The 128,376-nt window shown below is 40.0% G+C and overlaps 4 protein-coding genes across 10 annotated transcripts in view; 1 reads left to right on the top strand and 3 right to left on the bottom strand.

Annotated features, from left to right (window-relative positions):
* Positions 1 to 10,821: 10,821 nt before the first annotated feature.
* Positions 10,822 to 59,543, bottom strand: LOC114559751 (myosin heavy chain, fast skeletal muscle). 6 transcript variants are annotated; one of them, XM_028584591.1, is made up of 39 exons: positions 59,322 to 59,543; positions 59,102 to 59,245; positions 41,024 to 41,180; positions 40,912 to 40,939; positions 40,727 to 40,823; positions 21,264 to 21,356; positions 21,113 to 21,176; positions 20,933 to 21,031; positions 20,746 to 20,849; positions 20,504 to 20,642; positions 20,273 to 20,391; positions 19,265 to 19,414; positions 18,994 to 19,164; positions 18,615 to 18,918; positions 18,427 to 18,491; positions 18,218 to 18,305; positions 17,967 to 18,084; positions 17,763 to 17,886; positions 17,271 to 17,407; positions 16,932 to 17,187; positions 16,606 to 16,848; positions 15,554 to 15,730; positions 15,332 to 15,477; positions 15,152 to 15,242; positions 14,666 to 15,055; positions 14,433 to 14,559; positions 14,220 to 14,338; positions 13,941 to 14,137; positions 13,423 to 13,606; positions 13,162 to 13,327; positions 12,898 to 13,022; positions 12,479 to 12,787; positions 12,181 to 12,384; positions 11,943 to 12,068; positions 11,684 to 11,854; positions 11,500 to 11,604; positions 11,318 to 11,413; positions 11,063 to 11,194; positions 10,822 to 10,929 (listed from the first exon to the last, which is right to left on the bottom strand). In XM_028584591.1, exons 1-39 carry the CDS (start codon positions 59,526 to 59,528, stop codon positions 10,909 to 10,911), a joined length of 5,793 nt encoding a protein of 1,930 aa, XP_028440392.1. In that variant the 5' UTR covers positions 59,529 to 59,543; the 3' UTR covers positions 10,822 to 10,908. The 6 variants fall into 6 exon arrangements, with proteins under 6 accessions (XP_028440392.1, XP_028440393.1, XP_028440395.1 ...); XM_028584592.1 differs by lacking the exon at positions 40,727 to 40,823 and adding an exon at positions 21,445 to 21,541; XM_028584594.1 differs by lacking the exons at positions 40,727 to 40,823; positions 40,912 to 40,939; positions 41,024 to 41,180 and adding exons at positions 21,445 to 21,541; positions 21,637 to 21,664; positions 21,751 to 21,907.
* LOC114559750 (myosin heavy chain, fast skeletal muscle-like) lies at positions 10,822 to 74,577 on the bottom strand. Of its 2 annotated transcripts, none has more exons than XM_028584590.1 (41): positions 74,508 to 74,577; positions 74,331 to 74,371; positions 73,861 to 74,082; positions 73,641 to 73,784; positions 73,386 to 73,542; positions 73,265 to 73,292; positions 73,080 to 73,176; positions 72,881 to 72,973; positions 72,728 to 72,791; positions 72,504 to 72,602; positions 72,307 to 72,410; positions 72,059 to 72,197; positions 71,828 to 71,946; positions 70,991 to 71,140; positions 70,721 to 70,891; positions 70,330 to 70,630; positions 70,161 to 70,228; positions 69,970 to 70,057; positions 69,725 to 69,842; positions 69,516 to 69,639; positions 69,021 to 69,157; positions 68,682 to 68,937; positions 68,359 to 68,601; positions 68,098 to 68,274; positions 67,869 to 68,014; positions 67,685 to 67,775; positions 67,196 to 67,585; positions 66,971 to 67,097; positions 66,723 to 66,841; positions 66,440 to 66,636; positions 65,861 to 66,044; positions 65,588 to 65,753; positions 65,322 to 65,446; positions 64,918 to 65,226; positions 64,621 to 64,824; positions 64,388 to 64,513; positions 64,141 to 64,311; positions 63,947 to 64,051; positions 63,755 to 63,850; positions 61,360 to 61,491; positions 10,822 to 10,929 (listed from the first exon to the last, which is right to left on the bottom strand). In XM_028584590.1, exons 3-41 carry the CDS (start codon positions 74,065 to 74,067, stop codon positions 10,909 to 10,911), a joined length of 5,793 nt encoding a protein of 1,930 aa, XP_028440391.1. In that variant the 5' UTR covers positions 74,068 to 74,082; positions 74,331 to 74,371; positions 74,508 to 74,577; the 3' UTR covers positions 10,822 to 10,908. The 2 variants fall into 2 exon arrangements, with proteins under 2 accessions (XP_028440391.1, XP_028440390.1); XM_028584589.1 differs by lacking the exon at positions 10,822 to 10,929 and adding an exon at positions 61,030 to 61,129.
* Positions 74,578 to 77,870: 3,293 nt separating this feature from the next.
* LOC114559754 (myosin heavy chain, fast skeletal muscle) lies at positions 77,871 to 88,255 on the bottom strand. The gene is made up of 39 exons (XM_028584606.1): positions 88,034 to 88,255; positions 87,815 to 87,958; positions 87,560 to 87,716; positions 87,438 to 87,465; positions 87,253 to 87,349; positions 87,054 to 87,146; positions 86,901 to 86,964; positions 86,721 to 86,819; positions 86,529 to 86,632; positions 86,282 to 86,420; positions 86,051 to 86,169; positions 85,714 to 85,863; positions 85,443 to 85,613; positions 85,050 to 85,353; positions 84,867 to 84,934; positions 84,678 to 84,765; positions 84,451 to 84,568; positions 84,244 to 84,367; positions 83,616 to 83,752; positions 83,271 to 83,526; positions 82,846 to 83,088; positions 82,585 to 82,761; positions 82,359 to 82,504; positions 82,175 to 82,265; positions 81,687 to 82,076; positions 81,446 to 81,572; positions 81,237 to 81,355; positions 80,954 to 81,150; positions 80,496 to 80,679; positions 80,220 to 80,385; positions 79,957 to 80,081; positions 79,540 to 79,848; positions 79,243 to 79,446; positions 79,012 to 79,137; positions 78,757 to 78,927; positions 78,567 to 78,671; positions 78,375 to 78,470; positions 78,120 to 78,251; positions 77,871 to 77,906 (listed from the first exon to the last, which is right to left on the bottom strand). The coding sequence occupies exons 1-39, from the start codon at positions 88,238 to 88,240 to the stop codon at positions 77,886 to 77,888; spliced, it is 5,796 nt and encodes a 1,931-aa protein (XP_028440407.1). The 5' UTR covers positions 88,241 to 88,255; the 3' UTR covers positions 77,871 to 77,885.
* Positions 88,256 to 95,780: 7,525 nt separating this feature from the next.
* nlrc5 (NLR family, CARD domain containing 5) overlaps positions 95,781 to 128,376 on the top strand; it is a 57,852-nt gene continuing 25,256 nt past the window's right edge. Inside the window, exons 1-12 of the mRNA XM_028585883.1 lie at positions 95,781 to 96,060; positions 97,594 to 97,943; positions 100,051 to 100,140; positions 102,129 to 102,314; positions 103,903 to 104,057; positions 109,531 to 109,662; positions 114,561 to 114,876; positions 117,699 to 118,167; positions 118,544 to 118,667; positions 119,024 to 119,154; positions 123,029 to 123,260; positions 123,380 to 123,621. Coding sequence (XP_028441684.1) covers positions 97,610 to 97,943; positions 100,051 to 100,140; positions 102,129 to 102,314; positions 103,903 to 104,057; positions 109,531 to 109,662; positions 114,561 to 114,876; positions 117,699 to 118,167; positions 118,544 to 118,667; positions 119,024 to 119,154; positions 123,029 to 123,260; positions 123,380 to 123,621 — 2,411 coding nt within the window. The 5' untranslated portion in view covers positions 95,781 to 96,060; positions 97,594 to 97,609. The remainder of the gene's footprint in view (positions 96,061 to 97,593; positions 97,944 to 100,050; positions 100,141 to 102,128; positions 102,315 to 103,902; positions 104,058 to 109,530; positions 109,663 to 114,560; positions 114,877 to 117,698; positions 118,168 to 118,543; positions 118,668 to 119,023; positions 119,155 to 123,028; positions 123,261 to 123,379; positions 123,622 to 128,376) is intronic.

The raw sequence follows: 128,376 nt of genomic DNA, 5'->3' as shown, positions 1-128,376 counted from the left end.
AAAAACACAAAGACGACAAAGAAAAAGAAGAAAAAGAAAAAGCGGGCACCAGTGGGAGGCAGCAGTGCACTAGTGCCTAGTCTGCCGGAAAGGAATGGAAGAAAAAGAAGAAGCTTGTTTTGGCTGACAGATAGATCGCTGATCAATCTTTTGCCTTTCTGAGGTTGTTAACCAATAATTTATAGACATGTCAAAGCCTGCCTTGTGTATTAACGGACACCAATAAACCATAAAGTGGGCAGAAGGCCCAAAGACTAAAGTGGACGAACATAATTCTTTCTCACCATGTTTCGTAAGCTAACGTTAGCTAGGTGTTACTTTTTCAAGTTTGTCATTGTCTATGGTCATAGCTAACAGGTTAGCTGACAGATACAGCGTAACGTTAATGTTACATCCATAAACTAACTTAGCCAGAGGCTGTAACATGAAGTTAACGTTATAGGGTGAAACGGGATTCCCACCGCATGGTTAATGTTAACATTAATGAAAGCTAGTATTTTTTTTTTTTAGCGAGTTCATTTAATGTTCGTTAATGTATTAAATAATAATAAAGTCAGCAAGCTAGTCTATTGTCTATTTGCGCGAAGAACACCATATTCAGCTGCCATACATACCCCCATCTCCACTTCAGCATGAAGCAATAGGCGGCGAGACCCGGTGGCGGGTAACGTTACGGTAATGTTAACATTGTACTAGTCGCAGTATCTATTACTTTTTACCTATATATTTCAACCATACTTTTATGTAATGTTAACTATTTGTTTTTGTTTGTATATTTTGAACACACTTCGTCTTCTAGGCTGCTATGATGACTGAGGAGCTGAAAAAGGAGCAGGATACCAGCTCTCACCTGGAGAGGATGAAGAAGAACCTGGAGGTCACTGTTAAGCACCGCCTGGATGAGGCTGAGAACCTGGCCATGAAGGGTGACAAAAAGCAGCTTGAGTCCAGGGTAAGAAACCGTCACTGCATTTAAGAATGAACTTAAATCTCTCCTCTTTGATAAAGCTTATAGTTAGGGAGTGAGGAGTTGCAGCGTCCGCCTAGCCCGGCCACCTGCTTCTCTTCATAGTCGTCAGATTAATAATACAACAAAAGTAGAGGGAGGCAGGCCAGTACAGCCCGATCCGGCAGGGGAGAGTTCTAAGCCCGACCAGGCTCCTCTCCTTAACCTGGTAACCTGTCTCTCTTAGTTACGCTGTTATAGTTCTACACTGCCGGGGGACTTCTTTTCCTTTGACACACTGAGCTGCTCTCTCCGCTCCCTTTCCGTTTGTGTGCATCCCGTCCCAGAAATGCTTGTTACAAACCTAGCTCTGGGGAGTTTCCTCCCCGGAGTCCTTATATTTTTTCACCCAGCGTATTTCCTTGGAGTACATTGGCACCAAGATCTTGGTTGCACTCCCTGCTAAGCTCCGCGGTGCACCCTGCAATGTCATGCGTCCTGCTGAACCCTGCTGCTTCCTGCTACGTCTAACCATGCTCGGCTGTGCCACGCTACATCCTGTAACACCCTGCAGCGCTCTGATATGACATGAACTACTACGACTACCATTTGAAGTCACTGTTTTATTATCTTTAATGTGACTATTATTGCTACTGTTCATCACATCCACAACCGACACTGTCAGACACCACCTACCAAGAGCCTGGGTCTGTCCGAGGTTTCTTCCTAATAGGGAGTTTTTCCTCGCCACTGCTTGCTCTTGGGGGAATTATTAGAGTTGTTGGGGCTCTGTAAATTATAGAGTGTGGTCTAGACCTACTCTATCTGTAAAGTGTCTTGAGATAACTCTTGTTATGATTTGATACTATAAATAAAATTGAATTGAAAGAAAGAAAGAAAGATAGAATTTGCAGAGCTGAACTTATTAAAAAAACATGTATTCTTATTGCTTTATTGTTCATTGAAGGTGCGTGAACTGGAGGCAGAGGTTGAGGCTGAGCAGAGATGCGGAGGAGATGCCATTAAGGGTGTCCGCAAATATGAGAGGAGAGGGAAGGAGCTCACCTATCAGGTACAGTCACTTTAATAATTAACAAACAAATCAACTTAACATACTTAACATTACAGTGTTTTCCCTAGGTCTGTGGAAGACTTAAGGCCGTTTTATGGTTCTGCGCAGGCTCCATGCAGAGGTTTCACCATAGCCTACATAAGTGGCCTGATGTTTATACTTGTGCGCTGGTGTGTGCATCGAGCCGGCATGTGTGTGTCTGTGTGTGTGTGTGTGTGGGAGGGGGAGAGTGGGTAATAGAGCGAGGGAGAAGTGAGAGAGTGACAAAGTGTCTCCCCTGTGCTTTCTGACCACGGTGGGAAATCTGTAACAGGAAAAGTGAACCCTCTCCTTGATTTCATGTTGTTTATGGAGAAGGAGAACCAGGAAATGAGTCAGGGGAAATGCAACGCTACCAAGCCACGGCCGAGCGACGTGAGTCGCTGCGATGTGTAGTTAAATTTTTCGAGAGGTGCACGCCCCAGCTAACAATTTATGGTTCCCAGAACGTTCTTTTTTGGTTGCGGAAACATTCCCTGAAGGTTAGGTTTTGGTACGCCGTCGATTCTACGCAGAAGCATAAAAAGGCCTTTAGGTGCACATATTTGGTGGGAGGTTTTAGGGGTTCTTCCTTTAAGAAAATGTCACATTTTTCAGTAAATGTTTTTTTAATTTGACATAATTTTGGACCATAATAATTATTACTATATCTGTGTCTAAAATGTTGGAAAAGCTAGAACAGATAATAGATACAATAAACACTCAAAAAGCTTAAATACAAAACTTGCTAAAAAGGTCCACTAATTAGGTGCTGCCTAAAACGGTTTGGGTGCTGCACCTAAGCCTTAAAATGATAGGGAAAACCCTGTACTTATTAAAGAAACATTTATTTACATTAAAATATACTTTAACAGACTGAGGAGGACAAGAAAAATGTTGCCAGTCTGCAGGATCTAGTTGACAAGTTGCAGCTTAAAGTCAAGGCCTACAAGAGGCAGGCTGAGGAGGCAGTAAGGACAATATATAAACACAAGTTTGATATTCTGGCAGATTTATTTTACACAAAAAATAACTTGTGTCTTTTATGTCCAATTTATGGCAGATAACTGATATTTACACATGTTGATGTTATTTGTATGAAACAAGTTTCTATGATAATCATTTTTTGTATATCCCAAAAGATGTGAAAACACTGTGAATTTGAAATGTCTTTCTTTATTTGCAAAACATTTGGAAAAGCGCATGAATCATAGACTACGTTTACAAGCAGCCAATAACCCGTTCAAAACCGGAATATTAGCAATAACCCGGTCACGCACGGCCATGTAAACACCGGCAAAAACATGAATATGCTCATATTCCTGTTTTTAAAAACCCGAAAATTATCCCTGGGTTACCCCTTTTCTAACCCAAAATTTTGGTCATCTGAACGCGTATCGGCATATCCCCATCAAAAGGAACAATGATTTGTGTTCTGCGCATGTTCTATTCGCAAGGAATCTTGGTCTTTTGAGTAGAGGAACTTCTTGTATGTGCCAGAAAACCTGCGCGCAGTATACCGGAAGTAAACAAGAAGTAGAGGTAAACACATTGACATATATATAATGGACCAATAGACCCCGTTGCTCTGGATGGAGACCAGTGAAGGCTATTAGAAGCACTTTTCTGGTGATCTCTTGCTTTACTGCGCAGCCTCCAACTGACAGAGACAACGTGAGCAACCAGTCTGAAAGTTGTAAGTCTTCTGGTAGCTGTGCCGAGAGAAATCTCAATCATTTCCAATCTTACAGACGGAGAGTGTAGGTATATGTAAGGAGATAACATAAGCACAGGCTAATTATTGCTAACTAACATGCTAGTTAACATTAGTAATTAAACCTAAACAGCTAATGTAAGTCGAAACTGCCTGTGAGCTTCTCCTGTACTATACGGTAATTCCTCTACTATGCGACAGTAAGTCACTTGGTTATGACACAATCGTTAGCTTATTTTTATAAAAGCGTCTGCTACGGAGCCATAACGTGAGGTACAAGGTAATGGAGCCTTTTATACATTGTTGTGTTTCTTTAGAAATTAACAATAGACAAATAGAGTCTTTAAACACTTCAGATGTAAAGTTATTCGCAGTCAAGTGACGTAAAAAAAAAATGGCGGTCAGTGTAATGCTAACAAGAGGTGATCGCTTCGTAGCAACAAAATGGCGCCATCGGAGGTTCGCGTTCTGAAGCGAAGCTTACCCCCTTGGGTAAACATGGCGAGAAGCAGCACAGCACCACACTTTTGGAGCGAGGAGGAAACCAATTTCTTTATTAATGTGGTGAAAACCATGAATATAATGTCTTTTGTTGACGGCAGAAAGTACCGAGATAGTGAGATTTATAAGAAGGTGACCGAAAAGTTACACGAAGCAGGGTTTGTCCGTACGCTAACCGTGCGTTGCCGTTTACATCGGGATATTGCCAATTGATTACAAATTCCATGTATACAGGAGTAACTCTCTCTGCTCACGCATGTAAACGGGTTATTCCGAATGTTTCAGAAACCCCAATAGTGACCTTAACCCTACCATAACCCGAAAATTGACAGCTTGTAAACGTAGTCAGTGATTCACCACATTGTTTCCTCTCAAGTTATAGGGCCACCATGAAAAACACATGTAACTAACAGTGTTAAGGGCCCTCCACACCAAGAACGATAACTATAACGATAACTATAAATATATAGTTTTAAAAATCGTTCTAACGCCAGTGGATGGCGGAGTCCACACCACATTTATAACGACGACAGTGGAGAACAATATCGTTGGGATCATTTTCAGAGCGATTTGATCAACGATAGAAACACAGCCAATCAGAATCCATCTGAATTTACAACATGGCACGGCAGAGAGATTTGTTTCACACAGGTGGTTAGTGGCGTGACATTTCCAATCGCTATGGGGCTACAATCCTTCAGCTCTGTGTATTTTAAACATCCGTACTTTGAAACTATTTCGAAGTCACAGAAACCACTGATAATGATTGTGTTTTGGATGTTATTATCACACTGTCTGTGTTTTTGTTCCGGTGCTCTGCACATGCAGATCTGACACCTGCCCGCCTGCTCTGATCTCCGGCTCTATATATCACTGTTCGCCCACTGTTGCCCGGAAAAGGCAGCGGGTCCCACGCCCCAGGGACCGCCGGTAGAGTTCTTTGGTTCCGAAAATGTAAGTCACTCCTAAATAGTCTATATCCACAACGTTCCACTTCCAGGATTGCTCCGGTGCTTGGAATTTTAAACTGTGGTCGAATTATGAGGACTATGGTTAACTGCTCCTCAGATCTCTGCAGGGTAAATCCAGACAGCTAGCTCGATATCTGCCCAATCTGAGTTTTTTTGTTGCACGACAAAAATTTTAAAATGTACCACCAAAAGTTCCTTCCCGAGGCTATTTTGCAGCGGCATCTGGCCTCTGTCGGGAGCTTAGTGCTGCCCATGAAGGTTGTGATTTGGTTAAAGAAATGACAATAAAACAGAGCATGTTTTTCTCCAATCCTGGAATGCTATGTGGACTAGCCAGACCCTTCTCCTCAGTGCTGTAGGGGAAGGTCTGGCAAAGCGAGACTACTCCTACATTTTTCAATTTAGGAGAAGATGTGCTCCTTGGGAAAAAGTTACATAATCCTGGAAGTGGAACGTTGTGGATATAGCCTATTTAGGAGTGACTTACATAAGATAAGTGCTATTACTGTTGTAGATAATTTGTACAATAATACAATAGTGTTATGAATAACAAAAGTTATGAAGTGTAATGTTTTCTATTTTGAAATACTTTGTACATTCTATTGATTGTCAGTGATGTTGATACAGTAGTGTAACGGACCAGCCCTATGGTTCGGCATGCATGTGAGACGCGGATTTATTGCAAATTTAACCATAATACATAGTGTGAAATACAGTTAACCTGCCACTGTTACGTGAACGGGGCTCAGCAGAGAGACGGAGCGGGACGCAGCCACCTCTGCAGCTTGTTCAGGGAGTCAGGGCAATGCTGATAAAGCGTTCGCAACTGTGGTTTTCATGCGTACTACCGTATGGTTTGCATCAGGTGTTAAAACCAACTGTACCAAAACACGGAATTGGACGACTATTTAAGGTGACTACGAGACGTTTTCACAGGTTATGAAACTGCCTCAATTTAATACTGATAGACGTCAGCGCAGCCCACTGCGTGGTCAGACAGCAGTCAGAGTTCTGGCGGGAGGATGTGAGAGCTCTTCACTTCAGCATGTAAATCCCGTGCTGCGTCACAAATTCCGCGTGGCCAAAAAAACACACACACACACACCAGTGCCGAAACACACAATGGCAGCAAAAATAATCATTGGTTGTGGACATCGGTCCAGTTTTGCTCATCGGACAGATGCCGATGTATTAAAAAAAAAGTGACTAATACCGGCCGATAACGATTTGATTGCTGATATATCGTGCATCCCTAATATACTGGAGGAAATAAGTATTTGACCCCTTGCTGATTTTGCAGGTTTGCCCACTTACAAAGAATGCAAAAATCTACAATTTTAATCATATGTACATTCTAACAGTGAAAGACAGAATCCCAAAGAAAATTCCAGAAAATCACATCATATGAATTTATTAAAATTGATAACCATCTGATGAGGAAAAACAAGTATTTGACCCCCTGGACAAACAGCATGTTAATATTTTGTAGAAAAGCCATTATTGGCCAGCACAGATGTCAAACGGTTTTTATAGTTGGTGACAAGGTTTGTGCACATTTCGGCAGGGATGTTGGCCCACTCCTCCCTGCAGACAGCCTCCAAATCATTCAGGTTCTGAGGTTGTCGCCTGGCAACTCGAATTTTAAGCTCCCCAAAAGATTTTCAATCGGATTCAGGTCTGGAGACTGGCTAGGCCACTCCAGAACCTTGATGTGCTTCTTCTTCAGCCACTCTTTTGTTGCTTTGGCGGTGTGCTTAGGGTCGTTGTCGTGCTGAAACACCCATCCTCGACCCATCTTCAGCTCTCTCACTGAGGGAAGGAGATGTCGGTCCAGAATTCCACGATACATGGCCCGTCCATCCTCCCCTCAATACGATGGAGTTGTCCCGTCCCCTTGGCTGAAAAGCACCCCCAAAGCATGATGTTGCCACCACCATGCTTGACGGTGGGGATGGTGTACTTTGGGTTGTACTCGGTGTTCTTTGCCCTCCAAACACGACGAGTTGAGTTGAGGCCAAAAAGTTCTATTTTGGTCTCATCTGACCACATCACCTTCTTCCAGGCCTCTTCTCAGTCGTCCAGGTGGTGAATGGCGAACTTCATGCGGGCCTGTACATGTTTCTTCTTGAGCAGGGGGACCTTGCGTGCGCTGCAGGATTTCAATCCATGACGGCGTGGTGTGTTACCAACCCTTTCTTTTTTGTAACTGTGGTCCCAGCTGCCTTCAGTTGATTCATCAGTTCCCCCCTTGGTTTTGGGATGATTCCTCACCGTTCGCATGATCAGGGACACCCCACAAGGCAAGATCTTGTGTGGAGGCCCAGACCGAGGGAGGTTGGCGGTGGTGTGGTGCTTCTTCCATTTCCTGATAACTGCACCGACAGTTGATCTTTTCTCTCAAGTTGCTTTCCGATTCTCTTGTAGCCCATCCCAGCCTTGTGCAGATCAACAATCTTGTCCCTGATGTCCGTAGAAAGCTCTTTGGTTTTGCCCATGATGGTGATGTTGGATGCTGGTTGTTTGGGTGTTGACAGGTGTCTTTTTATACAGGTAACGAGGTGAGGCAGGTGTATTTGATGTAGATAATTGGTTCGGATTGGGGCTGTGTCTTAAAGAAAGACTAACTGGCTTGTAGGAGCCAGAATACTTGATGTTTGTCCAGGGGGTCAAATACTTGTTTTTCCTCATCAGATGGTTATCAATTTTAATAAATTCATATGATGTGATTTTCTGGAATTTTCTTTGGGATTCTGTCTTTCACTGTTAGAATGTACATATGATTACAATTGTAGATTTTTGCATTCTTTGTAAGTGGGCAAACCTGCAAAATCAGCAAGGGGTCAAATACTTATTTCCCCCACTGTATACCTATAATTTCACCTGTTTATTCTTTAGATAGAGGTTCATCTCATATATAATTGACAGTGAAACGACTACGCTGAAGTTAGCTTCCAGTTCAGAGCATCCAATTAATGACGCTGAAGTTCTTCCAGCTTACAATTCAGCAGTTAAGAGGAAACTTGAGGGACACTTAACGCTGAAGTTGGCTTACATTGCTGAGCGACTGATCCTTAGTTCTTCGCATCTCTTACTGTTGTGAAAGTGGGTTGAACATTTTAGGTAAAGTATTAATGATGTCTGAAACACACTTTTAGATTTGTGAAAGCTTCATTTCATGAAGAAAGATAGAAAGATAAGAGACAGAGCCACTGTGCTTCAGTCACCAGTGGTTACACAAACTTCTGGGCAGTTCAGTGCTTGTTTAGTTTTTTACCTTCCTAGTGTTTACAGGCAGTTATGTTTACTGTAACGGTTATGTTTACTGTAAAGTTACGGTAGGGCTGTGCTATTAATCAAATTGTAATTGCGATTACGATTTCTGCTCCTAAAATAACAAAAACAGAGTAATCGAGAAAAACGATTATTTTGTCTTGTGTTCTGAATGGAAAAAAAAAGGTATTAAGGGAAATTTCACAGTTCATCTTTCCAGCCGTCAATGAGTATTTGCGTTAAATAATAGTGATTGCAATATTGACCAACAAAAAAAAAAATCCATAATTGAGCCCTACGTCACGGGACTCTCATGCCGCAAAACTGACTGATGAGTGCTGTCGGGGATAAGTGCCTTTGGCACAACAGGTTTTACATGATTGTCCACCTCAGGGTGACGTCGGGTAGCTCCAAAAGTTAAATCGGTCTTAACTTTTTGCCGCAGGCATTCAAAACTAATGGAAAGACCTGGGTTTTTGCTGGACTGTCTGACAAGTGACTGACGCAGTGTGTGTGTGTGTGTGTGTGTGTGTGTGTGTGTGTGTGTGTGTGTGTGCGCGTGTGCGTATGCGTGTGTGTGTGCGTGCGCATGCCGCAAGCCAGTGCCTCACTAGAGCATTGGCATTATGCACGGCCGTACTATCTTTGGCTGCTCCAGTATAACCATACAGACCTCTACAAATGTCAGACTGCTCGCTTGTAAATGTAAGGCATTTGAACATGCCCAACGGCGCATGGTTTATGGTGAGTTTGTTAAGCTAACACTGGAGAGTGAAAAGAAAAAGACGGCACCCAGCACTATTATTTTTTTTTATAATTATAAATTTGTCATTGTTACTGTTATATTGCTGTATGAAGACTGCTGTTCATATTGTTGTAGGAAGTTTGATGAATATATTATGGCAGTTGTTAATTAATTAGAAAAGGCTGATCAAATTTCGAATGAGTTTTAAATGAAGTCTGTTACTAAAGGCAATACATACAATGCTGTACATTTCTATAGTTCCCCAATGCACCTTAAATTATTTTAGTTTATAATTTCTTTTTTTATTCTTTAACAATAAGGATCATGTTTGTTCTGCTTCCATGTGCATTGTATTTGGCATTCTTAGCACACAATTTGTGTTGTCCAGTAAACTGGGACTATAATTTTGGAGGATTGTACAATTTTAAGAACATATCCTAACTGTACAATCCTCCCAAATTATAGACTTAGTTCACTGGACCAGTAACTATCTAGTGATGTAGGCTAACGTACATTCATGTAACAACAGGGAGAGGACACCTTAATGGTTTTTGACCTTATATTTTGCCTGGGGGGAAATAACTGATGAATATACTCTGTTCCATTCATGTTTATAGTGTGCATGGAATTTATCACTTTATTATCTTTATAGTTTCTAGATTTTACAGTGCAATTTCTTCAGTGTCTTTATTTTCTATGTCCATATATACCAGGGAGCAAGGCATATAATATGTAGAGAAGGAAACTCGTCCTCTATAAAAAATAAAAAACGCGAGAAAAAGCGTGACAGATAATAGCGGACAGACTAAATGATAATAACTAAAAATATACATTTATGAACTACTGCTCTTAAATGAAACCATTCAATGTGTCACTTGTCATTTGCAAAAACAAACAGCTCTACACTTTGCATTAAAAGCGAGTAGTAGAAGTTAATATGACTTAGGAAATTAATATTTTAGCCAATGAGAGAGAGGGAGGAACAGAGTGAAAGAGATATTTACGCTTCATATTCTAGCGTTATAGAAAATGGATCTTCATGGTAAATTTCCTGAGTTATCTTCTGCTTACTTTTAAGGCAAAGAGTACAATTGTTAATTCGTGCAAATGATTAGTAGCCTCATCATTGAATGGTAGGATTATGACGGTTTCCATTCAGAGCAGTGGTCAGTTAATGTATATATTTAGGCTGCTTACGCATTCAGTCGGTCCGTGATCGTCTGCTACACTTTCTCTCGCTGTTTCGTTACAGCAGCCGTGTTATTTTCTTTTTATTCAAATAATGTGTTTCACGTCATCATACTTCCACAAGAAGCTGCTGCTCACTCTGTATAAAGTATGTACAATGCGTCTTTTGAGGAAATCCGTGGACGCGCATCTATCTGAATTAGTTCATTAGTTAGATTTGTAAGTTTGTAAGTTGTAGAGTCATAATAAAGTGTGTTTGTCTGAACTTCTGCCTGGAAGAGTCTTGCATTTGGGTCCTCGTGCTGAAACCTGACAATATTTTACTACCACTTTCCCAGTCTAACACTTATCATTTTGGGGGAAAAAATGCAATGAAAAGAAGTAGGCAGACAGCAATTTAACTGTGACAAGGAAACCTTTTATTTTTACAACACATCTCACATCATATTATATAATTAGAAACAGCTGATCAGGCAGTTGTCTTTATTCAGCTGCCTCTTTACCCTAAAAACACAAATAAAAAAAGTGTTTAATCAACTTTATTTCAAACAAATCTAACTGACTGAGTATATTTCTGTCATAACTTTTTTTAAATTAAATTTAAAATTAAAATGTACGTCTTTATTGGTATGTTTACCTTGCCAGAGTCACGGCTCTTCGCTCTCAGCTTGTTGACCTGGGACTCTGCGATGTCAGCGCGCTCCTCAGCCTCCTCCAGCTCATGCTGCACCTTCCTGCACTTGGACAGATGAGTGTTGGCCTGCTCCTCCTGAAAAAACATAGAGATTGGCATCTTTGAATCTCCTAAAAGACCAAAGGTAATCTTCAATTGAAATACATCTGCCACAGTATCAAACTTTCAGTGTTGTGTAAATCTATATATTGTCCTTACCGCCTCCTCAGCCTGCCTCTTGTAGGCCTTGACCTTGAGCTGCAACTTGTCAACTAGATCTTGCAGCCTGGCAACGTTTTTCTTGTCCTCCTCAGTCTGTTGAAGTGTATTTAAAGTAAATAAATGTTTTTGTAATAAATATGTTAAGTTGATTTGTATGACAACTAACAAAATAACTGTACCTGATAGGTGAGCTCCTTCACCCTCCTCTCATATTTGCGGACACCCTTAATGGCATCTCCTCCACGTCTCTGCTCAGCTTCAACCTCTGCCTCCAGTTCACGCACCTTCAATGAACAATAAGGCAATAAGAATACATATTTTTTTAATAAGTTCAGCTCTGCAAATTCCTTCTTTCTTTCTTACCCTGGACTCAAGTTTCTGGAGCTGCTTCTTGCCACCCTTCATGGCCAGGTTCTCAGCCTCATCCAGGCGGTGCTGCAGGTCCTTAACAGTGACCTCCAGGTTCTTCTTCATCCTCTCCAGGTGGGAGCTGGTATCCTGCTCCTTCTTCAGTTCCTCAGCCATCATAGCAGCCTAGAGGAGGCAGCATAAAATGTTGATTAGAATAATCTTGAATAAACACATTGGAGTGAAAGTAAGAAGAATTAAAATGTAAACCCACATCAGTGATGGCCTTCTTGGCCTTCTCCTCTGCGTTCCTTGCTTCCTGAACAGTGTCATCCACTTCACCCTGGACCTGGACCAGGTCAGACTCAAGCTTCTTCTTGGAGTTCAGAAGGCTTGTGTTCTAAAATGCAAAAAATGATTTAGGCACTTTAGTCATCACATGTCTGATTTTCACGTTACTTAAAATGTCATTAGATTTTTTAATTATTGAAGAAATGATTGGGCTCGTTCACCTGAGAGTGCAGAAGTCCAACACGCTCACTGGCATCCACCAGCTCCTGCTCAGCAACTTTGCGACTTCTCTCCGTCTGTTCCAGAGCAACTCTAAGTTCCTCGATTTCTGCTACCATCAGACCATTTCTGCGATCCACCATAGCAGCTTGTTCCTTGAACTCCTCCTGTGCTCTGACAGCATCATCAAGGTGCAGTTGTGCATCCTAGAGAAAACATATCAGGACAGTATTCAAGAAATATGCCAAAATGTACCAGCACTGATCATAGTCTGTGCAACAACTCTGTGTCTAACAATACCTTCAGCTGTGCCTGCACATTCCTCAGCTGCTTCTGGGACTCAGCGGCCTGGCGATTGGCGTGGCTCAGCTGAATCTCCATCTCATTCAGGTCTCCCTCCATCTTCTTCTTGATTCTCAGGGCATCGTTTCTGCTCCTGACCTCAGAATCCAGATTGCTCTGCATGGAGTCAATCACCATCTGGCTGTTCCTCTTGATCTGCTCCATCTCCTCATCTTTCTCTGCCAGCTTCCTATCCACCTCACCCTTAATCTGGTTGAGCTCCAGCTGGACATGCAGGATCTTAGACTCTTCGTGTTCCAGAGTTCCCTGATGATATCAAAGAATTAAACATTAATCTCTGCCTTCAAACCTTTTTAAAGTATGATTGTCCATGATTTAGATTTTTTTTCAGAACATGTCCCCAAAAGAAAGTATACCTCAGCCTCTTCAAGAGCTGTCTGGATCTCAGACTTTTCAGTCTCCACCTGCTTCTTGGACTTCTCCAGCTCATGGATACTCTTGCCAGTCTCACCAATCTGTTCAGTCAGATCTGAGATCTCCTCTGCAGAGAGATACATGCGTTTTATATTGTTAAGCCTTAGAATGTAAAGTATAAACACTTTATTCCAACACATGTTGAATACAATGTAAGAAATACATGTGTTGAATACAATGTAACTTTTACATAATGTAGAACTCACGTTGCAGATTCTTGTTTTCACGCTTCATGGTCTCCAGCTGATCCAAAGCTTCCTCATAAGAGTTCTTCATCTTGAACAGCTCAGTGCTGAGTGAACGAGTCTCCTTCTGGGCTCCCTCGAGCTCTGGCTGACCCTCCTCGTACTTCTGTTTCCACTCTGCCAACACCTGAATAACACGATTGGTTATGTGGCAATATGAGGAAAAATATATATAGCTTTCATTGTTTGTATGGCTTGGCAACACAAAGTAAACAATGCTACCTTGTCAAAGTTCCTCTGCTTCTTGTCCAGGTTGGCAGCCAGCCCATTGGCCCTCTCCACATCAATCATGAGGTCCTCCACCTCACTCTGGAGCCTCTGTTTGGTTTTCTCAAGAGAAGCGCACTTGGAATTCACCGCCTCAATCTGCTCCTCAGCCTCCTGAAGACGCTGAGCCAGCTTTTTCCTGTTTGAAAAAGGTAAGATTTGTTTCCCACTGAAAACTATGAAGTAACCTAAAGCCTTAGTGACAATAATTTGCAGCGTGAGTTCTTGTATTTTGAGTGTTGTTTTGTTGTTTGTTGAAGCCTTAATATTCTTAGAGTAGCGAGTATTTCAAAATAACAGGTTTTGGAAAGGGGGATGGGCAATTTATAATCAGCCTATGTTGTTATTAATGGTTAGTTATGTTTATAAAGATCTAGATGAACATATGAAGGCAGAGCTGTAAAATGTTTGCTCCAAGGTTGAGTTATGATAAAATGATACACTGGCCATTGAATTGTTTGAATGTTACTCACTTGGATTCCTCAAGCTCCTCAGTGCGCTGGATAGCATCAGTTTCATACTTAGTTCTCCACTGAGCCACCTCACTGTTGGCCTTGGACATTCCACGCTGCAGCTCAGCCTTGGCCTCTTGCTCCTCCTCAAACTGCTCCCTCAGCAGATCACAGTCATGGCGGGCTGATTGCAGTCCATGGGCAAGAGCATTCTTAGCCTGGTTTAAGACATATGATTGAATTTACAAAATTCCTGAATCCCAAACTAATAATATCAATACATATTTATCAGTTTCTTACCTTAACCTCCTCTTCAACATGTCTTTTCAGCTCCTCAATCTGCTGTGTGAATGCCTGTTTGCCTCTGGTCAGCTGGGAGACAAGAGCTTCTTTCTCTTCAACTTGACGGCTGAACTCACCTTGTGTGAAAGATGTCACGATACATTAGTTTGTGACACGTTTCTCAATAACATACACAACAGATCATTAACTGATAGCTTGTACTGTAGATACCATTTTCTGTCAGGAGACGTGCTCTCTGTGCACTTGTGTCATTGATTTGACGGACATTTTCATCATTCTTGGTCTTCAGTTCGCTGAGTTGGTCCTCAAGAGTACGGCACATCTTTTCAAGATTTCCCTAATGAGTAAATAGAGATGAGATCAGTGATCCGATTTGATCTATAACATACTTTTTTTTACTGTACTAATTTGGGTTATACAATAGCATGTAATGTATTGTGTACCTTTGCTTTAGCAACATTCTCCATGTTGCTGGAGAGGTCATCAATCTCCATCTTGTATTCACTCTTTTCCTTCTCAAGCTTCTGCTTTACACGCTGGAGGTTGTCGATCTGCTCTCCCAGCTCAGCAACGCTGTCAGCCTGCTTCTTGCGAAGAGCAGCAGCAGTGGCTTCATGCTGCAGAGTGGACTCCTCAAGATCACGACGGAGCTTCTGGAACTCAGCTTCACGCTTCTTGTTCATCTCAATCTGAGCAGCAGTGGCACCACCGGCCTCCTCCAGCCTCTCACTGATCTCCTCAAGTTCCCTGGAGAGGTCAGCTCTCTGCTTCTCAACCTTGGCACGAGCAGCACGCTCAGCCTCAATCTCCTCCTCCAGTTCCTCAATACGAGCCTGTTGAATTTAGATATAAGGTCTTTCAGTAAACTTTCACTTTTAATACACAAAATTTGAAATATCAGAAATGGTTTCTGTAAAACCATATATGACCTGGAGCTCCTTGATCTTCTTCTGAAGCTGAGCACCCAGTGACTGCTCATCTTCAACTTTGCTAAGGAGCTGACTGATTTCAAAGTCCTTCCTGTGAGAAGTTTAGATGAAGTACATAAGAGTTCATGCAGTTGACATTTTAAAAGAATGATTCTTGTTTACAAATTCAAAAACTGTTACTTTTTAATTTTCTCATCAGACTGCTGCTTCTCATTCTCAAGATCCATGATGGATTCCTGGGCCAGTTTTAGATCACCCTCAAGCTTTCTCTTGGCTCTCTCAAGGTCCATACGGAGCTTCTTCTCTTGCTCCAGAGAACCCTCAAGCTGAAAATTAGATTAATTTTTAATCATCAAATTCAAGAATCCTTCTTTGCCAATCCAAGAGACTTTGTAAACTTACATCATCCACTTGCTGCTCAAGTTTGGTCTTGGCCTTGGTCAGAGTGTTGACTTTGTCTTCCTCAGCCTGCAGGTCATCAAGAGTCTGCTGATGAGCCTCCTGAAGGGCTTTCTTTTCCTTGGTCAGCTTAGCAATGCTCTCATCTTGAGAGGCCATCTCCTCAGTCAGGTTCTTAACCTAAATGTGCAAGACAAATCTTGTCTTTAAACTGTCATCATTATAATATTACTTGATATGCTGTACAGATTATTACAGTTTTTCCTCTGGATTCTTTTTTAATGGGCAGGTGGGGGAAGGGTTATCGTTAGGGTTGGAAATTAGTGGGGGTGCACTAGTATCTACGCTACCAGCTTGTAACAGCAATGTAAAATAGCAAAGGGTCAAATGCCTTTCCTTTACATTACATTATGAAGAAGAAGAAATAAGAATGAGTTCTGTTTCAGTCTTTGGGTGAGAATAAAATCGGTTTACTACTGTGAGTCCGTTCAGCTTGACATATATCAACCACAGCTAATGAACAATTCCAGATAAATAACGCATTTAGCAGTGCCCATATAGCATCACATTTTTAACATAACCTGGAAAAGTTTGAGTAAGTGAGTACAGCCTGTCATGTGAATATGTCTCCTGCAGCAGGGGTGTTGCAGATGGACTGCAGGATACACACACTTCTTTTCTCATCTGGGGTCAGACAAACGGTAAATTTAATAAATTCAGTCACCGTAACGGTATTTTCTTAGCCACTGTGGCTGTTCTATTCCACGGGACCTGCGTGAGTGTGGCTTCCATGAGAATTAGCCGTCAAGGCTTTTGTCCCTGTTTATCACTCTGCATGAGGTGAAAATGCTGTACTTGTGCTGTTGCTTGGTTGTCATGACTTTGCGATTGATTGACGTCCTTTCATTGTTCCAGTTGCTCAACCTCAGCTCTGTAGAGTCGGGAAATTGGGACTTAATGAAAAAGTTAAATTCTGAAGCTGTGGCGCCAATAATTCTGCAGTGGCGGGTCTCCCCTCTGGAATGTATTTAGCGGGAAAACTATTATATACAAACCTTGTTCTCTGTGGCATGTTTCTCTTTTTCCACTTTGGCCAAGGTAAGCTCCAGGTCATCAGTATCCTTCTTGAGCTCAGAGCATTCATCCTCCAGCTTTCTCTTCTTGGCAGTGAGCTCAGCATTGATTTCCTCTTCATCCTCCAGTCTCTCAGTTGTCTCTTTGAGTTTGGCCTCCATCTGAATTTTACTCTTGATAAGTCCCTCACATCTCTCTTCAGCATCATTCAGATTCTCAGATTCCTAGTTAATTATATAAAGATAGATGTTAACACATCAACTCTGAAAAACATGAAAAGCACAACTTTCTGTTGATGTGTACTTACAGATGCTACTTGCAGCTGCAGATCATTCTTCTCTTGCATAAGGGACACCATCTTCTCCTCCAGTTCCTTCTTCTTGGCCAGGGCAGCAGCCAAGTCAGTTTTCATCTTATCATAGTTCTCCTTCATATTTGCCAGCTCCTTCTCAGTTTCAGCAGTCTTCAGCAGAGGCTTGATCTTGTAGTACACCTTCATCCATGGCCAATGTTTGACATTCATGAATGAGCGGATATTGTACTGGATGGTATATATGGCTTCCCTGCGGACAAGAAGAAGCTGTTGTAAACAATATTGTTAGTGTTTTTTAATATCATGATTCAGAATGAGCTATTTTCAACATGCCTCCGCTCCGTCATCTTCACAAACTCCTTTCTCATGACATAACCACGGGCCAAAGCCTGAGTCATGGTGACCAGAGATGACAGTTTTTCATCTCTCATCTCCTCAAGGACACCCAGCAGACCGGCCTTGAAGAACACCTGATCAAACACAAAATAAAAATGAATGTAGGATGAACTCAGATAGTGAATACTTCACACCCTGTAAAACAAAAACTAAAAACATTTTCACCTACCCCACATGGTTCAGGGCCTATAAGGTGAAGGTGTTTTGATAATGGCCACATGCAGGCTGCTCTGCCTCTATCCTAACAATAAATCACTTATTCCTTGGCACCAAACTCTACAATTGCGTACATAGTTTAGAGATATTTTGCTTTATTATTAACAGATACAACACATATATAATTAACAGAAAAACAATCAAACACACTGAACTGAACAACCTAACCTCTTTGGTCATTAATCTATAGTAAAATAAGAGTGATGTCTTTACCTTTGTGTGTCCGAATTTGTACTCATCATGTGGAATATCTATTGACCCAAGCAGCTTCTCTGAAGCCTTCTTGTTGTCAATGAACTGGCCCTCGGGGATGACACTGGCATTCAGCACCTTGTACCTTTTTATGAGAGAGTTAATGGTCAGTGTATTTTTTTTAAATAAACTTTATCAAAATTCTAGTAAAATATCGACTGATACCTCTGCTTGAAGTCAGCATAGAGGATTCTGCTGGGGAAACCTTTTCTGCAGATTCTGATACCCTCCAGCACACCGTTACACCTGAGCTGGTGGATGACCAGGAAGTTCTCCATCAGACCTGTAAAAATAAATTTCTTAATTACTTCTTTCACTAAATAGTCTAAGTTAAAGCAGTAACAAATTAAGGAAACAATATTAACAAAACAAAACCACTCCCTAAAGAATCTCTTAAGATTGTGTTCTCTATATACCTGGAGTCTTTGTTTCATTGGGAATCAGGCAGCGCACAAAGTGAGGATGGGTGCTCCTCAAGTTAGTCATCAGCTTCCCCAAGTTCTCCTGTAGATCCAAAATGGTGAGTGTTATGCCATGTAATCATTTGTGAGTTTGAATATAAACTGAGATATATAAACATACATCTTATATACACACAGTATATAAGATATGTTTGCAACATTACCCTAAACTGTGAAGACACAGTCTGCATAGAACCACCCTTCTTCTTGCCTCCCTTCTTGGTGGCATCTGTTGATATTTTGAATTAGAAATGTTTCGTTGGGATGACAAATAAAATGTACATTAACACATGCTACAGTTACTTAAATATATACAGTATAGCCTAAAAACATGTTGCAGTTACTATCATACCTTCAACAACGGGAGGGAAGCAGAGAGCCAGCAGTTTCACTGGGGATTTCATGTACAGCTGACAGACGGAGTCATTCAGTGGATCCTTGTTCTTTTCCAGCCAGCCAGTGATATTGTAGTCCACGGTACCAGCGTAGTGCACCAGGGAGAAGTGGGCCTCAATCTTGCCTTTCTTGGGGGGCTTAGGCTTCTCAAATGCTTTGGTTTTTCCAAGATGCTGGTCATACAGCTTGTTCTTGAAGGATGTGTCTGAGGCCTTGGGGAACATGCACTCCTCTTCAAGGATGGAGAAGATGCCCATGGGCTTGAAAGAAGTGGGAAGAAGTATGTCACATCTATTCAAATTAAGAACAATTATGTATAATCACCAAATTATTACCTTTTCAATGAGCTCAATGCAGGCAGCCAAGTCCATGCCAAAGTCAATGAATGCCCAGACAATACCCTCCTTCTTGTACTCCTCTTGCTCCAGGACAAACATGGTGTGGTTGAAAAACTGTTGCAGTTTCTCATTGGTGAAGTTGATGCACAGCTGTTCCAAGGTGTTGAACTGTAAGGGGACAATTCACCAGTATAATTTCTCGCAGGGCAATAAATATTATTCTGTTATGAAAAGTATCAGCTTCTGAATTGTTGGAAATGAAGCTTACGTCAAAGATTTCAAAACCAGCAATATCCAGGACACCAATGTAGAACTGTCTTGCTTGTTTAGTGTCCAACATCTGGTTAATACGAATGACCATCCACAAGAACATTCTCTCATAGATAGCCTTGGCCAGGGCTGTCACTGAGTTCATCACCTGAATAAAAACAAGGATGCGATTTGACCTTTTTGTTAAATCATTGATATTGATTTCTGGTATTTCTTCTAATCTCTTTAATAAAGGCAAGAATTTGTGTGAGTGAGTCAGTCCGGACAGTTTTCCGGTTGAATGTGGTGACTCGAATATGCAAAAGATGTTACACACATGTAAACGGATTTGAGTGAGAGAAAACTCAATAAAATAGCGTACATGACGCTAACAAGATTTGTTTGCCGACAATAGATATTAAATAAAAGCCACGCCCAATATTGTGTTCGGCAAAGCCTCTCTTCCTCCTGGCAGCTGCCTCCTCATAAAAACTAACCTAAGGTCCGGTTCCACATCTACCTGTACCATGGATGTATAATAAGAATGGCCAGTACCCTGTCACAGACATTTACACAGAGCGGATGGGATTGCTTGACATAGTGGAATGATTTTATCAAGGAGAGCAGCAAGGAGTAATACTTCTCAGCATTTTCTCTAACTGGCAAAGTGTTGGCAGTTTTAGAACTAGGCCTAGTCAAAAAAAAAATTTCCGAAGTAAAATTCTTTATCACACAACACAGTACAAGTCCTGCATTCCAATGTCTACTTACAGTAAAGAGTAAAAGACAGGAATTATCAGAATAATGTACTTACATACTGTACTTACAAAATAACAACATTTGTCTGTCAGGGAAATGTAGCAGTTTTCCTCTGAAGTAGGACACAGTAAGTCAGAACTGCAGTTGAGATGCCCATTTTTAAGTGCTTTGTAAGTTATTTATTGGTACAGTGATTTAGGATTGTAACCCTAACCCTAACCCTAGCCCTGTTTTTTGAAATAGTAGGATATTAATTATTCATGTTTACCTGAGGTACAGTCTGTCCTTTGGTGACATACTCATTTCCGACCTTCACTCTGGGAAAGCACAGAGCCTTGAGCATGTCAGCGGAGTTCAGACCCAGCAAGTAAGCAACCTTGTCAGCCTCTGAAAATAGTTCAGAGATTTCCATTATGATGTAAACCGACACCAGTGTGATTAAGAACCTCATTACTGTTGTTCCTAAGCTATTCACTCTGAGCTGCCATTCAGTACTCACCCTCTGTGCCATCAGGCTCAGCCTGCTCCTCACGCTGCTTCTGCTTGAACTTCATGTTACCATGGTGGAGCACAGCACCAGTCAACTTGTAGATGGCCATTTTCTCTTCATGAGTGAAGCCCAGGATATCAATAGCGTTCTGAGTTAAAAATAGGTCCACACAAAACATATTAATTTTAGAAAATGCAATTGCATTTAATGCAAACATTTTTTTTAAATATTTTGAAATGAAGATCACTCACATCAGTGGCTTCCAGCTCAACTTTGTCATCAATGCTGGCCACAGTGATCTGACCCATGCTACACATGGGGAAGTCATAGGGGTTGGTGGTGATGAGTGCCATATCTGGAGATCAAAAAAAGACTGAAAATGTCTGAACAATTGTTCAGGTTAACAGGTTAAACAATGTGCAACACCAATCTGCTTACCAATCAGCTCAGGTATGTGGCCGGTCATCATCTGGAAGAAGATGTGATAGCCTCTTTCATCAGAAAGCTGGTATGTCACTCTAGACTTCTCCAGCAGATCTACAAATATTGTTCATAAATTACAGTCTGGACAGTTATCAATTCCAGTCGTTTGTATGTACTATGAGTATTATTACTTACATGTCTCAATATCAGCACTAGCCAGTTTGCCAGTTGCACCAAAATGGATTCTGATGAATTTACCCTGTTTGGATCAAAGGATTTTTATTGTCCCTCCACATTGGCAATCTGTGACAACCTCTCTCATGTGTAGAAATCGTTCCATACTTACAAAACGAGAGGAGTTGTCATTCCTAATTGTTTTGGCGTTACCATAGGCCTCCAGCAGGGGATTGGCTGCAATAATCTGATCCTCCAGTGACCCCTATAATCCAGGTTTAGAATGAATGTCAAGAAATGACTTAATTTTTAATAGAGAAAGAACCCTGAATTATAATCATGGAGTAACATACCTTTGAGTCGTCCTTCTTCGGTCCACCAACTGCGATTGTTGCAAAGTACTGGATGACACGCTTGGTGTTCACAGTCTTTCCAGCACCAGATTCTCCACTAGGTATAGACAGATAGATTAGGTATATACACAGATGTATAAGATTTGATCAAGATATTTAACAAATCTACAAATGTAAATGTAACAAACTTACGTGATCAAGACAGATTGGTTTTCCCTATCTGTTAAAGCAAAAACAAAATAATTAACTATGATTTACTGCAACAGAAACTTAATATACTGATAAATTGTTCTGGTAATGATTTACCAGTTTGCATGAACTGAAAAGCGTTGTCAGAGACAGAGAAGATATGGGGTGGAGCCTCCATACGCTTTTTGCCTCTATAGGCAGCTACACATTCAGAATCGTACACTGGGAGCCACTTGTAGGGGTTCACAGTAGCACAGAACAACCCAGAGTAGGTCTGAAAGTGATCATAGAAATTCAACAGTTAACTCTATGTTTTCTACAAGTATAGCAATTTGCAATAGTTCTCTTTTCTCATTACGCGGATTGTCTTACATAGATCATCCATGCTGCATAACGCTCTTTGAGGTTATACAGCACAGAGGCTTCATTGAGATGGGTCATCATGGCCATGTCCTCAATCTTGTCATACTTGGGAGGGTTCATTGGATAGACGTCAGCTTCTTTCACTACTCTCTCCTGGAATAGGACATTTGTCATAATGAGATCCGATCATATGGATTCTCCCAGTTAACTCTGACTTCATGATACTAACCTCCTTAGTGTCCAGGGTTTCGACTGTGACTTTGTCACCATCTTTCTTGATGATTTTTCCCTTCAAGTACAGCTCCTTGACATCGGCCACATAGCAGGCACTCTTGGCATCAAATGGTGCACTTTGAGCCTCAATTCTCTCCCTTTCTGGCTTACGAAGGTAAATGGCAGCTTTGCCATAAATGGCCATCTCTGCGTCCGTACTCATGGTGGCGGCTGATTTCTGTTAGATAATTTCAAAGTAAGTGCCATCTTAGAGTTTTTAAGTCCATGTAATTAACCTTTTGTGTTCACTGCTCATTTATATCATGGGTAATATGTGTTGAGTATTTATTTATAGTACGGGTAATGATGTGTATGAGGTCATGGGCATGAGGGAGGTGTGTAAGTGTGCATATTTTATACTTTATCATGTACTTCTAAGCTGCAACCAAGTTTAGTTGTGTAAAAATATGCAAGGACATTAAAGATCTATCTATCTTAAGCAGCACTTAAAATTTTGATGTATAGGAAAAATTTGTGGATGAATTACTGCAGACATTTAATAAATTAGACATTTTGCATGTATTAAATACTTATAAAAAAGACATTTAAAAATATTTGAAAGTTGTCCTTACCTGACCTCTCTGTCAACAGTAATCACCAATCCTTCTCAAAAGGTCCGGTTCTTGTTTTTAGAGTAGGTGCCCAAACAAGATGCACTCAAATGTTTCAAATGATCTCAAGCTTATGAGAACATAGCCACAACCACAAGCAGGAACTCCCAGGTCTTCTGTGTCACACACTGTATCCACAAGGAGCTTTTATATTAAATCATTTTTGATGACACCCCACAAGTTAAATGTGGTAAGCATACCAAATTTGGTATCACAGATAGGCAGATATTTGTTGTGATTAAATATCCTGTTTCAAGTTTCTGTGGATATGGCCAGGTCTTGATTTGATTTTTTTCTTACTCAGTACTGTAATTAAAGTTTATTGTAGGCTCTTGATCACCCACTTGATTTAACCATTTAAAAAAAGTTTAAAAATAGGACTGTCAAGCAATAAAAAAAATCTAATTTATTACATACTTTGTGATTTATCTGAATGAATCTCATATCAGTATAAAATATGTAAATCAAATCAAATAGATTTAGATTTTTAGATGAGAACTAGTGTGTGTCTTGATTGTGTTTTGCTGTCATTTAAGGTCATGTTTCTTTCCATTCCTTTGATCTCTTATCACACTAACACGCACACACACACACACACACACACACACACACACACACACGGTGTGCAGAGTGAAAGGTCCAGTGACGATTTGGCAGTCTACATGTTGCTCTAATTACTGACGTTTAATTTCCAGCTTGCTGTGTAAATTGAGACAGGTCACATTATGGTCAGTCATAACAACACTACATTGCAACATGTCTCAGGCAGTAATAGTTCAACTCTGTCTCCAAAAAAGGGGCCAGAGACATAGCAGCTCCTCTGCCTGAGTCAGTTTGAATGGCCAAGTAAGTGTGAACACATACTGTTCAGGGAATTTGCCTCTGGCTTTTTGTTGCTCTCATTGTACATACACAACAATACACATGGCTAAAAACAAAAATGTTGAACAAGGTAAACAAACATTTGACTAGTATGCAAGTTTGCATATAAAAAAGTGTGTTTGTATACACATACAGTGGGGCAAAAAAGTATTTAGTCAGCCACCAATTGTGCAAGTTCTCGCACTTAAAAAGATGAGAGAGGCCTGTAATTTTCATCATAGGTACACTTCAACTATGAGAGACAAAATGAGAAAAAAAATCCAGAAAATCACATTGTAGGATTTTTAATGAATTTATTTGCAAATTATGGTGGAAAATAAGTATTTGGTCAATAACAAAAGTTCATCTCAATACTTTGTTATACACCCTTTGTTGGCAATGACAGAGGTCAAAAGTTTTCTGTAAGTCTTCACAAGTTTTTCACACACTGTTGCTGGTATTTTGGCTCATTCCTCGATGCAGATCTCCTCTAGAGCAGTGATGTTTTGAGGCTGTCGCTGGGCAACACAGACTTTCAACTCCCGCCAAAGATTTTCTATGGGATTGAGATCTGGAGACTGGGTAGGCCACTCCAGGACCTTTAAATGCTTCTTACGAAGCCACTCCTTTGTTTCCCGGGCGGTGTGTTTGGGATCATTGTCATGCTGAAAGACCCAGCCACGTTTCATCTTCAATGCCCTTGCTGATGGAAGGAGGTTTTCACTCAAAATCTAACGATACATGGCCCCATTCATTCTTTCCTTTTCATGGATCAGTCATCCTGGTCCCTTTGCAGAAAAACAGCCCCAAAGCATGATGTTTCCACCCCCATGCTTCACAGTAGGTATGGTGTTCTTTGGATGCAACTCAGCATTCTTTCTCCTCCAAACACGACGAGTTGAGTTTTTATCAAAAAGTTCTATTTTGGTTTCATCTGACCATATGACATTCTCCCAATCCTCTTCTGGATCATCCAAATGCTCTCTAGCAAACTTCAGACGGGCCTGGACATGTACTGGCTTAAGCAGGTCGACACGTCTGGCACTGCAGGATTTGAGTCCCTGGCGGTGTAGTGTGTTACTGATGGCCTTTGTTACTTTGGTGCCAGCTCTCTGCAGGTCATTCACTAGGTCCCCCCGTGTGGTTCTGGGATTTTTGCTCACCATTCTTGTGATCATTTTGACCCCACGGGGTGAGATCTTGCGTGGAGCTCCAAATCAAGGGAGATTATCAGTGGTCTTGTATGTCTTTCATTTTTTAATAATTGCTCCCACAGTTGATTTCTACAAGTCTTCCCAGCCTGATGCAGGTCTACAATTTTGTTTCTGGTGTCCTATGACAACTCTTTGGTCTTGGCCATAGTGGGGTTTGGAGTGTGACTGTTTGAGGTTGTGGACAGGTGTCTTTTATACTGATAACAAGTTCAAACAGGTGCCATTAATACAGGTAACGAGTGGAGGACAGAGGAGCCTCTTAAAGAAGAAGTTACATGTCTGTGAGAGCCAGAAATCTTGCTTGTTTGTAGTTGACCAAATACTTATTTTACCGAGGGATTTTTTTTCTAATAGTTGAAGTGTACCTATGATGAAAATTACAGGCCTCTCTCATCTTTCATCTCACATCTCACTCATCTTTTCATTCTCATCTCACAATTGGTGGCTGACTAAATACTTTTTGCCCCACTGTACATATGCATACACATATGTACATAGGCTACATACACATGTTAATTATGGATTTTATTTATATAGTTGGTACTCGAGTCGACAATGTCTTGAAATTGCTAGGGTTTTATTATCTGGGCCTGAGCGTCGACATTGAATTGCTACTTTACGAATATTTGTTCTGAAAAACCACAGAGGTTTGAATATATATGAATAGCTGTTTTTGCACATTATGTCCAGTATTCTCTCCCTCTCTCTCTCTGGAGCATGCATTAGACAGGACAGGCTTTGGATTCCACCGCCATCACGAAGCCATTTGTCCGCCAACATTTTCTTGTTGTCTCTACAGTTAAAGTTTTACATTATCGTCTTTGTGTCGTCTTCTTCTTAGCTGTCATTGTTTGTTTACATTCGGTACCAGCAGCATGATAGAATGTCATCAACACGCCCACACTCTCACTGTGATTTTTCTTCTTGACCGGGATATACATGCCAATAATGAGTTATCCTCATTTGACAAACATCCAAATTACATGAAATTTACGATGTTTGGTCCACACTTGATATAGAGCATTATTTTCAAATAATTTTATTGGTGATATAGAACAAGACAGAACAAACATGTGCCAACATATACCATCAAACAATGACAAGGGAAACAAAACAAAACAAAAAGAACAGACAGTAACACAAAAGAATTAAGTGGAATTAAAGCTGCGAGCAGCGATGGACGGGCCCTCACGCCTCTGCGCACGTCGGGGTCACCGGCAGATGCCGCTCCTTGCGACCGTGCATTTGCACGGCACTCAGAAGCTGCAAATCATCACCAATGAAAAGGGAACTCCCCGCCGAGTACAACGATACTTCACACAAGATTCTACGTCATGCTGTTCATTAGCTGTGAAAGGGGGCGTGGCCAAAGCATAGGGGGCGGGCCAAACCATCACCAATGAAGAAGGAAGTCTCTGCTGAGTTCAATGATACCTCACACAAGGGTATACCTTAAACGGTTCAAATGTTATGAAAGGGGTTGTGGCTTATGCATAGGGGGCGGGCCAAACCATCACCAATGAAGAAGGAAGTCTGCTGAGTTCAATGATACCTCACACAAGGGTATACCTTAAACGGTTCAAATGTTATGAAAGGGGACGTGGCTTATGCATAGGGGGCAGGCCAAACCATCACCAATAAAGAAGGAACTCTGCTGAGTTCAGTGACATCTCACACAAGACTCTACCTTAAACGGTTCAAATGTTATGAAATGGGGCGTGGCCTTTGTAAGTGGGCTAGGCCATATTATAGGGGGCGGATCAGTATCACACGTAGACCAAACATTCTGAGTTTCATGCAAATCGAAGGATGTTTGTCATATAAGGCAGATTTCCTGTTGCCAGCGGGGGGCGCTATGACCAAAAGTAAATTTTGGCCTGTAGGTGTCCTCAGGCATGGACCCTTGTCAATTGTGAGAAATTTCGGGCAGATACGACAACGTACACTCAAGTTACAACAACTTCTTTGTTCATCGCTAAACACTCAAAATGGCCGCCACGCCACGCCCACACCATCTGACGAAAAGTTTTTCTTTTAATAACTTTTCATCGTTAAGGTGTTGGGATGGTACAGACCAAGTTTGAAGTCCATCGGATGAAATCTCTAGGAGGAGTTTGTTAAAGTATAGGACCTTGACTTTTAGGCCTAATTCCTGTTGCCACTATGGGGCGCTATGACTTTAAGTAAATATCGGCCTTGATTTGTCCTCAGAGTTGGACTCTTATGAATCCTGAAAAGTTTCGAGGTAATCGGACAACGTACACTCGAGTTACACCCACTTCCTGTTTCGGCGGCGAAACGCACAAAATGACCGCCACGACCACGCCCTATGACAAAAAGTTTTTCTTTTAACAACTTTTCATCTTTAACATCTTAAGATGGCACAGACCGAGTTTGAAGTTGATCAAATGAAATCTCTAGGAGGAGTTCGTTAAAGTACGACATGTGGAAATGGCCAAAATCGCACTAATCTCGAACATTTAATTCAAAATGGCGGACTTCCTGTTGGGTTTAGGGTATGACTCTAATGAAGTTTTTTGTACATCTTTATATGTTACATATGTTTACCAAGTTTCGTGAGTCTACGTTAAACGCACTGCAGGGGCTAAATTTTCTTAACTTTCTAGGGGGCGCTAGAGGCGCTAGATCAGAATAATTTTACTCTGTTAAAAACTACTTACTTACTATATTTCCTGACGTTTTTCCTCGCCGCCGTTGCACTTTGTGTTCCACATTGGCGGATTCCGTGTGTTGTCGCCGGGGAGGCTTGGACCCCGTCATAACTACTTGTAGTTCTAGTTTTTATTTGTCGTTTTTTGTTGCCTCTCAAATTCCTGTGTTTATCAACGCCGTTTGGCTGCCATTGACCTATATTACATGTGAATTTTCGTCGTAGCGAGTAGTATGAAAGGACGTACGTCCGCAGAGGAAGGTTGGCTTGGGTGGCGGTTGGGTAAAACACAGGACTTTCACCCAGTGAATCGCGTCCCGTGTGCAGTTTTTCAAACGTTTTGTTTTTGATTATTTTTATTTTATTTAAGCCTTCCCCAATGTTTCTTTCCTAAACCCAACCGTTTGTTGTTTTCCTAAGTTGTGTTTTTGTCGTTTTGTTCGTGTTTTTGTCGTTTTCTGTCACTAAAGCCTTTCCCAATGTTCTTTTCCTAAACCCACACGCGTGTGACGTTCTCGCTTCTGAACTAAATACTACCCAATTGGACATGTTTTAGCAGTAATGTGACCTGAAATTGTGGAGAATTTAACAACATTGGCAGCCCAGCGGACATTGTTTACTGCCGTTAGCATGTAGTTACTATAGTTAGCAGTGGACACTAATAGAGTAAAGCAGCACTTCCTACAGTCAGAAATCACAGATTAATGCTTTTCAAATACTAGATACAATGTTTCAGGAGTAATGTGACCTGGAATTGGGAAGGATTTAACAACATTGGCAGCCATGATGACATTTTACTGCCGTTAGCACGTAGCTGCATGCGACAATGTTAACACCGCAGTAGGTTAAGTGTTGCGTAACACTCAGCACAGAGTAGAAAAAAACTGTTGAAACTGGAGCATTCAGAACAGCTGGAAATTTCAACGTTTTAGCTCACAAGGATTTTCCTAAAATACGTTTACCTGGTTGTTTGATATATTGTTTTGGCCATGTTTACATGAAAATCCGACATTATAACATTGTATATGAAAAAAATAAAAAAAATCTTATAAAATGTAAAAAAATCCACTTTGAACCAATCGCAATCATCTTGGGCGGCGCTAAGCGCCAGACAGAGCAACGGTGCCTCTGCAAAATAGCCTCTGGGAGAAACTTGTTTTGGTGTAACATGTACGTTCAAAGGTTCTTTCAGTTGGGCAACAGAAAACTCAGATTCAACAGACAGTTTAGCTAGCTGTCTCAATTTACCCTGTAGAGATCTGAGGAGCAGTTAACCATAGTCCTCATAAATCGACTGGAGTTCAAAATGCCAACACAAAGAATGCGGAAGATGACTGACATCCGGCCAAAATGAGGGATATCCGGTGAAATTTCCGGCCTGAACGGAAATGAAACGTTGTCAATAAAGATTAGGAGTACAGTGACATTATTCAATCTCTTTTCCCTTCTCCTCAAACAGTTTCTCCAACATCTCCTGAGGGATAGGACAATGCTCTCAGACAGTGATTATTATTATTAATATTAATATTGATAATTAAGTTATTTTGGAATGTCTTGGTTGTCCTCAAATGCCTATAAATGCAGATTTGGGACATTTGGGGTTTTCATACCACAGATCTCAAATGTTACGGAGGGTTACATCAGGCGTTCTTGGTTATTATTGACTTTAAAACAGCCCCCACCATCCATCCATCCATCCATCTTCGTCTGCTTATCCGGTATCGGGTCGCGGGGGGAGCAGCTCCAGCAGGGGACCCCAAACTTCCCTTTCCCGAGCAACATTAACCAGCTCCGACTGGGGGCGTTCCCAGGCCAGGTTGGAGATATAATCCCTCCACCTAGTCCTGGGTCTTCCCCAAGGCCTCCTCCCAGCTGGACGTGCCTGGAAGACCTCCCTAGGGAAGCGCCCAGGGGGCATCCTTATCAGATGCCCGAACCACCTCAACTGGCTCCTTTCGACGCGAAGGAGCAGCGGCTCTACTCCGAGCTCCTCACGGATGACTGAGCTTCTCACCCTATCTCTAAGGGAGACGCCAGCCACCCTCCTGAGGAAACCCATTTCGGCCGCTTGTACCCTGGATCTCGTTCTTTCGGTCATGACCCAGCCTTCATGACCATAGGTGAGGGTAGGAACGAAAACTGACCGGTAGATCGAGAGCTTTGCCTTCTGGCTCAGCTCTCTTTTTCGTCTGGCGGTGCGATAAATTGAATGTAATACCGCACCCTCTGCGCCGATTCTCCGACCAAACTCCCGCTCCATTGTCCCCTCACTCGCGAACAAAACCCCAAGGTACTTGAACTCCTTCACTTGGGGTAAGGACTCATTCCCTACCTGGAGTAGGCATTCCATCGGTTTCCTGCTGAGAACCATGGCCTCAGATTTAGAGGTGCTGATCCTCATCCCAACTGCTTCACACTCTGCAAACCGATCTAGTGAGTGCTGAAGGTCACAGGCCGATGATGCCATCAGGACCACATCATCTGCAAAGAGCAGTGATGAGATCCCCAGCCCACCGAACTGCAACACCTCTCCACCCCGACTATGCCTTGATATCCTGTCCATAAATGTTACAAACAGGATTGGTGACAAAGCGCAGCCCTGGCAGAGGCCAACCCTCACCTGAAACGAGTCCGACTTACTCCCGCAGCACTTCCCACAGTATCTCCCGGGGGGCCCGGTCATACGCCTTTTCCAGATCCACAAAACACATGTAGACCGGTTGGGCATACTCCCAGGCTCCCTCCAGGATCCTCGCGAGAGTAAAGATCTGGTCCGTTGTTCCACGACCAGGACGGAATCCGCATTGTTCCTCCTCAACCCGAGGTTCGACTATCGGCCGAACCCTCCTTTCCAGCACCTTGGAGTAGACTTTACCAGGGAGGCTGAGAAGTGTGATACCCCTGTAATTGGCACACACCCTCTGGTCCCCCTTTTTAAAAAGGGGAACCACCACCCCGGTCTGCCACTCCTTTGGCACCGTCCCAGACTTCCAAGCAATGTTGAAGAGGCGTGTCAACCAGGACAGCCCCTCCACACCCAGAGCCTGTAGCATTTCTCGACGGATCTCATCAATCCCTGGGGCTTTGCCACTGTGGAGTTTGTTTGACTAAATCAGTGACCTCCGCCTGGGAAATTGACAATGATCCCCCATCATCCTCCAGCTCTGCCTCTAACATAGAGGGCTTAGTTGGATTCAGGAGTTCCTCAAAGTGCTCCTTCCACCGCCCTATTACCTCCTCAGTTGAGGTCAACAGTGTCCCATCCTTACTGTACACAGCTTGGATGGTTCCCCGCTTCCCCCTCCTGAGGTGGCGAACAGTTTTCCAGAAGCACCTTGGTGCCGACCGAAAGTCCTTCTCCATGTCTTCTCCAAACTTCTCCCACACCCGCTGCTTTGCCTCTTTCACGGCAGAGGCTGCAGCCCTTCGGGCCCTTCGGTACCCTGCAACCGCCTCCGGAGTCCTCTGGGATAACATATCCCGGAAAGACTCCTTCTTCAGTCGGACGGCTTCCCTGACCACCGTTGTCCACCACGGTGTTTGTGGGTTACCACAGGGATGCACGAAAAGCTCCACTGGAGGTGTGAGTTGAAAGTCTGTCGGACAGGGGCCTCCTCCAGACGTTCCCAATTTAACCGCACTACCCGTTTGGGCTTACCAGGTCTGTCCAGAGTCTTCCCCCACCCCCTGACCCAACTCACCACCAGATGGTGATCAGTTGACAGCTCCGCCCCTCTCTTCACCCGAGTGTCCAAAACACACGGCCTCAGATCAGATGAAACGATTATGAAATCGATCATTGACCTTCGGCCTAGGGTGCTCTTGTACCAAGTACACTTATGAGCATCCCTATGTTCGAACATGGTGTTTGTTATAGACAATCCATGACTAGCACAGAAGTCCAACAACAAACAACCACTCTGGCTTAGATCAGGGAGGCCGTTACTCCCAATCACGCCTCTCCCCACCATGAATATAATAATTTATGTTGTAGCCAGCCATTGCAATAAAGACTTCTGATTAGCTGCGTCACACATTTCATATTGGCTCTCTCTCAGAGGACACAGATCAAAAGAACACAGACAATGCAATTTAAAATCAAAAACTGTTTTATTTTGCTATATTTTACATCATATTATATGAGTAAAAACAGCTTGTCCGCTGAACTTCTTTACTCAGCTGCTTCTTTTCCCTGGAAAAAATTAAAACAATTAATGAATATACAGTGGATATGCGCTTACATACTGTACACATCATACTCTGTAAAAGTTGTGTCTGTTGTTAATTATATGAGGCTTAAGGGAATCATGATCATTTTTTTTTTCAGTCATGACTAAAGTATTGCGTGACATTAGTTAGAGTAGGAGGAATTTAATTTGGTTACATTTCCATAAAACTGACATGCAAATATTTACCATGCCAGAGACACAGCTCTACGCTCTCAGCTTGTTGACCTGGGACTCTGCGATGTCAGCACGCTCCTCAGCCTCCTCCAGCTCATGCTGCACCTTTCTGCACTTGGACAGATAAGTGTTGGCCTGCTCCTCCTAAAAAAACATAGAGATTGACATTTTCTCACTAAAGGTCTACTTTGTGTGCAATAAATCTGTCACAGTATCAAGCTTTCGGTGTTGAAAATATATATATTGCCCTTACCGCTTCCTCAGCCTGCCTCTTGTAGGCCTTGACCTTAAGCTGCAACTTGTCAACTAGATCCTGCAGCCTGGCAACGTTTTTCTTGTCCTCCTCAGTCTGTTAAAAATGTAATAAAAAAAAATGTTTTTTGTTATAAGAATGTTAAATTGATTTGAATGTTAACTATTAAAGTGACTGTACCTGATAGGTCAGCTCCTTCACCCTCCTCTCATATTTGCGTACACCCTTAATGGCATCTGCTCCGCGTTTCTGTTCAGCATCAACCTCTGCCTCCAGTTCACACACCTTCAATGAACAATAATGAAATAAGTATACATCTTTTTTTAATAAGATCAGCTCTGCAAATTCTTTCTTTCTTTCTTACCCTGGATTCAAGTTTCTGGAGCTGCTTCTTGCCACCCTTCATGGCCAGGTTCTCAGCCTCATCCAGGCGGTGCTGCAGGTCCTTAACAGCTACCTCCAGGTTCTTCTTCATCCTCTCCAGGTGAGCGCTGGTATCCTGCTCCTTCTTCAGCTCCTCAGCCATCATAGCAGCCTAGAAGAGACAGCATAAATGTTAATTAGATGCCGCATTCTCCCCATTGTAAGTCAGTGTAGCGTAAACATGATTATGAAGCTGTTATGTAAAGATAAAAGAGTTACATAATGGTGCTGTAATTATATATTGAAACATTGGAGTAAGGAACAATTAAAATGTAAACCCACATCAGTGATGGCCTTCTTGGCCTTCTCCTCTGCATTCCGTGCTTCCTGAACAGTGTCATCCACTTCACCCTGGACCTGGACCAGGTCAGCCTCAAGCTTCTTCTTGGAGTTAATAAGGCTTGTGTTCTAAAAGGCAAAAAAAGATTTAGGCACTTTAGTCATCACATGCCTGATTTTTACTTGTTATTTAAAATGTCATTAGATTTTTGAATTATTGAAGTAATGATTTGGCTCGTTCACCTGAGAGTGCAGAAGTCCAACACGCTCACTGGCATCCACCAGCTCCTGCTCAGCAGTTTTGCAACTTCTCTCCGTCTGTTCCAGAGGAATTCTAAGTTCCTCGATTTCTGCTACCATCAGACCGTTCCTGCGATCCACCATAGCAGCTTGTTCCTTAAAGTCTTCCTGTGCTCTGACAGCATCATCGAGGTGCAGTTGTGCATCCTAGTGAAAAAAAGATCAGGAAAGTATTCACATGAATGCCACAATGTAGCTGCATTGATCATAGTCTGTGCAGCAACTCTGTGTCTAACAATACCTTCAGCTGTGCCTGCACATTCCTCAGCTGCTTCTGGGACTCAGCTGCCTGGCGATTGGCGTGGCTCAGCTGAATCTCCATCTCATTCAGGTCTCCCTCCATCTTCTTCTTGATTCTCAGGGCATCGTTCCTGCTCCTGACCTCAGAATCCAGATTGCTCTGCATGGAGTCAATCACCCTCTGGCTGTTCCTCTTGATCTGCTCCATCTCCTCATCTTTCTCTGCCAGCTTCCTATCCACCTCACCCTTAATCTGGTTGAGCTCCAGCTGGACACGCAGGATCTTAGACTCTTCGTGTTCTAGAGTTCCCTGATGATATCAAATAATACAATATTAAACTTTTTAAAGTATATTTGTATGATTGGGATTTTTTCATAAGATTTTCCCGAGAAAATATGTACCTCAGCCTCTTCAAGTGCTGTCTGGATCTCAGCCTTCTCAGCTCATGGATGCTCTTGCCAGTCTCACCAATCTGTTCAGTCAGATCGGAGATCTCCTCTGCAGAAAGACACATATGTTTTATATTGTTAAGCCTTAAAACATACAATATATACACTTTATTCTAACGTGTTGAATACAGTGAATACAGTGTAACTGTTACATAGTGTAGAACTCACGTTGCAGGTTCTTGTTTTCACGCTTCATAGTCTCCAGCTGATCCAGAGATTCCTCATAAGAGTTCTTCATCTTGAACAGCTCAGTGCTGAGAGAACGAGCCTCCTTCTGGGCTCACTTGAGCTTTGCCTGACCCTCCTCGAACTTCTGTTTCCACTCTGCCAACACCTGAATAACACAATTAATACAGTTCAGTTGGTTATTCAGCAATAGGAACCCAAATAAATACTGTATGTCTTTCATTGTTTGAATGGCTTGGTAAACAATGCTACCTTGTCAAAGTTCCTCTGCTTCTTGTCCTGGTTGGCAGCCAGCCCATTGGCCCTCTCCACATCAATCATGAGGTCTTCCACCTCCCCACCTTCCCCTGGAGCCTCTGTTTGGTTTTCTCAAAAGAATCACACTTGGAATTCACTGCCTCAATCTGCTCCTCAGCCTCCTGAAGACGCTGAGCCAGCTTTTTCCTATTTGAAAAAGGTAAGATTTGTTTTCCACTAAAAACTATGAAGTTACCTGAAGCCTAAGTCACAGGAATCTGCAATGTGCGTTCTTAACACATTATGTAACAGAAAAATCCATATACGACATACAAACAATGTAAGGACTAGACGTTCATGTCTTCACTTCAGCAGTTATTTGTTTTGAATTTAACCTACTGGTGTCATTGTGGTTTGTCTAAAAACATAATATTCTTAGCATAGTGAGTATTTTTCAAATTAACAGGTGTTGGAAAAGGGGAGTTTCAGGGTTCAATTTATAATTTTCCTAGTCATATTTTTATGACTAGGAAAATTTGTCAATATTAAATATTTGGCCAATTATGGTACTAACATTGTTTTAAGGATCTGAATGAACATATGAAAGCAGAGCTGTAAAATGTTTGCTCCAAATGGAAATACTAAATCAAACATTTAAAAAAAATGAATTGGTTAAATGTATTTAATGCAAGTATTGTATATAAGATAGGCAGTTGTCAGTTGAGTTATGCTAAAATGCTACACTTCTGAACTGGCCATTGAATTGTCTGAATCTTACTCACTTGGCTTCCTCAAGCTCCTCAGTGCGCTGGATAGCATCAGTTTCATACTTAGCTCTCCACTGAGCCACCTCACTGTTGGCCTTGGACATTCCACGCTGCAGCTCAGCCTTGGCCTCTTGCTCCTCCTCAAACTGCTCCCTCAGCAGATCACAGTCATGGCGGGCTGATTGCAGTCCATGGGCAAGAGCATTCTTAGCCTGGTGTAAGAAATATGATTGAATTTACAAAATTCGTCAATCCCAAACTAATAACACCAATACACACTCACTTAAAGGTTTCTTACCTTAACCTCCTCTTCAATCTGTCTTTTCAGCTCCTCAATCTGCTGTGTAAATGCCTGTTTGCCTCTGGTCAGCTGGGAGACAAGAGCTTCTTTCTCTTCAACTTGACGGCTGAACTCACCTTGTGTGAAAGATGTCATGATACATTAGTTTGTGTCACGTAATTCAATAACATACACAACAGATCATTAACTGATAACTTGTAGATACCATTTTCTGTCAGGAGACGTGCTCTCTGTGCATTTTCATCATTGATTTGACAGACATTTTCATCATTCTTGGTCTTCAGTTCGCTGAGTTGGTCCTCTAGAGTACGGCACATCTTTTCAAGATTCCCTAATGAGTAAATAGAGATGAGATCAGTGATCAGATTTTATTCATAATATTAAGTACCTTATTTACTATACTTATTTAGTTAATAAAGCATGTAATGTATTGTGTACCTTTTGATTTAGCAACATTCTCCATGTTGCTGGAGAGGTCATCAATCTCCATCTTGTATTCGCTCTTTTCCTTCTCAAGCTTCTGCTTTACACGCTGGAGGTTGTCGATCTGCTCTCCCAGCTCAGCAACGCTGTCAGCCTGCTTCTTGCAAAGAGCAGCAGCAGTGGCTTCATGCTGCAGAGTGGACTCCTCAAGATCACGACGGAGCTTCTGGAACTCAGCTTCACGCTTCTTGTTCATCTCAATCTGAGCAGCAGTGGCACCACGGGCCTCCTCCAGCCTCTCACTGATCTCCTCAAGTTCCCTGGAGAGGTCAGCTCTCTGCTTCTCAACCTTGGCACGAGCAGCACGCTCAGCCTCAATCTCCTCCTCCAGTTCCTCAATACGAGCCTGTTGAATATAGATGTGATGTCTTTCAGTAAACTTTCACTTTTGAAACACAAAATTTGAAAAACATGCGGAATGGTTTTGTGTAATGCGATATGTCACCTGGAGCTCCTTGATCTTCTTCTGAAGCTGAGCACCCAGTGACTGCTCATCTTCAATCTTGCTAAGGAGCTGACTGATTTCAAAGTCCTTCCTGTAAGAATTATAGATAAAGTATAGAGTTAATGCAGTTGACCACACATATTAAAAGAATGGTTGCTGTACAAATTCAAAAACTACATTACTTTTTAATTTTCTCATCAGACTGCTGCTTTTCATTCTCAAGATCATGACATGTAACAGAGTTTGAGCATAAACTGAGATATATAATATAGGTTTACAATGGTAAAACTTACCCTAAACTGTGAAGACACAGTTTGCATAGAACCACCCTTCTTCTTGCCTCCCTTCTTGCCAGTTTCTGTTGGTAAGTTAAAGTAGATGTTAGAGTGACACATAATATTTACATGAACATATATACATTATAACCTTAAAATAAATATACATTATAACCTTAAGATTTGTTACACTTTACTTTAGTTACTATCATACCCTCAACAACAGGGGGGAAGCAGATAGCCAGCACTTTCACTGGGGATTTCTGGTACAGCTGACAGACGGAGTCATTCAGTGGATCCTTGTTCTTTTCCAGCCAGCCAATAATGTTGTAGTCCACGATACCAGCGTAGTGCACCAGGGAGAAGTGGGCTTCAGCCTTGCCTTTCTTGGGGGGCTTAGGCTTTTCAAATACCTTTGATTTGCCAAGATGCTGGTCATACAGCTTGTTCTTGAAGGATGTGTTTGTGGCCTTGGGGAACATGCACTCCTCAAGGATGGAGAAAATGCCCATGGGCTTGAAGAAGTGGTAAGAGGTATTTCATTAAATGATACATTAAATCAAATTTGAGAACAATTATATATAATCACAATATAAAGTGATTACCTTTTCAATGAGCTCAATGCAGGCAGCCAAGTCTATGCCAAAGTCAATGAACTCCCAGATAATACCCTCCTTCTTGTACTCCTCTTGCTCCAGGACAAACATGGTGTGGTTGAAAAACTGTTTCAGTTTCTAATTGGTGAAGTTGATGCACAGTTGTTCCAAGGTGTTGAACTGTGAGAGGAGAACTCATGAGTAATCTTTTGCAGGGCAAAAGGAATAATTCTGTCATGAAATATATCCACTTCTTAATTGTTGGAAATGAAGCTTACGTCAAAGATTTCAAAACCAGCAATATCCAGGACACCAATGTAGAACTGTCTTGATTGTTTAGTGTCCAACATCTGGTTAATACGAACGACCATCCACAAGAACATCCTCTCATAGATAGCCTTGGCCAGGGCAGGCACTGAATTATTCACCTGAATAAAAACAAGGTTGTGATTAGTCAAGCCTTTTTGTGAAATCATGAATTACTGGCATTTTTAATTTCTTTTAATCTCTCTAATAAAGGCAGGAATCTCTGAGTCAGTCAGTCCGTTCAAGTTATTCGGTCGAATGTGGTGACCCAAATGCACGAAAGACGTAACACTCAGCACACTTTTGTATGGATGTAAATAGACTCTTCTATGTATAAAAAGAAGGATCTAATAAAGTAAATAAGCCAAGTTAGCCCTCTGAGGTAATGCGTGCAAACTACTGTTGCCGAGGGTAATTAAACAAAAACACGACTCCGTAGTCTGAACCAGGATGAACCAAGACGGCCTCACACTTTGATTAACTCCCATTGTGACAACAGCAGCGCATAACACCAGCTTTACTTCTTCAGTTTTTTATCCTTCACCATAAAAGTTTAATTTAAATTCACTCAGAGAATTTCGCTAAGAGGAAACTAAAAAACCAAACACTATAGCATATTAAAATTATTGTGAACAGTAAATTCACCACTTCTAAGCAAAAGGGAGAAGATAACGTTATATTGATTCCTGACCGGGCAAAGCCTCTCTTCCTTCTTGCAACAGGTAAATGTAGCTCTGAAGTGGAAGTACACAGTCAGTACTATACAGTTGAGTTGCATGTTGTTTAGGTCCTTTGTAAGTTATTTCTGATTACAGTGGGATAGAATTGTAACATTCAATATTTCACATATCTAAACATCATAAATCTACAGCTGTTTGTGACCCTTTCACATCCCATGCAGTTGCCTAGCTTCCCTAATGGAAAAGTTTGCTCTTGTTCTTCCCCCGAACCAGTGTATTTCAAAGTTGTTTCTGAACGTGAGTGGCCGCGGCTTGGGTATTTGACGCAACTATGCCATGGCAGGTGTATTGCTCAGGACCCAAGGAAGCACAGTGTGAGCATTAAGTTGAGTGTATGAGCGGTTCTCGAGAAAGCTGCAAGCGCCAACACCACAGGCCAAGCAATCGGCCTGTTCCAAACAGACATGGTGTGAACGGCCACCTCACTTGTGAGATACTGTAAATAATACAAAAGATCTAAAAATTAAAAATTACATCTATTCTACATTATGCATTTAGAATTCAATCTGTAAAACTCTTTTAAAGTAGCAATATCTTGAACACTGCCATTGTATTCTATTTTCTATTATACCATGGTCTGGGTGAATACTTGATTCTGATTGGCTGCAGAGTGTCCATAAGAAAGTGTTATAGGACACCTACTAAAGGAGTTCCATTTAAACTGACTGTTTACTGTTCTAAATTAATGCGCTACATTAAAACAAAAAGAAAATGTGAATCTGTCATTTCCGACACTGTGTTGTGCTTCAGTGCCTCGTCCTCTTAACACCACAGGATGGCGCTAACACACAAGCTGCAAGACGTAAGTTGCACTGCCCCTCTTCACTGACTTTTTTTTACAGCGAGTAACGTTATCTCATCCCGTTCACTGTTCAGGTCGCTTCTTCAGGCTGCGGCCAACAGTAACGTTACACATAGCAGGTAAAATTGTTCGTAAAAATCAATATTGTTTTGGGAACCACGACATGGCTGGATAGCTAGCTTGTCTTGATGTTAAACATACTGTCAAATTATTTGTACTGATTGCCAACTGTACACAATGTCATTGACTTTGGATCTTGCTAGCATAGCGTTAGCTTTCTGGCTCAGAGCTGAGCTAAAGGGTTCTACGAGCTGAGCGGACTACAAATATCTCCCGTTGCTAAGGGTGGCAAGTCGTATCTAAGGTCCTTTCTATTCCCTGGAGCAGTGACCAACATTTGCATTGCATAAGAATCTTATGGGATGGGAATGATTGTTCCAGGTATTAGCCAAACCCTCAGGCGTAGCCAGGGAAACGGAGTTATCATTTGGAAAAACTTTAGATTTTGATTGTAAAACGTATTAAAATATGAATTCTGTGTATATGAATTATGAAAATGTAGGTATTAATGGACGACGGCGAGGCGAGAATCAACTGATGCGCACCTTCCACTCGTCGGGCATAAACCCTAGGCTACATTATTTTAGTAGAACTGACATAACATCTGTTTTAAAATAGGATATTGATAATTCATGTTTACCTGAGGTACAGTCTGTCCCTTGGTGACATACTCATTTCCCACCTTCACTCTGGGATAGCACAGAGCCTTGAGCATGTCAGCGGAGTTCAGACCCAGCAAGTAAGCAACCTTATCAGCCTCTGCAAATAGTTCAAAGATTTCCATCATGATGAAAACAGAAATGAGTGTGATTAAGAATTTAATTACTGTTGTTTCCAATCTATTCACTTTGAGCTGACATTAAATACTCACCCTCTGTGCCATCAGGCTCAGCCTGTTCTTCACGCTGCTTCTGCTTGAACTTCATGTTACCATGGTGGAGCACAGCACCAGTCATCCTGTAGATGCTCATCTTCTCTTCATTACTGAAGCCCAGTATATAAATGGCATTCTGGGTTCAAAAGAGGTTGACACAAAACATATTCACTTTAGAAATATGTTTTGTGAGTCTTTATGTTGCATTTAATTCCATTTAAAAAAAAATATATATATATACATATATATATATATATATATATATATATATATATATATATATATATATATATATATATATATATATATATATATATATATATATATTTTAAAGTGAAGAACACTCACATCCGTGGCTTCCAGCTCAACTTTGTCATCAATGCTGGCCACAGTGATCTGACCCATGCTACACATGGGGAAGTCGTAGGGGTTGGTGGTGATGAGTGCCATATCTGGAGATGAAAAAAGGGTGAAATCATCAGAACATTTGTTTCATATAAAAATAGGTTAAACAATGTGCTCTCAATCTCCATACCAATCAGCTCAGGCATGTGGCCGGTCATCATCTGGAAGAAGATGTGGTAGCCTCTTTCATCAGAAAGCTGGAATGTCACTCTAGACTTCTCCAGCAGATTTCATACAGAAGAACCCTGAATTGTACTCAGCATAAAGTAACATACCTTTGATGAATCCCTCTTTACTCCACCAACTGCGATTGTTGCAAAGTACTGGATGACACGCTTGGTGTTCACAGTATTTCCATCACCAGATTCTCCACTAGGTATAGAAACAGACTTTTAAGAATTTGATCAAGATATTTAACTATGTTTATCAAAGTGTACAAATGTTAATGTAACAAACTCACGTGATCAAGACAGACTGGTTCTCCCTATCTGTTAAATAAAAACCAAAATAATTTACTATGTTTTACTGCAACAGAAACCCAATATACTGATACATTGTTTCGGTTACCTTACCAGTAAGCATGAACTGAAAAGCGTTGTCAGAAACAGAGAAGATATGGGGTGGAGCCTCCATACGCTTCTTGCCTCTATAGGCAGTTACACATTCAGCATCGTACACTGGGAGCCACTTGTAGGGGTTCACAGTAACACAGAACAACCCAAAGTAGGTCTGAAAGTGATCATAGAGATTCAACAGTTACCTTTATGTTACCTACAAGTTTAGCAATTCACAATAGTTCTCTTTTCTCATTAGGCAGATTGTCTTACGTAGATCATCCATGCTGCATTACGCTCTTTGAGGTTATACAGCACAGAGGCTTCATTGAGATGGGTCATTATGGCCATGTCCTCAATCTTGTCATACATGGGAGGGTTCATTGGATGGACGTCAGCTTCTTTCACCACCCTTTCCTGGAACAGTACATTTTTCACAATGAGAACTGATGATATTGATTCTCTCAGTTGACTCTGACTTCATGATACTAACCTCCTTAGTGGTCAGGACTTCGACAGTGACTTTGTCACTATCTTTCTTGAGAATTTTTGCCTTCAAGTACAGCTCCTTGACATTGGCAATGTAGCAGGCAGTCTTGGCATCAAATGGTGCAGTTTGAGCCTCAATTCTCTCCTTCTCTGGCTTGCGAAGGTAAATGGCAGCTTTGCCATAAACGGCCATCTCTGCGTCCGTACTCATGGTGCCAGCTGATGTCTGTTAGATAATTATAAAGGAACTGCCATCTTAGCCTAATTTTAAGTCCATGCAATTAAATAGCACTCAAACTTAACATTCTGGTCAACAGTAAACATATCCGAACTGAAACCACGTCTATGTGTATCGTTACAGGTGAGCTTTGACTTCAAAGTGATTCAATCCTTTTCAGACTTAGTTGTTACTGAGAGTAAATGCTAAAATATTGTTAACTTTGTACAAATGCTTGGATGAATAACTGCGGAAATTCAATGATTGATAAATAATTTGCACATGTATTACGCTCACAAAGAAAAATTTAACATTTAAAAGTTTCCTTACCTGATCTCCTCTCTGTCAACAGTGTTCACCAATCCTGTTCAAAACCGTTTTTGTTGTTAGAGTATGTGTAAAAACAAGTTTCACTCAACAAATGTTTCTATTTACATAACTTATTTCTCAAGTAATATTAATAAAACTAAGCTTAAGAAGGAAGTTTTTCCACAAGCAGGAACTCACAACTCTTTAGTGCCACACTGTGTACACAAGTAGCTTTTATATTAAACTCGGTTATGATTATACAGCAATGGTTAAATGTAAAACATTTGGTATTCATACCAAATGTGGTAAGACAGATTTATAGATTGAAAATGTATGATCTGATGTTTCATTTAGTGTGGCCAGGTCTTGATTATTGCTTGCTCATAACATCAATACAAGTTTCTTGTAGGCTATTTTTAAAGTATAAGTTATATAAGCTTTTTTGGTAACAATTTATAATAACTACACACTATAAAGCATTAGTTAAGTATCAGTAAATACTTAATTAATCATTTATAAAGCATTGTTACTACATTATTAGACCGTATGTAATTCATGAACACAGTTATACATGTTTCATTCTTGATTAATAAGCAACTCTATAATGGGTTTAATGATTATGTTTTCATACTTTATTAATGGTGATTTACCCTTTCTAAATAATGAATTACATTCAATTACAAAGCCTTACATTTTGAGGGAAATTTGACAACAAGTTACTATTCATTCTGCAGTTGCATACACACAAGGATCCCAGAGCAATGCTGCAGTTGCATACACGCAAAGATCCCAGAGCAATGCAACTCTATCTCCATCATTACTGCATGATGAGAGAGCTGTCAAGAGAATGGCCGAAATACACTTACAGAGTGGTAATTATTTGCAATCTCCCAGAGATGTCTGAGTTGAGAAACGCAGACAAGCGTTAATTTCAAATGGATTGAAGAGTCGAACATTAAAACTTTTGACAAAATGATTTCCCAATCTGTTCGACCGGTCGCAGGAATACTCAATACATACCAAGTGTTATCAACATCTCCAGGAGTGATCCTCTGGATCCCATATCCATATCCAAAAGTATGCTCTTGCCACAAAACCCCAAAAATGTATTTTGGAAATACCCCACTGATTAGAGACAATGCTGCCACTCAGCACCAAATTGAATCGTTGTGTGACTCCTTCCAAGAATAAGATGAGTGCACAAAAGAAAGATTTGTGATTGTGCCATATGATGGCAAGCCATTTGTTGGCCAGATCTGGGTGATTATGGAGATGAGATACAAATCCATTGCATGATCAAGAAAGGTGAGAAGAATTCATTTGTCTGGTCGGACAACCTTGACTGCATTTACTTTTCATGGCAGGAGATAATTAGTATCATAACTGAACCAGAGCCAATACACCTTGCTGCTCGACTCCAACAGGTTGATTGGTTTAACGATGATGTCCAATCAGTAAATGCATTGCTACCAACTTTAAGGTGGACCTATACATTTTGAAGTATACATACATTGTGAAGCATCTGATTAGAAACAATTCTTGAAATTGTGATTAAAAATGAAATTAAATAGACGCATAAATTAAAGATTTTTACAGTGTTCAAGTCTTAAAGGTATTTGCACCATCAAGGAGTCAAAGTGCTTCTTGTTGATGAAAAAATATTTTATTTGAGACGGTTAATATTAATATTATTTTTATCAAAACAAAAAATGTCTTTCTTCTTTAATGCAATAATTGTCCTATAGTGTGACACACATAAAAGAACCAAAAATGTCTGTTTATCTTAAAATATCGTTAATAAATGAGAGATACAGACATCACTCATCATAAATTTGTATAATTTAAAACAGTTTTGAAAGGATGACAGCAAAGTCTATCTCACGTTTATTGAAACAGTTCAAGTCCAAGTCATGGGAAAAAACAGTGTTATTCAAAATTTTCTATAATGTTTTGTTATTATTTTTCAAGAAGTTTTCTTTCTCTTTTCACGCTGTAGAACACATTTCCAGTGCAGTTCAATAGAATGTTCAAAAAACAGGTAAAGAATTTACAAAACTAGTGACCCCTTACATTTTCTCAAAAAGAATTCACATGAATGTGTATATTTTTTCTTCAAAAACTATGTTTTACAAAAAAATATTTTTTAACTGCATATTTATCAACCACGCTTAATAGTCTTCCATACTAGAGACCTCAAATATTACAGATGGTTACATCAGGTATATTTTTTTGGTCATTGTTGACTTTTTTGAAAGATTTTTTTTGGCCTTTTTTAATTTATTAGATAGTAATAGTAGATGGGAAAGGGGGGAGAGAGAGGGAATGACATGCAGCAAAGGGCTGCAAGTCGGATTCAAACCCAGGCCGCTGTAAGGACTCAGCACTATATGGGGTGCTCTCTCTACTACATGAACTAGAGGTCGCCCCCACTGTTGACTTTAAAACTGTCACCACCCTATAAAATAAAGTATGCATGTTGTGTACTTTATGTTGTAGCCAGCCATTCCAATAACAGTTGTATAATTATTTTTTAGCTGTGTCACACATTATCTAAATCTCAGAGGACATGGTTGGACCAAAATAACAGACAATGCTATTTAAAGTCAACAACTATTTTATTGTGTTATATTTCACATCATATTATATGATTAGAAACAGCCCATTAGCTGAAGTGCTTTACTCAGCTGCCTCTTTTCCCTGGAAGAAATGAAACAATTAATACATACAGTGGTTATGCACCTACATACTGTAAACCTCATACTCTGTAAATGTTTTGGCTGTCGCTAATTATATGAGGCTTAAGGGAATCATGGTAATTTTTTTCAGTCATGAAATAAATTAGAGTAGGAGGAATTTCATTTGGTTACATTTTCATTAAGCTGATGTGTGTGTATATGTTTACCTTGCCAGAGTCACGGCTCTTCGCTCTCAGCTTGTTGACCTGGGACTCTGCGATGTCAGCGCGCTCCTCAGCCTCCTCCAGCTCATGCTGCACCTTCCTGCACTTGGACAGATGAGTGTTGGCCTGCTCCTCCTGAAAAAACATAGTGATTGACATTTTTGAATCTCCTAAAATACCAACGGTCTACTTTGTGTGCAATAAATCTGCCACAGTATTAAGCTTTTAATGTTGAAAATCTATATACTGTCCTTACCGCCTCCTCAGCCTGCCTCTTGTAGGCCTTGACTTTGAGCTGCAACTTGTCAACTAGATCCTGCAGCCTGGCAACGTTTTTCTTGTCCTCCTCAGTCTGTTAAACATGTAATAAATAAAAAAGTTTTTTGTTATAAGAATGTTAAATTGATTTGTATGTTAACTATCAAAGTGACTGTACCTGATAGGTGAGCTCTTTCACTCTCCTCTCATATTTGCGGACACCCTTAATGGCATCTGCTCCGCGTCTCTGCTCAGCATCAACCTCTGCCTCCAGTTCACGCACCTTCAATGAACAATGAGGAAATAAGTACCCATCTTTTCATACAAAAGTCTTGCTTTAGCTCTGAAATTTCTTAACATGACTTTCATACCCTGGACTCAAGTTTCTGGAGCTGCTTCTTGCCACCCTTCATGGCCAGGTTCTCAGCCTCATCCAGGCGGTGCTGCAGGTCCTTAACAGTGACCTCCAGGTTCTTCTTCATCCTCTCCAGGTGGGAGCTGGTATCCTGCTCCTTCTTCAGCTCCTCAGCCATCATAGCAGCCTAGAGGAGATAGCATAAAATGCCAGTTAGAAATATCTTGGAAAATTTGAAAAAGTAAGACTAAATGAAATGTAAACCTACATCAGTGATGGCCTTCTTGGCCTTCTCCTCTGCATTCCTTGCTTCCTGAACAGTGTCCTCTACTTCACCTTGGACCTGGACCAGGTCAGACTCAAGCTTCTTCTTGGAGTTCAGAAGGCTTGTGTTCTAAAAGGCAAAAAGAGATTTAGGCACTTAAGTCATCACATGACATGACATATTTTCACATGTTATTTGAATTGTCATTAGATTTTTGAAATATTAAAGAAATTATTGGGCTCATTCACCTGAGAGTGCAGAAGTCCAACACGCTCACTGGCATCCACCAGCTCCTGTTCAGCAGTTTTGCGACTTCTCTCTGTCTGTTCCAGAGCAACTCTAAGTTCCTCAATTTCTGCTACCATCAGACCGTTTCTGCGATCCACCATAGCAGCTTGTTCCTTGAATTCCTCCTGGGCTCTCACAGCATCATCAAGGTGCAGTTGTGTATCCTATTGAAAAGAACACCAGAAAAGTATTTACATGAATGCCAAAATGTACCTGCACTGTCCATGGTCTCTGCAACAACTCTGTGTAACAATTCTGTGTCTAACAATACCTTCAGCTGTGCTTGCACATTCCTCAGCTGCTTCTGGGACTCAGCTGCCTGGCGATTGGCGTGGCTGAGCTGAATCTCCATCTCATTCAGGTCTCCCTCCATCTTCTTCTTGATTCTCAGGGCATCGTTCCTGCTCCTGACCTCAGAATCCAGATTGCTCTGCATGGAGTCAATCACCCTCTGGCTGTTCCTCTTGATCTGCTCCATCTCCTCATCTTTCTCTGCCAGCTTCCTATCCACCTCACCCTTAATCTGGTTGAGCTCCAGCTGGACACGCAGGATCTTAGACTCTTCGTGTTCCAGAGTTCCCTGATGATATCAAAGAATAAAATATTGATATCTGCCTTCATACCTTTTAAATTATATTTTCTCAGAAGATCTCCCCAGAAAAAAGTACCTCAGCCTCTTCAAGAGCTGTCTGGATCTCAGCCTTCTCGGTCTCCACCTGCTTCTTGGACTTCTCCAGCTCATGGATGCTCTTGCTAGACTCACCAATCTGTTCAGTCAGATCTGAGATCTCCTCTGCAGAGAGATACATGTATTTCATATTGTTAAGCATTAAAAAAAAAAAAAAAAAAAAAAAAAAAATATATATATATATATATATATATATACTTTTTTTTTATTAACATGTGTTAAATACGGTATAAGAAATACATGTGTTAAATACAATTTAACTGTAACATTAATTTGGAACTCACGTTGCAGGTTCTTATTTTCACGCTTCATGGTCTCCAGCTGATCCAAAGATTCCTCATAAGAGTTCTTCATCTTGAACAGCTCAGTGCTGAGAGAACGAGTCTCCTTCTGGGCTCCCTCTAGCTCTGCTTGACCCTCCTCATACTTCTGTTTCCACTCTGCCAACACCTGAAAATCACCATTAATACAGTTCAATTGGTTATGTAGCAATATGAGGAAAAATAAAAATATCTTTCATTGTTTATGTGGCCAAGTCATATAAACAATGAAAAATATATTTATTTTGCAAAGTTTACAATGCTACCTTGTCCCTGAATAACACCATTAATACAGTTCAGTTGGTTATGTAGGAATATGATTTATATATATACACTCACCTTAAAGATTATTAGGAACACCTGTAAGATTTCTCGTTAATGCAATTATCTAATCAACCAATCACATGGCAACTGCTTCAATGCATTTAGGGGTATCGTCCAGGTTTAGACAATCTCCTGAACTCCAAACTGAACCCTTGATGCTAGAGGTCAGAAGAGAATGGGCCGACTGATTCCAGCTGATAGAAGATAAACTTTGACTCAAATAACCACACGTTACAACCAAGGTATGCAGCAAAGCATTTTTGAAGCCACAACACGCACAACGGATGGGCTACACCAGCAGAAGACCCCACCGGATACCACTCATCTCCACTAAAAATAGTAAAAAAGGGGCTACAATTTGAACGAGTTCACCAAAATCGGACAGTTGAAGACCAGTTGCCTGGTCTGATGAGTCTCGAATTCTGTTGAGACATTCAGATATTAGAGTGAGAATTTGGCGTAAACAGAATGAGAACATGTACCGTCATGCCTTGTTACCAGTGTGCAGGCTGGTGGTGGTGGTGTAATGGTGTAGGGAATGTTTTCTTGGCACACTTTAGCCACAGCCTACCTGAGCATTGTTTCTGACCATTTCCATCCTTTTATGATCACCATGTACCTATCCTCTGATGGCTACTTCTAGCAGGATAATGCACCATGTCACAAAGCTTGAATCATTTCAAATTGGTTTCTTGAACATGACAATGAGTTCACTGTACTAAAATGTCCCCCACAGTCACCAGATTTCAACCCAATAGAACATCTTTGGGATGTGGCAGAATGGGAGCTTCATACCCTGGATGTGCATCCCAAAAATCTCCATCAACTGCAAGATGCTATCCTATCAATATGGCCCAACATTTCTAAAGAATGCTTCCAGCACCTTGTTGAATCAATGCCATGAAGAATTGAGGCTGTTCTGAAGATGAAAGGGGGTCAAACATGGTCTTAGTAGGGTGTTCCGAATAATCCTTTAGGTGAGTATATATATATATATATATATATATATATATATATATATATATATATATATATATAGTATTGTTTGTATGGCTTGGCCACACAAAGGAAACAATTCCTACCTTGTCAAAGTTCCTCTGCTTCTTGTCCAGGTTGGCAGCCAGCCCATTGGCCCTCTCCACATCAATCATGAGGTCCTCCACCTCACTCTGGAGCCTCTGTTTGGTTTTCTCAAGAGAAGCACATTTGGAATTCACCGCCTCAATCTGCTCCTCAGCCTCCTGAAGACGCTGAGCCAGCTTTTTCCTGTTTAAAGAAGGTAAGATTTGTTTCCCATTATAAACTATGAATTTACCTGAAACCTTTGTAACAAGAATCTGAAAAGTGAGTTCTTAACATTATGTAACAGTTAGGAAAATCATTATATGACATACATAACAACACATCATAAGAAATTGCATTTCAGAAGGTGGAGCTTGTATTACATTTAAGGACTAGACGTTTATGTCGTCACCACAACAAATATTCTTTTTGAATTTAGCCCACAGATGTAACACTGGTGTTATGCCCACACAGGGAATGTTGCATTGTGGTTTGTCTAAAGACTTAATATTGTAGGTGTAGTGAGTATTTTTCAAAATAGCAAGTGTTGGAAAAGGAGGGTAAATGTATAAATAGCCTAGTCTTATATTTGAGCCATTAGGGTTACAACTTGTTTTTAAGGATCTGAATGAACATACTATATGAAAGCAGACCTGCAAAAGGTTTGTTCCAAATTAAAATGCTAAACAAAAATGTATTGGTTAATTGTATTTAATGCAAGTATTGATACAAGCAAGGAATTTTCAGTTGATTTATGCTAAAATGCTACACTTCAATTGTTTGAATGTTACTCACTTGGATTCCTCAAGCTCCTCAGTGCGCTGGATAGCATCAGTTTCATACTTAGCTCTCCACTGAGCCACCTCACTGTTGGCCTTGGACATTCCACGCTGCAGCTCAGACTTGGCCTCTTGCTCCTCCTCAAACTGCTCCCTCAGCAGATCACAGTCGTGGCGAGCTGATTGCAGTCCATGGGCAAGAGCATTCTTGGCCTGGTGTATAACATATAATAAAATTGCCAAAATTCGTAAATCCCAAACTAATAATAAAAATACACACAGGGGCGTCGGACTGGAGGGGAAAATAGGACTGAGTACCCAGGGCCCTCATGTGAGAAGTGCCCAAATAGCTGCTAGAATGAATAGCTGTGGATGCAGGGAGGGGCCCATAGAGAATGCCTTTCTACAGGGCCCAGAATTTTGTGCTACGCCCTTGAATACACACTTTCTTAACGGTTTCTTACCTTAACTTCCTCTTCAATACGTCTTTTCAGCTCCTCAATCTGCTGTGTGAATGCCTGTTTGCCTCTGGTCAGCTGGGAGACAAGAGCTTCTTTCTCTTCAACTTGACGGCTGAACTCACCTTGTGTGAAAGATGTCATGATACATTAGTTTGTGTCACGTTTTTCAATAACATACACAACAGATCATTAACTGATAACTTGGAGATACCATTTTCTGTCAGGAGACGTGCTCTCTGTGAACTTGTGTCATTGATTTGACGGACATTTTCATCATTTTTGGTCTTCAGTTCACTGAGTTGGTCCTCAAGAGTACGGCACATCTTTTCAAGATTTCCCTGAGGAAAAGAGGATGAGATCAGTGATCAGGATTTATCTTTAATATTAATTACCTAATTTATTACCCAAATAAGTATACCTCTTCAGGTAATAAAATAGCATGTAATGCATTGTGTACCTTTGCTTTAGCAACATTCTCCATGTTGCTGGAGAGGTCATCAATCTCCATCTTGTATTCACTCTTTTCCTTCTCAAGCTTCTGCTTTACACGCTGGAGGTTGTCGATCTGCTCTCCCAGCTCAGCAACGCTGTCAGCCTGCTTCTTGCGAAGAGCAGCAGCAGTGGCTTCATGCTGCAGAGTGGACTCCTCAAGATCACGACGGAGCTTCTGGAACTCAGCTTCACGCTTCTTGTTCATCTCAATCTGAGCAGAAGTGGCACCACCGGCCTCCTCCAGCCTCTCACTGATCTCCTCAAGTTCCCTGGAGAGGTCAGCTCTCTGCTTCTCAACCTTGGCACGAGCAGCACGCTCAGCCTCAATCTCCTCCTCCAGTTCCTCAATACGAGCCTGTTGAATATAGATGTGATACACATTTTAGTTTTTTTTTAAGATTTTTTTTGGGGCTTTTTCCTTTTATCATGAAAGTGGATAGACATGAAAGAGGGAGAGACATGGGGCATGACATGCAGCAAAGGGCAGCAGGTTGGATTCAAACCCTTACTTTTAATACACAAATTGGAAACATTTGCAAGAATGGTTTCTGTAAAACCATATGTCACCTGGAGCTCCTTGATCTTCTTCTGAAGCTGAGCACCCAGTGACTGCTCATCTTCAACTTTGCTAAGGAGCTGACTGATTTCAAAGTCCTTCCTGTGAGAGTTATAGATAAAGTACATTGGAAGAGTTAATGCAGTTGACCACAAGTTTTAAAAGAATGGTTGTTGTACATTTCAAAAACTACGTTACTTTTTGATCTTCTCATCAGACTGCTGCTTCTCATTCTCAAGATCCATGATGGATTCCTGGGCCAGTTTCAGATCACCCTCAAGCTTTCTTTTGGCTCTCTCAAGGTCCATACGGAGCTTCTTCTCTTGCTCCAGAGAACCCTCAAGCTAAGAAATAAGATGAGTTTTTAACCATCACATTCAAGAAGAATTCTCTTGCTTTGCCAATCCAGGAGACTTTGTAAACTTACATCATCCACTTGCTGCTCAAGCTTGGTCTTGGCCTTGGTCAGAGTGTTGACTTTGTCTTCCTCTGCCTGCAGGTCATCAAGAGTCTGCTGATGAGCCTCCTGAAGGGCTTTCTTTTCCTTGGTCAGCTTAGCAATGCTCTCATCCTGAGAGGCCATCTCCTCAGTCAGGTTCTTCACCTAAATGTGCAAAAAAGATCTTGTCTTTTAACAGAAATACTTATATTCTTACTTAATCTGATAGACAGATTATTATTTACGAACCTTGTTCTCTGTGGCATGTTTCTCTTTTTCCACTTTGGCCAAGGTAAGCTCCAGGTCGTCAATATCCTTCTTGAGCTCAGAGCATTCATCCTCCAGCTTTCTCTTTTTGGCAGTGAGCTCAGCATTGCTTTCCTCTTCATCCTCCAGTCTCTCAGTTGTCTCTTTCAGTTTGGCCTCCATCTGAATCTTATTCTTGATAAGTCCCTCACATCTCTCTTCAGCATCATTCAGATTTTCTGATTCCTAGTTCATTTGTATGAACATAGAAGTTGATTTGAGTACATTAACTGTTAACACAACCAGCAGAAACAAATCAAACATGAAAAAGCAGAACTGTCTGTTAAAAGTTTACTTACAGATGCTACTTGCAGCTGCAGATCATTCTTCTCCTGCAGAAGGGACACCATCTTCTCCTCCAGTTCCTTCTTCTTGGCAAGGGCAACAGCCAAGTCAGTTTTCATCTTATCATAGTTCTCCTTCATACTTGCCAACTCCTTCTCAGTTTCAGCAGTCTTCAGCAGAGGCTTGATCTTGTAGTACACCTTCATCCATGGCCAGTGTTTGACATTCATGAATGAGCGGATATTGTATTCAATGGTATATATGGCTTCCCTAAGGACAAGAAATAGGTGTTATGGACAATATTGGTAGTGTTTTTAATAACATGATTCAGAATAAGCTGTTTTCAACATGCCTCCTCTCCATCATCTTCATAAACTCCTTTCTCATGAGGAAACCACGGCACAAACCCTGAGTCATGGTGACCAGAGTTGCCAGTTTTTCATCTCTCATCTCCTCAAGGACACCCAGCAGACCGGCCTTGAAGAACACCTGATCAAACACAAAATAAAAATGAATGTAGGATGAGCTCAAATAATAAATACTTTACACCCCGGAAAAAAAAAAATGTTCACCTACCCCACATGGTTCAGAGGTTCTAAGGCAAAGGTGTTTTTTAAATGGCCACATGCATTCCGCTCTGGCTCTATAATAACAATAAATCACTTGTTCCTTGGCACCAAACTCTACAATCACGTAAGTAGTTTCTAGATATTCACTTTAATATAATAACATATATAATACATTCATAGTTAACAGAAAAAAACTGGACTGAACAACCTAACCTACTTGGTCATTATTTGTCAGTAAAATAAGGAAAGCAAAGTGTTTACCTTGGTGTGTCCGAATTTGTATTCTTCATGATTAACATCAATTGACCCAAGCAGCTTCTCTGAAGCCTTCTTGTTGTCAATGAACTGGCCCTCGGGGATGACACTGGCATTCAGTACCTTGTACCTTTTTTTTATAAGCAATTTAATGGTCAGTGTGAGCATTTCCTTTTTAATAATCTGTATCAAAAAATTCTTCTAAAATATCCATTGGTACCTCTGCTTGAAGTCAGCATAGAGGATTCTGCTGGGGAAACCTTTTCTGCAGATTCTGATACCCTCCAGCACACCGTTACACCTGAGCTGGTGGATGACCAGGAAGTTCTGCATCAGACCTGTAAAAATATATTTCTTGATTACTTCTTTGACTGAATCATATCTTTGTTAAAGCAGCACAATTTATAAACAATATTAACAAAACAAAACCACTCCTCAAAGAATCTCTTGAGATTGTGTTCTCTATATACCTGGAGTCTTTGACTCATTTGGAATCAGGCAGCGCACAAAGTGAGGATGGGTGCTCCTCAAGTTAGTCATCAGCTTCCCTAAGTTCTCCTATAGATCCAAAATGGGGAGTCTTGTCATGACATGCAACAACATAAACTGATATGCACTATGCTGGTACATATATATATATATATATATATATATATATATATATATATATATTTATATATATATATATATACACACAGTATAAACCTTACCCTAAACTGTGAAGACACAGTCTGCAGAGAACCACCCTTCTTCTTGCCTCCCTTCTTGGTAGTATCTGTTGATTTAAGTAGGCATGAATTAGAATGACAAATAAAATATACATTAACACATGCTGAAGTTTGTAAAAAAACATACAGTATAACTTAAAAATATGTTTTAATTTACTGTAGTTACTATCATACCCTCAACAATAAGAGGAAAGCAGATAGCCAGCAGTTTCACTGGGGATTTCTGGTACAGCTGACAGACGGAGTCATTCAGTGGATCCTTGTTCTTTTCCAGCCAGCCATTGATATTGTAGTCTACGGTACCAGCATAGTGCACCAGGGAGAAGTGGGCCTCAGCCTTGCCTTTGGTGGGCTTAGGCTTCTCAAATGCTTTAGTTTTGCCAAGATGCTGGTCATACAGCTTGTTCTTGAAGGATGTGTCTGTGGCCTTGGGGAACATGCACTCCTCTTCAAGGATGGAGAAGATGCCCATGGGCTTGAAAAAAGTGGGAAGAAGTATGTCATTAAGTGATACGTCAAGTCAAATTTAAGAACAATCTATCTATAAATCGGGAAATCTGTGCACTACAGGCGCAGTACAGTAGCTGGGCCGAGGAGTTGCTACATCGCTACAAGGCTCATTGATTGCAATTCACCAGCTACTGGTGTCATGCCAAAAACTATTCATCCATCTTAAACTGATTGCTGTCTACTCTGCTAAAATCTGAATCTGCAACGTTTTCTGTCAGGTTAATGTAGTAGTACAATGTTTTCCTCTAAATGATGAGTACACGGTAAGGCAGTAGTATGCAGTAGGTGCTTTGGGGTCCCTCTGTAAGTTCGGAGTACAATAGTTCTGGAGAAAGCTACAAGCAGCAATACAGGAGGCCAAGCAATCAGCCCATTCCAAAGGCATGATTGGAATGGGCACTGCACTAGTTATATATTATCACCAAATTAAGTGATTACCTTTTCAATGAGCTCAATGCAAGCAGCCAAATCCATGCCAAAGTCAATGAACTCCCAGATAATACCCTCCTTCTTGTACTCCTCTTGCTCCAGGACAAACATGGTGTGGTTGAAAAACTGTTGCAGTTTCTCATTGGTGAAGTTGATGCACAGCTGTTCCAAGGTGTTGAACTGTGAGGGGACAAATAATCAGTTGAATCCCTTGTAGGCAATAAGAATGATTCTGTCATGAAAAGTCGGCTCCTTAATAGTTCAAAATGTAGCTTACGTCAAAGATTTCAAAGCCAGCAATATCCAGTACACCAATGTAGTACTGCCTTGCTTGTTTTGTGTCCAACATCTGGTTAATACGCACGACCATCCACAAGAACATCCTCTCATAGATAGCTTTGGCCAGGGCTGTCACTGAGTTCATCACCTGAATAATTTGATTAAAGTCAGTCAACCGTAAAATAATGGATTACTGGTATTTTCAACTACTTCTAATCCAACTATAAAGCAAGAAATCTATGTCTATCTGTTTTTTTTTTGTCTTTCTGTTTGTCCTTCACATAGGCTATTTGGAGAACTGTTCATCAGATTTACTTCACACTTGGTAGGTGTATTGTCGCGGATCCATTGTCGAACTTGGTGCAAATTGCATGAAGGGTCCATGCTAATCTTCTCTGTGTCGTTTAGAAGCCTATCTGTAAAGTGGCATGAAGCTTTTAAAGGGGTGATAGAATGCAAAACCGATTTTATCTTGTCATAGTTGAATAATGACAGTTTAGTGGGTAACTAGGACATACATAGAACCTCAAAATCCCATTGACACCTCTTTCTTCTGCAAATCTCACAATTTGAAACTGCCTTTGAAAACGGGCAAATCTCAACGAGCTGCCTAGTTGACGTCAACTCGGCGGCTCCTCCTCATTTAGCTCTAGTCTCTCTCTTTGTCACACAAAGAAATTATTATAGAAGTTATTTAAACAAACGATCGGTGAAATAAACGCCTCTTGTCCCTGTGTCTCATTGATAGAGCCTGCAGCTGGATGGAGCTCTATCAATATATACTATATATATATATATATATATATATATATATATATATATATATATATATATATATATACTCTAATTACGCAGAAAATGAAGCTAACTAGCCACAATCTGTACACATAGGATTGAAGGGACAGTCACAGCTAACAAAACCCCTAGTGTTCACAAAAAGTCATTAAATTGAAATCGGACACCATTGTTAGCTTTATAAGACCTTGGGGTAGAGGTTATATAAGTGGCATGACGAAATTCAAACTGTAAATATACTATAGTTATGCCAAAATTGTAGCTAGCTAGCCGCGATATTTTCCCATTGTATTGAATGGGACACATAGCTAGCTAGATGCTCCTCCTAACAAGAATCCTCACGTTCATAAAAATGCCTTAAATTCAAATCGGACTGTTAGCTTTTGTTAGCTTTGTATGACCTTGGGGTAGCTTTGATATAAGTGTCGTGACGAAATTCAAACAGTAAATATATTTTAGTTATGCCGCCAGCCAGCCGCGGAGCCCCGGTAAGGCAGTAATCCACAAAGGGTGACTTTGCTCTGGGTATGGAGCCCAGCAGGCTGCCGCTTTCTCGTCAGACTGTGTGGAGCTCCTAAAGCCTGACATGTCTTACCAAATTTGCAATTAGCCATCAATTTTCATAAAACGACCCATATTTGAGCTTTATATAGTTGATTTCTCGCATAAAAATGTCTCAGAAGTGAATTTGGTAAAGAAACTTTGCAGTGTCTGGAATATGAGATTCCGTCGCATCTCTAATGTGTGTGTATGGGGATTCGCTCAACCAATCAGCGCGCAGCTCATCTAAATATTCATGAGCATACCATATTTGGAAGAAAAGCTCTTGTTACAAATAAGGCCAAAACACAGGGATGCATAAGGGCCAATAAAATATCAACCAGGCCATTTTCAGCCCAACCAATGTTACATACCCCATTAGAAGACCTTAAGGAACAGTGTGAAATACCCTATATAATCATTCTATCACCCCTTTAAAAGACCATCCATGTATGCATGGTCATAATTAGTGGTGGAAGAAGTATTAATTTTTTAACAACACTACGTTGCAAAAATACTCTATATGTTATTCACTTTCATGTTGCAGTTGGTAATTATTTTTTATACTGCTGGGTAGCTTAATCTATAATATAATTTTAGTTAATTATATTTTATATTAGCAAAAATCTTCAAAGCAAGTATAGCTGTCAAATAACGTGGAGTGGAGTAAAGAATACAATATGTTCCTCTGCAATGTAGTAGCGTATACTGTACAGTAAGTAAGTATAAAGTAGCCTAAAATAGCAATACTCAGGTAACGTACAAGTCACTCAGACCTTTATAGTGCAGTACTTAGCAAATTATTAAAGTGCTTAGTTCATCCCACAACTGGTCAGAATGTTTATGGGTGTGGGTGGGAGTAGAACACACATATTGCAGGAGCAGGCCATAATGGTCAGAAATCCAGCCGGGACAGGCAGGAGGGGATTAAGAAAACAGTCCTGCGCAAGCTCTACTGAGTAATCCATTGAGAGGGGACCCCTATTAACTGTTACACTGCTGAACAGCACGCTGGTTACAGCTCCCTCTCTGTTGCTCTCTACAGTATAGTCATAAAACAGGAGAAGAAAGGGAATGTAACTTTTGGAATGAAAACTTTTCTACCTGGAAATAGCCTTGTCCCAAATAGCTAGCTGTTAGCAAATTACTATATACCCCAGCATTGCTAGAGGATGCAACCATGACATGGCAGGTGTATTGCTCAGGACCCAAGAAAGTGCCTTGTCAAGGGTGAGATTGATGTGATATATGTGAAAATATAAAATCTAACATGGTCCTTCACTTATTCTACATTGTGCATTTAGCATTCAATGAATAAAACTAATCAAAAGTAGTAATAGATTGTAATTACACTGCCATTGCATTTCTATTATCTAATAAGCCATTGGCTACAATGTTTTACAAGATCTAATATAACTAATCTGTTTATTGTAGGATATCGATAATTCATGTTTACCTGAGGTACAGTCTGTCCCTTGGTGACATACTCATTTCCGACCTTCACTCTGGGAAAGCACAGAGCCTTGAGCATGTCAGCGGAATTCAGACCCAGCAAGTAAGCAATCTTGTCAGCCTCTGAAAATAGTTCAGAAATTTCCATCATGATGTAAACAGACACCAGTGTGATTAAGATCTTTATTACTGTTGCTCCCAAGCTATTCACTTTGAGCTGACATTAAATACTCACCCTCTGTGCCATCAGGCTCACCCTGCTCCTCACGCTGCTTCTGCTTGAACTTCATGTTACCATGGTGGAGCACAGCACCAGTCAACTTGTAGATGCTAACCTTCTCTTCGTTAGTGAAGCCCAGGATATCAATAGCGTTCTGAGTTCAGAAGAGGTCCACACAAAACATATTCACTTTAGGAAAATGCAATTGCATTTAATGCAAAAATGTTTTTAAATATTTTGATGTGAAGATCACTCACATCAGTGGCTTCCAGCTCAACTTTGTCATCAATGCTGGCCACAGTGATCTGACCCATGCTACACATGGGGAAGTCGTAGGGGTTGGTGGTGATGAGTGCCATATCTGGAGATAAAAAAGGTCAATATGCCAGAACATCTGTTTTGTATGAAAACAAGTAGGTTTAATGTGCAACATCTCAATCTGCTTACCAATCAGCTCAGGTATGTGTGCAGTCATCATCTGATAGAAGATGTGGTAACCTCTTTCATCAGGGAGCTGGAATGTCACTCTAGACTTCTCCAGCAGATCTACAAATATTGTTTATAAATCACAGCCTGGCCAATTCTCAATTCCAGTCGTTTGTATGTACTATGAGTAGTATTACTTACATGTCTCAATATCAGCACTAGCCAGTTTGCCAGTTGTGCCGAAATGGATTCTGATGAATTTACCCTGTTTGGAGCAAAGAATTTTTTATGTCCCTCATCATTGACAATCTGTGTCAAGACCTCTCTCATGTGTAGAAATTGTTCCATACTTACAAAACGAGAAGAGTTGTCATTCCTAATAGTTTTGGCGTTACCATAGGCCTCCAGCAGGGGATTGGCTGCAATAATCTGATCCTCCAATGACCCCTATAATCCAGGTTTAGAATTGCTATTAAAAAAATTACTTTTTCCCCCTGGAAAGAAATTTCATACAGAAGAACCCTGAATTGTACTCAGCATAAAGTAACATACCTTTGATGCATCCCTCTTTACTCCACCAACTGCGATTGTTGCAAAGTACTGGATGACACGCTTGGTGTTCACAGTCTTTCCAGCACCAGATTCTCCACTAAGTATAGACATACACTTATAATAATTTGATCAAGATATTTGACTATGTTAAACAAAGTCTACAAATGTAAATGTAACAAACTCACGTGATCAAGACAGACTGGTTCTCCCTATCTATTGAATAAGAAACAAAATAATATAATACAACTGTGCTTTACAGAAACCTTATATACTAATAAATTCTACATTGTTTTGGTAATGACTTACCAGTAAGCATGAACTGATAAGCGTTGTCAGAGACAGAGAAGATGTGGGGTGGGGCCTCCATACGCTTCTTGCCTCTATAGGCACACACACATTCATTTTCGTACACTGGGAGCCACTTGTAGGGGTTCACAGTGGCACAGAACAACCCAGAGTAGGTCTGAAAGTGATCATAGAAATTCAACAGTTAACTCTAGTTTAGCAATTTGCAATAGTTCTCTTTTCTCATTAGGCAGATTGTCTTACGTAGATCATCCATGCTGCATAACGCTCTTTGAGGTTATACAGCACAGAGGCTTCATTGAGATGGGTCATCATGGCCATGTCCTCAATCTTGTCATACTTGGGAGGGTTCATTGGATAGATGTCAGCTTCTTTCACTGTCTTCTCCTGGAACAGGACATTTGTCACAATGACAACTGATCATATTGATTCTCTCAGTTGACTCTGACTTCATGATACTAACCTCCTTAGTGTCCAGGACTTCAACTGTGACTTTGGCACCATCTTTCTTGATGATTTTTCCCTTCAAGTACAGCTCCTTGACATCGGTCACATAGCAGGCACTCTTGGCATCAAATGGTGTACTTTGAGCCTCAAGTCTCTCCCTTTCTGGCTTACGAAGGTAAATGGCAGCTTTGCCATAAATGGTCATCTCTGCATCTGTACTCATGGTGGCGGCTGATGTCTGTTAGATAATTACAAAGGATCTGCCATCTTAGACTAATGATTTCTTCTTTGCAATTAAATAGCACTTAAACTTGAAATTCTGCTGTATAGTAAACATATCCGAACTGAAACCATGTCTGGGTATTGTTACAGGTGGGCTTTGACTTCAAAGTTACTGAATCCTTTTCAGACTTAGTTGTTACTGAGAATAAATACTGAACTATTGTTTAGTTTTGTCAAAGCATTTGGATGAATTATGGAGGACACTCAATTAATGAAAAATATTTTGCATATGTGCTTATAAAGAAAAGTTAAACATTTAAAAGTTGTCCTTACCTGACCTCTCTGTCAACAGTATTCACCAATCCTGTTCAAAACTGTTTTTTTCGTCAGAGAAGGTGTAAAAACAAGATCAATAATAATAATTAATAAAAGTTATAACTTATTACTTAAAGAAAGAACAAATGAAAATGATCTCAAGCTTAGGAGAGCATTGTTTTACCACAAGCAGGTACTCCCAGGTCTTCGGTATCACACTCTGTGTCCACAAATAGCCTTTATATTGAATCAGGTTTTCATGACACAGCAAAAGTTAAATGTGGTATGCATACCAAATGTGGTAAGACAAATAGGCAGACTTATAAAAAGATCTGTTGTGATGTTTCAGGTTTCACTTAGTATGGCCAGGTCTTTATTTTTGCTTACTCCTTACTTCAATTCAAGTTTATTTTAGGCTCTTGAACACCCCTCATAAATATATGTTGTTGTTGTATAAGTTTTGTCATAATTTTAAATTTACACAATCTTATTGCGATTATACAATTTACATAATACATCATTGAGATTTTCAGTTTTGTTGCAGCATGAGGCGTTAACACTAAACAATCACAGCAAGAATCAGTAATGTAAAGACACTATCAATAAGGAAAAAAAATGAAACAATTAAAAACAACAAAGATTCTTTGAACAATTTCAGTTAGTCCTCTGTCCAGGCAACTCCCCTTTCTTATCTGATAGAAGAAGTGAACTCAGAATCTTAAGGTTGTTTAATCTCTAAAGTATGTATGAGATTTTTGATAAACATTTCTATCAAACACATAAGTCCACTCTTCACATTCTGTAGCTGTTTGCATTTGGATTAAGGCAAAGGGTGAGCACTCAAGGTGGCTTTCTTGGATGCCAGAGTTCATTGAACTCTCTTATTCAAAAGTGCTGGCCTCTAAAAAAAGCTTCTAAACGAAAATCTTTCTTGAATTGAGCCCCTTTTCATTCAAAATGTTTCAAGTGCGGAGTACAGTGACAATAGTCATACCCCTATTCCCTTCTCCTCAAACAGTTTCACCAACTTCTCCTGAGGGATCCAAAAGTGTTCTTGATTTAATTTATATTGTAGCCAGCCATTCCAATAAAGATTTTAGCATTTTGTTTAGCTGTATCACAAATGATCCAAATCTCACATTTGCTCTCAGAGGACATGGTTACATCAAATAACACAGACAATGCAATTTAAAATCAAAAACTATTTTATTGTGGTATATTTCACATCATATTATATGATTAGAAACAGCCGTCAGCCGAAGTGCTTTACTCAGCTGCCTCTTTTCCCTGGAAAAAATAAAACAATACGTTAAAGTGCATATGCATCTACAAACACATCATACAAGTTATAATAAATCTTTTAATCCTAAAAGTTTTGTTTCGTCGTTAATTTCATCAAGCTTTAGGCAATAATGACAATGGTTTTTCCAGTCATAACTTAAGTATTGCTTGACATAAAATGGAGTAGCAGGAATTCCATTTGATTTCATTTTCATAAACCTGACGTGAATATTTACCTTGCCAGAGTCACGGCTCTTTGCTCTCAACTTGTTGACCTGGGACTCTGCGATGTCAGCACGCTCCTCAGCCTCCTCCAGCTCATGCTGGACCTTCCTGCACTTGGATAGATGAGTGTTGGCCTGCTCCTCCTGAAAAAACATAGAGATTGACATTTTTGAATGTCCTAAAAGACCAAAAGTCTACTTTGTGTGCAATAAATCTGCCAAGCTTTCAGTGTTTAAAATGTAGATTATTTTGGGTGGACTGTAGAAACCAGCCCTTGGATCTTGAAACTTTGTCCCTCTGTCACGGAGTGAAGAAGGTCCATCATTGGTCAGAGTGAGGGTTGATGTGAGTGTTAGTGTCTTAACTTTTATTTCATTTTTATTCAGTGGGTTTTACCTTCTATCTTACATTATACATTCAATTTATTCTATTGTAATCTTATTTTATCTTGTTTTCGCTTTTGACAGGTGTGTTTTATTATAATTCTATTTTCACATTCTATGGTATTCTATTCCTGTTCTGGTATTGATTCCCTGTTTTTGTAGTTTTTGAAGTAATTTCCTTTGTGTTCAAGCACTTTTTGATGCATGTCTTGTACTAGCATAGTGCCTGTGACTGTTCGGAACAGGCCGATAACTTGGTATTATGGTTCTTGGCCTGTGGTATTGCTGCTTGCCACTTTTTCGAGAACCGGTTATACAATCAACTTCACACTCAACACTGCTCTTTCTTGGATCCTAATGAAATTGTGAAATACACTGGGTCACAAGGAAAAAAAACTAGAGCAGTCTTATAGGCAAGTAAGGCAACTGCCTGGGGCCCCAAACAGCCATAGATGTATAATGATGTTTAGATATGAAAAATATTGAATATGTTACTATTCTAACTTCGTACCCAGACTTAGAAAAAGGCCCCCAAAGCATTAAGAAAACATGCAACGCAGCTGTATGCTACTGACTTCCTGTAATACTTCTACTTCAGTGGAACATATTGATACTACTATATTTATCTGACAGAGAAATATTACTTTTTACATTGCAGATATTAATTTTACTCACAAAATATCAGGTTTTCTTTACATATTTTACATTTTTCTTAAAAAGAAATAAATAAAGTAGATATTTTGCCAATGGTACGTTATTAGTGTCATAAGTTGGTAAACTTACACAAGTTGAGTCGCAATGGCAGAGTGGCCTGTTTCTGCACGATATCCGCTTGTGCTCGTTGACTCCAGGTAAATGAAGAAGAGTTCGGTTGTAACAGTAGTATAACCAGCATACATGGTCAGAAGCGAAGGGAGGGGGGAGGCCAGTGGGCCATGGCCTTCCCTGAAATCTGATTGGCCACCTTTCAGCCACTGGTGAAATCTATCTTGTCATAGGGTAATTTGTTTTTACCTAGCTGGGCTCAGGGTGAGGGGAAGTGATAGCTGATAGCAACATATCTCTCCCTCTCTTTCTCTTCTCATGGAGAAACAGCTGATTGCTGCACATTCTCTCTCACTCTCCCTCCCTCTCTCTCTCTCTTCCTGAGAAACAGCTGATTGCGCGCATCCCTCTCTCCTTCTCTCTCTCTCTCTCTCTCTCTCACACTCTCTCGTCCGTTCCCGGGAAACAGCTAAATGCAGCACATTCTCTCCTTGACCGTCCTTTCGTTGAGAAATGGCAAGCAGGCTTAAAGAAACCAAACTAAGTGACTTGTTTCTGTCCATCTCCTCAAGTTAGTACAATTCAGTTTATATGCACTACTATTTAATCCGCCCGCCTGTCAGCTACCACCGCAAATAAAATCTAATTATGAGGAAACACTGTCAAGTTAATGTGCATTTTGGCCAATAGTTAACATTACAATTTTAAAAGTTGGGTAGCTAGCAAAGCTTTAACAAAAGCAAAATAAACGTGTGTGTTTAGATACACTAACTAGTAATATTATAAATCAATGTGTTGCCCACCCAAAGATAGAATATAAAAAAACTGAAATAGCCACTGTCCGTGGTCAGAAACAAAGTGAAATCCATTTAGTGGAGGTATTAATTTCCAAATAGGGGTATTAGTCGCTGGTATTCCGCTGTAGAATACATTCTGACTCAGAGATAAAGCCCTCCAGAGCCCTGAAACCCTGTCCCCGAAGCTGCACGGAGTGGTCTATGCTAATTTAGTCTTTATTTATTATTTATTCCAGTTTATTACCATTGCACGTCTCAAGTCCAAATTAGGCATGTCATTGGGTACCCAGCAATGCACCCGCCAAGTGGGAAGCAGATAGGATTAACAGTTTTCGAGATATGCGTAGGACAGACACACTCAGAAACATGCAGAGATTCCATGCTTTAAAGTTAGATAAAAGGTCCTACAAAAGTTACATTCACTATTATTATTATTTATGATTATAATATATTGTCCTTACCGCCTCCTCAGCCTGCCTCTTGTAGGCCTTCACCTTCAGCTGCAATTTGTCAACCAGATCCTGCAGCCTGGCGACATTTTTCTTGTCCTCCTCAGTCTGTAAGAGGCAATATAGATTTGCATGTGTGTTTTTAATGGAAAGTGTATTACATAATTGTTGTACTATAACTGTTTACTATCAAAGTAACTGTACCTGATAGGTGAGCTCCTTCACCCTCCTCTCATATTTGCGGACACCCTTAACGGCATCTCCTCCACGTCTCTGCTCAGCTTCAACCTCTGCCTCCAGTTCACGCACCTTCAAAAACCAAGACACTAATAAGAATCCATCTTTCTTTTCCATAAGTCTTTCTTTAGCTCTGCAAATTCTTAATGTGAATTTCTTACCCTGGACTCAAGTTTCTGGAGCTGCTTCTTGCCACCCTTCATGGCCAGGTTCTCAGCCTCATCCAGGCGGTGCTGCAGGTCCTTAACAGCTACCTCCAGGTTCTTCTTCATCCTCTCCAGGTGAGCGCTGGTATCCTGCTCCTTCTTCAGCTCCTCAGCCATCATAGCAGCCTAGAGGAGGCAGTATGAAATGTTAATTAGAAATATCAGGTAAGTGAAAATAAGAACAAATGAAATGTAAACCTACATCAGTGATGGCCTTCTTGGCCTTCTCCTCTGCATTCCTTGCTTCCTGAACAGTGTCATCCACTTCACCCTGGACCTGGACCAGGTCAGCCTCAAGCTTCTTCTTGGAGTTCAGAAGGCTTGTGTTCTAAAAGGCAAAAAAGGCATTTTAGTCATCACATGCCTGATTTTCACATGATATTTAAATTGTCTTTAGATTTTTTAATTATTGAAGAAATGATTGGGCTCGTTCACCTGAGAGTGCAGAAGTCCAACACGCTCACTGGCATCCACCAGCTCCTGCTCAGCAACTTTGCGACTTCTCTCTGTCTGTTCCAGAGCAACTCTAAGTTCCTCGATTTCTGCTACCATCAGACCGTTTCTGCGATCCACCATAGCAGCTTGTTCCTTAAAGTCTTCCTGTGCTCTGACAGCATCATCGAGGTGCAGTTGTGCATCCTAGTGAAAAAATATCCGGACAATATTCACATGAATGCCAAAATCTATCTGCACTGATCATAGTCTGTGCAGCAACTCTGTGTCTAACAATACCTTCAGCTGTGCCTGCACATTCCTCAGCTGCTTCTGGGACTCAGCGGCCTGGCGATTGGCGTGGCTCAGCTGAATCTCCATCTCATTCAGGTCTCCCTCCATCTTCTTCTTGATTCTCAGGGCATCGTTTCTGCTCCTGACCTCAGAATCCAGAGTGCTCTGCATGGAGTCAATCACCCTCTGGCTGTTCCTCTTGATCTGCTCCATCTCCTCATCTTTCTCTGCCAGCTTCCTATCCACCTCACCCTTAATCTGGTTGAGCTCCAGCTGGACACGCAGGATCTTAGACTCTTCGTGTTCCAGAGTTCCCTGATGATATCAAAGAATGAAAAATTAATCTCTTTCTTCATACCTTTTTTTATTATATTATTTTTATATAATATAATAATAATAGTTTTTTTTACCTCAGCCTCTTCAAGTGCTGTCTGGATCTCAGACTTTTCGGTCTCCACCTGCTTCTTGGACTTCTCCAGCTCATGGATGCTCTTGCCAGTCTCACCAATCTGTTCAGTCAGATCTGAGATCTCCTCTGCAGAGATAAATGTTTTATATTGTTTAGCCTTAAAACATATAATATATATATACTTTATTTTTATTAACATGTGTTAAATACGGTATAAAAAATACATGTGTTAAATACAATTTAACTGTAACATAATTTGGAACTCACGTTGCAGGTTCTTGTTTTCACGCTTCATGGTCTCCAGCTGATCCAGAGATTCCTCATAAGAGTTCTTCATCTTGAACAGCTCAGTGCTGAGTGAACGAGTCTCCTTCTGGGCTCCCTCGAGCTCGGCCTGACCCTCCTCAAACTTCTGTTTCCACTCTGCCAGCACCTGAATAACACCATTAATACAGTTCAGTTGGTTATATAGCAATATGAAGACATATAAATATATTGCATTGTATGTATGTCTTGGCCATACAAAGTAAACAATGCTACCTTGTCAAAGTTCCTCTGCTTCTTGTCCAGGTTGGCAGCCAGCCCATTGGCCCTCTCCACATCAATCATGAGGTCCTCCACCTCACCCTGGAGCCTCTGTTTGGTTTTCTCAAGAGAAGCACACTTGGAATTCACTGCTTCAATCTGCTCCTCAGCCTCCTGAAGACGCTGAGCCAGCTTTTTCCTGTTTGAAAAAGGTAAGATTTGTTTTCCATTAAAAGTTATGATGTTACAGGAAGCCTAAGTAAAATGTGTCTACTGCAAATACTCAAATGTTAGAAATTATATATTTTCTTTTTTTTTACATTATCTTGTGAGGCATTTTTAGGCCTTTATTTTCATAGGACAGCTAAAGACATCAAAGGTGAGAGAGAAAGGGGGAATGACATGCAGCAAAGGGCCGCAGCACAGAATTGAACCCTGCGTCATGGAGTAAACCTCTATATATGTGTCCAGTAAAATATGTATTTCGAAATCTATTTAATACAAATATTGATTCAAGTGATGCAGTTGTCAGTTGAGTTATGCTAAAATGCTACACTTCTTAACTGACCATTGAATTGTTTGAATGTTACTCACTTGGATTCCTCAAGCTCCTCAGTGCGCTGGATAGCATCAGTTTCATACTTAGATCTCCACTGAGCCACCTCACTGTTGGCCTTGGACATTCCCCGCTGCAGCTCAGCCTTGGCCTCTTGCTCCTCCTCAAACTGCTCCCTCAGCAGGTCACAGTCATGGCGGGCTGATTGCAGTCCATGGGCAAGAGCATTCTTGGCCTGGTGTAAGAAATATGATTGAATTTACAAAATTCCAGAATCCCAAATGCATAATTCCAATACACACTTACTTAAATGTTTCTTACCTTAACCTCCTCTTCAATCTGTCTTTTCAGTTCCTCAATCTGCTGTGTGAATGCCTGTTTGCCTCTGGTCAGCTGGGAGACAAGAGCTTCTTTCTCTTCAACTTGACGGCTGAACTCACCTTGTGTGAAAGATGTCATGATACATTAGTTTATGTCACTTTGTTCAAAAAACATACACAACAGATCATTCACTGATATCTTGTAGATACCATTTCATTCAGATCATTCAGCATAAAAGTTTTAGATACCATTTTCTGTCAGGAGACGTGCTTTCTGTGCATTCGAGTCATTGATTTGACGGACATTTTCATCATTCTTGGTCTTCAGTTCGCTGAGTTGGTCCTCAAGAGTACGGCACATCTTTTCAAGATTTCCCTAAGGAAGAGAGAGGTGAGATCATTGATGAGCTTGTATTCATAATATTTACGTTTTTTACTAATTGGTAACAAAATAGCATGTAACTCATTGTGTACCTTTGCTTTAGCGACATTCTCCATGTTGCTGGAGAGGTCATCAATCTCCATCTTGTATTCACTCTTTTCCTTCTCAAGCTTCTGCTTTACACGCTGGAGGTTGTCGATCTGCTCTCCCAGCTCAGCAACGCTGTCAGCCTGCTTCTTGCGAAGAGCAGCAGCAGTGGCTTCATGCTGCAGAGTGGACTCCTCAAGATCACGACGGAGCTTCTGGAACTCAGCTTCACGCTTCTTGTTCATCTCAATCTGAGCAGCAGTGGCACCACCGGCCTCCTCCAGCCTCTCACTGATCTCCTCAAGTTCCCTGGAGAGGTCAGCTCTCTGCTTCTCAACCTTGGCACGAGCAGCACGCTCAGCCTCAATCTCCTCCTCCAGTTCCTCAATACGAGCCTGTTGAATATAGATGTGATGTCTTTCAGTAAACTTTCACTTTTGAAACACAAAATTTGAAAAACATGCGGAATGGTTTTGTGTAATGCGATATGTCACCTGAAGCTCCTTGATCTTCTTCTGAAGCTGAGCACCCAGTGACTGCTCATCTTCAATCTTGCTAAGGAGCTGACTGATTTCAAAGTCCTTCCTGTGACAATTATAGATAAAGTACATAGAGTTAATGCAGATGACCACACATTTTAAAAGAATGGTTGCTGTACAAATTCAAAAACTACATTACTTTTTAATTTTTTCATCAGACTGCTGCTTGTCATTCTCAAGATCCATGATGGATTCCTGGGCCAGTTTCAGATCACCCTCAAGCTTTCTCTTGGCTCTCTCAAGGTCCATACGGAGCTTCTTCTCTTGCTCCAGAGAACCCTCAAGCTAAGAAATAAGATGAGTTTTTAATTATCACATTCAAGAAGAAGAGTCTTGCTTTGCCAATGCAAGAGACTTTGTAAACTTACATCATCCACTTGCTGCTCAAGCTTGGTCTTGGCCTTGGTCAGAGTGTTGACTTTGTCTTCCTCTGCCTGCAGGTCATCAAGAGTCTGCTGATGAGCCTCCTGAAGGGCTTTCTTTTCCTTGGTCAGCTTAGCAATGCTCTCATCTTGAGAGGCCATCTCCTCAGTCAGGTTCTTCACCTAATTGTGCAAGAAAGATCTTGTCTTTAAACGGTCATCATTATAACCTTACTTTATATGATGGACAGATTATTATTTACAAACCTTGTTCTCTGTGGCATGTTTCTCTTTTTCCACTTTGGCCAAGGTAAGCTCCAGGTCATCAATATCCTTCTTGAGCTCAGAGCATTCATCCTCCAGCTTTCTCTTCTTGGCAGTGAGCTCAGCATTGATTTCCTCTTCATCCTCCAGTCTCTCAGTTATCTCTTTGAGTTTGGCCTCCAGCTGAATCTTACTCTTGATAAGTCCCTCACATCTCTCTTCAGCATCTGACAGATTCTCTGTTTCCTAGTTAAAATTATGAAATAGATTTTAACATCAACTTTGAAAAACATGAAAAGCACAACTGTCTGTCGACGTGTACTTACAGCTGCTACTTGCAGCTGCAGATCATTCTTCTCCTGCAGAAGGGACACCATCTTCTCCTCCAGTTCCTTCTTCTTGGCCAGGGCAGAAGCCAAATCAGTTTTCATCTTTTCATAGTTCTCCTTCATATTTGCCAGCTCCTTCTCAGTTTCAGCACTCTTCAGCAGAGGCTTGATCTTGTAGTACACCTTCATCCATGGCCAGTGTTTGACATTCATGAATGAGCGGATATTGTACTGGATGGTATATATGGCTTCCCTGAGGACAAGAAGTAGCTGTTATTGGCAAAATTGTTAGTGATTTTTCATACCATCATTCAGAATGAGCTGTTTTCAACATGCCTCCTCTCCATCATCTTCACAAACTCTCTTCTCATGAGGTAACCACGGCACAAAGCCTGAGTCATGGTGACCAGAGTTGCCAGTTTTTCATCTCTCATCTCCTCAAGGACACCCAGCAGACCGGCCTTGAAGAACACCTGATCAAACACAAAATAAAAATTAATTTAGAAAGAACTCAGATAGTGAATACTTAACATCCTGTAAAACAAAAACTAAAAACGATTTTCACCTACCCCACATGTTTCAGGGTTTCTAAGGCAAAGGTGTTTTATAAAGGGCAACATTCAGGCTACTATATCTCTATAATTAAAATACATTACTTGTTCCTTGGCACCAAACTGTACAATCACGCAAGTAGTTTTGAGATATTCTACTTTATATTAACAGATATCATACATATATAATTAACAGAAAAACAAGCAAACACGCTGGACTGAACAACCTCACCTCCTCGTTCATTATTTGTCAGTAAAAAAGGGAAAGTGAGGTGTTTACCTTTGTATGTCCGAATTTGTACTCATCATGATTTACATCAATTGACCCAAGCAGCTTCTCTGAAGCCTTCTTGTTGTCAATGAACTGGCCCTCAGGGATGACACTGGCATTCAGTACCTTGTACCTTTTTATGAAAGAAAGAAAAGGTCAGTGTGAGCATTTTCTTTTGATAATCTGTATCAAAATTATATTAAAATATCAATTGATACCTCTGCTTGAAGTCAGCATAGAGGATTCTGCTGGGGAAACCTTTTCTGCAGATTCTGATACCCTCCAGCACACCGTTACACCTGAGCTGGTGGATGACCAGGAAGTTCTCCATCAGACCTGTAAAAAGGACATTTCTTAAAAACAACTTCTGTGAATAAATAGTTAGGCTCTATAATTAAGTAAACCATACCAACAAAACAAATCACTCCTCAAAATATCTCTTGAGATCATGTTCTCTATGTACCTGGAGTCTTTGACTCATTGGGAATCAGGCAGCGCACAAAGTGAGGATGGGTGCTCCTCAAGTTAGTCATCAGCTTGCCCAAGTTCTCCTGTAGATCCAAAATGGGGAGTTTTTTAATGCATGTAACAACTGTGAGTTTGAGCATGAGTTGAGATATTATATTTAAGATAATTTGCAATGTTAAACCTTACCCTAAACTGTGAAGACACAGTCTGCATAGAACCACCCTTCTTCTTGCCTCCCTTCTTGCCACCAGTTTCTGTTTTTACATAGACATTTTATATAAGAATGCGACAAAATTTACACAAGCACATGCTACAGTTAGTTAAAAATATAAAGTATAAGCAGTTACTATCATACCCTCAACGGCAGGAGGGAAGCAGATAGCCAGCACTTTCACTGAGGATTTCATGTAGAGCTGACAGACGGAGTCATTCAGTGGATCCTTGTTCTTTTCCAGCCAGCCAATAATGTTGTAGTCCACGGTACCGGCGTAGTGCACCAGGGAGAAGTGGGCCTCAGCCTTGCCTTTGGCTGGCTTAGGCTTCTCAAATGCTTTGTTTTTGCCAAGGTGCTGGTCATACAGCTTGTTCTTAAAGGATGTATCTGTGGCCTTGGGGAACATGCACTCCTCTTCAAGGATGGAGAAGATGCCCATGGGCTTGAAAAAAGTTGGAAAAGTATGTCATTAAGTGATACATTTAAGTAAAATTAAGAACAATTACCTATAATCACCAAATGACGATATTACCTTTTCAATGAGCTCAATGCAGGCAGCCAAGTCCATGCCAAAGTCAATGAACTCCCAGATAATACCCTCCTTCTTGTACTCCTCTTGCTCCAGGACAAACATGGTGTGGTTGAAGAACTGTTGCAGTTTCTCATTGGTGAAGTTGATGCACAGCTGTTCCAAGGTGTTGAACTGTGAGGGGACAAATTATTAGTTTAATCTCATGCAGGCGATGAGAATGATTCTGTCATGAAAAGTATCAGCTTCTGAATTGTTTGAAATGAAGCTTACGTCAAAGATTTCAAAACCAGCAATATCCAGGACACCAATGAAGTACTGCCTTGCTTGTTTAGTGTCCAACATCTGGTTAATACGAACGACCATCCACAAGAACATCCTCTCATAGATAGCCTTGGCCAGGGCTGTCACTGAATTGTTCACCTGAATATTGAAAAGGATGAAAAGGATGTAAACAAGGATGTACGGCAGCACGGTGGCCCAGTGGTTAGTGCTGTGGCCTCACAGCAAGTAGGTTCTGGGTTCAAATCCAGGCCTTTCTGTGTGGAGTTTGCATGTTCTCCCCGTGTCTGCGTGGGTTTTCTCCGGGTTCTCCGGTTTCCCCCACCACTAAAAATATGTTCCCCTCCCCTGATGTGTGGTGAGCGTTCTGGCGTCTGGCGTCGCAAGGCGTTGTATGGCTGCCGTGCATCACCCAGGTGGGTGCTACACATTAGTGGTGTTAGAGAGCAGTCCCCACCCCCCCCTCCCCCAAAATGCGCTTTGAGTGTCTATGATAAAGCACTATATAAATGTAATAAATAATAATAATAGTAAACAAGGGTGTGTTTTGAAGTCAGTCAACTGTTTTGTAAAATAATGGATTACTGATATTTTGAACTTCTTCTAATGAGATACATGACACTAAAGATCCAAAATATCAATATCAACACCTAAGATGGTCCTAGACCTATTCTACATTATGCATTCAATGTATAAGTCATTGTAAGTAGTAATGAACTGCCATTGCATTACTATTTTCTAATAAACCCGTTTTTTTAACATTATTTTAGTAAAACTAACGTAACTAATCTGTTTTTAAATAGTAGGATATTGATAATTCATGTTTACCTGAGGTACAGTCTGTCCCTTGGTGACATACTCATTTCCGACCTTCACTCTGGGAAAGCACAGAGCCTTGAGCATGTCAGCGGAGTTCAGACCCAGCAAGTAAGCAACCTTGTCAGCCTCTGAAAATAGTTCCGAGATTTCCATCATGATATGAACAGAAACCAGTGTGATTAAGAACTGTATTACTGTTTTTTCCAAGCTATTCACTCTGAGCTGACATTCAGTACTCACCCTCTGTGCCATCAGGCTCAGCCTGCTCCTCACGCTGCTTCTGCTTGAACTTCATGTTACCATGGTGGAGCACAGCACCAGTCAACTTGTAGATGCTCATCTTCTCTTCATTTGTGAAGCCCAGGATATCAATGGCATTCTGAATTCAAAAGAGGTCCACACAAAACAAAATCACTTTTGAAAAATGCACTTAAAAGAGCAAAATTGATGTTGATATATTTAATGATTTTTAAATGAAGATCACTCACATCAGTGGCTTCCAGCTCAACTTTGTCATCAATGCTGGCCACAGTGATCTGACCCATGCTACACATGGGGAAGTCGTAGGGGTTGGTGGTGATGAGTGCCATATCTGGAGATAAAAAAAAATGGGGAAAACGTCAGAACCTTTGTTTTATTTTAAAACAAGTAGGTTAAACAATGTGCAACATCTCATTCTTCTTACCAATCAGCTCAGGTATGTGGCCGGTAAACATCTGGAAGAAGATGTGATAGCCTCTTTCATCAGGAAGCTGGAATGTCACTCTAGACTTCTCCAGCAGATCTACAAATATTGTTTATACATTACAATCTGGCCAGTTGTCAATTCCAATCGTTTGTATGTACTATGAGTATTTACTAGTATACTGAGAATACATAATATTTATGAGTATACTATGTATTACTTACATGTCTCAATATCAGCACTAGCCAGTTTGCCAGTTGCACCAAAATGGATTCTGATAAATTTACCCTGTTTGGAACAAAGGATTTTTAATGTCCCTCCACATTGGCAATCTGTAACAAGACCTCTTTCATGTGTAGAAATCGTTCCATACTTACAAAACGAGAAGAGTTGTCATTCCTAATTGTTTTGGCGTTACCATAGGCCTCCAGCAGGGGATTGGCTGCAATAATCTGATCCTCCAGTGACCCCTATAATCCAGGTTCAGAATTACAGTCAGAAAGTGACTTTATTGTTCCTCCTTGAAAAATATTCTATAGAGGAAGAACCCTGAATTATAATCATACAATAACATACCTTTGATGTGTCCTTCTTCGGTCCACCAACTGCGATTGTTGCAAAGTACTGGATGACACGCTTGGTGTTCACAGTCTTTCCAGCACCAGATTCTCCACTAGGTATAGATATAGACTTTTAAGAATTTGATCAAGATATTTGACTATGCTAAACAAAGTCAACAAATGTAGATGTAACAAACTTACGTGATCAAGACAGACTGGTTCTCCCTATCTGTTAATGCAAAAACAAAATAAGTAACTATGTTTTACTGCAACGGAAACGTCATATACTGATAAATTCCACATTGCCATGGTAATAACTTACCAGTGAGCATGAACTGAAAAGCGTTGTCAGAGACAGAGAAGATATGGGGTGGAGCCTCCATACGCTTCTTGCCTCTATAGGCAGCTACACATTCAGCATCGTACACTGGGAGCCACTTGTAGGGGTTCACAGTAGCACAGAACAACCCAGAGTAGGTCTGAAAGTGATCATAGAGATTCAACAGTTACATTTATGTTACCTATAAGTATAGCAATTTGCAATAGTTCTCTTTTCTCATTAGGCAGATTGTCTTACGTAGATCATCCATGCTGCATAACGCTCTTTGAGGTTATACAGCACAGAGGCTTCATTGAGATGGGTCATCATGGCCATGTCCTCAATCTTGTCATACTTGGGAGGGTTCATTGGATGGACGTCAGCTTCTTTAACTGTCCTCTCCTGGAACAGGACATTTGTCACAATGAGAACTGATCATATTGATTCTCCTATTTGACTCTGACTTAATGATACTAACCTCCTTAGTGGTCAGGACTTCGACGGTGACTTTGTCACCATCTTTCTTGAGGATTTTTGCCTTCAAGTACAGCTCCTCCTTATCGGCCACGTAGCAGGCACTCTTGGCATCAAATGGTGCACTTTGAGCCTCAATTCTCTCCTTTTCTGGCTTACGAAGGTAAATGGCAGCTTTGCCATAAATGGCCATTTCCGCGTCCGTACTCATTATGGCAGTTTACTTCTGTGAGGTAATTATAAATAACAGTTTTATTTATATATTCTTTAAGCCATGTGACTGAACAGCCCAGAATTACAGAGTTACTCTACCCTACTGTATATCCCTATCAAATTGATTTATTTGCATTACCTTTTGAGTTCACCTTAGCTCATTAAAATATTTTAGCTTTTGAAGAAATCAGATAAAAAAATCCTTAATGAAATATTTCGCAAGATATATACAAATTAAAGATATTTGAAAAATGTTCATACCTGACCCACTCTTTGTCAAAATTCTGATATATTCCACAATCCTGTTGAGAGCATATCACATATTTTCAGTTGGTGAAAGTATGAAAGCAAGGTTTGTTCATCAAATATGTTAACAATTAATTTTTCAAACTAAGTATTACATTGAAATGCTCTAAAGGAGGTACAAGATAAGCTTACCACAAGCTGAAATCTCCTCCAAGGCTCTTTTACCACACACAGCTTCATCCTGTCCTGACTCCTTATATATTGAGTGTGCTTACACAGCAAAGCTATACAAGGATACATGCCAAATGTGGTGTGGATAGCAGACATCGATGGGAACAGGTGTTCCAAGTACATGTCTTGTGTTTTGGAATTTAGCCATTAATGCCAGTTTCCCTTTTCCCTTTCTAAATATTGCTTGATTACTTTTTTGACATATCAACATAACAGAATTTGTTTTGCATATATTTGTTTTTACATATAATTTTTTAACAGATTTTTATGAGGCTTCTCCAAATTGTTTCTGAACATATCCCAGTGATGAACACAGAATGCTTTTCATCCGAATTAAGTTGCATAGCATCTCACATTTCAGTCATGCTTAATGTGTATGGTAGGTAACACATTTAGATATCTAGCATTCCAAACCTATTTTATTATAAAAAATGAAGACAATGTGTAACTTTGAATTTAATAATTAATTATATTAACTATTATTAATAATAAAAAATAAATGCAAACTCAGAAACACAAAACAAAAAACAGCATGTATACTTGTTGATGTAACAGCCAACTATTATTTTGAGGAATGCACATTTTTGTATGTGTAGTTTGGTTTGTTGTATTTATATTGCTCCGATATAAATTCACAGCAGAAACAATGTGCTTAAAATTACACAGTCAGATACTGTAAGACCATTTAATTATTAAAAACATCCCTTGAACCAGAATGGGCTTTTCAGTTGCCTTCTTTCCCTATTCGTTAATTTCAAGAAGTTGGTACAAGTAGTTGAGGATTTCTCAACCTTTTCCACTTTATAATTGTCAAAATAACACCGGAGTTGTGCACAGCATGTATTTATTCATTTTTTTCAAAAGCATGAAAGAGAGCTCTTAATGTGCCCTCATCATGCTCTTATAGGCTTTCACATGGGGCTAACTACCATATCCTTTAGCTTGGTCATCTTTTTCTTCAGTTTGTGGTATTTGCAGATTTGTATGTTTAACATGTATTCAGTGGTAAATGGGTTTGATTTATTTGTTGTGTTAAATATCAGTGTAAACTAAATCTATTTGTTTATGAATATACTTCTTGGTACTCTTTACTCCTCAGCTGCATCGAGGCAGTGCATGCACTCACTAGAATCAACAGCTGCTCAAACATTTTACAACCTCACTCAGAGGGTCCCTTAGATCCTCCATTTCCACCTGCTGACTGACTCTTCATCTAGTGGGGGGTTACTTATGTTAATTCCAATATTATCTTTATTTAATGAGTTGTACAACACAGGAAATTCACAGTTTAAACAGTTAGTGGAACACCATAGTTTGATGTCAAAGCAGTTAGAGCTAGAGCCATACAGCTTGCAATGAGTTAAACAATCCACACATACATATATAAATAATAACTAATTAAATATGTATTATATAATTAATGTAAAATTAGTTAGAAGTTGTTGAGCATACCTAACTAGCTATTGTAGGAAAAACTGTTAAGTGCTCCAGACAACATACAGTCCACAGTAAAAATAAAGTGTTTTTCTACCACACCCACAGACTTAAATTGGAATCCTTACATTGAATATGTTTTGCTTAGAAAACAGAAGTTAAATTTGGGACACATGGCAAATATGGTCAGGATGACAGCTGTTGCTTATGTGAGCGGCACCTGTTGCTTGTACGTTCATATTATGTTTCAAGTTTCCATCAGCAAAAGGCACATCTTAAATTTGTGATAACCCCTACTTAAAATAGGTAACTTTAAATTATCTTACAGATTGTTTGTTTGATTATTTATATACGTTTTTGAAATCCTAATTATAAAATGAGGCAAAATGCTTTAAAAATAAACTCATTTGAGCAATACTGTTTAAGTTATGCGAGTAGTTTTACAATAATTAAATAATGAAAACAATTAACTACTATTTGTGATTAGGTGTAAGAGATATGCCTGTGGTATTCAAGCTCATATGCCAAGCTATTAACACTTTAACTGACTCTGCAGATATATCTGCATGACCATTTTTGGCTCCATGCACTGCACCTTGAATGTCAACCTCGTTCCAGTTGCTGGGCGATATCATTTTCAAATGTCACAGTCATTAGTGTTGGAACTTGCAGTGTGAAAAACACTCTGTGAAAAACAATTTCCACTATACATTTTCACCCATTAAAGTGATATGATTTTGTAATTTGTAATCTGAAGAATCTCCTGTGAATATAATTATATGTACATGTATATAGCCTATAAATGTTTTATTTACTTTGGAAATTAAGTGTACCCAATAATCACTCACATTACTAACACTTCCAACTGATCCATAATTACCTTTGAATATATGTTTGTGTGTGCAAGTAGTCAGTGTTTTTTAAGAGGGTCAGGACACTTCAAACAGCTGTTACAGTGCAGCTGCCACAATGTCATATTTGATTAGCTCCTTTACCATATGATACAGCAATATCAAGTCAGGTTAATTCAATGCTTGGCTCTGCGGTGTGCCTGATTTATATAAATATTATTGTATACGATCCAAATAGTTTTTCTCCTGCCTATTTTATTTAATATTTATATCATTGGATTGATATATAACAGGGTTTCTGCGCGGTCTTAAAAAGTCTTACATTTCAAAATCAAAATTTAAGGCCTTAAAAAGTCTTAAATTTGCTGAAATATTGTGTAGGTCTTAAATTAGTTTTAAACAGGTCTTTATACCTACCTCTAATGCTCATTGAAATGCTCTCGCAGCGCTTAAAAATGTTTTTTTATGGCTGATGGCCAGCCACTGTAATGGCCTACATAGGGATCTCCTGGCGGCACATGCCGCTCACTACAGCGGCATTTGCCTGTGGCCGATGGAATATGCCACTTTTGGCGCTTTTCCATTACATGGTACCTGCTCGACTTGCCTCGACACTACTCGCCTTTTTTGGTTTTCCATTACAAAAAAAATGACAGACAGGGGTGTCCTGAACAAACCCACCATTTTTAAATAGTTTAGCCAGCTGTGGGGTTTTTTGCATGTGGCCTCCAAAAGATTGTGCACAAGTAAGAGCTCAACCTGGATTAGTGTAATTAATAATTTTTTTTGGTACCTGTTTTCCAGATTAGGAAAACACATTTGCTTTTTTTCTCCTTGTTTTCTTGACTGCCCATATCGTTCACCTTCACCTCAAATGTTAAGGATATTTTTAGCGTTTTTCATGTCCTAAAAAAAGTGTTATTAACTACCTTTGAGGGAAGCAAAGAGATGAAAGTATTACAGACAGAATTTAATATTTACAGTATAATCTTTATTGTTTCGGCATGAGTTATTTCATATTATATGATTTAACACAGCGAAACTCTTGTGTGTTTTACTCTGCTGCTTCTTTTCCCTGTAAAAAACACATAAATGGTTTGTGAGAGTTTGAATAAGCGATAGGGGACAATAATTGTGATCTGTTGATTTTATGTTATTTAAACCTAATGCTTTCTAAGGTGAATATAATACTGTAAAGAATCTGCTCTAACATATCGACAGATATACTGTACATCAGAGAATAATTGCTTTGTTGGTTATTTTTCACTAAACTGACGTATATATTTACCTTGCCAGAGTCACGGCTCTTCGCTCTCAGCTTGTTGACCTGGGACTCTGCGATGTCAGCACGCTCCTCAGCCTCCTCCAGCTCATGCTGCACCTTCCTGCACTTGGACAGATGAGTGTTGGCCTGCTCCTCCTGAAATACAAGACATAGAAAAATATGTAAATGTTCAAAAAGATCCATAGTACTACATTACATTAAAATAACTATGATATATTGTCAAACTTTCAGTGTTGAAAATGTATATTTTGTCCTTACCGCCTCTTCAGCCTGCCTCTTGTAGGCCTTCACCTTCAGCTGCAATTTGTCAACTAGATCCTGCAGCCTGGCAACGTTTTTCTTGTCCTCCTCAGTCTGTAATAGGCAATATAGATTTGCATGTGTATTTTTAATGATAAATATGTTAGATAGTTTTTGTACTGTACATGGTACCTATCAAAGTGACTGTACCTGATAGGTGAGCTCCTTCACCCTCCTCTCATATTTGCGGACACCCTTAATGGCATCTCCTCCACGTCTCTGCTCAGCTTCAACCTCTGCCTCCAGTTCACGCACCTTCAAAAACCAAGACAATAAGTATCCGTCTTCTTTTCCAAAAGTCTTGCTTCAGTTGTGCAAATTCTTAACGTGACTTTCTTACCCTGGACTCCAGTTTCTGGAGCTGCTTCTTGCCACCCTTCATGGCCAGGTTTTCAGCCTCATCCAGGCGGTGCTGCAGGTCCTTAACAGCTACCTCCAGGTTCTTCTTCATCCTCTCCAGGTGAGCGCTGGTATCCTGCTCCTTCTTCAGCTCCTCAGCCATCATAGCAGCCTAAAGGAAGCAGCATAAAATGTTAATGAGAAATATCTTGAACATATTGGAGTGAAAGTAAGAACAATTAAAATGTAAACCCACATCAGTGATGGCCTTCTTGGCCTTCTCCTCTGCATTCCTTGCTTCCTGAACAGTGTCATCCACTTCACCCTGGACCTGGACCAGGTCAGCCTCAAGCTTCTTCTTGGAGTTCAGAAGGCTTGTGTTCTAAAAGGCAAAAAAGGCATTTTAGTCATCACATGCCTGATTTTCACATTATTTAATTTTCATTAGATTTTTGTAATTATTGAAGAAATGATTGGGCTCATTCACCTGAGAGTGTAGAAGTCCAACACGCTCACTGGCATCCACCAGCTCCTGCTCAGCAACTTTGCGACTTCTCTCCGTCTGTTCCAGAGCAGCTCTAAGTTCCTCGATTTCTGCTACCATCAGACCGTTTCTGCGATCCACCATAGCAGCTTGTTCCTTAAAGTCTTCCTGTGCTCTGATAGCATCATCAAGGTGCAGTTGTGCATCCTAGTGAAAAAATATCAGGAAAGTATTCACATGAATGCCGAAATGTACCTGCACTGATCATAGTCTGTGCAACAACTCTTTGTCTAACAGTACCTTCAGCTGTGCTTGCACATTCCTCAGCTGCTTCTGGGACTCAGCGGCCTGGCGATTGGCGTGGCTCAGCTGAATCTCCATCTCATTCAGGTCTCCCTCCATCTTCTTCTTGATTCTCAGGGCATCGTTTCTGCTCCTGACCTCAGAATCCAGAGTGCTCTGCATGGAGTCAATCACCCTCTGGCTGTTCCTCTTGATCTGCTCCATCTCCTCATCTTTCTCTGCCAGCTTCCTATCCACCTCACCCTTAATCTGGTTGAGCTCCAGCTGGACACGCAGGATCTTAGACTCTTCGTGTTCTAGAGTTCCCTGATGATATCAAAGAATAAAATATTAATCTTTGCCTTTAAACATTTTTTGTATATTTGTCTATGATTAAGATTTTTTTTCAGAAGATGGCCCCAGAATTTTTTTTACCTCAGCCTCTTCAAGAGCCGTCTGGATCTCAGACTTTTCAGTCTCCACCTGCTTCTTGGACTTCTCCAGCTCATGGATGCTCTTGCCAGTCTCACCAATCTGTTCAGTCAGATCTGAGATCTCCTCTGCAGAGAGATACATGTGTCTTATATTGTTAAGCCTTAGAATGTAAAATATTAACACTTTATTCTAACACAATTGAATACAATGTAAGAAATACAAGTGTTGAATACAATGTAACTGTTACATAATGTATAACTCACGTTGCAGATTCTTGTTTTCACGCTTCATGGTCTCCAGCTGATCCAAAGATTCCTCATAAGAGTTCTTCATCTTGAACAGCTCAGTGCTGAGAGAACGAGCCTCCTTCTGGGCTCCCTCGAGCTCTGCCTGACCCTCCTCGAACTTCTGTTTCCACTCTGCCAATACCTGAATAACACCATTCATACTGTTCAGTTGCTTATGTAGCCAATATGAGGAAAAATAAATATATATTTAATTGTTTGTATGGCTTGCCCACACAAAGTAAATAATGCTACCTTGTCAAAGTTCCTCTGCTTCTTGTCCAGGTTGGCAGCAAGCCCATTTGCCCTCTCCACATCAATCATGAGGTCCTCCACCTCACCCTGGAGCCTCTGTTTGGTTTTCTCAAGAGAAGCGCACTTGGAATTCACTGCCTCAATCTGCTCCTCAGCCTCCTGAAGACGCTGAGCCAGCTTTTTCCTGTTTGAAAAGGATAAGATTTATTTTCCACAGAAACTACTTTTTTCCAGATATTTTATCATTAATGAAATTCAAATCATTACATAGTTTCAGAACCTAGATGAATATTGGAAAGCACTGCTTAATCTGAAATGTTATTTTCGTAATAAGATACTAAATACAAACAATTGAAAAACCTGTTTAGAACTTTTGTTTAAATGCAAGTACTGTATTTGAGTTATGCTAAAATTCTACACTTCTGAACTGGCCATTGAATTGTTTGAATGTTACTCACTTGGATTCCTCAAGCTCCTCAGTGCGCTGGATAGCATCAGTTTCATACTTAGTTCTCCACTGAGCCACCTCACCGTTGGCCTTGGACATTCCACGCTGCAGCTCAGCCTTGGCCTCTTGCTCCTCCTCAAACTGCTCCCTCAGCAGATCACAGTCATGGCGGGCTGATTGCAGTCCATGGGCAAGAGCATTCTTGGCCTGGTGTAAGAAATACGATTGAATTTACAAAATTCCTTAATACCAAACTAATAATACCAATACACACTCACTTAAATCTTTCTTACCTTAACCTCCTCTTCAATCTGTCTTTTCAGCTCCTCAATCTGCTGTGTGAATGCCTGTTTGCCTCTGGTCAGCTGGGAGACAAGAGCTTCTTTCTCTTCAACTTGACGGCTGAACTCACCTTGTGTGAAAGATGTCATGATACATTAGTTTTTGTCATGTTTCTTAATTATATACACAACAGATCATTCAGCATAAAAGTTTTGGATACCATTTTCTGTCAGGAGACGTGCTTTCTGTGCATTTGAGTCATTGATTTGGCGGACATTTTCATCATTCTTGGTCTTCAGTTCGCTAAGTTGGTCCTCTAGAGTACGGCACATCTTTTCAAGATTTCCCTAATGAGTAAATAGAGCCCACTGATATCAGTGATCAGATTTCATTTATAATATGAATTACATTATTTACTATATTAATTTAGGTAATAACTTAGCTTGTTATGCATTGTGTACCTTTGCTTTAGCGACATTCTCCATGTTGCTGGAGAGGTCATCAATCTCCATCTTGTATTCACTCTTTTCCTTCTCAAGCTTCTGCTTTACACGCTGGAGGTTGTCGATCTGCTCTCCCAGCTCAGCAACGCTGTCAGCCTGTTTCTTGCGAAGAGCAGCAGCAGTGGCTTCATGCTGCAGAGTGGACTCCTCAAGATCACGACGGAGCTTCTGGAACTCAGCTTCACGCTTCTTGTTCATCTCAATCTGAGCAGCAGTGGCACCACCGGCCTCCTCCAGCCTCTCACTGATCTCCTCAAGTTCCCTGGAGAGGTCAGCTCTCTGCTTCTCAACCTTGGCACGAGCAGCACGCTCAGCCTCAATCTCCTCCTCCAGTTCCTCAATACGAGCCTGTTGAATATACAAGTGATGTCTTTTAGTAAACTTTCACTTTTAATACACAAAATTGGGAACACATGAACAATGCTATGTGTAATGTGATATATCACCTGGAGCTCCTTGATCTTCTTCTGAAGCTGAGCACCCAGTGACTGCTCATCTTCAATCTTGCTAAGGAGCTGACTGATTTCAAAGTCCTTCCTGTGAGAATTATAGATAAAGTACATAGAGTTAATGCAGATGACCACACATTTTAAAAGAATGGTTATTGTACAAATTCAAAAACAACATTACTTTTTGATCTTCTCATCAGACTGCTGCTTGTCATTCTCAAGATCCATGATGGATTCCTGGGCCAGTTTCAGATCACCCTCAAGCTTTCTCTTGGCTCTCTCAAGGTCCATACGGAGCTTCTTCTCTTGCTCCAGAGAACCCTCAAGCTGAGAAATAAGATGAGTATTTAATCATCACATTCAAGAAGAATCCTGCTTTGCCAATCCAAGAGACTTTGTAAACTTACATCATCCACTTGCTGCTCAAGCTTGGTCTTGGCCTTGGTCAGAGTGTTGACTTTGTCTTCCTCTGCCTGCAGGTCATCAAGAGTCTGCTGATGAGCCTCCTGAAGGGCTTTCTTTTCCTTGGTCAGCTTAGCAATGCTCTCATCTTGAGAGGCCATCTCCTCAGTCAGGTTCTTAACCTAAATGTGCAAGAAAGATCTTGTCTTTAAACAATCATAATTATAATTTTACTTGATCTGATGGACAGATTATTATTTACGAACCTTGTTCTCTGTGGCATGTTTCTCTTTTTCCACTTTGGCCAAGGTAAGCTCCAGGTCATCAATATCCTTCTTGAGCTCAGAGCATTCATCCTCCAGCTTTCTCTTCTTGGCAGTGAGCTCAGCATTGATTTCCTCTTCATCCTCCAGTCTCTCAGTTGTCTCTTTGAGTTTGGCCTCCAGCTGAATCTTACTCTTGATAAGTCCCTCACATCTCTCTTCAGCATCATTGAGATTCTCTGATTCCTAGTTAATTTTCCAAAAATAGATGTTAGGACATTAACATAAAAAAGCATGAAAGCACAACTGTCTGTCGATGTGTACTTGATTATATGTGTAAGTTGATTTGAGTACATTAACTGTTAACACAACCAGCATAAACAAATCAAACATGAAAAAGCAGAACTGTCATTTAAAAGTTTACTTACAGATGCTACTTGCAGCTGCAGATCATTCTTCTCCTGCAGAAGGGACACCATCTTCTCCTCCAGTTCCTTCTTCTTGGCAAGGGCAGCAGCCAAGTCAGTTTTCATCTTTTCATAGTTCTCCTTCATATTTGCCAGCTCCTTTTCAGTTTCAGCACTCTTCAGCAGAGGCTTGATCTTGTAGTACACCTTCATCCATGGCCAGTGTTTGACATTCATGAATGAGCGGACATTGTACTGGATGGTATATATAGCATCCCTGTTGAAAAGAAGTTGCTGTTAGGGACAAAGTTATTCTTTATTATTCATTCCATGGCTGTGCACTCAAAATTGTTGTTTTCAACATGCCTCCTCTCTGTCATCTTCACAAACTCTGTTCTCATGAGGTAACCACGGCACAAAGCCTGAGTCATGGTGACCAGAGATGCCAGTTTTTCATCTCTCATCTCCTCAAGGACACCCAGCAGACCGGCCTTGAAGAACACCTGATCAAAGAGAAAACAGAAATTGACTTCATGTCTGCACTATACACTATTCCAAACATAAAACCAGAAATGACTCAGAGAACATGTACCCCACACAATCATGTGAATGTCTTATATTATTAAGACAACTTTTTTTATCTTATCTCATGTATACGTAGCAAAATATCGTAGACAGTGAAACACAATTATTCTAAATGGCTGATGGCAGCTGTGCTTTTTTTTAGGAAAATTCAATCCTGTATGGGCACTTTTACTAGTCTTTTAATATCACTTGGTGCACAAGACAAAATGTAACCTGCCTTATCAATGGCCACATGGTGGCGCAATTTCTCTATTTCTGTTCTTTACCCATTCATTGGCCTAATTTCTCATTACAATACATAAAATTGTGTAAGACTTTTTTAAGATACTCTTTTTGTTTAACAGACAAAATGCACTGTCCATTATTGGAAAGTACCCCTGAAGTATATACATGCAATCAAGGGGCTTACCTTGGTGTGTCCGAATTTGTACTCATCATGATTAACATCAATTGACCCAAGCAGCTTCTCTGAAGCCTTCTTGTTGTCAATGAACTGGCCCTCTGGGATGACACTGGCATTCAGCACCTTGTACCTTTTTATGAGAGAGTTAATGGTCAGTGTGAGCATTTTCTTTTAATAATCTATCAAAAAACTTTAAATAATCATCACTAATACCTCTGCTTGAAGTCAGCATAAAGAATTCTGCTGGGGAAACCTTTTCTGCAGATTCTGATACCCTCCAGCACACCGTTACACCTGAGCTGGTGGATGACCAGGAAGTTCTCCATCAGACCTGTAAAAATACATTTCTTAATTAATTCTTTGAATAAATAGTTAGGCTCTAAAATACCAACAAAACAAATCACTCCTCAAAGAATCTCTTCAGATCATGTTCTCTATACCTGGAGTCTTTGACTCATTGGGAATCAGGCAGCGCACAAAGTGAGGATGGGTGCTCCTCAAATTAGTCATCAGCTTGCCCAAATTCTCCTGTAGATCCAAAATGGAGTTTTTTAATGCATGTAACAACTGTGAGTTTGAGCATAAGTTGAGATATTATATTTAAGATAATTTGCAACGTTAAACCTTACCCTAAACTGTGAAGACACAGTCTGCATAGAACCACCCTTCTTCTTGCCTCCCTTCTTGCCACCAGTTTCTATAAATGTTTTTAAATAGACATGTTATGTTAGAATGTGACATTTCATTTACATGAGCACATGCTACAGTATAACCTTAAAATGTGTTTTAGTTTACTGCAGTTACTATCATACCCTCAACGACGGGAGGATACAGTATAGCCAGCAGTTTCACTGGGGATTTCTGGTACAGCTGAATGACAGACTCATTCAGTGGATCCTTGTTCTTGTCCAGCCAGCCAGCGATATTGTAGTCCACGGTACCAGCGTAGTGCACCAGGGAGAAGTGGGCCTCAATCTTGCCTTTCTTGGGGGGTTTAGGCTTCTCAAATGCTTTGTTTTTGCCAAGATGCTGGTCATACAGCTTGTTCTTGAAGGATGTGTCTGTGGCCTTGGGGAACATGCACTCCTCTTCAAGGATGGAGAAGATTCCCATGGGCTTAAAAAAGTGGGAAGAAGTATTTCATTAAGTGATATATTAAGTCAAATTAAGAACAATTATATATAATTACCACATTACGTGATTACCTTTTCAATGAGCTCAATGCAGGCAGCCAAGTCCATGCCAAAGTCAATGAAATCCCAGACAATACCCTCCTTCTTGTACTCCTCTTGCTCCAGGACAAACATGGTGTGGTTGAAAAACTGTTGCAGTTTCTCATTGGTGAAGTTGATGCACAGCTGTTCCAATGTGTTGAACTGTGAGGGGACAAATAATTTGTATAATCTCTCACAGGGCAATAAGAATGATTCTGTCAGGAAAAGTATCAGCTTCTGAATTGTTTGAAATAAAGCTTACGTCAAAGATTTCAAAGCCAGCAATATCCAGGACACCAATGTAGAACTGTCTTGCTTGTTTAGTGTCCAAACTCTGGTTAATACGAACGACCATCCACAAGAACATCCTCTCATAGATAGACTTGGCCAGGGCAGGCACTGCGTTCATCACCTGAATAAAAACAAGGATATGATTTGTTTAAAATCAACCGACAACCATCTTGTAAAATGATGGAATACCGGAATTTAAATTTTTTCTAATGAAATAAATGACTATATATCTCAAAATATGTCAAAATATAAATACACATGTACTACATGTAAATTAAACAGAAGTGATACCAGTTTATGTCAATTACCTGAGGTACAGTCTGTCCCTTGGTGACATACTCATTTCCGACCTTCACTCTGGGATAGCACAGAGCCTTGAGCATGTCAGCGGAGTTCAGACCCAGCAAGTAAGCAACCTTGTCAGCCTCTGAAAATAGTTCAGAGATTTCCATCATGATATGAACAGAAACCAGTGTGATTAAGAACTGTATTACTGTTTTTCCCAAGCTATTCACTCTGAGCTAGCATTAAACACTCACCCTCTGTGCCATCGGGCTCAGCCTGCTCCTCACGCTGCTTCTGCTTGAACTTCATGTTACCATGGTGGAGCACAGCACCAGTCATCCTGTAGATGCTCACCTTCTCTTCAGGAGTGAAGCCCAGGATATCAATGGCATTCTGAGTTCAACAGAGGTCCACACAAACATAATCACTTTAGAAAAATGCACTTAAAAGAGCAGTTTTGATGTTGACATATTTAAATATTTGAAAGTAAAAATCACTCACATCAGTGGCTTCCAGCTCAACTTTGTCATCAATGCTGGCCACAGTGATCTGACCCATGCTACACATGGGGAAGTCGTAGGGGTTGGTGGTGATGAGTGCCATATCTGAAGATCAAAAATAGGGTAAACACGTCAGAATATTTGTTTTATATGAAAACAGGTAAAACAATGTGCATCCTCTCAATCTTCTCACCAAGCAGCTCAGGGATGTGGCCAGTCATCATCTGGAAGAAGATGTGGTAGCCTCTTTCATCAGAAAGCTGGTATGTCACTCTGGACTTCTCCAGCAGATCTACAAATATTGTTCATAAATTACAGTCTGACCAATTCTCAATTCCTGTCGTTTGTATGTACTATGATTATTATTACTTACATGTCTCAATATCAGCACTAGCCAGTTTGCCAGTTGTGCCAAAATGGATTCTGATGAATTTACCCTGTTTGGAACAAAAGATTTTTAATATCCCTCCACATTGACAATCTGTGACAAGACCTCTCTCATATGTAGAAATTGTTCCATACTTACAAAACGAGAAGAGTTGTCATTCCTAATAGTTTTGGCGTTACCATAGGCCTCCAGCAGGGGATTGGCTGCAATAATCTGATCCTCCAGTGACCCCTATAATCCAGGTTTAGAATTACAGTCAGGAAATTACTTTATTTTTCCCCCTTGAAAAATATTCTATAGAGGAAGAACCCTGAATTATAATCATACAATAACATACCTTTGCGTCGTCCTTCTTCGGTCCACCAACTGCGATTGTTGCAAAGTACTGGATGACACGCTTGGTGTTCACAGTCTTTCCAGCACCAGATTCTCCACTAGGTATAGAAATAGACTTTTAAGAATTTGATCAAGGTATTTGACTATGTTAAACAAAGTCAACAAATGTAGATGTAACAAACTCACGTGATCAAGACAGACTGGTTCTCCCTATCTGTAAATAAAAAAACAAAATAATTTACTATGTTTTACTGCAACAGAAACCCCTTGATACTTATACATTCTACATTGTTTTGGTAATGACTTACCAGTAAGCATGAACTGAAAAGCGTTGTCAGAGACAGAGAAGATATGGGGTGGAGCCTCCATACGCTTCTTGCCTCTATAGGCACTTACACATTCAGCATCGTACACTGGAAGCCACTTGTAGGGGTTCACAGTGGCACAGAACAACCCAGAGTAGGTCTGAAAGTGATCATAGAAATTTAACAGTTAACTCTATGTTTCCTCCAAGTTTAGCAATTCACAATAGTTCTCTTTTCTCATTAGGCAGATTGTCTTACGTAAATCATCCATGCTGCATAACGCTCTTTGAGGTTATACAGCACAGAGGCTTCATTGAGATGGGTCATCATGGCCATGTCCTCAATCTTGTCATACTTGGGAGGGTTCATTGGAAATACTTCATCTTCTTTCACTGTTCTCTCCTGGAATAGGGCATTTGTCACAATGAGACCTGATCATACTGAATTCCCACTTGACTGTGACTTCATGACACTAACCTCTTTAGTGGTCAGGACTTCGACGGTGACTTTGCCACCATCTTTCTTGATGATTTTTGCCTTCAAGTACAGCTCCTCCTTATCGGCCACATAGCAGGCACTCTTGGCATCAAATGGTGCACTTTGAGCCTCAATTCTCTCCTTTTCTGGCTTACGAAGGTAAATGGCAGCTTTGCCATAAATGGCCATCTCCGCGTCTGTACTCATGGTGGCAGTTTACTTCTGTGAAGTAATTACATTATATATAATTTTAAATTTAGACATTAAAACTAATGTCTTCTAGCCATATGGCTGGAAAGCCCAGAATTATAGAGTTCAATTCAATAATCAACATATAACTATCAAATTGAGTTCTGGGCATCATTACAAGTCAGTAAGTCAAACAACAGCAATCTTAGAATGATGGTTTCTGTTCATATTGAACAGTTCCTAAATGCCTGGTGTTCAACAATATATCAATACCAAGAGACCTTTAGCTTAGTTAAAGCCTTTCAGACCGTCAGACAGATTGTCTATGCTGTAATTTCATTATGTTTCTCTATAATTTACGCACAACATCTGTTGCGTGTATCTCCATCCAGGGAGAGACATTCATGCTCAGTTTCTCTTCCTGAGGTTTCTTCCGTTTACCCCCCACACACACACACACCATCCCGTTAAAGGGGTCCAAATTGAAGGTCTGAGGACAGAGTGTTGAATGCTGTACAGATTGTAAAGCCCCTTGAGACAAATTTGTGATATTAGGTTATAGATGGATAGATAGATAGATAGATAGATAGATAGATAGATAGATAGATAGATAGATAGATAGATAGATAGATAGATAGATAAAAAAATATAATAAATTATATATATTATATAAATAAAATTGTCTTGACTAGTCTTGTCCTAATTGGATGCAAAACACCTAAGGTCACGGATTAAACACACAAATACTTAAAATAAAAGTTGTACATACCTTATCCTTACCCCTTGGGAAAAGAATGTTGCACTCCACAATCCTATTGAAAACATCATGGGTTAGTCAATGCAGGAAACAACCTCAAATTAATTGAAAACTCTTGACACATATTACATAGTAGAGATACGTAAAAAAAATAAAAAAAATATAAATTTAATCTTGTGTCAAAGATGCACAGAGTGCATTGAATACATACATTCATTCTTACATGACATTATATTTTGTAAACTAATTTCCAAAATGAGAAATACATCTAAATGGTACGATGCATAGTAGCAGACCACCTCACCACAAGCTTGAACTTCACTGGTCTCCCACCACACTGTGTAAGTCACCCACATGGACCCCTTATATTCAGTCTGGTGTGCTTACAAAGCAAAGGTTGACGCAGACTTGCATGCCAATTATGGTAAGGATGACAGCTGAGTCTTGACGCATTTTTTACTGGTTCTATATTTGGGAGCAGCTTTTGAGTTCTTTTAAAACATTCACATATACATTATATTATACATACAGATTATAATAGGAAATGGTGGTGTTGCCACATTTTAAGATGAAGATTACCTTTAAGATGTTGGATGATTCATAATTAATTGATTGATTGACATTCTTTAATTTGAGACTATGTTTTAAATTTATATGAGGAATTTAAAGTGTGTTATCTGACAGACAGCAAATGCATGAAAGGTAGATGAACATTGACATTATGGTCTTACATTTTTTCATGCCTTGCGCTTGTTTGGTAATTTCTTGACTCCTAATAAACCTGCTTGTGCTGAGGTGAGTAGAGATGAGATTAGTTTTCATATAGATTAGAGCAACAGTGGTTTTGGTACTTGTTTTGACATGATGTGATGTTGGGCTTAGTTTTTCAAGCTTTTGGCAACCTTTACTGAAAATGCAAGACAAAAGAGCAAAAAATGACTTTTTACACTTGACTCTTTTTAGTCATGTGAATTTTGATTATTATGTGGATTATTATGGCAATCTTTGGTGTGCATATGTAAACATAACCACATATGACGTACTATGTGATATTTTTAATCACTAAGTAAGCAACATTTTTATTAAATGTAATTATATTTTTTCAATTACACATTTATTATTGCCTTTTCTAAACTAATTTAACATGATTTTAACAGAAATGTCAATGTCTCCTGAAATGTAATTTCAATTCATTCAGGCTCTGAGAAGTCTTTGCAAAGGAGATTCAGTCTACATTATAGAATGATTAAGATTAAGCAGTCAGAGTGAGCCAGTTGTCAGCTAAATTGGGGTGCGATGTAGAGCATATGCTATCTTCTGTGAGCCACATTTGTTAGGGGCCCCTCTGTCAAGCTCCATCTTGTAATTTGAGTGGTTTCAAAAATTGCTGTGTGAAGGTGAGAGAAGTGGGCATGTCATCAAAGTGGGAGGGTGCAAAGCCTGCCCTGGATTGGTTGACTGTATATTAATTAAGCAAAAGAATGCTTTGACCAAAACGCAATATGGCTTTAGACATTAGGACACATACTGTACAGTAAGTGTTACCAGAAAATCTTACCAAGCTTTGAGATTTGCCCTGGATGTCACACATTGTCTTTTAGTGGACTATTGATATGCAGATATAATTTTTTATTTAATTTTCAAAATTTAATTTTCACCCAAATGTACAATTTACACAAGCTACTGTACTGCATGTTAGACAAGAGAGAAACAAATCAGTGAAATAGTTAGGTCACATCAAGTGTAAGGTACTGTACAGTGAAAATAGGATGTTCACTAAATATTTAGTGTAATAACATCTCACACACACACGGTTTCAAACAATGATTAAAATGTTTCAAGTATGGGCTCCTACAATGCTTCTTAGTCCTGTTTTTCATTAAATGTTTAAGATTATTTGATGTTCAGATGACTGTTTGCCCACCAAGGCGGTTGCAGTGAGCACACAGCTGATTGATGTCTCACAGCAAGGCACTCCCCCTTCCAGAGTTTACCTCACTTGGTCATATGTCAGAGCCATGCTATTTAGGCTACTTTGAAAGAAAAAAAATTATCAAAGCTACTATATTGTTTTCATCATAATTTATGCTCACCAAACATGATGATTATGGAAATAATTACTGCATTCAAACAAGTGACCTTTTAATAACCCAGTCTTGACTAACAAAATTTGCTAATTAATTAAAATATGTGGTGGCTCCTACTTGTTTCAAAAAAAAAGGGGCAAAAAACCAAACAGATGTTTTATCTGCTCATCTTGTACAACGCTCGGCCAGCGCTGAGAGCAAGCCCATGGATCAATCAATTTTGTAATAATCTTGATGTTTATTTGTTTTTACGGGTTCTTTTAATACCTCGCCTAACATTTTGTGTGCTGCATTGCGCCAACTCAATGTAATTAGATACATGTATGTGTCAAAGTCCTGTAAAGGAAGAGAGGTCAGAGGATGCCTGGTGTTGTGGGGGCAGACATTTGAAGCACAAGGCAGTTGTTGAAGCTTCTGAAAAAAGCCAGTCTGCTGACTAGTTACAGTACCAGAGTGATGTGGAAACACTTTTACCATTCATGGTTTAACATATTTATGTTCACACAAAAAAAAAAACATAAAAAAGGGACAGCTCACAGAAGGGCAGTATGTATTAATATGGGTGGATAATGTCAAACTGATTAGTGGCACAATTTGAGCCATAACCCGAGTCTCCTACACGTGCTGTAGTGGATCCGGAGTGGATGGGGCTCTTCAGTGAAACGCTACAAGACATGGCAGATTGCCAACCAGTGCTTGGACATGTGTATGCCCGTTATACCCATACGTTTTTGAACCTAGCTGTAAGTAATGAATTTAATGGCATACTTAACAGTTATACCGGTAAAAAAAAACATTGACAGTATAGTAAATTAAACATGATTCAAATGCAGGATGTAACTTGCACACATCTCTCAGCCACCTTCTGAACCTAAACACCGTAGGAATCAATGTCATCTGAGCCTTGTTCACATGATTGCCTTCTGTGAAACTCAGAGCCACAGTTTGCGACACTTTTTTACTTGTTTCATGTAATCAAAATGAACCTCTGTCGCTTTGTAAGAGCTGAACCGGTGTTGTGCTAAGTTTTGCATCCCTGCCGATAATTTCATACTCAAGGGAAACTAATGATTTTTAAGGCAAAGCACTGTTTAAAAACGATATCATCTTCTTTGTCATGTTCATCAGTGAAGATAGCCTGAATAAACTGAAGTCTATAATTTTAAAACGTTTAGAGTCATCAATGTTTTATTAGACTCAGTAGCAGTGTCCTTGCTGCCTGTGAGGTGGATGCAATTTTTGGCAGGCATAAGTATGGAATGCCATTTCATTCAGTATTAAATAAATTAATAAATACATAAATAAATTAATAAATACATGAATAAATAAATAAATATGCCTTTTATATCATGAAATAAATAAATGAGGCAATAAATACATAAATAATTAAATAAATGTAAATATTCATATATAAATGAATCAATTAGTTAAATATTTTTAATTATTTAAATACATTTAAAGTTTAGCTTATTTCATGGTCCACATTTATTTATTTCAAGACACTTTTATTTCATAAATCCACATTTATTTATTTCCGTGGACTTTTATTTCCTAATGCCACATTTATTGATTTCCCTCTCTATTTCCAGTTCTTATATGCAAATCAGGGGGCGTGGCTATCTCTCACATTCAGACATAATGGAAGGCCTTAGGTGAGTTAACTTACTTATTGAGCTAAAGAGTAGGCTATGGTGGGCAAAAACATTTATAATACAGTAATTACTGCGGGTTGACACAACATTAGCTGAGGCGTTGTTAAGGGAGCTAGTGGGCAATCGACTGCTCTGATTCACATTAAACTGAACATTTCCGTTGATGGTGAAGTGAATGGGACTTCGTTGGGACTATTTATGTGGACGCTTCTGTATTTATTGTTTATTTTATATAACAATGTGTTTACAGGTGTGTCAACTGCAGTGGCTGTGCAAGAAGGAAATAAGATGAATTAAAGCTGCAAGCAGCATTGGACGGGCCCTCGCGTCGGGGTTACTGGCGGACACCAAACCTCGCAACTGTGCATTTGCGTGGCACTCAGACACTGCAAATTGTCACCAATGAAAAGGGAATTCACTGCTGAGTTCAATAATACCTCACACAAGACTCTACGTCATACAGTTCATTAGCTGTGAAAGGGGGCATGGCCAAAGCATAGGGGGCGGGCTAAACCTTTACCAATAAAAAAGGAAGTCTCTGCAGAGTTCATTGATACCTCACATAAGACTCTACCTTAAACGGGTCACCAGTTATGAAAGGGGGCGTGGTTTAAGCATAGGGGGCAGGCCAAACCATCAACAATGAAGAAGGAACTCTCTGCTGAGTTCAATGATACCTCACACAAGGGTCTACCTTAAACGGTTCCAATGTTATGAAAGGGGGCGTGGCTTACGCATGGGGGCGGGCAAAACCATCACCTATGAAGAAGGAACTCTCTGCTGAGTTCAATGACACCTCACACAAGACTCTAATTTAAACGGTTCAAATGTTATGAAAGGGGGCATGGTCTGTGTAAGTGGGTGTGGTTAAAGTATATGGGGCGGCTCAGTATCACACGTAGACCACACATTATAAGTTTGTAAATCAGATGATGTTTGATATAAGACTTATTTCCTGTTGCCAGCAGGGGACGCTATGACCAAAAGTCAATTTTAGCCTTTAAACCCTTGACGCCTGAATTTATTCACAATTATATAAACAAAATATTATGTGTGTTTCTGGCTCCAAGCTGATGCTAAATTAAGTTGAGATTGTTAATTTGTCTATAGCATATGGAATAGATATAAATTTAGGTATGATGCAAATTAGCGACAACAGGCATTATGGTAAAATTCTTTACAAAATGGTAAAATTAATAAAACACATCGTAGATTTCATTCATGTCACAAAGTTGTTAGAACTTCTAAACTGTAAATGACAAATACATGGATCTTGACAACGGCAAGAAAGAAAACACTCTCCTACTCCCTAACATTGACAGTAGTTTCTTTAGGGTTAGGGGTAGGGTTAGGTTTAGGGGTAGGATTAGGTTTAGGGGTAGGGTTAGGGTTAATTTCGCTTCCGTGAACCGGATGTATCTCCCACTCCGACCGGTCCTACGAGAAACCAGTGCATGCAAAAGGTTCCTAGGTATGTATCGCATGTAAACAAACCGGCATTGGGGGGAATACACACGCTATCTCGCCTGCAGTCGGAATGGAAGAGGTTTGATGCAAATTAGCGACAGTCGGCGTTAAGGGGATAAATGTCCTCAGGCCTGGACCCTTGTAAAGACATTTTGGCCAAATTAGACAATGTACACTAAAGTTACAACAACTTCTTCGTTCATCGATAAATACTCAAAATGGCCGCCACGCCACGTCCACATCGTTGGATAGAAAGTTTTGCTTTTAATAACTTTTCATCGTTAAGGTCTTTAGATGACACAGACCGAATTTGAAGTTGATCGGATGAAATCCCTAGGAGGAGTTCGTTGAAGTATAGCACCTTGACTTTTAGGCCTACTTTAAGTAAATATCAGCCTTTAGTTGTCCTCAGGGTTGGACACTTATGAATCCTGAAAAGTTTCAAGCCAATTGGACAATGTACACTCAAGTTACACCCACTTCCTGTTTCGATGGCAAAATGCACAAAATGGCCGCCCCGCCACAGCCATGCCCTATGACGAAAAGTTTTTCTTTTAATAACTTTTCATCTCTAATGTCTTAAGATGGCACAGACCAAATTTGAAGTTGATCGGATGAAATCTCTAGGAGGAGTTTGTTAAAGTACTACATGTGGAAATGGCCAAAATTGCACTAATTTCGAACATTCAATTAAAAATGGCGGACTTCCTGTTGGGTTCAGGGTATGGCTCCAATGAGCTTTTCTGTACGTCTTGACATGATACATATGTTTACCAAGTTTCATTAGTCTATGTTAAAGGTACTGAAGGGGCTGAACTTTGTAGGGGGGCACAATTTTGGTGAGTTTTTGAGTATGTTAAGCCCCTCAAAAAGGCGATTAATTTGCCAGAGGAAGAATTCCTTCAGTTTCAATAGGGCCTTCGCTGCTGTCGGCGCTCGGGCTTCTCGTTCTCACTTCACCATCAATGGAAATGTTCAGTTTTATGTGAATTAGAGCAGTCGATTTCCCGCTAGCTCACTTAACAACGCCTCAGCTAATGTTGTGTCAACCTGCAGTGATTAAAACATTAATCCATTATGTCTTCCATTATGTCCGCACTCTCAATTTTTTTGCAGTATTGAATGTAAGAGATAACCACGCCCCCTGATTTGCATATAAGAACTGGAAATAAATAGAGGGAAATAAATAAATGTGGATTTATTAAATAAAAGTCTCTTGAAATAAATAAAAGTGGACTTATGAATAATTACAGCCAGAATATTTACATATATTTAATTATTTATTATTTATTTATTTCATAATGTATTTCAAAGGCATTTTTATTTTTTTATTCATGTATATATGCATTTATTAATTAATTTATGTATTTATTCATTCATTTAATATTGAATAAAACGACATTCCATAATGGCAGGGATGCAAAACATTTCTTTTTTTAAAGATTTTTTGGGGACTTTATTATGTAGGCTAGCTGAAGATGTGGAAGGGGAGAGAGAGAGAGGGAGGACGACATGCAGCAAATGCGCTGCGACAAAGACTGAGCCTTTATGCATGGGGCGCACGCTCTGCCAGTTGAGCTATCCAGGCGCCCCACCTGACGCACGTGTCCTAACGAAATGTCGCTCCCCACCATAATCCCACAATTCTCATTGAAATAGGCTACTTTACTAGCTTTGTAGTTAATTAAACAGGCACGCCACCTATCCCTCCGCCGCACCTGTCGGTCTCCTTCCATGACTGTCTTGGCACAATTAACTGAATCGGAACTGAATCGGCGCAAAAACGAAACCAAAACAATAATCTGCCCTTGGTTTCGTTTTAAAATAATAGAAACCCTGGCTGCAGTGAGACGCAGTCTACGACAATAGTTGTTGGTGAGTGCTTATATTTATCACTTTTAGCTAAATTTTAAACGAATATGAACTGCACCGTTTAATGCAACCTGTAGGTCTACCTGTATCTGTGTCTGTACTGTAGGGCAGAAGATAAAAAAAACTCACTGCGTTGCTCGTTACCTTAAATGACCTCGGCTATACGTTATTTCAGGACAAGCTGAGGATATCAGCAATAAAAGCGCACTTACTGACGTTATGTGTTTTTCTTGGGACAAGTCCTTTACACTGAAGGCATGAGAAGCCTAATGGCCGTCCAAAACAAAAGTAATGGAAGTATAGCTCGTGCGCATGAGTTATCCACATTTAAAAACAAACAAAATCAGCCTTTTTGTCACATGTCTGTCATGAAAATAGGATTTTTCCATAAAGCACAACTATCTCAGTTGTCTGTTTCTCATTAATAATTCACCGAATATACCCAAATTTGAATTTACACAATGCGTCAATAGCAGCCTATATCTCTCTTTTTCATTTCTCAAACTATAGCACAAAGCACCAAGGAAATATTTACGGAAGATGATTAGGGCCACATGTGAAAATGTTATTTCAGTTCTGAGTTTAAACTTCTGAGAATGAAGTCAGAATTCTGAGTTTAAAGTCATGATTTTGACTTTAATCTTCTTAAAACTCAGAATTCTGAGTTTAAACTGAAATAAAATGTTCACATGTTGCCCTAATCCTCTTCCGTTATTATACAATATTGGAAAGTTGATGTACATTTTTAAACCAACCACATCCCGTGCGTGAAACGTTTTAGTGTTATAAATGAAAGCCAACATGTCCATTAAAAACAAGCTGTTAGAGGTTCCATCAAGAAATTTTAAATTAACAAAAGAGCAGCACTATTTCAAATTACTGCATATGAAAAGGCCTCTACTTCTCTGCATCCACTTTATAAACTGGCTTTCTGCGTGATGATTATAATGATGTTGGTGCTCATTAGGACTATAGCCCTCTAAGGTGTAAGTGTGTGAAGTGACTAATTGGAACACAAAAAATGTAGGTGGCTCCCCATTAATTTACAAAAGGTGTTACTTAGTTCTGTTGTATTATTTCCGTCAGTTAAAGCTGTCTTTGATGGATGAGATTAGTTGTGAATGTATAGGCTATATGTTTTCACTTGTTTTCATGTTTACTTGTTTGTTTATTAGCTGATTAGGGCTGGGATGATATGCTTTTGTCCCGATTCGATTCTTTCACGATACATGGGTGCCAATTTGATTTGAATTGCGATTTTCGTTAATTGCGATTTTAGAAGTATTGCGATTCGATAGTATTGAGTAGAGCAAATTTTCATTTCCTTGTTTAACAACAACAAAAGTTAAATAATACACTACTAGAGACATTATATCATGAGACATTTCTAAAAACGAATCCATAAACATGATATATATCGGTGAATCATTGGTAAAAAATAAATAAAAAATAAAATATTGTTTCTGGGGAAAATAATCAATTTTAAAAATCGCCACGATACATACGTGAATGGATTTTTTCCCCCCACCCCTACAGCTGATGGAGTCTGACCATGGATGAGGAGGCTGACCCTGACAACCTAAATGTGAACTCCGTCTTGGCTCAGGAATCCTCAGAACTGTTCGAAGTCCTAAGCAGTCAGTCACCCGCAATCCTAATAAAGTTGTGCCAAATAATGCCTAGTGATGCTCGTCGGAACATCAACATGGACCCTAGTAGCTGTTCTGCAGCAGCAGTAACCGAACATATCAAAGTCATGTTGGAGTACTTCAGGGTGGCCAACCATGCAGATTGCTGCAACTTCCTTCAGAGCATGTGTATCTTATGTGAGGGCATCCCCATGCGCCTGGAGTCGAGGCTTATGTCAGTGGCTGGATATGCAAATAGTGAGTATGAAATAATGCTATGAATGTTGACATGAGATGATAATCTTATTTATATTTTGTACTGATTGCTAATATATTTCAATGTGAGAATAATAAGATGCTTTATTGTCATTGCATGTTAAACACAACCAAATTTGGTTTGGCAGCGATCCATTTAGCTTAGCAGCATATATAAATAAGTATACATTGTAATTTACATCTACATATACTATATATCTATAGAGATATAAAGAGTTGTATACCTTACATACATTGAAATTATACTAAGTAGCCTGTATTTAAATTACAGAGTGCCATTTTAATATTTACAGACAGAATAAAATCAGCCATGCTTGCGGCTCTCTGAGCGTGTCTAGACGCATCTACACTGTAAGCTAACATGCTCACAGTTACAATGCTTACATGCTGAAGTTTATCAGGTATAATGTTTAACAGCTCAACATTTTAGTTTACACTCACTTAACAAAAAGTACAGATAGATATGTACTTCCAGGATCAGAACAACCGTTTCCTGGGGGAAAGTCTTGTGTTTTAACCTCAACTTGTTCTGGGACCCAAACTCTGCTTCCACGCTTGAAAGTCTTGTGTTTTAACCTTAACTTGTTCCGGGACGCGAACTCCACTCCCACGCTTGAAAGTCTTGTGTTTTGCAACCCATCCACTACCACAGCTGCCTCACTTCCACAGTTGCACTTTGGGCCTGGTTGAATCAGATGTGTTTACAGTTGATAGCCCAGTGCAACTACTGTACACGGCGTAAAATGATACGCCAAAAGCCACAAATAAGCATTATGTTACCAAGCAAGGAGACAGTCAGTTCAAGGCAGAAATTCATGTAAAATATAATACATTTAATATGTATGTGTATTAAATGTTCATTTATCAAAAATTACAGAACAGGAAATGAATTGGGGCTGCATTTCTCTCTGTGTGTTAAAACGAAAGTGTGTTATGGAAAGCACCTTCGCATTGCACCATTGTGTAATTAAATAATTCACCGGTGCTGCAGTTCAGCAGAGTCTTTTTTTCACAATAAACGAAAAAGATCCTTATCAGAATAAAATGTATGTGTAACCAATTTGAACAGAAATCTTTGGCCTATTCTGTTTACTTTTGCTTTTCGAATATATAATCCACTGTATCGTGTATGTGCATGGTTGCTCATTTGAGTTGAATATGGTAATCTCATTTGTGGTTACCACAGTTGGCCAACCTACAATTACTAAAAACTGCATAAGTAGTGTGCTATGATTAAACTGTGACTTCAGAACAGTACTACCGCTGAACCCCAAATGGTTTATTGCTCAATTGGGCACACACAGTGTGGAGTGGAAAAACTTAATATTTGGACTTACTTACTCATACCAGCAAAATGCTGCAGACAAAATATATATATATATATATATATATATATATATATATATATATATATATATATATATATATATATATATATATATATATGATTGTGTGTGTCTATGTGTATATATGTAATGTCTACAGGTCTCCATGTTCTTGCATGCACATCTTGCCATACATCCAATGATTGTATGCTACCTACTTCTCCACTACACATTTGACTTTGTTCTGCTGTTATGTATTTGCATATTGAGCACACCCCAAGCTGCTCTCAAAATGAAAGCTGGCTCACCTGGAAGATTGAAATACACAAATGAAATGCAATGTATGGCAAGTGATCGAGTGGTCTGTTTTTTAGGTTGTTTTTTTTACTAAGGATTTCATTATCTTTATTTTGTTTATAGTAAAGCACCCAACCCAAGTAAAAATAGCCTTATTGACAAACTGAAGTGGAAAAGTGAAAGTAAAAGGCAGCCGTGGGGGGAAGCAGCAACGGTCAACATATCATCAGTAAATCTTATGACTTTTGTTTCACTTTGGGAATCCCTGGCATTTCCTTTGATTCTTTTTTTTCCCATCTCTAAATTATTTAGAAAGAAAGTTAAAGTCAAAGCCTAAAAATAGTATGCAACATATACAAAATTCTTGATAGCATTATTCTTTTGGATTTCAAGGTTATTCTTTTGGATATTTCATAGTGTATTTTTGTATGTATTTTATGGCTTGTATGTGTTTTTCTATACTTTAGATGTTTCCGAAAATTCCAGTCCCTGTGGAACAGATGGGAAGTCATCATCACCGCCTTCAGAGCAGCAGCTCATCAAACGGCCACGTATTGGTAGAACATATACATAATGCTTCAACCTTGTTACATTGCAGCTACTGTATAAACTAACATAGCAAATGGCCATTTACTGGTTAAAGCCAATGGATTTTTTAAGAGAACTGCATACAGTGTGGCAGATTCAGCATTGCTGCCAGTAGGTCCTACTGCCAATTGCAGTACTGTAATAAAAAAATGGTAACCATTTATAATAAGGGCACATGAATTATCATGAATTCATGCATGAAAAAGCATGAATTCATTCATGTAGTACTTCATGAACTATCAGTAATGTACACAGATTATAAGTATCTCATGCATGACTTAATGCAGGAACAATAGGTTTATTAATGCATCTGTTAAGGTATTTCAATCATCATGATTTCTGATTTATTAATGATGTTTATGTGTTCCTCATTGGTATATCAGTAGTTAAATTGACCTGAAAAACTTGAATTGAAGTGTTGTAATCACGATTAACTAAAGATTACTTCCTCATTACTTCATCATGTTTGTGGCCCTTCCAATAAAGTGTGGACCTGGTCCATCTTTAACATTGATAAATACGATTCGTGACCCCTCAAATAAAGTCAGCCCTTCTGTCTATTTAGACATCATATTTTTTGAAAAATTACAAATACAAATGAAATCATTAATTTGTACTTCATCAAGAAATTTCAGGTGTACAGACACTTAAAAGTTAGTAAAAAGTTAAATTCATAAATATCTTACTTGGGTGAGCATTGTTCTCAGGCATTACTGTTTAGGTGCCTTATGTTGTTATGTGAATAAAGCAACTATAAGAATGCATCTACAGTATAATTTATTACGTGTAAATTTAGTGACTTCAGTATCATTTTGCCAACTCACTCCTTTATATCCTAATACATTTAGTTTTATGCCACCATTATTCATATCCTTTTTATCAATGTTAAAGATGGACCAGGTCAGCACTTTTTTTGAAGGGCCACAAACATGATGAAGTAATCCATAAATAATGCTTAGTTAATCATGATTACAACACTACAATTCAGGATGTTTAGCCTGTCACTTAGATTTACAAATGAAGAAGACATAAACATTGTTATTAAATCAGAAATCATGATGATGGGAATACCTTAATTGATGCGTTAATTAAGAATACGTTCCTGCATTATGTCATGCATGAGATACTATTAATCTTTGTACACTACTGATAGTTCATGGAGTACTACATGAGTGAATCCATGTTTTTTCATGAATTAAGTCATTCATGAACTCATGATAATTCATGTAGAGTGTTACCAAAAACTCTTCTACATGCAAAAAAGAATTTCCCCTAAATACAGTGTCCTTTAACTGTGGCTGTAAAACAGCAAACCTGACATATCAAAACCCATTAGTTTTCATTTTTGTAATGCAAACTTTGAACTTTTAAAGATTTAATATTTGTAAAAAAGTTTTCAGAGAAAATCCCTTTTTCTGTGTTTGACATTTCAATGTAAAGTATATGGGGTGTGCTGGCAGGTCCAGAGAAAGAGACACTAAATCACAAATGTCATTATTTACATGGAAGAAACCATGAATAATTATATTAACTTAACCAGTTAATTAACCAACCAGCCCTAACCAGTTCTCATGTTCAGATGTGCTGAACCAAAACCAGCTACTTGAATGACCAAGAGCCAACTCTCTCTGCATGAACTGTAAATGTACAGCACCTGATTTAGTTTTTTTGTAGTTAAGGAGTGTTTTGGATTCCATGAATCATTTTATTTGACAGACACACAGACCTTTTCGAACCAAATAATCTGGTTCTTGTACTGTGAATTTTCTAAATGTTGTATCTTGAATGTTGAGTGTTCTAAAATACATGTGTGTGTGTGTGTGTTTTACATATGAACATGAAATTGTCTGTTGAAACTGCAATTAAATATAAAAAAATAAGGAACCTTCTGGCCCTGTGCTGCCCACAAATACTGCCCTCTACAAATAATGTGTTTTATAATGTATTCTACCCACAGATCACTGGGCGCAGTACATCGCTGCAGTGATGCGTTTACTGCAGAGGAGGTGGGAGCGACTCAGTGAGCACCTGGTGAGGGAGGTCCAGCCTGAGAATGTGTGGGTCAGACTAAGAACAGCGAACAGAGGCAGGGACAGACCTGATCAAACCCCTGGATCAGCAGACAAAGGGGGCAGAACACCAGGTTAGCGTGACTTCCTTTTCCTCTCATTCTATATCAGGAATCTGCTGAATTTAAAATATAAATATAATCAGGGTGTGATTTGTGAGAAAAGCAGAGGGTGGGATGTTTTTTGATCATGCACAACAAAACAAAACATGCAAGAATTAAATCCCCCTTCCAATACCATGGATATAATGCCACTCGGCAATGCACAACATCCAATGGAAAATAATCTCAAAGTGAAATAGCACAACGTGGTGGCAACATAAAACACAGTGCTTTCAAGCCGGAGAGCGGAGTTCACTATGCGACAAAAACGAAAATACTTTCACCCATGAAACGCTTGTTCGTTCCTCGGGAGCGTTTTAATCCAAACCACGATCGTTTTCCTAAAAAAAAAACACGGCCTCTAAAGGACCGTCATCTGGCGGTGCCTATACCTGGCTCACAGTCCCCTGTTTAGGCTATTGGTGAAGTAGCATTGATCACTTTGAGGAGGGGGATACATTTTGTCCCCACCAGGGATACAAAATAATTCAGCAGATGCAGGGGTATGTAGATCAGAAAGGGGGAAATCCTATGTATCCCCCCCGGCAAATCGCACCCTGAACAAAATATAGGTTACTTTAATTTGGTGAAAAAAACTGACTTTGAAAGGGTGAAAAAAACTGGTTCTCCTATGGTACAGCTTTGTCATAGGCCCTGTGAGGAGCTATAGGTAGCTCTGTGTATTTTAGCCATTTTTGTATTTTTTTATAATTAGTATTTAAAAAAAAAGTATTTCTCATGTCACAGAAACCACTGAGAGTAAATATTGTGTTTTGGATGTTATTATCATGCTGTCAGGGTTTTTGTTCTGGTGCTCTGCAGAGATCGAACACCCGTCTGCATTCTCTTATCCCCCAGTTGTGCGCCGCGGTTGCCTGGCATCGGCAGCCAAATAACCTTATTTCAGAACTTATTACACAAGAAAAGTACGCCCTTCAGCACACAGACAAAGACTGCAGGCAGCGCTCTTTCATTAGTCATTGCATATTCCTGTAATACGCTAAATAATGTATGATTTATGAGAGAGTAACAACTGAAATTTACACACAACACAACAATAACAATGATTTTTCATTAAACTATGTAGTTTTGTATATGCAAATGAAAAGGATGTACATGTTTATTTGGAAATAGAGCTGGGAAGTGAGATCCGATCACAAGTGGTCACTCAAGACGCATGCGTAGCAAAATTCTGGGGACACCACAGGGCAGATTCAGGTGTAGAATTTATTTAAACAGTAAAAATCCAGGGTAACGTTAATCCTGAAGTCCATAAATCCAAACAGAGGTAGGCAAACCAAAATTATACACAGGACAAACAGAGACTACAAAATAAAACAGGAACTGAAGCATGAAAACATGAACAAGAATGGTACTGGGAAAAAACAACAGAATTCAGCAAAACAGTGAACAAATGACAAGGAAACAAGCAAACAGGGAATAAATTAACACACTAAAACTACAACTGAAAAACCACAACCATGACAATACAGACACAACATTATCCTACTCGATTAAAGACTGCTCTATAATAACTAAACATGTTTTTCACCAAATTTAGAACCTGATGGGGATTATGGGTACATGGATTCCAGAGTGACATTGGAGACCTTCCTCCAGGGATGTGCAGGGAAGGTGACAGTTCTCGTTGGCCAGGCTGGATCAGGAAAAACTCTGCTGATGTCTTGTTTAGGACAGCAGTGGGCACATGGACTAGTAAGTTTACATTTTTCTCATCATTCAATAGTTTTTTAAAATAAATATTTCATCATTATCAAGGATGCTCTGTGTAAATCTGTTGGATTGTTGTCAGGGCATTTTGAGGCAGTGGGGATGCTGTCTTGTCAGACCTTGCGAAAATTGTTGTAAAGTTCTGCAGTGATTGGGCTTGGATGTGGCCAGCAAGCTATATAGCGCCCAAAACGGCGACATATCCCCGGTGTTAAGAGGCCCGCCGCGGAGTCAGCAGTAGCTATGGATGTACAAACTGTTGAGAGCGTAAGTAAAGAAGAGAAGGTACTTTTCGAACAAGTGGCGCATTGACAAAACATACAGCGAAAGACCGTGCAAACATTTCAGACCGTCCTGCCAACCTGTATACATTTTAACATCAATGTAGACTGTAACGATGTTGAAAGCTGCTGCCGTTTTAATCCTGTCGGCTCTCTGCTGCTCAGTTCTACCCCGTGACTGACACCCACACACACACACACACACACACACACATACACACGGTGGATGCAGGAAAAACCGGAGATGAGACGTACAGGATGACCTAAATTGAGGCCAGCTACACTCGTTATTGTAATATCAATGTTAAGTTAAAGTCCAATAAGTCCTTTATCAAACCGTATGTCCCAGGCCAGGATATATATAATAATATAATAAATAAATTAAAAATAATAATATATGTATTAATAATAAAAAATGATTTATTAAAGCAATTCAAAATATGCTAGTGCACTTTCTTTTATAAATTTGAATTCTGGAAAAAGTGGCTGGTAAAAAATATAAGTGGCTGGTAAAATTGGGCATCCACCAGCCACTTTGGCAAAAAGGTGAATTTCCCACCCTGCGCATATACATTAAAGCGAGTGGCAGAAGCTGCCAAGGAAACCATATCCTCCTCAGCCATAAGCTCAGCAGCGGGTGGATTGGGAGGAGCTAGCATTCACTAGCCTGACAAGCCAGCCCCACATCCAGATGTTGGGTCTGGGAACTCACCATTGACGGAGCTCAAGGGGGGCGGGATAAGCGGTTGTCTTTCATATTCCCCTCTGCACGTAATAAGATAGCGCTACAACCAGGCAGAGCAACGAAGAAGGTAGCGAAGCTAGTTGATAGATTAAACTTTAAACTTTTGCTGTCTCCGGTCAGAGAAACTCCGAACACATCTTCCTTTTTTAAGAATGATTTCAGTGCCGTTCTTTATTCTTTCCTCAAAGAAAAGCTTAGCTCCGAGTCTTCCAGAAGACCACTGTTCCCAGCAGCAGCAGCCATAAGCCCCGCCCACCGACTCTATACACAATGTGATAGGCCTGACCAAAATTTGGTTTTTCCAGCTCGCAAGTCAATGGAGAGTGCCTAGACCCCCCCTGGCTGCAAAATAAATTTGCTGCCACTAGGGTGCGTCTAGATTTCTAGGCTAAGCATTCACTGTACCAGCACCGGAACGGAGGGCCAGAAGGAGAGACTTCATCTGGTCCGGGTCAGCGGTCAGCAAGTCTACCTTAGCAGACAGCCCGCTAGACTTGGCCTTCTTCTTCTCTTTCGTCCGAGTCGACTATTAAACGAACAGCTCCAACAAAAATGTCACCTGTCTGTTGTTTGGACGGACCTGCCCCCACTGCTAAAAAAAAAATCCTAAAGGAAACACTGACCTTTATTAGATAAGGTCATAAACGCCACTCAGCATAGCGAAAGCGCTCAGCCACAGTGAAACAAACAAGTGTATACAGGAGAGGGGAGCGAAAACACTCACTACCACGACACGTCACACTGGTAAGTAACACAGCCACTGTAAACACTAACAGCAAGCGAACACGCCCACGTTAGTAATTGAGGCCACATGGCTATCAGATAATGTCATTAACTTCACTCCGCACAGCGAAAGCACCAGCCGCGGTGAAACAAATAATTATAACAGGAGAGGGAAGCGAACACACTCCCTTCACCGACACAATGTGTTTAAACTGGTGAATACAGTTGCAGTAATTATTAACACAGAGCGAACACGCTCTGACGATGTTACACGTTCATTAACGTCACTCAGCACATGCAGCGAAAGCGCCCAGCCGTAGCGAAACAAACAATTGTATACAGGAGAGGGAAGCGAGCACCCTGCCGTCACTGACACAATATGACGTGTAGGTGAATAGTTACACTGGTAATCAATACAGCTACCGTAAACATTAACACATAGCGAATACGCTCACGTCAGTGATGGAGTTACACGTTATCATTCAAGGTATAAACGTCACATAGCACAGCGAAAGTGTCCAGCCGTAGTGAACAATACGTGAAAGTGGTTGTTGAAATGTTTTGCCGTGGCTCTAGGAGCGCCATACAGAAATGCGGCTTTACTCGTAATGTCTATCCCCAGCCACCGTACCTCACTGGGTTACTGAGACACGGTACAGTACAGTGGTTACAGTTAGGGCTGGGCAATATATCGATACTATATCGATATTTTGATATGAGACTAGATATCATCTTACATTTTGGATATCGTAATATCGTGATATGACATGTGTTGTCTTTTCCTGGTTTTGTCCACTTTTTTGAACTCAACAGACTTAGACATTGTGTCCACATGACTGATGAATATTTATCTAAAATCTAAGTGTAAAGATATTTTATTAAAGCACCAATATATCGATACTATATCGATATTGTGATATGAGACTAGATATCATCTTTGATTTTGGATATCGTTATATGACATAAGTGTTGTCTTTTCCTGGTTTTAAAGGCTGCATTACAGTAAAGTGATGTACTTTTTTGAACTTACCAGACTGTTCTAGCTGTTCTATTATTTGCCATGACTGATGATTATTTATCTAAAATTTAAGTGTAAAGATATTTTGTTAAAGCACCAATTGTCAACCCTAGAATATCGCCGCAATATCGATATCAAAGTATTTTGTCAAGAATATCATGATATCTGCCACAGTGAAACAAACAGTTGTACACAGGAGAAGGAAGCGAACACACTACCTTCACTGACACAATGTCAACACAAACGAAACAATCTTACCAAGCGTAGAAGTTGCTAGTGGGTCCGGAGCGTTCGCCTGAATGGTCCGCCGTTCGCCTGAAGCCGAACGGCGAATACGTCCGTCCCCTTCCCTGAAGAGGGACAGCTCGGCCACAACTCTGATCGAAATCGCAAGGCTACAAGCGGCGAGCATTGTAACAATTCCAACTAAAGCTAATGCTAATGCTACCACAGATGGTAGACTACCGGCTTAGCGAGAAAATGAAAAAGCAATGAGCTTTGGGATGACACCGGAACTTAATACCTTGGGTAGAGTCCTCCCAAGGTCAAAGGTGATGTCATTCTATAGCCCCACTAATTATTTTTAGCCTTTGAATGCATTTTTTCAGCCCTTGAAATTCTCAGCAGTCACTATGAGATATTCACTACTTGTCTTGGATCAAAGTTTGGATAAAAAGTTGAGTGTTTAAAAAAAAAGCATTTAATAAAAAAATCGGACACTGATATTACCCACAATGCATCTCATCCCCCAACACTTCAGTGGGAGATTTGGCTATGTTCTGCTTGATGTGGTTAATTTAGCCTTACGCTGTTCCCCTTTAACTGTTCCTACTCTGTTTGTTTCATGCTCTCATTTTGTGATTATTATATTCTCTCACTGTTTCTCTCACTGTTTGTAGTTATAGTAATTAGTTACACAGAGCGAACACGCTCACGGTAGTGATCAAGGTTATACGTTTATTAGATACGAGAGACTACCACGACACGTCACACTGGTAACTTAGTAATTAAGGCCACATAGCTATCAGATAATGTCATTAACTTCACTCCGCACAGCGAAAGCACCAGCCGCAGTGAAACAAATAATTGTACACAGGAGAAGGAAGTGAACACGCTACCTTCACTGACACAATGTCAACACAAACGAAACAATCTTACCAAGTGTAGAAGTTGCGAGTGGGTCCGGAGCGTTCGCCTGAATGGTCCGCCGTTCGCCTGAAGACGAACGGCGAATACGTCCGTCCCCTTCCCTGAAGAGGGACAGCTCTGCCGCAGCCTTTGGAGGGCGAAAAAGTCCGCAACTCCGATCAAAATCGCAAAGCTACAAGCGGCGAGCATTGTAACAATTCCAACTAAAGCTAATGCTAATGCTACCACAGATGGTAGACAACCGGCTTAGCGAGAAAATGAAAAAGCAATGAGCTTTGGGATGACACCGAAACTTAATACCTTGGGTAGAGTCACCCTAAGGTCAAAGGTGATGTCATTCTATAGCCCAACAAACTATTTTTAGCTTTTGAATGCATTTTTTAAACCCTTGAAAGTTGGTGCACACATCAAAATCTGTGAGCATTGCGAGACTATACATTGATTAGGTTGATGCATGTTTAGCTGGCACCATAATGCCCCTCTAATACATGGAAGGCCTTAATTTGGACAAAGTTGCTCCCATCATTTTGGACAATTTTCCAATTGGCTTCCATTAACTTTCCTAGCGCAACATATTGGATGGAAGAAATGTTACACAATTTGCAGTGCATCATTTCCAGTGTCTTTACCCAGAAAATAATGTCTCGAAGGGGCGAGGGCCCATTTATCGCTGTTTGCAGCTTTAATTATTTTGATTGTTTTTATTATTGTTAAGAAGAAATAGAATAATGAGCTACACAAAAACAATAGGGGAGTCTTCTTCAAATGGCGCCAAACTTTAAAATAATAATCTAATCTTTGGGTTGTATAGCAAAAGTACCTACGTTTTTGCACATTTGCATTTGTGCCATCCAACTCTTGCGTCAGCTGACACAAAATGTCACCTAGAAACTATTTAAGACACAGCTTTCTGAGTAACTAAACCGCGGACCAGCACAAACTGCCAGCTGCCTTTTCCAATTATAGGGGAACTCCACAAATCTTCTCGGTTTACAGGTCTTGGGGGGTATGTGTAAAAGAAGTTGTATAAGTCCTTTTGTGACTCCAGACGGAGCTGAGTGAAGTCTGCTAAATTACCTCAAGTAATGTCATAGGCATCTAAAGGCTGTCTAAATCCTGTCCAAACCTTTCTGTCACAGTTAAAACACATTTAAAGGTTCCCTCTGGTGTTAAGTTTTGATCAAACAAAACGTAATTTATACATTTAAATGTAAGCTTACTTCAGGCTAAGGCTAAAGCTATTTATTTTTAGATCATCAGTCAATATGAGATATTCAATACTTGTCTTGAATCAAGGTTTGGATAAAAAGTTGAGAGTTTAAAAAAATCCATTTAATAAAAAACCTGACACTGATATTACCCACAATGCATCTCATCCCCCAACACTTCAGTGGGAGATTTGGCTATATTCTCCTTGATGTGGTTAATTTAGCCTTACGCTGTTCCCCTTTAACTGTTCCTACTCTGCTTGTTTCATGCTCTCATTTTGTGATTATTCTATTATCTCACTGTTTCTATTCCCCTCACTCTTATTTCATGTAGGGTCCTATCCCTTCATCCTACCTGTTTGTCCTGCAAGAGTTTCGTCAGCTCAACGTACTGTCCCACCCTCTCTCCCTGTCTGAGCTGCTATTCCGACACTACCTCCCTCTGGAAGGGGGCAACGACGAAAAGGTATGCAGGTAGCAATACTACAACAGCACCTTCATAAATCAGAACTTTTCTGATGTTACATTTAAAAGCAGTACTTTAAACAGCAGATTACATTTAGCATAACAGCTACACTACTTTACAGAAATCAATGTTCAGACTGCTCTCTTGTTGATTGGAAGGTCATAAGGGGCAAAAAAAGTTAAAAAAAAAAAAAAAAAAAAAAAAAAGAAGTGAGAGCAAGAGAAAAGTTATTCAGATTGAATGACAGGGGTTATCTAGTAAAGTGCTACAGTCAAGGGCATAGGTTTGGTCTCAGAAGTAGGAAGGTAAGTCCAAAAACTGCTTTTTTGTATTAACATACATTTATATAATAATACAAAGTGATAAAATTAGTCACCATACAGCAAGGTCAATAATATTGGTTGTCCATTAGTAGTACAGTCAAAGGACTTGTGTAAAGAGAGTTTAGAGAATAATGGGTTGATAATATTGCCATTGAACATGCCCACCAGTGAGATATTTATATATATATATATATATATATATATATATATATATTTTTTAACCATGTTTTTATTCAAGAAAGGTAAAACAATACAGATCTAATCATTTGGTTACAGTGTCTTGATTTCTGTTTTCTCGTTTGAAAATCAATCCCATCCCACCCACAACACCCACATACTGCCATTAACAACAAAGCAAAAGCGAGAGAAAAAAAAAAAATTAATTAAAAAAAGAAATAGAGAAATACTTATTTTTTTCTAATTTCAGGAATAGCATCAGGTCGTTAAGCCAGACTGACGCATACGGTGGTTTAGGAGATTTCCACTTCAATACTATCCCTCTACGATCCAACAGGGAGGCAAAAGCAAACGCGTTTCTCTTATTAGTGGTCATTAAGACCTCACTTACTGTAAGAGCCAATTAGTGCTCTTGGTATAAATAGGAACCAATCTTTGGTTCCTCAGGTGTAACCGGGAAGCACATACAGTTTTTGACCACGCACACGCATACACACACCCACCAACGCCACACAAGCATACACAAGCATACACAAGCATACACAAGCAGTAATTTGTCTGGAAAACCAACGAATATCTGCTTGTGTATGTAAATCTATTAACTTCGGACAAGTCCAAAACATATGAACCATGCCGGCTGAAGTAGAATTACAGCGGTCACACCTGTCATCAATGTCTGGGTATATTTTGGACAGTTTTGATTTGGTATAATAAATTCAGTATCTCCATCCCAAGTTCTTCAGTCCAATCAGTTCTGATTTTATCTAATGACCGGTGAGATATATTTTAAACCGATGGTCAGCTTCCTAGGAATATTTTTTGAAAGGCTAGCAAACCTAGCAATCGCGACTAGTGTATGTCTTTAATACGGTGGCCAACAGGGGCAAACGCCCTGCAACTTAAGAAAACACATGCAAATAGACAAAACACAAGCAAATTAATAAAACAACTTAATTAATTTGACAACACATGTGCAGCATTCGGCAACACAATACAACAGCATATACACACAATACAACCAAATACATACATGCACTGCTAATAAAAAAACGATACAAAAAGAAAAGCACGAAAAAACCCGAAAAAAGAAGCGATGCAAAAAGAAAACCAACTTCATTAATTTGACAACACATGCACAGCATTTAGCAAATGCGCTGCAAATACACACAACACAACCAAATACATAAACGCGCTACAAATACACACAACACAACAAAATACATAAACGCTCTACAAATACACACAACACAACCAAATACATAAAAGCGCTACAAATACACACAACACAACCAAATACATAAACGCGCTACAAATACACACAACACAACAAAATACATAAACGCGCTACAAATACACACAACACAACCAAATACATAAACGCGCTACAAATACACACAACACAACAAAATACATAAACGCGCTACAAATACACACAACACAACCAAATACATAAACGTGTACAAATACACACAACACAACCAAATACAAAACACGCTGCAAATAAAAACGATACAAAAGAAAAGCACGAAAAACCCGAAAAAGAAGCGATGCAAAAAGAAAACCAACTTCATTAATTTGACAACACATGCACAGCATTTAGCAAATGCGCTGCAAATACACACAACACAACCAAATACATAAACGCGCTACAAATACACACAACACAACAAAATACATAAACGCGCTACAAATACACACAACACAAACTAAATACATAAAAGCGCTTACAAATACACACAACACAACCAAATACATAAACGCGCTACAAATACACACAACACAACAAAATACATAAACGCGCTACAAATACACACAACACAACCAAATACATAAACGCGCTACAAATACACACAACACAACAAAATACATAAACGCGCTACAAATACACACAACACAACCAAATACATAAAAGCGCTACAAATACACACAACACAACCAAATACATAAACGCTACTTAAAATACACACAAACACAACAAAATACATAAACGCTATTAAAAACACACACAACACAACCAAATACATAAACGCGCTACAAATACACACAACACAACAAAATACATAAACGCTCTACAAATACACACAACACAACCAAATACATAAACGTGCTACAAATACACACAACACAACCAAATACAAAAACACGCTGCTAATAAAAAAACGATACAAAAAGAAAAGCACGAAAAAACCCGAAAAAAGAAGCGATGCAAAAAGAAAACCAACTTCATTAATTTGACAACACATGCACAGCATTTAGCAAATGCACTGCAAATACACACAACACAACCAAATACATAAACGCGCTACAAATACACACAACACAACAAAATACATAAACGCGCTACAAATACACACAACACAACCAAATACATAAAAGCGCTACAAATACACACAACACAACCAAATACATAAACGCGCTACAAATACACACAACACAACAAAATACATAAACGCGCTACAAATACACACAACACAACCAAATACATAAACGCGCTACAAATACACACAACACAACAAAATACATAAACGCTCTACAAATACACACAACACAACCAAATACATAAACGTGCTACAAATACACACAACACAACCAAATACACAAACACGCTGCAAATAAAAAACGATACAAAAAGAAAAGCACACAAACCCCAAAAACAAATGCAACAAAAAAAAAACAGATTACACAATGGAAGTTCTCCAGACATCTAGAGGGAGCAGCTAAGTGGAACAGCTGGAAATTTGACCCCACGTGGAGAGGGAGAGAGCGAGAGAGAGAGAGAGAGAGAGAGAGAGCACGTTCAATCTCAGAACGGTGTGCAGATCCTATACTGTAAATATTAAGTCTATGTTTGAGATATGTTTTCTCTCGTTTGGTGGGTGTGTCTCGGCTCAGGTCACAGGTGATACTCAATCAGCAGAGACGTCTCTAAACTCATGCTAATAACAAATGTAAAACTGCATCAGCGTTTAACGTTGACGTTTGTTTAAGCCATATTACATGAGAGGGTTTAATTTCGAGGTCCGAAAGGCGCATCACTGAAGTATAGGCCTCCTCAAGTGTAGCCTAATATTGTGATTATACAACACAATAAGTGATCAATCTGAATTCATATTGTGGAGCAATTCGCTCTTGAAATTCAAAAAATACAAAAACAGACAGGATTTGTAGTCCCTCCCTGTTTAGTAAACCAGCCAATTTACCGTGGGATTTATCAAACTGAATATATCCCGCCCGCACATAAACACAAAACTGCTTTGCTAGCTAGCTAGGATGTTGTAACTAAGACATCTGCTTAAAAGTATTCATTAGCATGATTGCCGTACTGTTTAGTTCAAAAACATCCAAAACACCAAAGTACGAAGAGCGGACCAGACGCAAGCTTTTATTTTGAAAAGTCGAAGGTCGGGGACGGCACCAGCCGGGAGGGCATGAGATGGGAGCATAGACTGTATATTAATAATATATTATATTATTTTATTAATAATAATAATAATAATAATATGAATTTAATATACAGTCTATGGACGGTAGGGCATGAGACAGGAGTTCTCTTTTTACTATGCAGCCATACCTGACTCTAATAAAAAGGCAGAGTGCTCTCTCCCCGTGGGGTCGAAAATCCAGCTGTTCCACTTAGCTGCTCCCTCTAGAGGCCTGGAGAACTTCCGTTGTGTAATCTGGATGCAGCGAGGTTTTTTGTTGCATTTGTTTTCGGGGTTTGTGTGCTTTTCTTTTTGCATCGTTTTTTATTTGCAGCGCGTTTGTGTATTTGGTTGTGTTGTGTGTATTTGCAGGGCGTTTATGTATTTGGTTGTGTTGTGTGTATTTGCAGCGCGTTTGCGGAATGCTGCACGTGTTGTCAAATTAATGAAGTTTTCTTAATTTGCTTGTGTTTTGTCTATTTGCATGTGTTTTCTTAAGTTGCAGGGCGTTTGCCCCTGTCGGCCACCGTACTTTAACCCTTAGAGAACGGAACTCCCACCTTTACACTCTGCTCCTAAAAATGTGTAAATCAAAAAAAAATGTAAATGTACGGAGTTCACCTAACTTCTGGAGTGTTAAGGAATATTTAGTTAATGTTTCTACATTTACAAATCTTTTGGATCAATATGTTTTGTGTGTTTATTTAGTAAAATTTGATGAAAACACGTCTGTTTGTTTCATGACACAATTTTAATACTTTTATTAATTGTTATGGTTTATTGACTTACCTAACCTTCCTTAGCTTAGGTTGTACTGATTTTAGGGCTAGGAAGCATTTGAAGATACAAGAAATGAAATCACAACAAGCAAATATACCAATGTAGGCACTGGCTGACCTTTCCTATTGCAGAGTTCAAAGGGCTAATGCATTACAGTTGTCATTCTTACATTCCTCATGTCTTGTGTTCTGAGCAGAGAGCCATTGTGGATTACCTACTTTCCAATCCAGAGCAAAGCTGTTGGGTGCTGGATGGCTATGAAGAGTTTAACAGCAAACTCACCAGACAAGAGGTGCAGAGAGAGCTTTTTGACCCAGAACAGCCTCTGCCTGTTGCAGATCTCATCTCAGGGCTGTTAAATCGCCATCTTCTTCCAGGATGTACTGTGGTGGTCACTTGTCGTGCACGCGATGTCATGGATTTTGAAGGCATATCGGATAAAGTTGGGCAGCTGCAAGGGTGGGACTGCCACGAGATCAAGGAGTATGTGGACAACTTCTTTCAAATTAAAGGTAAAAACATCCTTTTATATTTACATTGAGATATTTGTTATTCTGAATAGTGTCACGAAGGGGATGAGGGAGAGTGTCATCAAGGAAAGGACCCAAAGTCAGACAGTCAAGACAGCAGGACGATTTCAGTGGTGTATTTATGAAATGTAGCTTACACACAGTCAAACAAAGGAAGGCAGACTTGACCAGGCTGGACAGGCAGTAGATCCAGCAGGCCAGTAACAAGCAGACAGGTAACAGGACTGAATATGCCTATTACTCATAGACTCTGGAGTTACATTATGTAACTTTCATTATATTTTAAAATAGACTCCGCTCTCTAATGCTGCGTTTCCACTAACCACGATTTTGCCGTTTTTGGCAGGGCAATTACATACAAAGTCAATGCAAAGACCCAAATAGACGCGAAATTCCGGCGAGCGGCGTGAATGACACAAATGCCACAACGTGAATGACGTGAACATGCGTCATTCATGTAATTTGAATGTTAAGTTTGGTTTGTAGAGGCGAAATGCAGGGTGTCTTCTGTTGATCAGCCTATCCATCCATCCATATGTCCGTCCATCCATCCATTCATCCATCCATCCATCATCTATAACCACTTATCCTCAGAAGGTTGCCAATCACTGTTTCACTGTGCCACACCTAGTTTGACCTACTATTGCTTAATTCTGTAACTGTATACTACATGTAGTTGTATAGTTGGTGGTATAGTGGTTATTGTAGTTATTTGGGTCACTTGGTTTCTGTTCAACACTTATTTTGCATTGAAGAAACTTGCTTTATCATAGTATTTCTAAGTCCCTTTAAAACATGGTAGCATTAAAGAGAATTTCCATGAACTCTACTTTTCCTGGTGGCTACTATGTTGGCTGCGAAAACTGTATAAAACTGTAAAAAGAAAATAACACGTGATGATGATCAGGAAGACTTCAAATTATTAAGTTGCATTATGGGAGGTATAGCATCAAGTGTTTTTGGAACTTTAACCATATTAGGAATTAAAAGTCAGGAAATCTCTTGCTGTGTCTAAAATCACGCACTTCTGTCTTGCTATTTTAAGTGCATAAGTGCGTCTACACTAAGAAGTATGAAGCAAAAGGCAGTGCACTCCGAGTACCTGGATGCTGCACTTATAACAAAAAGTTGAGTGTGGAACGCTGGACACTACTCACCCTTAACAGTTGCCCTCTTAGCTAAGCAGCGAAGCTATGGGACCACCAACTTATTTTCAATCTTGTGAAAATGGCCGGCGTGGAAGCTGCAGCAGTTGCGATTTAAACTGCCAACACTGAACTATACAAATGTAATTTATACATGCATTTTCACTAAGATGAAGCAAGAAGAAGAAGAAGTTATATGTTGCATAACAGCAGTCTGCAATTTGTCACTACACTACCCTGTCAATATATACGACCAAATAATGCACGACGCAAGTAGCTAATTATAGTGTAGTGTTTACTACATGTTTACTACATGTAAGTATCCAAACTGAGACACAGCATTGCTCCGCTGCATTGATTTTTACCATGCAAATCATCCAACTTTAAGGGGGTATTTTGTCATCATCCATCCATCTTCATCCGCTTATCCGGGGTCGGGTCGCGGGGGCAGCAGCTTCATCAGGGGACCCCAAACTTCCTTTTCCCGAGCCACATTAACCAGCTCTGACTGGGGGATCCCGAGGCATTCCCAGGACATGGTTGAGATTTAATCTCTCCACCTACTGCAGTCCTGGGTCTTCCCCGAGGCCTCTGGCCAGCTGGACGTGTCTGGAACACCTCTCTAGGGACGCGCCCAGGGGGCATCCTTACCAGATACCCGAACTGTATGTGTGTCAATTGTATTTTGTGTGCAACACCACATTTTTGGGTGTACTCTTTTTAAGACTCCAAGGGTACTGTTGCATTTTGAAGTTGACTTTGCACATCCACACGTGTTTTAAGTTATTCCAGTTGACCACTGCTCAGCTTGAAGTCGGGCTGAGCTACAGTATGCTGGGTATTACATAAGATCACTAAACTTTGTGTCATAACAAGAATCAAAACAGGTGCAAGCTGCCTGCAAGCTGCACCAGAAGGTTGGCTTCTTGTATAGATACAAATCCTGCTTTCCTATATCTTGCAGGAAAAGAATTGTGGAAGCTACTCCCTTGCCTGTTTTGGATTATGAGGATGATTTATAGGCATGCTGCAACGTTAAAACCCCTTTATTCGATCGATCATTCTGACCTTAGATTTATTACAGATGCAAGTTATAACACTCACCACTGTCTCTTGTATGATAAGACTTGTTAGCCATATCTTGAGATGAGGCGAAATGGTCATTGGTTGGTTTTCATCGGTAAAGCACTTCTTGGTAAATCCCCCCATTACATTGTTGTTAACTCCATGTCAATCAATTTTCCACTCATTCCAATGAATGGCTTTTACTTGAGGTCTCTCATACTCACACTCCACATTCCTGGAATGCGGCACAAAGCACTTTAAAATTGGTCCCTCCCCCATCAACCAGTCAATTTTAGGCCTTGATGAGTGAATTCTGTGTATATTTTTGGGTCTGCTCTTTTTTATTGTATCTGTTGTAATTTAAATGTTATGGTCTATTTGTTTAAATGTATGCTGTACACTCGGCCCCATTGAAAATGAGGGTCTCCCTCAATGGGCCCCGAGTTTTAAAGAGAGGTTCGAAATTAAATTAAATGAGGCGCAGTAAAACTAGCAGGAGAGTCAGGGATATGTGAATCAAGCCCACACAGTTCTGATCAGGCAAGTGTGTGGGTCTTCCTTTAATTTCAACTAATTTACATCTCAACTTTAAAGGTCACAAAGCTGTTGGGGTGCAGGCAGCAGATCTCCTTCTTGCCAGTCGACACCTACTTGCCATGTCATCCCTCCCTGCACTCTGCAACATCTGCTGCATCTGTCTGGAGCATTTACTGATGAACGGGGGAGACCCAAGAGGGATGCAGATACCAGAAGAAACAGGAACTGAGAGGAGGAGAAAAGCGAGAGAAAAAGAAGAAAAAGGAGTACAGAATGCAGGAGGAGGAAGAGGAGAAGAGGGCAGTATAGGAGGGAGTTATGCACAAAGCAGAGATCAAGGGGGAAGGAGAACGAGGTGTGAAGACATAATGATGGGCGGCACAAATGGTAGAGGCCAGATACCTTCCAAACAAGTCCAGATACCCTCCACCCTCACCCAGGTCTACCTCACTATTCTTGATGCCTTTCTGAGCCGTGACCCTAATACAAGAGGAGGCAATCCCGAGCCAAAGACCACACCACATAGGTGAAGGGTGAAGGCTGAGTAGAGCACTAAACATATTAACACCATTCTACACCACTAATACCATACATAACTAATGAAGAATTTCAATGAATGTGATTGACAAGGTAAAATCAGAGCTTGATCCTTCAATATTACATTCATTTTAGTATTTTACACAGAAGGAGAAGTAATTCAGGAAAACCCCTACAATGATTTATTAATATATTTTTTTAAATGATTTAAAGAGTTGACATAAGATGGTGCAGTTCAATAAGAACACGGTAGCACACAAATATAACTTAAAACCATGTACACATAAACATACAAATTTATCCAAAATTAAAAACCCACTAGTGCAATGTTTTCACATAAAAAAAATTTTTGTCTCTTTGTGCAGTTTTGTGTGTGAGTTGAGTCAGCTGGCCTGGAAAGGCTTAGAGGACAGCAGGATCCTCTTCATGGAAGAAGACATCTCTCAGGATGTTTTGGAGTTTTCAATCAGGACAGGGCTCCTCGCACAGGTCAGACTTGACTGCAGAGCATGTGTGTATGTTCTATGCATATCTGAAATTAAATGGCAGTAGTAATTGTGGGTGGAAGAGGTGGGGGGAGTTCTACATTATGTAGTCGAGCCAAAGTAGTGCACTTTTTAATTAATTAAGTTCATCGGTTATCAGGCAAATAAAACGCGATACAGATAATCTGCAAACTGCCAAAAAAAACGGCCCGATAATCGTCCAGGGACGATTAGGGCCAATAATCGCTCTATCCCTACTATGGCAGTTCTAGTGTTAAAGCCTCACAGAGGCGTAGCTGAAGACTGTTAGTCTTGTTAGTGACATAATATAAAATATGTTTTTCCATATCTTCGTGTCAGGTGGAGCTCAGACGTGAGGATGGGATTCTTGTCAACTCCTACCGCTTCATTCATCTGACAATACAGGAGTTTTTGGCTGCCCTCAGAATCATGACCAGTACTGATGTTAGTGACATGCAGCTCAAGAAGAGGTAGGGAATTGAATTCAGAGAAGCTAAATGGAGCTGGAGGGGAACAGGGGTTATATGTTTCAAGGTGATTGTAGTCTTCCTCTATGGAGCTGTTGATCTTGTGGCCTTTCTAAAGGCAGTTGCAGTAACCAGATAACTGTGGTAATTATACGTACTGTGCATGGAATCAATATAATTATACAGCCTCAAGCGTCAATCCATGGTTCAAACGTTTTCGCGCCCAAGCGAAGGAAGCAGCTCAATTGCCAAAGTCAAAGCCACAAGCAGCAATGAGCGGGTTTCAGGGTTCACAAAATCACATTAGCTGGTTTAATTCTGTATAAAAACATGTAAGACCAAACACACACCTGTTTCATCATCAAGTCCCATCATTTCACAACTCTTTATCCAATTTTAACACATCTTGGTGGGTATGTTCAGGTCTTCATCCCAGATGTCTCCATCAAGTTTTAGCAGGATTGAGCTGCTTGAGTTATGGCCAATTCCCTGCTAAGACCAGCTAAGCTCTCTTAATTAATGGTCGTCATGTTTTTTTAACAATCTTGCTCATTAGTAGAAAAGTGTACCTCAGCCCCACAATGCTGTATTCCAATTTTGTTGTTGATAGAAACAAAATTAACAAAAGCCTATTCATATTACTGCTATTCTGTTTTCTGTTTGTGCAGATAAGCTAAACAAAACCCATCATGGCGGACTTCTATGGTCCAAGAGGCCTTTTTGTTGAGCACGTTGAGCTGGATTTCTGTGACAAATTTGAATTAAATTGGTTTTACGGTGTGAGGTGCATGGCTTATCGAAGTTTTCACTTTTTTGGGCTGTGGCCCAAAATGTTTTGATTGCAGCAATGAGTTCCGATTTCGTTTCAGATCAGGCGACATACAGTATTAAATAGAAAAGTCAAACATTTGTTATTTAAACGTTATATTCAATATTAACATTCTTAATGTGTCCCAGTTTGTTTCGAGGGCCCTGTTTTAGAAAGCAGGTTTAACAAACTAAATAGTCATTTTAACACAGTTAATGAAATGCTATTAAAAACATGTTCAGACTATATGCAGCCTATTTAAAAAAACTCACTTTCAAACTACATTCTGCAGCTGCACCACAATACTGCTCACCCAGAAATATAAATATATAAACATATAATATCCGGTATTAAAGGAATTGTCTATATTGTCTATTGTATTGCAGGAAAATGTCAGTATGACCAATCACATCATGTGTACAGAGTGCCGTATTATGAACACAGAGAAAGGACATGCAGAGGGTTTTTTATACGGCTTGTTACTTCTTTATAGCTTACTGGTGATACCGCCATTTTACCACACAAGCCTGATACGTATGCAAAGTTTCAGGTGTTTTTACGCATGTTTCAAATATGTTCAAATATGCAATTATTCTGGTAGCAAGTGGCAATGAACTGAACCTCGCATGTTGGGTGTGCGAGCTGACACCGGTCGAATATATTACATTATTAACATACTTTTTTACCATTTCCTGTGTCCATAAGTGTCTACGACAAATGGTTTATGAACAGTAACCAATAAAAAAGAAACTCTGTTGAGTGCAATGATGCCTTCTTCAAGAGTCTATGTCAAATGTTATAAAAGGGGGCGTGGCTAGAGTATAGCGTGCGGCGTGAGACATGCATTATGTTGCTTAATATCAAGTGGAGACCACATAAAGCACATTTCATGTAAATCGGATGTTTGTCACATGAGGCTAACTTCCTGTTGCCAGTAGTAAGCGCTATGACTATAACTCCATGTTCCACCAAAACAAGTTCCTTCCAGAGACTGCGTCCGGAGCTTAGCCTATGACAGTTGTGATTGGTTTAAAGAAATGCAAAGAACCTAGAACCTTTTTTCACCTATCCTAGAATGTATCCGTGGTGTAGACAGACCTTAGTCCACAGTACTGTAGAGGCCTGACAATGCATCTACCATGTAATTATTATGAATATTGGAGATTTATTTTGCAAGAATTTGCAGTTATTTTTTAATTGTTTGTTGTTTACAGTACTGTTTACAGTAAACATGTTGATGCACTGTGGACTACATTTTTGATGATTCAAAAATCTGGCTAATTGTTTGTGGAGGACAGTCTGAAGATAAGTAGTAAGTTTTATTTTATTAAGGTTATTTTTTTGAGCTTTTCTGCCTTTAATGGACAGGACAGGTGAGAAAGGGGGCGAATACATGCAGGAAATCATCACAGGTCGGAGTTGAACCCTGGACCTCTGCGTCGAGGCATAAACCTCTAAATACGTGTATATGTGTGCCTGCTCTACCCACTGAGCCAAACCGACCACAACACTGTAGTAAGGTTGATGTCAATTGAGCAAAATATGTGGAAGGAGGTAGGTTTAATTAGTTTTACAGTTTTTAATAAACACAGAGTGATGTTTTTAATAATTCACGACAGCTCAAAGCATGGGAAAAATTTTGCTCACTTGGCCTTTCATTTTGGTGAAAGTTACAAAGTGCTAGCATGTACGACTGAGTGTTTGTGCAACCATCAGGACTATAAGCCCACAAAGCTAGTTGAGGAAGGTTGGCATAGGACCGGACCTATGTGTAAAGTTTTGTTTCTTTTCACGCATTGAAAGGAAGATTTCCTAGTAGAAAGAAGGAGAACTAGAGAAACTAGTTTAAATGCTTAAAAGCTGACGCTATACTGGATTGCTGGCTTAAATGTGTAAGAAGAACTTGTCTAATTAGTATGAATGTCATTGAAAAGTTGATTAATACCAATATTGTATGACAGTTGTGGAATATTGGAAGTATTTTTTTTTAAGCTGATGCTAAACTGAATTGCCCGGTTTTAATTTGGATGAAAAAGCTGTGTGTGTAGGACGTACAGGTGATTTATTTAGGTTTTTTGAATTTTGGAATGTGAGATGTCTAGAATGTAGTTGCTATAAGCAATGCCTACTTTAATCAAAATTCACAATTTAATGCATTAACTGACTCATGACCTTAGATTGTGCGATCCCAATTCCGTCCGAATCCATGCAGCCAATTAGGACAAATAAACCTTTTTTTCATTTGTGTCACCCTCTAGAGGAGAGGCACAATGTGCTTAATGTGTAAGCTTAGTTACTACTCTGAACATGTGTTTCAAATATCACCGTAATCATTAGTGGGCCAGAGGTACTTTTGGATTATCTGAATAACGACACAAGGTGCAGAGTACTATAGAATTTCAGGACATAATGTAACACTCCACGCCAGGAACATACCAGGAATAACCTGGAACAAGATGAGCCTTGTAAATTGAGCATGCCATGGGATGTCCTTTCTCTCTAAAAGGAAGCCAGGAATTCACAGATGCAAGCACAACGCGGATGGTCTAGTAACAGTAGTGGAGGCTCAAGGGGCCAGCAGGGGTGCCGGGGTGGGGGGGGGGAGCGGGGGTTTGGCACTGACACATCAGACGTCACATAGCAGGTGTTACCCAATAAAAGCCTTCTTGTTTATAGCCACATTATAAATTATATCGACAGTTTTTCTTGATGCCTAATACCTTTCTGGTAGAGAGTGTGTGATGTTGAGTGTACTTCACCAGTCAACTGAAAGACATGTCAGCAAGATTAACTGAATTACTTGAACTGTGCACTTTATTTCATCAACACTTTTCAGCACACAGGGCTCAACACTAACTTTTTAAAGTGGTTGCCCGCTTGGCAACCAGGCATTGGGTTGGGTATCCATCCTCTAATGCCTTACTGTATATTATGTGAATTCTTGTTCTCATCTGGCTGGAGTGGCCAGGAACTGACCTCTACACAGCAACGTAATGGAGGTGTGTACCTTAATCTTAGTCCAAATACAATATTGACTTTGCTTTATCTTCTTCCTTACTGCTCTCTCAGATTCAGTCTGAGAACTCGCTGGACGACCAAGTCAGACCACAAGACGGTCTTTACTGACTCTCTTCACCTGTATGTATGTGGTCTGGCTTCCCCCCGCTGCACTCGAGCCTTGGTTCAATTAGCCAGGACCTCTGGTGGAACAGGAGGCCAAAGTTGGGTCCAAAATCGACAAACCCTCGTTCTGAAATTACTAAAAAACTTTTGTCAGAGCAACACCCTAACTGGACCAAAGGTAGAATATGAACTGAAGGGAATTTGGACAAATAGATAATATAATTACCTTTTTACCCATTCTCTCCTCTTTTTTACTCATTCTTTCCTTAATTATCATTTCTTCTTACATCTTCCCAGATATTGGATCTTTGCCACTGTGTCCAGGAGAGCCAGGACAACCAACTAGCTAAGCAGGTCGTGGATACGAGACCCACCCTGGAGCTGCGCAACATCACGCTATTACCTAATGATATTGATGCTCTGGCTTTTGTAGTTAACTCAGTAGGTGATAATGGCATTGGATTGGACTTTGGAGCATGTTCAATGGAGTTGGAGTGTTTAGATGTCCTGCCCAGTTGTCAGTTCATTCACTACCTCAGGTAAGTCCATACAAATACTCACACAAGCAAAACATAACATAAACATACATAACATCCACATGCAAGCATGCAAGCTTGCGTGTACAAGCACACATGCGTGCGCACACACACACACGCACTTGTCTAATTGCTTTTCTTTAAAAAATTAAAAATTTGAAATATTTGTTAGGGATCGTTCGGTATTTATGGAATGGACCACCGGAGGAAAATAGTTGAGGGTCATGTCTTTTTATTCTTTGTTGAGGTGATGGTCACCCAACATTTTTTTGTCTGGGGGCAGGATCACCCAACTTTTGTATTCATGAAAACAGCAAAATTTCTACATCACTAGCCAAAACAAGGGGGCTAAACAATGCTAGCGGTTAGCCCCCTCGTTCTCAATGGCAAAACACTGCTACAGCACACACAAGTTCACCCTAATCTAGAAAAGAGCTACTTGCATGTCCCTCTTCTGCTGGTATTCCACGCAAAGTTGGAAGTGCGCCCTCATTTAGAAGAAGTCTCCTGGCTAATCCGGCCTTTTACTGACTGCAGTTAGAGAACATACCTGCAAACTTTTCGCTTTTCGGCGAAAATTGCCGTTTTGAATGGGAAAATGTCATCACGTGAATCATGTAGAGTCGAAGAGTTTTTATTTTGGGCGGGGGGGGGTCCGAGACCTGGTGCTAATACGGTACCGGTGCCCGACCGTTATCTACCGGACCGAATAGCAACTCAGATTTCGGTGCCTTATTTAGGTGCCACTTAAATGCCTCCGCTTCTCTCTGATGCTCCGAAAACGGACGTTAGAGGCAACTGAAACATCGCCGTATGGGACGCTAGTTACAGTAACACTACACTGGACAGCAGGTAACGTTAGCCTACCGTTAGCTAGAAGCTGGAGTAAACACGGTTAAAATGCTGACAGCTAAACGGTGTAAAAGTGTGTCTGTCTGATGTCCCCCCCCCCAGTCAGTGACTTGAATCTGTTCGGTGTGTGCCGTGCCGTCGTCAGTCAGTCTGGGGGGCTGTCAGCGTTCATTTTGGCCGACCTGAAATGTTCAGTCGCTGGCAGGGCAGACGGGACTCACCCGGAAATGGCGAGCAGAATGAGGTGACTAGAGTCTCTCAAAATCTTTAATCTTTAAACTTTATTGAGCTGAAATGAAGACTTTTTTATTAATAAGGGAAAAAAATCCACTAATTAACCCTGACAAAGCACACCTGTGAAAGTGAAAACCATTTCAGGTGACTACCTCATGAAGCTCATTGAGAGACCACCAAGGGTTTGCAGCGCTATCAAAAAAGCAAAGGGTTACTACTTTGAAGAATCTAAAATATAAGACATGTTTTCAGTTATTTCACACTTTTTTGTTAACTACATAATTCCATATGTGTTCATTCATTGTTTTGATGCCTTCAGTGAGAATCTACGATGCAAATAGTCATGAAAATAAAGAAACGCATTGAATGAGAAGGTGTGTCCAAACTTTTGGCCTGTACTGTATAATTATGACTTTATGACATTTCATAAACAGCTGATTGAGCGGCAGTGCGCTGATGTTGCGCGATGTTAGTCATGCGGCCGAGTGCATTTGACCGGCATAAAATCGGCATATGTCAGACTGACCTGCAGGTTGCCGGTCATGGCCGGTCACGTCAAAATCGGCCAATTCCGGTCACCGGCCGGTCAATCGGTGCATCTTTAGTCTCAATGTTTTATTGTTTTATTTCAAGTGAATACTAGTTTGCTAGAGGAGTAACTTAGTATTTGAAATAATGCAGTAATACAGGAAGTGTGCATTTAGTTTCCATGCTTATTGTGTTTCCACAATAATATTAGTGAGTAAGTCTACTGAAATGGCCACTTTAACAGTGGAGTGTGATGTGTAAGATGAGAAAGCAGAGGTTAAGTCATGTATTTCATGGCTGTAAAAAAACAAAGGGCACCTGTACATCTTTGCCTAAGTGCAAACCAGTACAGAAGGCATCAATACATTGTTGGGGAGGGTCATTGAAAATGTATTGCTGGCGAAGGGAGGGTCAAGTCTAGTTTGAGTAAATAATGAACAGTGTCTTAGAGAAGCAAAATCTGCTCTACCTTCCATATAATATACTCAGAGGCATAGTGGGAAACTGCAGTTGTACATGGAAATGGTACAGTGAGGCGAATGGTGTTCAGCTGTCAAGAGTCTGAAATCTGTTTAGCTTAATAACAGTGAAGTGGCTCTGGAAAGAGCTTCTGCTTTCCCTTCAACATTCCTCAGCTGATTGGCCATCTGTCCTGCATACTTTGAATCTGACTGAAGCTCTTTGTGTCCTGCTGTGTTCCTGTGGTTGGGTATGGGTAGACATACAGTAGCCTGGACTCAAGTGCAAAAAGATGGCAATGACAACTTTAAGGAATATTTTATCAGACCAACTCACAGACACTGTGAACACTTACACATGTAATTTAACTCAAACAATATACAATAAACAGTAAAGCCAGAAGGAGACTAAGGCGAAACTGGCCTGGACATAAACTGAGCTGCAAAAAATGCAATTTAAAAGGCCTATTTTTATTATCTTAACTTTATGTTTTTAACTGAAACTTGGTTAGATGAAAACAACAGTGGAGCTGTTTCTAAATCAGCCCCTCCCAACGTTAGGTCTTTGGTAGAAAATAGAGTGAAAATAAGAAAGGAGGTGGAGTTGCTGTTTTATTTAACAATGATTTCCAATGCAAGACCATTTCAATTCAAAAATATGCTTCTTTTGATTATGTGGCTCTTCAGTTAATTTCCTCCTGTCGAGCTTTGTTATTAAATATCTATGGTCACCAAAATATTCTGCAACTTTTTTTAACGTGCTGAAATATGTTGCATACCTGTCGTGGGTGCTTTCAACATCCATATTAGCAAGCTCCAGGACAGCAGTGCTATCGAATTACCTTGCATTCTGGATAGCGTTGGCCTGACCCAGCCTGTGTCAGAGCCCACACACAAGAAGGGTCACACTCTTGACCTAGTAATAACAAAAGGTCCCACTATTTCTAGTGTTGTGGTTACGGATGTTGCCCTCTCCGACCACTCCTGTGTATTCTTTGAAATAACAATCAGTGTCTGCACTAAGGTACAAACAATAATGATCACTAAGCGGTACATCACTGAAAACACCATCAAACTGTTCACTGAAACTGTCTCTGCCACTCCTGCACTCTATTTAAACTCTGTTGATGATTTGGTGGATCATTTTAGCTCCAAAACTAGAAATCTTATTGATGTTCATACCCCTGCGAATCTCAGTTATTTCTGATTTAAAAAAAAGCACCATGGAGAAATGCCACACCTGTGAAGTTTCAGAAAAGAAAATGTTCAAAAGCAAATTGTAGCTGGCGAAAATCAAATCTCCAAATTCATTTTCAGATTTATAAAGATAGTCTCTGCACTTATAACACAGTACTAAGAAATGCAAGACAATTTTTTTTCTCAGAAATTTCCAAAAATAGCAATAATGCACGCGCCTTATTTGCAACTGTTGGCAGGCCAATGGGCCCATATCAAATCTCCCATTTCTGGGAAAATCATAGAAAAGGCCGTTTTCAGTCAACTCAGCACCTTCCTGGCACTAAATAACTTTTTATGTTTTCCAATCAGGATTTCCATCTCATCACAACACCGAGACTGCTCTCATGGAAGTACTGAATGACATCTATTTAAATACAGACAATGGAAAAATCACTGTCTTAGTTCAGTTGGGTTTCATTGCTGCGTTTGATACAGTGGACCACATGATACTGCTGGACAGACTAGAAAACTGGGTCAGACTCACTGGCACAGCCCTTAACTGGTTTGAATCCTATCTGCAGGATAGAGACTATTTTGTGTCAGTTGGACCTTACAAATCTGAACTAACGGCAATGCCATGTGGAGTTCCCCAAGGTTCCATTCTTGGTCCAGCCAACTTCAACATCAATATGCTCATGCTATATGTAGGGCTGGGTACCAAACGTTTATACTTTTATGGTATCGAAAAATATACTCCAATCCTGTGAGTATCGAAAAATTATTTATCTTTCGGTGCCAAATTTCGGTTCCAAAAGCGTCTGAGCGCGTGAGCGCAAGCTTATCTGTCCTCTCTGCATATTGACACAGAGCGGAGCTCTGACCGACACACACACAAACACACACACACACACGGAGAGGTGCGGACGGAGTACTGCAGTAGTGTCTGCAGTGTCTGCAGTTTTGTTGAAGTCACAGAAAGTCACGGTTGGTTTCAAGTCTGTTACAGTTTTTTAAAACTTCACGCAGGCAGCGTTTGCTGCGATATGATATTAATGGCGAGCCGAAAGCGGTCGCCGTGCTGTTGACGTTACACTTCCTCTTACAAGCAGCCACAACGGTGGTTTCTCTGCCCTGATGACTGACTGACAGGCTGAGCTTGCAAGGCCCTTTTATTAATGTTACTCTGAGTGAGCAGTTTTACCAGAATTTTTTAATTTTGATAACTGTTTTGATTCACAATTAATGTGGAAAATTAAAGCTTTGTGTTTAATGTATTTTTGTTGATGCTGAAATGGATTTTAAAACATATGGTATCGAAAAAAGTATAGTTAGGAATAGGTATCAAAACTGAGGTATCAAAATTGGCACCGGATCGAAAGATTCTGAACGATACCCAGCCCTAGCTATATGCTAGCTCACATTTTGAAAAACTCTCTTTAGTGGCCCCTCTTAACCAATAATTGTACAATAAATGGAATTGCATCATTGATTATTCTTTGAACTATGT

Source organism: Perca flavescens, chromosome 8, assembly GCF_004354835.1.
Source record: "Perca flavescens isolate YP-PL-M2 chromosome 8, PFLA_1.0, whole genome shotgun sequence".
Classification (NCBI taxonomy): Eukaryota; Metazoa; Chordata; class Actinopteri; order Perciformes; family Percidae; genus Perca; species Perca flavescens.
The sequence above is the reverse complement of the archived record's forward strand: the minus strand, read 5'-3'. Positions and strand labels throughout refer to the sequence as shown.

Coding starts and splice junctions, on each gene's coding strand:
- LOC114559750 (XM_028584590.1), bottom strand. CDS start 74,067: ATGAGTACGGACGCGGAAATGGCCATTTATGGCAAAGCTGCCATTTAC. Junction 70,058..70,160: donor CTGTGTCTTCACAGTTTAGG/GTAAGGTTTAAC, acceptor TTGGATCTACAG/GAGAACTTGGGCAAGCTGAT. Junction 65,447..65,587: donor TGAAAACAAGAACCTGCAAC/GTGAGTTCCAAA, acceptor TTATCTCTGCAG/AGGAGATCTCAGATCTGACT.
- LOC114559751 (XM_028584591.1), bottom strand. CDS start 59,528: ATGAGTACAGATGCAGAGATGACCATTTATGGCAAAGCTGCCATTTAC. Junction 20,392..20,503: donor TGAGCCTGATGGCACAGAGG/GTGAGTACTGAA, acceptor AACTATTTTCAG/AGGCTGACAAGGTTGCTTAC. Junction 19,165..19,264: donor CTGGTTTTGAAATCTTTGAC/GTAAGCTTCATT, acceptor GTCCCCTTACAG/TTCAACACCTTGGAACAGCT.
- LOC114559754 (XM_028584606.1), bottom strand. CDS start 88,240: ATGAGTACAGACGCGGAGATGGCCATTTATGGCAAAGCTGCCATTTAC. Junction 86,633..86,720: donor CCACATCCCTGAGCTGCTTG/GTGAGAAGATTG, acceptor TTTGATCTTCAG/ATATGGCACTCATCACCACC. Junction 80,680..80,953: donor GAGGAGCTTGAGGAATCCAA/GTGAGTAACATT, acceptor CTTTTCAAACAG/GAAAAAGCTGGCTCAGCGTC.